Raw genomic sequence first — 126014 nt, forward strand, 5'->3', positions numbered from 1 at the left:
AGTCAACCGAAAGCTGCACTCGTTTATTCTTTCGAATAAGTACTTGGTTACGGTACTAACTGGCTCCCACTCCAGTTGCATGCTGACAGATCCCCGTAGTTATAAGAATTAGAGTAGGTTTAACATGTCCGCTGAGAAGAGGATGTGAGACAAGTTGCTGTTTCCACACGCACCACCAGGTGTGGCGCCCTTTAGCATCTGAAGCCAGGGAGCCATCTTGCACACAATAATGTACAAAGATAAATTCGGAAAAGCCGCGGAAAACGGTCGCTTTTGACGCGAATCTCGCCGAAACCACCAAGGCGGTCAGAAACGCCAGGTTCCCGGGCAGGACCAGGCAGGATTAAAGCGTTTGCTTTCGTGTGATTGCTCGGCGGCTTCTCTCCAGCCCGCTCGGCGCAGTCATTCCACAGCCCAATAACGCGCTCCTTCATTCGCCGGTGCTTTAAACCTGGAGCTGACCAATAGCAGAGGGCGGCTGCCGACCCACTTCTGACGTCACCCCCAACAACACGGCCCGGTGCGCATGCGCGGTCCGAGTCAAACAAGAGTTCTGCCTTAAGATGGCGGCGGGGGCTTCAGATCTGTTGGACGATGTGTTCTTCTCAGACGTGGATGAGAAAGTGGTGAGCGACTTAGTCGGCTCCCTGGAGTCCCAGTTGGCGGCTACGGGCCATAACGCGGCGGAACAGGCCGGAATAAGGGCGCAGGTGGTAAATAATCACGTGGAAAACACACCCGGGATGGTGAGCAATAATGTTGAGCTGCAAACAGCAGAGAACAAAATGGGACTGGCAGGAGCTGAGGTTTCCACCGCAGCCAAAATCAAAGTGGACGAGAGCTCCGAGGGGAAAAACGCACAGATTAATTCGCAGAACGCATTTGGCAGTGGGGTTTTGCCATGTACAACGGCCGGGAGTGGGGCACAGCAAAGTGTTGTTATCAATAATGCAAGGTCCCAGGCTCCAGGAGTGGAACAGGAGCAGAGTACAGCGGCGGTAGCGGCAGTGACAGGATCATCAGAAACATCAGCTTCAGGCAGCATCGGTCAAGGAAAATCGGTGGTAATAAGTGCAATGGCAACCCCAGTGTCCAACCATGTGAAAACTGTCACCTCCAACGTACAAACTCTTAATGGGAATAATGGAATGGCGATAAACTCTCACAATGCAGGAAATGCCACCACTTTCACTTGTTCAGCAGCAGCAACTACCTTGCCAGCTGTTACGGTGGTCAATAATGGACCTGGATCTGTTGTAAAAAACACAATTAATACAGGGTTGCCAGCGGTGTCTTTGCCTGTCTCTAGTTCTGCCTACACTGTTATTCAGACGTCTTTTGTCAGCACGCAGAATGTTCCTTCAACTGTTGTTTCTTCACAGACAGCAGGACCCACAGTGACACTGGTGAGACCACCAGCTCACAGTGGCCCAGTTCTGTCAGTTGCATCGACGCCGAATGGCAGTAGTACTATATTGAACTCAACAGTTAGTGTAACTAACTTGCCAGCTCCTAGTGGCACTGGAACTCCCCATCAGACTTCACTTCTGACTTTAAACAGTCAAACTTCTAGTTTGTCAAGCAACACTTCTTTGTCTGCTGGTGGACAAGTTATCAAATCTGATTTACAGCCCAAAACAATTATACAGACACCACAACAGACTCTCAGTGCAGGAATATTGACATCAACAACTGGTAGTGCGGCGACCACTATAAACAATCAATCAAATACAAGTACTATGGTAATAGGTCAGACGATACAAAGTGGGCTTCAGAATGTGGCATCCAATCCTGGTGGAATTTCCACTCAGTCAGTTGGTACACCAGTTGGAATGGGCAAGGGAACCATTAACACAGTTGCCCAAACTATGGCAAGGACAACAGCAGTGAACACTGGCCCAAGGACAACAATAACGCCACAAGTTATAGCTCCCCGTCTCCCTCAACCCCAACAGCATCAACCAAACATTCAAAATATTCAAATTCCCCCAGGTGAGACTAAGATCATATTGTTCAGTGGCTTGTACTTTCTTATATTATTAAGGTATTTGAAAAATTACTTTTCTTTTCCAGCTCAATGTCAGTCTTCAGAATATTTGCTTTATAGTTTTGTCAGAGGTAATTAGATCAAAGTGGGAAAACTTAACTTGGAATAGGCTGTTAACTACCAGGGCATAGATTAAACTGACACAGAATTATTGTCAGTTTTAAAAACATCAGTTTTGATTTACCAAATATTGTTGTAGTTGAACTTATCAATTCCATAAATTAGTATTTCCAATTAGCAGAATATAGAAGGTGTCATGGTTGAAGTTAATTTACTTTTAAAATACCAAACAGTTAACCTTGTGCAAGTAATGTTAATGGAATTACAATTTACAGTTGTAATTTTAATCATTTCCAGGTGATCAGAGTGAAATCACTTGCAAATTCAGTTATTCGTTCACTTTAAAACATTGATCTTTATAGGGCTTGTACAGCTTGCTTGTAGTGGAAACTTGCATTCTACCTCGTTCAGTATCGCGGCAGTGTTGATGAACTTTTATTATATGACTGAGTAATCTTAACAGTTAGTAAAGTTAATTTTGTTTTTGGATGGTAGGAGAGTTTTGCACAATGAATAACTTTTATAAATTAAACCCAGTGTGTAAATATTCAGCAGCCTTCAGAAGTTGAATTAAACTGCAAAAAATGTTTTTTTGTAAGATCAATTAAAAGTAATGAATACTTACTGTGCTTACTGACAGGTAACTGATTCAGCTGATGAATTGCCTGTTAGTATCAAAGTTTTGCTCTGAAATGAGTGTGATATAACACCGATTAGAACCGATAAGGATTAATTAAACTGATCATCTAAATTATTTCTGCTTCTGTGGTAGTACAGTTTCCCTTTTGTCACCTGTGACCAAGAAGGCACTATTTGGTGATTAAGATCTAATATTGTGGAATTATGACTAATGTATACAAAATCGTCACTTGTAATTGCTGCATTTGCTACTGCATTGTCTAACTGCAATCAATATCAAGTTAATCAGACATGGTTATCATCACTCTGACTTCAAAAATGTACACTGATCAGCATATCAAGCTTTCACCTATAATTGTTTGAATAGAGAGAAAAGCTAGCTTCATCACTGAAATTTTGTGATTCTAAAGTTTGACTTGCATCTGGAGTATTTTGAGCCACTGTAGTGCTGTTTAGATTGCTCTAGGAAATTTGTTCGAATTAGTTTAAAATTATGAATTGTGTTGAACAAGTACCATCTTAACATAGCCTTTAAAAGAAAAGGAAAGTTTAGGTGAGTACTATTTTCATAGTATATCTTAAGTTTATAGAGTCAGAGTCATATATCATGAAACCGACCCTTTAGTCCAACTCATCCGCGCCAATATGACATCCCAAACTGACCTAGTTCCATTTGCTAGCATTTGGCCCATACCCCTCTCAACTCTTCCTATTAATATACCCATCCAGATGCTTTTCGAATGTATTTGTACCTGCCTCCACCACTTCCTCTGGCAGCTCATTCCATACACGCACCGCCCTCTGCATGAAAAAGCTACCCCTCAGGTCCTTTTTAAATCTTGTCCCCCTCACCTTTTAAGTAAAAAGTGAGTAAAAAGTAAAAAGTGAGGTCTGCAGATGCTGGAGATCAGAGCTGAAAATGTGTTGCTGGTTAAAGCGCAGCAGGTCAGGCAGCATCCAAGGAACAGGAAATTCGACGTTTTGGGCATAAGCGTTTCGGGATTCCTGATGAAGGACTTATGCCCGAAACGTCGAATTTCCTGTTCCTTGGATGCTGCCTGACCTGCTGCGCTTTAACCAGCAACACATTTTCACCTCTCACCTTTTTATACCTAAGTCCTCTACTCTTGGACTCTCCTCTCCCCGCACCCCCCTCCCCACCTCCCCAAGGCTGGGAAAAAGACCTTAGCTCTTCACCCTGTAAATCTTTAAAGTCACCCCTCCATTTCCATCACTCCAGAAACAAAAGCCCCAACCTTTTCAGCCTCTGCCTATTGCTCAAACCTTCCAGTCCTGGCAACAAATTTGTAAATCTTTTCTGTGTCCTCTCAAGTTTAACAACATTCTTCCTATATAAAGGTGACCAGAATTGTACATGGTACTCCAAAAGTGGCCTCGCCACTGTTCTCTACAGCTGCAATATTATATCCCAAATCCTATGCTCAGTGTACTTACCAATGAAGGCAAGCGTGCCAAAAGCCTTTTTCACCACCCTGTCTAACTGTGACTCCACTCTCAAGGAACCTGCAGCCTAGGTCTCTTTGTTCAGCAGCTCTCCCCAGTGTCCTGCTCTGGTTTGCCTTAGCAAAATGCAATTCTTCACATGTATCTAAATTAAACTCCATCTACTCCTCAGCCCACTGGCCCATTTGATCAATGTCCCATTATGTTCTGCGATAATCTTCTTTGCTGTCCACTACACCACCTATTTTGATGTCATCTGCAAATTTGCTAACCATATCTCATTTATTCACATCCAAATCAATTATATAAATCATTTGATGAAAAGCAATGAACCCAGCACTGATCTTCATGGCACCCTACTAGTCACAGGCTTTCAATCTGAAAAACGACCCTCCACCACCATGGTCTGTCTCCTACCTTTAAGCCAATTCTGTATCTAATTGGCTAGCTCCACCTGGATTCCATGTGATCGAACCTTACTAAGCAATCTACAATACAGAAGCTTGTCAAATGCTTTGATGAAGGCTATATAGACAATGTCTGCTGCTCTGCCTTCATCACTTTTCTTGATCACCTTGTCAAAAAACTCAGTTAGTGAGACACAATTTCCCACGCTCAAAACCGTGCTCACTAACCCTACTCGGTCCATTCCTTTCCAAATGCGTGCAAATTCTGTCCCTCAGAATCCCCTCCAACGACTTACCCATATAAGGCTCACTGGTCTGTAGTTCCCCGTTTTTTTCCATGCAGCCTTTCTTAAATAATTGCATCACATTAGTCAACCTCCAGTTGTTCAGCGCTTCACCTGTGGCTATTGATGATACAAATATCTCAGCGAGGAACCCAGGAATCTCTTCCCTTGCTTCCCAAAAAGTTCTGAGAAACACTTGATTATGTCCTAGGGATTTATGTATCTTGATACATTTTTAGACCAACAGCACCACCTCTTCTGTAATATGAGTTTTTTTTCAAGATATTAGTATTTATTTGGGAAAAAGTGAGGACTGCAGATGCTGGAGATCAGAGCTGAAAAATGTGTTGCTGGAAAAGCGCAGCAGGTCAGGCAGCATCCAAGGAGCAGAAGAATTGACGTTTCGGAAGAAGGGCTTATGCCCGAAACGTCGATTCTCCTGCTCCTTGGATGCTGCCTGACTTGCTGCGCTTTTCCAGCAGCACATTAGTATTTATTTCCCTAATTTCCTAGCTTCCATATTCTTCACAGTAAACACTGATGCAAAATATTTGTTTAGTATCTCACCCATCTCCTGTGGTGCCACACATAGGCAGCCACATGCATGAATTTATTCATTTATTGAATCCCTTTGGATTCTCCTTAATTCTGTTTATCAAAGCTCTTTTTTTTGCCCTCTTGATTTCCCTCTTAGGTATACTCCACTGCCTTTACACTCTTCTGGAGATTTATTTGATCTCAGCTGTCCATCTGATATATATGCCGCCTTTTTCTTGACCAGAACCTCAATTTCTCAAGTCATCCAGCATTCCCTACACCTACCAGCCTTGTTCTTTGCACTAACATGAACATACTGTCTCTGAACTTTCATTATCTCATTCTTCAAGGCCTCCCACTTCCAAACCATCCCTTTACCTGCGAATAGCCTTCCCCAATCAACTTTTGAAAGTTCCTGTTTAATACTGTCAAAATTAGCCTTATTCCACTTTAAACTTTTAACTTTTTGATCATTCTATCTTTTTCCATAACTATTATAATACTAAAAATCACAACACCGAGTTATCGTCCGACAGGTTTATTTGGATGTCCAAGCTTTCAGACCATTGCTCCTCTGTTCTTCATGGTGTGTGATTTTTAACTTTGTCCACCCCAGTCCAACACTGGCACCTCCTCATCATGTTTTAAAACTAGTTGAGTTATAATCACTCGCCCCAAAGTACTGGCCCCACTGACACCTCACTTTCTTTCCCTGCCTCATTTCCTTACTATTACAAACCTATTTTTCTCACAGATATCCGCGATCTTACATATTTACTTCTCAGTTTCCCACTGACTATTGGGGGGTTGGGGGGGAAATAATACAATCCCAACAAGGTCATCATCCCTTTCTTATTTTTAAATTTCACCCATATAACTTCACTTGATGATCTCTGAGGAATGTCCTCCCCAAGTACAGCCATAATGTTTTTCCTAACCAAAAATGCCTCTTTCCCCCTTCTCTCTTGCCCCTCTTTCTATCCTTCCTATAGCACCCATGCCCTGGAACATTAAGCTGCCAGTTAGCTTGTTGAAAGAACTAAACAAAAGTTAGCTTTTTCTTCAATACATCTTACATTAATATGGCATGTTTAACATTAAAAAATTCCAAAGATATTTAGGTTAAATAAAAATCATCATAGTTCCAGAGAACAACCGTGCTACTCCCTCACCAGACTGGTGGTAGTTTAACTCAAGGATCACTGTGCCTTAGGCGAGGGGAGAGATTGAAAAGTCTTTCATGGTCACCTCTGCAGGAAATACCCATATTGTTGGCATCACTGTGTTGCAAACCAGCCATCTAGTCAACTGAGCTAACTTGTCCCCCTCTAAGTCGTTTCACAAGAGCATTATTAAGATAATTTGGCACCAAGCCACACAAAAAGATATTGGCTCAGATGATCAGAAGTTTGCAAAGAGCTACATGGTAAGGAATGTCTTAAAAGTGGATACAACGGCAGGGTGTTGGAGCAGGAATTGTAGAGCAAGTCTTAGCAAATGGAAGCACTGTCATCAAGATTGAAGCAACCAAAACTGGGGATGCACAGGAAACCAGAAGTAGTTGAGAACCAATATCTCAGTGGGATTTGGGCCTGGAGATTACAGATATATGAACAAGTGAAGTCATGAAGAGATTTTAAAAACAAGGCTGAGGATTTTAGAATTGTACTGCTACTTAACCAGCAACCCTATGAAGCGCAGATCTGATGGGTGAACGGGACTTAGTGTGAGTTATGATGCTTTTATTTTAAATGGGAAACTTCATTCTAAGAAGGAAACCTTTGATCAAACTTTCCTCTTTTGTTAAGTGGCTCTGGTGTAATTGCCAATGACAAACTACCTGTATGGCTTAGGAAGATGGAGTCCAGAACGTCAAACGTTTCTCTAAAATGAGTGTACTCTTCCCTTTAAGTATAGAGAAGCATACAGGAGAGGCTTAGTTGAGGATCACTTAGCACAGCTGGATGGCTGGTTTGCAATGCAGAGTAAAGCCGACAGCGTGAATTCACTTCCCACATCAGCTGAGGCCAGCATGACGGTCCCACATTCTCACCCTTGCTCCTCGCCTGAGTCACAGTTATCCTCTGGTTAAACTCACCGTCAGTTGTCTCTGTAATGGGAGAGCAGCCAAATGGTTCTCTGGGACTATAGTGACTTTACCTTTACTTAGTAGCTCAGTGAGATTACTGAAAAGGTACTTGAAGTCACTGCCAATACTGCCTTTGCATAAATTGAGAAAATAAGAACTTAAGAATAAGACCAGGAGTAGGCCACTAAGCCCCACTTGCCTGTTCTGCCATTTAACACTATCTTAATTGATCTCGTCTTCGCCTCAACTCCACTTTCCTACCACTCCCCATAAACTTTTTAACCGGTTACAAATTTAAAGCCTATCTCCTTAAACCTATTCAATTGTGGGTTGTCAATTCCACAAATTCACAAATCTTTGAGAGAAGCCCCTTAGCGTAACATTATGACCTTTCATTCTAGATTGCCTACAAGGGGGGAGCATCCGCTCTACATCTATTCTGTCGATCTCCTTGAGCATCTATATACCCCAATTAGATCTCTTGTTCTTTGAAACTGTAGCGAGTATCGACCTAGACTGTTCAATCTCCCCTCATCTGACAACTTTTCATCTCTTCAACTAATCTAATGAATATTCTGTGAACGGTCTCCAAAACAAGGGGACCGAAATTGCATGCAAGAGGGAAAGTAAGTCAAAATAATGTGAGATACAGAGAAATAGTTAACAATTCAGTCTGCCCCTCATATTGTATTTGGGAGATGGCATACTCTTAGAATGAAGACATGGGAATTTTAGAAGATCAAAGAAAATCTGGTTGTCATAGTTTTTCCCTATAGAATAAATGGAAGATTGACAGTTAACATAAAATCCAGCACTTTTATTACTTTCAGCTTTGTCATATTTTAGAGGTTTGTTTGGATTACATTCTAAAGGTACATCTGGACAATATTTCACAACACATAAACTGAAAATTCTTAAAATTGAGAATGCATTCTTTTTTTTTGAGTGATTGTTACCAGTTTGCTGTCGCGATGTGATTACTATGGTTTTGTAAATCTAGATATATAACTTTTAATAAGAATGTTCTTTTTATAAAAGTAAATAGCATTGTGTAGTAAACATGCTGTAAAATAAACACATAACACAAATCTTAGATTCATAACTATTCTTTATATGGTAAAGACTTAGTAAGAAAACATCTCTTAATCACTCCATCTTGAAAGCATTTTTATTTGGGAAGTAGATGAAGTTATGAAAATGACAAATAGATACTTGAATGTTCTGTGCAAAAGTGCTGTTTACATGTAAACAGTTCTATTCAGTATAGTTACATGTTTGTTAGTTTTATGTTGCTAGGAATACCTTTACACATTGCTCCACAGCCTAATGTGAAGCACATGAATTGAAAAGTTGAGAAATTTTCAGAGATTGTGATGGAAATTTTAAAATGATGAACTTGAGCTTACACTTAAATATGACAATTGAGTTCAGCACTCCAAACTTGAGAAATAGCATATGTCAAAAAGCTGAGGCTGGCTCAGGTTAAGTGGAGTTGAAAAATGTGGTGCTGGAAAAACACCGCAGGACAGGCAGCATCCGAGGAGCAGGTGAATCGACGTTTTGGGCATAAGCCCTTCTTCAGGAATGAGGCTGGTGTGCCAAGTGGGCTGAGATGAAAGGTATGGGGGAGGGGCACTGGGAATACGATAGGTGGAAGGAGGTGAGGGTGAGGGTGATAGGCCAGAGATGGGATGGGGGCAGAGAGGTCGAGAAGATGATTGCAGGTCAAGAGGGCGGTGCTGAATCCAAGGGTTGGGACTGAGATAAGGTGGGGGGAGGGGAAATTAGGAAGCTGGAGAAATCTACATTCATCCCATGTGGTTGGAGGTTCCTAGGCGGAAGATGAGGCGCTCTTCCTCCAGGTGTCGTGTGGCCAGGGTCTGGCGATGGAGGAGGCCAAGAACCTGCATGTCATTGGCTGAGTGGGAGGGGGAGCTAAAGTGTTAAGCCATGGGGCAGTTGGGTTGGTTGGTGCAGATGTCCCAGAGGTGTGCTATGAAACATTCCGCAAGTAGGCAGGCTGTCTCCCCAATGTAGAGGAGACCACATCGCGTGCAGCGGATGCAGTAAATGATGTGTGTGGAGGTGCAGGTGAATTTGCGATGGATATAGAAAGATCCATTGGGGCCACACCTCCCCCCTCATCTCCCTCCAAGGCCCCAATGGATCCTTCTATATCCGTCACAAATTCACCTGCACCTCCACACACATTTACTGTATCCGCTGCACCCAATGTGGTCTCCTCTACATTGGGGAGACAGGCTGCCTACTTGTGGAATGTTTCAGGGCACACCTCTGGGACACCTGCACCAACCAACCCAACCGCCCCGTGGCTGAACGCTTTAGCTCCCCCTCCCACTCAGCCAATGACATGCAGGTTCTTGGCCTCCTCCATCGTTAGACCCTGGCCACACGACGCCTGGAGGAAGAGCGCCTCATCTTCTGCTTAGAACCCTCCAACCACAAGGGATGAATGTAGATTTCTCCAGCTTCCTCATTTCCCCTCCCCCGACCTTATCTCAGTCCCAACCCTCGGATTCAGCACCGCCCTCTTGACCTGCAATCATCTTCCCGACCTCTCTGCCCCCATCCCATCTCCGGCCTATCACCCTCACCCTCACCTCCTTCCACCTATCGTATTCTCAGTGCACCTCCCCCCTACCTTTTATCTCGGCCCACTTGGCACACCAGCCACATTCCTGAAGAAGGGCTTATGCCCAAAACGTCGATTCTCCTGCTCCTCGGATGTTGCCTGGCCTGCTGTGTTTTTCCAGCACCACATTTTTCAACACTGGTACTCCAACATCTGCAGTCCTCACTTTCTTCAGGTTAAGTGGACTCTCACTGAATGAATATAAGCTTCTCAATAACTCTGAATTAGTTGATTTTTCACATCTGTGAAAATGCTGCAGGGGAGATGAGAGGGAATCTGGTCCTGAATCTGGTTGATGGTCCTGATCATTTTCAAGTCAGTGTTGGTTCAAGGGTACATTTGTACACTTGCTGAGGTGGCAGGATCAGAATCTGCTGTGACACTTCTTTGAGTGAATCAAGTGTTGTCATTCACTGTCAAACCCTCACATGAAGAGTTCCACTTGTGAAATGTATTGGAGTATGACTGGAAGCATCGGAGCTGTCCCTGTAAGGATTCAATAGCAGGAGAATGAAGAAAATTAATGTGCAACAATTTAATACATTTAGCTTTTAGTTTGAGGTAAGTCAGTTATAGGGTAAAGTTCTGTTAAAGTTCCTATTCTCTTATTGCTGCATTTGAAGTGAGATGCTTGAACCAGCCAAGGATGTCTAATATGACAATAGACAATAGGTGCAGGAGTAGCCATTCTGCCCTTCGAGCCTGCACCACCATTCAATATGATCATGGCTGATCATCCTTAATCAGTATCCTGTTCCTGCCTTATCTCCATAACCCTTGATTCCACTATCCTGACAGCTCTATCCAACGCTTTCTTAAATGAATCCAGTGACTGGGCCTCCACTGCCCTCTGGGGCAGAGCATTCCACACAGGCACCACTCTCTGGGTGAAGAAGTTTCACCTCATCTCTGTCCTAAATGGTCTACCCCGTATTTTTAAGCTGTGTCCTCTGGTTCGGCACTCACCCACCAGCGGAAATATGTTTCCTGCCTCCAGAGTGTCCAATCCTTTAATAATCTTATATGTCTCAATCAAATCCCCTCTCAGTCTTCTAAACTTAAGGGTATACAAGCCCAATCGCTCCAGTTTTTCAGTGTAAGGTAATCCCGCCATTCCAGGAATTGACCTCATGAACCTACGCTGCGCTCCCTCAATAGCCAGAATGTCTTTCCTCAAATCTGGAGACCAGAACTGCACACAGTACTCCAGGTGTGGTCTCACCAGGACACTGTACAGCTGCAGAAGACCTCTTTGCTTCTGTATTCAATCCCTCTTGTTATGAAGGCCAGCATGCTATTAGTTTTCTTCACTATCTGCTGTACCTGCATGCTTACCTTCATTGACTGGTGTACAAGAACACCCAGATCTCTCTGTACTACCCCTTTACCTAAATTGATTCCATTCAGGTAGTAATCTGCCTTCCTGTTCTTGCCACCAAAGTGGATAACCATACATTTATCCACATTAAACTGCATCTGCCATGCATCTGACCACTCACCTAACTTGTCCAGGTCACCCTGTAATCTAACATCCTCATCACCCTGCACCCAGCTTAGTATCATCAGCAAATTTGCTAATGTTATTACTAATACCATCTTTTATGTCAGTAACATATATTGTAAAAAGCTGCAGTCCCAGTACTGATCCCTGCGGTACCCCATTGGTCACTGCTTGCCATTCCGAAATGGAGCCGTTTATCACTACTCTTTGTTTCCTATCAGCCAACCAACTTTCAATCCAAGTTAGTACCTTGTCCCAACACCATGTGCCCTAATTTTGCTCACTAACCTCTTATGTGGGACTTTATCAAAAGCTTTCTGAAAGTCCAGGTACACTACATCTACTGGATCTCCCTTGTCCACCTTCAGAGTTACATCCTCAAAAAATTCCAGAAGATTAGTCAAGCATGATTTCCCCTTCATAAATCCATGCTGACTCTGATCTATCCTGTTACTACTATCCAGATGTGTCGTAATTTCATCCTTTATAATAGACTCCAGCATCTTTCCCACCACTGAGGTCAGACTAACTGGTTTATAATTTCCTGCTTTCTCTCTCCCATCTTTCTTTAAAAAGTGGTACAACATTAGCCACCCTCCAATCCGCAGGAACTGATCCTGAATCTATCGAACTCTGGAAAATAATCACCAACGCATCCATGATTTCTCGAGCCACCTCCTTCAGTACCTTGGGATGTAGACCATCCGATCCCAGGGACTTATCAACCTTAAAACCAAGCGTCTCTCCAACACCAATTCCTAGCAAATATAAATTCCCTTAAGTTCAGGTCCTTGTGTCACTGTTACCTCACCTTTGGGGAGATTGCTTGTGTCTTCTCCAGTGAACACAGATCTGAAGTACCATTCATTTCTTTGTTCCCCGTAATATATTCCCCTGTTTCTGTCTTCAAGGGCCCAATTTTAGTCTTAACCATTTTTTTGCCTTTCACATATCTAAAAAAACTTTTACTATCCTCCTTTTATATTATTGGCCAGTTTACCTTCGTACCCCATTTTAGCTCTGCGTATTTCCTTCTTAGTTTTTCAGCTTCTGATATTATGAAGATCTAATGTTCAGGAGATTATTCAACTTCACATTGAATCAGTTGATAGTCACTCTGTAACTTTCAGTATTCATGCGTATCATTTTGATGATTTGGGAAAAAGTAACATCCTACCTTTTTTGTTAAAATCACTAAAATCTTCGTTCTTGGATGTGTACTCTTATTTTTTTTTCTCATTTTACATTGCACAATAGAAGTTCATACTAAATCCTGTGCAAATTATTTTCAGCATTTACCAATGAAATGGCACATGACTAAATTGGAAGTAGTGGATGCAATAAATATTATGCAGATCGTATAGCATTATGAATGGAGAAGCTAGGTTAGCATTTCCCATTGTTCTTTCATCAGAAAATTAAATACCTGGGTTGGGGCTTCCCAAGGATAAGAAATATGCTTGTATAACTTGAGATAACATGAACAGAACAAGTCACTATTTAACTATTGCGTGAACGGAAATTAAAATAGTAATCATAATATAATAAAATTTATATGTAGAGAAAAAAAAACTCACATTTATATCATACACTTCATGACCTCAAAACATCTCAAAGTGCTTTATATCCAATCCTGAAGAAGGGCTTATGCCCAAAACTTCGATTCTCCTGCTCCTTGGATGTTGCCTGACCTGCTGCAGCAACACATTTTCAGATCCAATCAAATGTGGCCAGTATTTTAATTCAGATAATGCAAAAGCCAATTTGCACATGGGAAATTCAGAAAACAGCATTGTTACAATGACCAGCTAATTTGTTTTTGTCCTATTGCTTGAGGGATAGATATTAGCCTGGATATTGAGAATAACTCTCCTGTTCTTCGAAGTAGTGCCATGGAATTTTTGACATGGGGCTTCTGCTTAACGTGTCCTTGGAAGACAACACATCAGTATTACACTGGAGTGCACAATTTTAATGGAATTAAATGGTGTAAAATCCATAATTTGTGTGAAATTAAACTTACAAACTACATTTAATAACAGTATCACTTAATTTTGTCAAATTGCCAATTCTTGGCTACAAGAGTATGTCAGAAACTAGGAATACTGTGGCATCTAACTCATCTCCTGATTCCCAAAAGCCTGTCCACCATCTATCTACAAGGCTGAAGTCAGGTGTGAGATTGAATATTCCCTACTTGCCTGGATGAGTGCAGTCCCAACAACACTCAAGGAGCTTGACACCATCTAGGACAAAGCCACAAGCATCCACTCCCTCCACCACCAATGCTCAGTAGCAGCAGTGTGTACTTTCTGAGATGCACTGCAGAAATTCACCAAAGATCCTCAGCCAGAACCTTCAAATCCTACAACCACTTCCATCACGAAGGAGAAGGGCAGCAGATATATGGGAACACCACCACCTTCAAGTTCCCCTCCAAGCCACCACCATCCTGACATGGAAATGCATTGCCGTTCCTTCATTGTCACTGGGTCCAATTCCTGGAATTCTCTCCCTAATGGCATTGTGGGTTAATCCACTGCTCAAGAAGGTAGCTCATCACCACCTCAAGGGCTCCTAGGGACAGGCAATAAATGCTGGCCAGCCAGTGACACCCACATGCTGGCCTAGATTGTGACATCCATGTCCTGTGAATGAATAAAAATATTCACTTAATCAAAGTTTCAAAGGAAACCAGTAACAAGCCGTATTAAGAAGCACATGGTAGTATTATGAACAGTTGAACAAAATAATTTGTGTTTATATACAGATTAAATATTTTTGTTGTAACCTGAATAAACAGTACAGGGAGAAATGGTGAAGGGAACCCTAAAAATTTACAGCAAGTGCAATTAGCATTAAAAATATTGACAAAACAGGATGAATGAACACAGTGTAAATTAAATGCAATTGTGTCAATTCATTGTTTCAGAAGTAATGAAACGAAAATAAAATTTTGTAGTGTTCACCCTTCTGTGTGAGAAATTTGTGATTGTTCAAGAAACAACCTAAAAAAAAACCTAAAATTTCTAACATGTTAAGTATCCAGAAACTTAGTAAGAGTTCTGATAGTCTCACAATTATTAGAACTTTGGTAGGACACAGTAGACACTACGTTTTACTGAGAGCTTGATTCTGTTCCTGCAATGATGCATTGCTTCAATGTTTATATTGTAGCAGAAATAATTTAGTTAAATATACAAGAACGTAAAATATTGACATTTTGGTTTAAACAGTGCATTGTTTGTTTAATGAGTGCATACACAGAGGAACTTTGGCAATTTATATGTTGCCTTAAAACTTAAAGCAGATTTTATTTATCTGGTTATTACAACCTGATTACCATAATCTTTAAGAATCAGGATGGTTTAGAAATTGTTATGGTTTATTTTTAAATGCTCCAGCCTACTAAAAATACAAAAACAGAATATTATTTAAATGGAAAAAGACTGCAGAACTCCGTGTCATGGAGGGATCTGGGTCTGCTGTTTTGTGAATCACAAAAGTTAACATGCAGCGACAACAAGTAATTAGGAACCCAAATGGAATGTTGTCACTTATTGCAAAGGGAATGGAATATAATGTAGAGAAATTCTGATACAGCTGTAGAGGGCCTTTGTGAGACAACATCTGGAATACTACTTACAGTTTTAGACTTCTTTCTTAAGAAAAGATGGAATTGCATGCGAAGCAGTTCAGAGAAAGTTTACTTAACTGATTCCTGGGATGCTGGGTCTGTCTTAGAAAAGGTTATAAAGGTTTGGCCTATACCAATTGGACTTACAAGTAGTTCTTCTATAGAGCAATGGTTATGTTCTTATGCAACCCCGTGTGGTAGAAAATTCGTGCTTTAGAAACCGTGCTTAAAGTGTTGACAATGTAGTTGCATTACAGCCAGCACATGTTTTAGAAGTTTATGCTTTAGAAACAGTAACCCCAGTTCGTCAATCACCTTATAGTGACTTCATGTTGATGAAACGCACATTATAGCAGAACAGCCTGTACCCTTAAATAAGGCTAATTACAAAGCAATGAGCACAAATCTAGCTAGAGTGGTATGAGAAAGGACTATAGGAGAAAAGTTGGTTGAGAAAGAATAGGAATAGTGTAACAAAATGGTTCATTGCAAAGATCTATCCCAGTCAGAAAGTTTCTAGGAAAGGATTAAGCCAACCATTGTTAACCAGTGAAGTTAAGATTAGGATCAAATTGAAAGGAAAAAAAACAAATAATGTGGCAAAAGTTGTAGGTAAACCCAGGGGATTGGGAAAGCACACAAATGATGACTAGAAAAGCATAGAGGGAGAAGGTAAACTTGCAAGTAATATTAAGACAGATAGCAAGAGTTTCTTTAAATATAGAAAAAGGAAAGCTACCAAAGTGAATATAGGACTCCTAATGAATGAGGCAGGAGAAGCAGTAATATAAACCAGGACTTTAGTCAGCCTTTGGAGAAAGTGAGAACTGCAGATGCTGGAGATCAGAGCTTAAAAATGTGTTGCTGGAAAAACGCAGCAGGTCAGGCAGTATCGAAGGAACAGGGGAATATGGCTTATGCCCGAAACATCTATTCTCCTGTTCCTTTGATGCTGCCTGACCTGCTGCGCTTTTCCAGCAACACATTTTAAAGCTTTAGTAAGCCTTTGACAAGTTTCCACATGGTATACTAACTGGTAAAGTTAGATCACATGGGATTCAGTATGAGCCTGCCAATTGGATACAAAATTGACTTTATGGTAAGTGACAGGGTGGTGGTGGAGAGTTGTTTTTCAAACTGGAAGCCTGTGACTAGTGGTGTCCGCAGGGATTGGTACTGGGTCCACTTTTGTTTGTCATTTTTATGAATGGTTTGAATGAAAATATAGGAGGAATGGTTAGTAAATTTGTAGATGACAGCAACATTGATGACATAGTGATAATGAAGAATGTTGTCTAAGATTATAAAGAGATCTTGATCAATTGGGTGAATGGGTTGAGGAGTGGCAAATGGAGTTTAATTTGGATGAATGCAAGGTATTGCATTTTGGTAATACAAACAAGGGCAGGAATTACACAGTTAATGGTAGGGCCTGTATAGTGTTATAGAACAGAGAGACCAAGGAGTTCAGTTACATTCATAAATCTTTGAATTTTGCATAACAGGTTGAGTGGTTGAGAAGGCATTTAGCACACTTGCCTTCTTTGCTCAGACCTTTCAAGTATAACAATTGGAATGTTATCCAAAAGAGAAAATGCTGGAAAATCTCAGCAGGTCTGGCAGCATCTGTAAGGAGAGAAAAGAGCTGACATTTCGAGTCTAACTGACCCTTTGTTCAAAGCTGAATGTTATGTTGAGGTTGTACAGGACATTGGTGAGGCCTGTTCTGGATTACTGTGTGCAGTTCTAGTTGCCCTGTTATAAGAAGGATATTATTAAAAGATTCAGAAAAGATTTACCAAGATGTTGCTGGGAATGGAAGGTTTGAGTTATACTGGAAAGGCTGAGACTTTTCTCTCTAGACTGTAGGAGGTTGAGGGTGACCTTATTGAGGTTTATAAAATCACGAGGGGCATAGATAAGTGACAAGGGTCTTTTCCCTAGGGTAGGCAAGATTAAAAACTAGTGGGCATATTTTTTAAGGTGAGAAAGAAAAAATTTAAAAAGGACATGAGGGGCAACGTTTTACACAGTGATTCATGTGTGGAATGAATTGTCAGAGAAAGTGTTGGATGCATGTACAGTGAGAATGTCTAAAAGACGTTTGGATAAGTTCATGAATGTGAAATGTTTGGAGGGATATAGGTCAAGCAAGGCAGGTGGGGTTGAAATAATTTGGGAATTTGGTTGGTGTGGTCTGGTTGACCCGAAGATTCTGTTTCTGTGTTGTGTGACTCTATAACTGGAAATGGCAGAGGAGTTGAATAAATACTTTACATCAGTCTTCAGAGTAGAAGAGCACTACTATCATTCTAAAATTATTAAGTAATCAAGGGGCAAACAGGGGAGGACTATCGCTCGAGGAAAGTGTTAGGGAAACTAATAGAGGTTAAGACCAATAAATTTCCTGGACTTGATGGAACATATCCTGGGATATTAAAAGAAATTACTACAGCAGTGGTGGATGCACTGATAGTAACTTTATAGGAATACTTAGATTCTGGAAAAGTCACATTGGAATACTGCCAATGTAATGCCTTTATTTAAAAAAGGAGGCGAAACAAATGGTCGAACAGTTATCTTAACATCTGTTATTAGGAAAATGTTAGAATCCAATGTAAGGGATGTAATTGCAGCGCATTTAGAAATGCATAATATGATTGAGCAGAGACAGCATAGCTTCACATGGAAATTGTGCCTGACAAAGTTATGAGGAGATTCAAGCAGGGCAGATGAAGGGAAATCTGTGGATGTGACCTATTTGAATTTTCAGAAGGCATTCGATAAAGTACCATGTGCAAGGATGCTTAATAAGTCAAGATCCCATGGTGTTGGATGTAGTATATTAATGTGGGTAGTGTAGTCCAGAGAAGGTTCGCTAGACTGATCCTGCACATGGAGGGATTGTTTTTTAAGGAGCGGTTGAATAAATTGGGTTTAGAAGAGTGAGACCGACCTTATTGAAAAATAACAAGATTTTTGGGGAACTTTACATGATAGATTTGTGATACCGTTTCCCTTTATGGGAGAGTCTAGAATCAGAGTGTGTATACTTTGGTAGGCAGAATAGAGGCATGAGCGATTTTTCTAAATGAGCAGAGGCTTCAGAAATCTAAAGCATACATGGACTTAGGAGTCCTGGTTCAGGATTCTTGTAAGGTTAACGTGCAGATTCATTTGGCAGTAAAGGCAAAGAGCATGTTGGCATTTGTTTTGAGAGGACTAATTTCGACATAGTAGAAATTAACTCAGCAGATAACAGTTTGGAGTTTTTTTTTGTTAGGAAGTGGCCATACACCTTGTGATGGAAAGAGGAAGAACTCTGAGAATTGATTCTTGATACATGTGACGATTAAATAAAAATCTGAATTTTCTACCGTAGATAACAAACGATCTAACTGGTGGATGTGTGTCTGTAATCCCTAAGAGTTAAGTGCATAAAAAAAATCCAGGCTATTAAAATGATAAATGTAAATGTCTTCAATTAGCCCTTTTAGGGCACGTACCTTGGCTATTATTTATGGAGTAGAATTTAATAGTAAGACCTTGTTTTCAATTTTGATGATCTGATAATCTGAAGTTCTAATAATATTGAGAATATCAGATTCTGAAAGGTCTTGAGGATTTGTTTTAATCTCTCAATTTAACAGCCACATAATAAAGCCCTCTTCTGGAGTACTGTGTCCAGTTCTGGTCTCCATGATAGGAAGGATATTATTAAGTTGGAGAGGGTTCAGAAGAGATTTGCCTGGATGTTGGGAATAGAGGGTTGGAGTTAGAAGTAGAAGCTGGGACTTTTTTCACTAGAATTTCTGAGGTTGAGAGATGAACTTGTATAGGTTTATAAAATATTGCAGGGTATAGATAAGGTGAATGGCAGATGTCTTTTATCTTAGGTGGGAGATTTCAAAACTGGAGGCATTTTTTAAAGTAAGAGGAGAAAGATTTTAAAAAGACACAAGGGGCAATTTTTTTTTACATGGTGATTTATGTGTGGACTGAACTGAACTTCCAGGCCACGTGGTGGATGGAGGTATAGTTACAATGTTTAAAAGACATTAAGATAAGTACATGAAATGTTTGCAGGAAGGTGGAACTAGTTTAGTTTGGGATTAAGGTCGGCATGGATTGTTAGACTGAAGGGCCTGTTTCCATGCTATATGACTCTGACTTATTGTTTAAAAGTAAAACAAAAATTTGCCTTGTTTTGTCGTAATTTCCGGCATGAATCAATATTCTCCATAAAATGTTGGATGCAATCACTTATTAGCAATGCTCGGAAATGTGGAATTAAGTTCCCAAGAAAGGTGGTCAAAGCAAAATAATAAAATTGAGAGGTGACCATAAGTGTTTCTGTAGAAAGATGAAATTGAAGGATAAGATTAAAATTTGCCAAAAAAGAAGTCTTTTAAAATGCCTGTTGTTGTCATGTGAATGGTAGGGCTACCTTTATTTCTCATCTCTCCTTTTCCTGTGACAGTACTGATGGAATAGGCTGGGGCTTTTTTCCCCTGCGGCATTGGATGCTGAGGAGTGATCTCATAGAGATTTATAAAATCATGAGTGACATGGATAGGGTGAATAGCCAAGGTCTTTTTCCGAGGCTGGTGAGACTAAAACCAGAGGGGATAGGTTTAAGATGAGAGACACAAGATTTGAAAAGGATCAAGGGTTAACATTTTCGCAAAGAGGGTACTGCATGTATGGAACGAGTTGCCAGAGGAAGTGTTGGAGATGGGTGCAGCTGCATTTAAAAGACATTTGGTTAGGTAAAATGCTGGAAAATGGAATAACAGGTTGGCGCAGACAAATTGGACTGAAGGGTAAGTTTCTGTGCTGTATGACTTTATGACAAGACCAGGGATGTGCTGCTGAGTCTGTATAAGACCACATTTAGTGCCAGGGTTGGAGGATCTGAGCTACAGGGAGAGGCTGAACAGGCTGGGGCTGTTTTCCCTGGAGCGTCGGAGGCTGAAGGATGACCTTATAGAGGTTTACAAAATTATGAGGGGCATAGATAGGATAAATAGGCAAAGTTTTTTCCCTGGGGTCGGGGAGTCCAGAACTAGGGGGCATAGGTTTAGGGCGAGAGGGGAAAGATATAAGAGAGACCTAAGGAGCAACTTTTTCACGCAGAGGGTGGTACGTGTATGGAATGAGCTGCCAGAGGTTGTGGTGGAGGCTGGTACAATTGCAACATTTAAGAGGCATTTGGATGGGTAAATGAATAGGAAAGGTTTGGAAGGATATGGACCGGGTGCTGGCAGGTGGGACTAGATTGGGTTGGGATATCTGGTTGGCATAGGAGAAAGTGAGGACTGCAGATGCTGGAGACCAGAGTTGAAAAATGTGCTGGAAAAACACAGCAGGCCAGGCAGCATCCGAGGAGCGGGAGAATCGACGTTTCGGGCATAAGCCCTTCTTCAGGAATGAGCATATCTGGTCAGCATGGATGGGTATGTTTCCATGTTGTACATCTCTATGACTCTATATTACTGGCCTTGGAATCCAGAGGATGTTTAAAAGAATGTTCTTGGGGATGAAGGACTTGTCATGTGAGGATTCAGGGTCTTTACTGAATGAAGTTTAGAAGGATTGGGGGAGACAGGGGGAATCTCATTAAAACTTAGAGAATACTGAGAGGCCTGGACAAAGTGGACTTAGGGAAGATGTTTCCACTAATAGGAGAGACTTGGACCCAAGGCACAGCCTCTGAGTGAAGGGATGACTGTTTAGAACTCATTGTCATGGAAGGTTGTTAGAGCCAAGTCATTGAGTGTATTTAAGGCAAAAATAAATAAATTCTTAATTAGTAAGGGGATCAAAGGTTATGGAGATGATACATGAAAATGTGGTTGGGGGAAACTGATCACCCATGACAGAGTGGCGGAGAGATCCAGTGGGCTGAATGGCCCAATTCTGCTCCTATATCTATGGTCTATCTTATGGTCATAGGGCATAATCTTAGTGCACAAGGTTACCCAGTTAGGACACAGATGATGAATTTTTGCTCTTAGGGTAGTGAATCTGCAGAATTCTTTGTCATAAAGGACTGTAGTAGGCAGAGATAAATTTAACCAGTACAGTCTGTTCTTATAGAAGGTGATAGTTCTGTTCCCGTGGGATCCTGCGTTACAAGAAAGTCGCATAATAGTAGCACTGTTTAAAACAATGGGACCGGAATCTCGTTATAGCCAATACAGTTAAGGAAAGTTTGCGTTCTACAAATGATGGTCTAAATCTTCAATTGTGTTATAACTAATTCACTTTGAAGAAATGCGCGTTATAGCTGTAAGTGAATCAAGGGTTATGGGGACAAGCCCGAAAAGTCGAGGATTATCAGATCAGCCATGATCTGTTCAATGGCAGAGGACACTTGTTGAGCTAAATGGCCTCCTTCTGCTCCTACATCATATTGTCAAAAAGACTGAGAGACAATATTATTAAAACATATAAGACCTGAGGGTCTTCGCAGTGGATGCTAAAATAATACTTTTCCTTGTGGAAAAGACTTGAACTATAGTATACAATTTGAAAATAAGAGGTCTGACATTAAGACTGAGATGAGAAATTTTCTTCTCTTGTAGTTTGCCTCAACAAAGCAAATTGCACAATTGGGGCTGATTTAGCTTTTTGGTTGACAAGCTTAAAGTGTTATGAGGAGTTAGATAGGAAAATGGTGTTAAGGCTACAGTCTGATCTACAGTGATCTTATTAAATTACATAGCAGGCTTGAGAAGGTGAATGATCTACTCCACCTAGTTTGTGTATTTGTGTGCTTGTTTGCATTTGTAAGTACGCTAGAATTGTTGAATTGGTTTGTGGAGCTACACCAACATTTTTCCCTTCCTCTTGAGTCTCTAAATACATTGTGCAGTGGAGTAACTTGCTGTTGGGGTTTTAGCAATATTTGAAGCTAGTCACTAGGTTATGCACCAATTAAATAAGGCAATATCCCTTTCCAGTCATTAGGGGAAATACTTAGCACTTCCTGTCTATTTCCAATTTGTGGATGTTTGATTTTGGAAATATTTGCCCTAATGTATGCTATTCAATTATTTTAAACAGTTAAGTATCTTTATTTTTATCTTTGTAAATTTCTAATGGCATATGAAGCGATCCCACTCTCCCACCCACCCAAACGTGTAAATCTTTCAACTGTTTAACATAAATATGCAGCCTGTGGGTCTTAATATTTGTTCTTGTTATGTTAAGAAAATGTTCAATCTATATAAATTATTCTTAACTAAAGCAGCTTTTTGTTTCAAAATATCTGAAATTGTCAGGGTCCTGTGAAATTTATAAAATTTTAAGTATATTGTATCCACAAATTACTTATTAAAATTTTAAGTATATTGTAACCACAGGATTTTGTAGAACTTTAGTTTCTATACAGTAAACACAGCATTGCCAATTGTTACTCTGACAACTGACAAAACAGAATTTGTGACAGTTATGAATGGTAGATCAATGTATGAATACTCTAGGATAACTTTGATAATTGACGACTAAAGGTGATGGAGCAAAGAGAAGAAAAGAACAAAGTGCTACTTCCAGATGCATTACTGAATGTGTATGTTGTTGTGGTTCTGCTCGCCGAGCTGGAACCACACTAGCCACTCTACCATACATCAGGAGCGTCTCAGAACTGACAGCCAGACTACTGCGACCCTTAGGACTCATAACAGCACACAAGCCAACATCCACGCTCAGACAACAACTCACTAGAACAAAGGACCCAATACCCAGCATGAGCCAAACTAACGTAGTTTACAAAATACCATGCAAGGACTGCACAAAACACTATATAGGACAAACAGGAAGACAGCTAACAATCCGCATCCATGAACATCAGCTAGCCACAAAACGACACGACCAGCTATCTCTAGTAGCCATACACTCAAACAACCAGCAACATGAATTTGACTGGGAAAACACCACTATCATAGGACAAGCCAGACAGAGAACAGCCAGAGAATTCCTAGAAACATGGCATTCATCCCCAAACTCCATCAACAGACACATTGACCTGGACACCATATACAAACCACTACAGCTGAAACTGACACACGGAAGCGGCAAGAACATCCATCAAAAGACACATCGACCTGGACCCCACATACAAATCACTGCAGCTGAAACTGACACCCGGAAGCGGCAAGAACAAACCAATATAAATACCGGAAGAAACATCAAAGCAGCGCTTCACACGAGGCTCCAACAGCACTGATGATGTTCCCTAGCCAGGGAACGAAACGTTTGCAGCAAAAACTTCCAGTTCGGCGAGCAGAACCACAACAACGGATACCCGAGCTACAAATCTTCAATCAGATTTTGAATGTGTATGTATTCAAACTTTATTTTGGCCAAGTTGCTGTCAAATCTTTATATTACTGTAGATCAGTCTGTCTTGTGCTGTTGGACATGACGCTTTGGATCCGTCCTTGTATTCAAATAGGGTAACTTGAATGTGAATACTTTAAACACAAATAATTTGAGTTAAATTTAATAGTACAGGTAGATGATCCTTTATTCAAAATTCCAAAATCTGAAAAACTCCGAAATCCGAAGTGTTTCCATGGAATGTGAAGCATCAGTCATGTCTGCATAACATAACAAGGTTTGTTTGGTGGGTGAAGGCCACACCCACTCGACCCACGTGGCAGTGTGCCCCAGCACTTGCAGGTGTCAATTGTGTACTTTTTTCACTGTGTTTAATTGTTTAATTTCACTTTGAAAATGCCAAAAAGAGCTGCAGGTACAGCTATGCCTAACAATAATAAAAAGAAAAGGAAGCATCTGACATTATCAATAATGCAGAAAGTAGAGTTATTACAGAAGCTTGATCATGGTGTATCTAAGCAGCATCTTACTGAAGAATATGGTGTCAGAACTACCACTGTCTATGCTTGAAGAAACAGGAAGACAAGTTACTGAAGTTTTATGGTAACAGTGATGACCATAAACTAATGAAAAATAAGAAAACGCTGCATAGGGCAAAAAATGAAAATCTTAACCATGTGTTGATGGAGTGAATTCGAAAACGAAGAAGTGAATGTGTGCCATTGACTGGTTTGTTGGTCATGAAACACGCTAGAAAATATTATAAGAACTGAACATTAAAGACAAATGTCAATATTCAGAAGGTTGGCTGCAGAAATTTAAGAAGCGTAATAGTGTAAAATACCTGAAAATTTGTGGTGAAAAGGCTTCTGCTGACCATGAAGCAGCTGACAATTCTATTGATAAATTTGCCAAGATGATATCTGAACAAAGCCTTAGTCCTGAACAAATTTACAATGCTGATGAAACAGCTCTCGACCAGTGCTATGTCCCGAGAAAAACATTAACAACGGCTGATGAGGGAGCACCAGTAGGTTTTAAGGATACTAAGGACAGGTTAACTATTCTTGGGTGTGCCAATGTTGCAGGCACACACAAGGTGAAATTGGCAGTGATTGGGAAAAGCAAACATCCGAGATGTCTGAAAGGTGAACACAATTTACCTGTGCAGTATTATGCAAACAAAAAAGCATGGGTAACCCGAGAAATCTTTTTTGACTGGTTCAGTAACCACTTCGTATTAGCGGCACAAGCTCATCGCAGGCCAGCTGGACTGGAAGAAAACTGTAAAATGTTATTGTTCCTGGACAACTGCTCCGCACATCCCCCTGCTGAACTTATTGTGAAAAATAATGTTTTTGGCATTTACTTGCCCCCTAATGTGACATCTGTATTACAGCCTTGTGACCAAGGAATTTTGTGCTCCATGAAGAGCAAGTATAAAGACTATATAACTGTATTTTTGCTGCAGTCAACAGAGAGGTAGGAATCCAATACTTCCTGGAAGAGATTAATGTTAAGGATGCCATTTACGCAGTTGCTAATGCTTGGAATGATGTTGATAAATCAACATTAACAAATGCTTGGCACAGACTCTGGCCTACAACGATGTGTGATGCAAATGAACCTACAGATGAAATCTTTGAAGGATTTTGTGTCACTGAAGAGAAAAAGTTGATAACAAACCTAATAAGTTACACACAAAGTCTGTCGGACAAAAATGTAAATACATTACAGGAAGCTGACATTGAAGAAATGCTGAACATTGACAATGATGCACCTGTTGTGCATCCCTTGAGCGATGGGAAAATTGTTGAAATGGTTTTAAATACAGATAAGTGTGAGAATAGTAGTGATGATTATGATGACTTAGTGAATGCAGTTGGTGAAAATGTATGATCAGTTAATTGCTGGCCTTGAACAAAGTTAATTTATCAGTGAGCAAACGATTATGGCAATTTACTCAGAGAGGTTGCTTAGACGGAAACCTATGTTAATGAGACAGATGACACTTGAAGAAGTCTTCAAAATCGCCGTCTGCCATAGTGCTGAAGCTGTGCATGTTTAAGTTTTACTGAATGTTTTTCTTGGAATGATTTTTCTGGAAATAAAATGTTGTTGAGTATTTATGGTCTATGTATTTCAGTTATCAGTATTTTATTCTATAAATAAACTGTGGTAGTATTTCTAGTCTTTATTTATTCCACTTAGTATGAGTACTCATATGTTTTTGCTGCAGTATTGATGTTTGATTACAGGATGCTTCCAAAGGACCCTACAGGGGGTGCTACATATATTCTGAAATCCAAAATAAGTCCAAATTCTGAAGAACAGCTAGTCCCGATGATTTTGGATAAAGGATTGTCTACCTATACTGTTGTGTCTGATTGTTTTTAGACCTAATGAGATTAACCATCATTAGAACCATTTTTAAACCAATTTTTTTAAAAAAGGCATCTTATTCATTGAGCATTCCTCATGAATTTGATTCCTACTGAGACCTAAGGTTAAAAACTATAATTTAAATCTCAGAACAATCTCCACTTCATCTTTTTCTTTCATCAAACACATTTTGAAAATAATTAGCATTACACATTCACTCCATGATTTGGAGATGCCGGTGTTGGACTAGGGTGTACAAAGTTAAAAATCACACAACACCAGGTTATAGTCCAACAGGTTTAATTGGAAGCGCACTAGCTTTCGGAGTGCCACTCATTCATCAGGTGATTGTCGAGGATACAATTGTAAGGCACAGAATTTATCGCAAAAATTTACAGTGTGATGTAACTGAAATTATACATCGAAAAATACCTTGATTGTTGAGTCTTTCATCTGTTCGAATACCATGATAGTTTCATTTTTTACATGTATAAATCACAAAACATTTTTTTAAAAGTTGCATTCTCAGGTTAACTGTAACAATTGGTGTTAGCTAGACAATCTGTTGAACGTGTTAGCCCTCTGTGTTCTCTGTCTATGCCATGATGTTTAGATTGATTCGAATCTAAAAAGTGAGATAACAGAACTTTACATGAATTCATGCAGTTTTTGAGCAAAGTACAATGTAACTCTGCAAGTACAAAGTCACCCCACAAAATGTGTGTGTGGGGGGGGGGGGGTGTGGTGCAATGGTGGTTACCTGTAGTGTGACACGAACCCAAGGTTCACACTCTACCGCAAACCCACAGACAGCCTCACATTGCTACATTTCTCCAGCTTCTACCCAACACACATTATAATAGCTATTCCCTATGGACAAGCCCTACACGTACACCGGATCTGCTCAGATGAGAAGGAACATGATGGGCACCTGAAAGTACTCGGGGATACCCTCATAAAAACAGGGTATGATACTCAACTCATCGACCGCCAGTTCCACCGTGCCACAGCAAGGAACCATAATGACCTCCTCCAGAGACAGGCACGTGCTGCAACCGACAGGGTAACCTTCATTGTTCAGTACTTCCCAGGAGCTGAAAAACTACACCATATTCTTCGTGACCTGCAACACATTATCAATGAGAATGAGCATCTTGCCAAGACCTTCCCCACACTTCCACTGCTTGCCTTTAAACAACCACCAAACCTCAAACAGATCATTGTTCGTAGCAAACTGTCCAGCTTTCAGGACGACTCCATACAACCCTGTCATGGTAGGCGCTGCAAGATGTGTCAGAGTGTGGCCATGGATACTACCTTTACATGTGGAGACACCTCCCACCTTGTATGTGGCAGTACTCCTGTGACTCCGCCAATGTTGTCTATCTTATACATTGTAGGCAAGGATGCCCTGAGGTGTGGTCCATTGGGGAAACCGAGCAAAGGCTACGGCAACGGATGAATGGGCACCACACAACAATCAACAGACAGGAGTGTTCCCTCCCAGTTGGGGAATATTTCCGCATTCCAGGACATTCGACCTTGGACCTTTTTCGGATGACCATCCTCTAAAGCAAACTTCGGGACAGGCAGCAGCGAAAAGTGGCCGAGCAGAGGCTGATTGCTAAGTTCAGTACCCATAAGGAGGGCTTCAACCGGGACCTTGGGTCCATATCACACTACAGGTGACCATCATTGCATCACACACACGCACACACGAATCCTCTCACAGACTTAAGACACTCTCCACTCGCTACACGCACACATACACTCTCTCTCACACTCTCAACCCCCAACCCGGACAGACACAAAGACCCACATGCGCACACATATTTTGTGGGGTGAATTTGTACTTGCAGAGTTACATTGTACTTCGCTCAAAAACTGTATGAATTCATTTAAAACTCTGTTATCTCACTTATTAAATTTAGAATCAATCTAAACATCATGGCATAGGCAGAGAACACAGGGCTAACACGTTCAACATATTATCTAGCTAACACCAATTGTTACAGTTAACCTGAGAATGCAACATTTTTTTTAAAAAAAGGTTTTGTGATTTACACATGAAATAAGTGGCACGGTGGTAGTGGGCGGCACGGTGGCACAGTGGTTAGCACTGCTGCCTCACAGCGTCTGAAGACCCGGGTTCAATTCCCGACTCAGGCGACTGACTGTGTGGAGTTTGCACGTTCTCCCCGTGTCTGCGTGGGTTTCCTCCGGGTGCTCCGGTTTCCTCCCACAGTCCAAAGATGTGCGGGACAGGTGAATTGGCCATGCTAAATTGCCCGTAGTGTTAGGTAAGGGGTAATGTAGGGGTATGGGTGGGTTTCGCTTCGGCGGGTCGGTGTGGACTTGTTGGGCCGAAGGGCCTGTTTCCACACTGTAAGTCTAATCTAATCTAATCATGGTATTCGAACAGATGAAAGACTCAACAGACAATTGAGGTATTTTTCAATGTGTAATTTCAGTTACATCACACTGTAAATTTTTGCGATAAATTCTGTCTTGGGATTGAGTCCTCACTATCACCTGATGAAGGAGTAACGCTCCGAAAGCTAGTGTGCTTCCAATTAAACTTGTTGGACTATAAGCTGGTGTTGTGATTTTTAACATTCACTCCAAGTCTTTATTCAAGGCACCATTCCTGTTGTCTTGGAAACTTCCCTGAATTACTCTAAAATGCACTCCAAAGTATTTCCTTCTATGAAACACAAAAATGAGTACATGGCATGTAAGTGTTGGAATGGTATGTTTCCACGAACTGGCACTTGGAATAAGCTCTTGTTCATACTCTAAATATTGCAAAAGTACAAAGTGTTTCTAATAATTTTCATATTCATATTGTCACTAGGACACCTTGTAAACATCTTTGTCTTCTCTCAGCTCACCCACTTCTGAAATCTTGCACGTGCCTTCATTACCTCTTGACTATTCCACTGCACTGTGGCTTACTTCCTGTATTCTATGCTGAACGTATTGTAAACCAGAGGTAATTCAAAACTCTGCTGCCCGTTCCTTAATTGGCATAAAGTACCATTTGCGTATTGCTGATGTGTTCGCTTACTTATACTTGATGCTGGTCAACTACTTCTCAATCTTAGTATTCTCATTCATATTTTCAAATTCCTCTGTGCACTCACTAGTCCCTATTTCTGCAATCTCCTCCAACTTTCCTCTGTCCCAGATATCTGGGCTCCTCTCGTATTAGCCTTTTGAACATCAGTTTCAATTAATTCACCATTGATGGCCACACCTTTAAAGCCTGGAGTACTCTGGATTTGGAGATGCCGGTGTTGGACTGGGTCCAACAGGTTTGATTGGAAACACACTAGCTTCGATCCAAAAGCTAGTGTGCTTCCAATTAAACCTGTTGGACTATAATCTGGTGTTGTGTGATTTTTAACTTGGAATACTCTTGCTGTTCTTCTCTATGTTGCCTTCCTAATTTAAAACCTTTCTTAAAACTTATTTGATCAAGCTTTTGGTCATCTGACCTCCTATCTCCTTACATGGCTCCAAGTCTTATTTTGTTGTTATCACGTTCTTGTGTAGCACATTGGGCTGTTATATTGCTCTGTGTAGAATTGAGAGTAACATGTAGATTTTCAGTAGATGCACCAAGTTAAAACAAGCTGGAAACAATTAAAGCAATAAGGTTAGTTTGGAGAAAATGATATGGTGAACTTGTGTGGGAGATGACGTGAGAAGAAAATGTGCAAGTGTTCCATTCTCAATATGTTACTGCCTGAACAAATCTTTGAATGGAAGACTTTTAAAGTTATATTTTTATGCTTGTTTCTGCAGATGGTCTCTGAAATATTCAATGAATTTGCTGTAATAATTGAGCACCATAATTGTATTGATATTCAAAAGTCAGTGTTCATTGTTTCATGAAAGTTGTTTAAAAGTGGGGAAAGTCTGCAGCATCATGTATATTGCCTATAAAATGGAACACACAGTTTCCCATATGATCAGCTTCTAATCATAGTGGCTTATTCAGAAGATGCAAGTACAGGTCAGATGTTTACCTGTAAGGAGCAAAAGGAAGACTAAAGAATAGTACCATTTTCCTGGAAGCTATCCCTTGATGTGGCATAGTACATTTCTTTTAATTTATTCACAGAATTTGAGTGTCACAGGGAAGGCTACCATTTACTGTTAATCTTGTCTGCCCTGCAGGAGGTTTTAGCAAACGCCTTTGTAAAATACCCCAGACCTTCTGTTGAAGGTATGTTCATAGTGTTGTCAGATAGAGAATTCCAGAATTTTAGTCCAGGAGCAGTGAAGTACAGATTTCCAGGCCAAGTTGATGTGTAAATTGAAGAGGACATCAGAAGTGGTGTTATTTGTTTTCATTCTAGATGAGGTGTTTGAGAGATGCTCTTGGAATGATTTGGTGAGATGCTGCGGTGCATCTTGTAGGTGGTGTACACTGAAAATGTGGTGTACCCACCATGCAGGAAGTGAACATTTTAGGTTGATGGATAGATTACCAATCAAACTCACTGTTCTGTCTTCAATGATAAATGTCCTACTTTTTATTGGCGCTGCACTCATGCAAGTAAATGGAAAGTTCATTATACTCTTGACATGTGCCTTGTGGATGGTGGAAAGCCTTTGGGAGTCAAAAGGTGAATCACTTGCGATAGAGTAACCAGCCTCTGATCTGCTATTGTAATTGAAATATTTAGAAAGCTTCTCCCGTTAAGCTTCTAGTCAATTGTGATTACCAAGATGCTGACAGTTCCATAAATATCATTCAATTGAATGTCAAGGGCAGTTAAGTTAGATTCCTTGTGTTGTAGATGTTCATTGACTGGCACTTGTGTGACATGGATGTCACTTGACATTTAGCAAGCATATCTGAATGTTTGACCAAGTCTTGCTGCATGAAGGCATGGACTGCTTCATTATCTGAGGAGTTGAGAAAGGAACCAGACACACACTCAAATTATCAACAAACAGCTCCACTTCTGACCTTAAGGTGGCTGAGCCTCGAATTAAACCAAAGAGGCCTGGCAGTTCACATCATCAGATGTGACATAATTTGCTACCAAATGGCTTGGGGTTAATTTTATTAGGTTGAATGGAAGAATTTTGGTACCCTTCCTTGATGTTGCTATTCAGAGGTCCATTCTAGTAGCTGACCATGGCAGAATGATCTTTGTTGCAGGGGAGGGTGTGGGAAAGTACAGGGGTTGACCAGTGAGAAGCTGTTCTGAAAGGAAACAAATTAAATCTTGTGTTACTCATACTTTTCGCCCTTTAATAAAACTTGCATGAACTCCAAAATATATTGACATGTATTAGTTTCTCATACATTAGATTTGTTTTTTTTTAACGTTGACCATTACAATTTTGCTGATTGCAAAAAAGTCAGTAGTTAGTTTTGCAAAATCCTAAAGAGTGAGTGAACAAGATATACGTTAATGGTATAAGTTTCAACTGGATATGTATGTTGCAGATCTTGTGTGGATTTTAGGGTGGAATTTGTGGGCATTTTGTTCACTCAGTCGGAAAATGTTCTGACTATTTGCAGTAAGTCTAAGATTTCGAGTTTAAAGTTTATAAGAATGCAAATGTTGAAATTTTAGCCTCACCTGGGATTATAACCAAGTTGTGATGAATTGTCCTGCCATTTAATATTGGATGTATTGGGATGATTTTGTGAGACTCCATTCCCAGATTAGAAGTTGGTCTATAACACTAAAGGACAAATTCTGTGATCCATGGTCCACTTGATGAAGACTCCAAGTAGTCTGGTGCTGAGTCTCATAATATTACAATATTGTTCTGTATTAGACCCATTTAAAACACTTGGCCAAATTCTTATCCATGGTGCCACTATCTCTTCACAACAAATGTATTGTTAAAATCTTAACTTATATGTCATTCTTTCCAAGGGAGTGTACTTTGGTGCAATGTAATGTGTTCAGTCTTTTTCTCAAGACCTGGTCTGTTTAAACATTATCCTCTACTGCCTGCTTTATTGCTGTTCCACTCATTGATACTCCCTGGTCTAATGTTTATTCAAAGCGGTATAAAAGTAATGTGAAGATCAGTGGATGAGTAGTTATCTTGCTTCATTCACCATAAGTTTATGTCTCTTCTGTTAACCTAAAATTGAGAGAATTTACTTATTCTTTTCAGAGGGAACTGACAATATGATCTCTGTTCATCAGTTGCTTCAAAACCTCACACTCAAAATAGTGAATTTGGCAAACACTGTTTCTAGTAAGTTGATTATTCAGAGTGTGCAGTATGTCATAGATGCACCAAACCGCAAACAAATAAATTTTCACTCCCTATTGATTCTGAATTTGTTAACAGTTGATAATTTCAAAATGCTGTGATCCTTGTGAACAATGAAAATTAGGCATGCTAATACCTTCAAAAGTTACAATTTTACCCTCATTAAAAATAAAGTTATTATCTGGAATAGTGCTAAAGCAGCAGTTGAGAGCAAGAAATTTAAAGATGCAATGGAAAATATTTAAGATATGCAATAAATTGAAGGGAAATGAATATGGTGTTTAGCCCATTGAACTGCAGAACCTTCAAACCCGATCTCACCAATTTTGAAAAAAACCGGACTTGTGTTTTTTTTAAAGAAAGCTTCATTACTAATCATTATTGCTCATATATTTGGGATTTCTGTTTGTATCTAGTCCATATTGAGTAAATTAATGTCTTGTCTCCACCAGTTTTAAAAGTTATATATAAATTAGTTTTGTCCATCTCCATACTGTTTTCCCTCTACAAATGTGTCAATAATTTGGCACACATGTGGCACTCTTTCCAGAATGGCTGAAAGGTTAGCTGGTGAGGATGACAGAAATATTCACAATGGTAACAAGGTAGTATTCTAATATTGGAATTATTGCTGGGGCAAATTGAAAGAAATCAGTTTTAATCTGATAGTGTGAGTGATTTTGTAAAAAAAACTTCACTTGTCAGACATGGACATCGCTAACTGGCCAGCATTTATTGCCTGTCTTGAGTTGTCCCTGAGAAGGTGGTGGTGAGCTGCCATCTTGAACTGCTACATTCCCTGTGCTGTTGGTAGACCTACGATGCCTATAGGGAAGGCAATGATAATTGAGTGGAAGCTGAGGACATAAAACATTGCCTTCTTCAGTTCCACTCTTCTGCATATTAAGAATAAAATTTTGCAACTTTGTATCTGTTAGGCATTAAACTGCATTGTGTTAACAGGTGAGATTGGAAAAATGCAGCCAGATGGAGACACTTAAAAAGATTGAGATAAAGGGCATGTTATACTGGGCACACTGTGTAATAAGGAGAACGAAAGTCTTGCCAGAGTAACATAGACACATCAACGTAACGCATTGCAGAATATTTTGCATTACAGTGATAGTTTTGGGGTTAAATTCAATTAGGAGATGCCAATGCTGTTTACTTGATTTTAAATTTTAGTTGAAGATATCAGTTGAAATATGTAATTACACATGCTGAATGTCAGCATGCCAAATTCTATTGAACTCCTCATCGCAGTCAACTGTAGAGGGTTTAAATGTAAAATACTAAAAGTACATAGGTCTGTCAGCATCAGGATAGTATTTTGAGATCAATCTTTGACCAGAATTAGAATGACAAGTTAACAGTATTTTTTTGTTAATTCTGATGAAAGGTTACACTGAATGTTAACTTTGTGTTCTGTTTAGATGCTGCTACATTTGCAATTTACTTTGTTTATAATTCTAAATACCAAGCCTTTTCAGTTTTCCCTTTTTATCTTTTAGCTGTGAGAATTCGTATGCCTACATCTATTGAACGATACTGTGAACATTTCTGAGGTGGTCATCTTTATGTTGTATGCTTTGATGAATATAGTGCAAAGCTAGTGCTAATATGTAATATCTGTAAAGTGGAAATAAAAATGGCTGTAACCAGCAATTACACTCAAGGAAAGATGACTGGGAAAATATATTGATATGATTGAACAAATTTTTGAGGAAGATGTTAATTATGTTCAAACTAATTGGCACAAATAAGAACTTTTGTATTAGAAACAGAGGAAAGAAAGCTTTGGGGCAACATAAAGTGTTTATCATGATGAAAATGATGCTGAAAGTGCAATGTATCGTATTTTTTGATCGTTGTAAGTACTGTATTGAAACTCAATTGATTTTAGACAAGCAGAAGTTAAGCTGTAACTTTCATTTTTAAAAAGCCTTTCACTTCCTTGGGATATCCCAAAGCATTAATTTACTGGTTGTAAATAAAGTGGAGCTTTGTGGACAACCTGTGCAATCACTTTACTGTTTGTATGACTGTTCTATGAACAATGAGATAAGCAAGCCGTTTTAGTGGCATTGATTGAGGGATCCATATTGGCTAGGACAACCGGTAACTCACCTGTTCTTCTTTGAATGGTGCCTTGGGAATTTTCGACATCTGAATAGACAGATGGGAACTTGGTTTAATTCCTATTCATATTATTCCCCTATGTATTGGACTGGAAATACCAGCTGGGAATACTTGCTCAAATTGTGAAAAGAGACTTGAATCCACAACCTTGTTGCTGAGTTAAGAAGGTTTCGACTGAATTTGTGTACGGAAGGGCTTAGAAATGATATGTGAACTGAGAAGATGGATAGATGTAAATGTTTTAATGAATGAGGTTGGTATGTTTTTCAAATATGAAATTGGTAATGACTATACATTTTGTTATGGGAAGGGAAAGATTGGAAGAGAGGTGGGGAAAAGCTTTGCTGAGAAAGAGGAAGAACCAGTGGTGGTCAGGGATTGGGACATATGTCTTCAAATGCTAATTTTCATTAGGATAGCAAATTATTATATCAATTGTGTTACAAATAGGCTAAAATTGAACTATTTAAACAAATAAACAGTGAACCATGAGGCATGCAGTGTAAATTTTATGGTTTCTGCTGGACTTGCATAAAAGTTGTAAAATAATGTTCCTCTAATAAATGATGAAGTTGGTGATGTGACATGACGTGAGTAAAATTGCTCCATAAACAATTTGTGCACTAGATTTGAATAAAAGTTTGATGTGGCGGGTAGGTGTAGTAAAGGGTGGTAGGTATAGAGAATGCTGGATGACTAAAGAAATTGAGGGTTTGGTTAAGAAAAAGAAAGGATAGATTGAGTGAATTCTTAGAAGTGTATACTTCTAAGCAGTAGAAGTATACTTAAGAAGGAAATCAAGTGGGCAAAAAGGGGACGTGAGATAGCTTTGGCAAATATAGAATTAAGGAGAATCCAAATGGGTTTTACAAATACATTAAGGGCAAAAGGATAACTAGGGGGAGAATAGCGCCCCTCAAAAATCAGCAAGGTGGCTTTTGTGTGGGGCTGCAGAAAATGGGGGCGATACTAAATGAGTATTTCGCATCAGTATTTACTGTGGAAAAGGATATGGAAGATATAGACTGTAGGGAAATAGATGGTGACACCTTAAAAAATCTCCATATTATAGAGGAGGAAGTGCTGAATGTGTTGAAATGCATAAAAGTGGATAGATTCCCAGGACCTGATGAGGTGTACCCAAGAACTCTGTGAGAAGCTAGAGAAGTGATTGCTGGGCCTCTTGCTGAGATATTTGTATCATGGATAGTCACAGGTGAGGTGCCGGAAGAGTAGAGATTTGCTAACGTGGTGCCACTGTTTAAGAAGAGTGGAAAGGACAAGCCAGGACCTATAGTCCAGTGAGCCTGACTTCGGTGGTGGGCAAGTTGTTGGAGAGAATCCTGAGGGACAGGGTGTACACGTATTTGGAAAGGCAAGGCAAAGACTGATTAGTTTTTCAGACTGGAGGCCAGTGGCCAGTGGAGTACCACAAGGATCAGTTCTGGGTCCTCTACTTTTTGTCATGTATATAAATGATTTGGATGCGAGCATAAGAGGTATGGTTAGTAAGTTTGCAGATGACGCCAAAATTGGAGGTGTAGTGGACAGTGAAGAGGGTTACCTCAGATTACAACAGGATCTTGACCAGATGGGCCAATGGGCTGAGAAGTGGCAAATGGAGTTTAATTCACATAAATGCGAGGTACTGCATTTTGGGAAAGCTAATCTTAGCAGCACTTATACACTTAATGGTAAGGTCCTAGGGAGTGTTGCTGAACAAAGAGACCTTGCAGTGCAGGTTCGTAGCTCCATGAAAGTGGAGTCGCAGGTGGATAGCATAGTGAAGGTGGTGTTTGTTGGTCAGAGTATTGAGTACAGTATGGGAAAGCCTGTTGCAGCTGTACAGGCCATTGGTTAGGCCACTGTTGGAATATTGCGAGCAATTCTGGTCTCCTTCCTACCGGAAAGATGTTGTGAAACTTGAAACGTTTAAAAAAGATTTACAAGGATGTTGCCAGGATTGGAGGATTTGATCTATAGGGAGAGGCTGAACAAGCTGGGGCTGTTTTCCCTGGAGCATTGGAGGCGGAGAGGTAACGTAATAGAGGTTTACAGAATTATGAGGGGCATGGGTAGGGTAAGTAGACAAAGGTCTTTTTCCCTGGGTTGGGGGAATCCAGAACTAGAGGGCATAGGTTTAGGGTGAGAGGGGAAAGGTATGAGAGACCTACGGGACAACGTTTTCACGCAGAGGGTGGTGCGTGTATGGAATGAGCTGCCAGAGGAAGTGATGGAGGCTATTACAATTGCAACACTTAAAAGGCATTTGGATGGGTATATGAATAGGAAGGGTTTGGAGTGAAATGGGCCGGGTGCTGGCAAGTGGGACTAGATTGGGTTGGGAATCTGGTTGGCATGGATGCTGTACATCTCTGACTTGATGTGTATGCAGCTACCTTTTTACAGGGGGAAAATTAAAGTTGTCTTACATCAATTTGTAATTCTACAGTTAAATATGGTTTCTGCTTTGCTTTATCAGTACTAAAAGCAGTTTAAAAAAAATACTGGTTTAATTTAAGTAGCTAAATTTGCATGGTCAATATCCATATGCCCTACATCCCAATACCAACTTATTGAGGCTTTGCCCCTGTAAGGTTTTTTTGGTTCAGTCACAACATCGCGTTGCTCCTGAACCTTCAAGAAGGTACCTGATGGTCGAATAGCTTTTGTTTATATCTTGAGGCATACAAACAAACTATTTGACAAGTTAAATTTCTAATCAAAACATATAAGTCAATGTTGAAAGTATGAATGTAGTCTGAAAGATTACAAATGAGAAACTAGTCATCCAGTATTGGATAAAACTAGCAAGTATACTCTTGGGCATGATTGAGCAGACCATTTCAGTCATTTTTGTCAAATTTAAATTTAAATAACTTGTTTATCAATACATTTAATTAGAATTTGTAAACATACTGAGAGTGCTGCAATTTTTAATTTTCTTAAATGTCAAAGTAAAGAGATTATTCCCCAGCACAGGTGACCACACAGATTATGCTATAGTTTGTAAATTTGCAAAAGTTCCTGGACATTTCTCATTATTTACCCTGTTTTTAAACTTTACATATAATTGATATAAAGTTATTTGAATTTCATCCTCTTTTACTTTGCATGTTGATTACTATTGTGTGGAAAAACCTCCTGAATTTAGTCGTAAATTTGACTTTTATGAGTCCAAACTATGTCCCCTTGTTCATTGCTTCAATTTATTTTAAAATAGTTTTTTAAATCGTTTATCAGCAGCATAGAGAAGAAAGGAATTATTTTAAAGGTATTCAAAAAAATTTTTTTTAAATACCAGGTTTGCTTGTAAACCAATCTTCAGTTAATTCTTTTGAATGTTACTATTATGCTTTGTGTAGCCAATTCGGAAGCTAGGTTTAAATCTTGCAGAATATTAAATACTGTGGTTCATTTTTCAAAGGGATGTTAGCTTCATGAAAGAAAGGATTGAAAATGAGCCAGAAGTTATCTTTCAATTACATACAAATTACATAACAAATTTCATTGTGCATTTGTATTTGGATTGTTTTCAAATATTTTCATAAAATCAGTGCCTCAAAAAAAATTCAATAATTTCTTTAGATATGTGTGCAAGCATAAAATCAACTCCGCACCTTTTGCCATTTACCTTTAGTGGTCATTGTCACTTCAGCCCCCGAAACAGTCTCTCTGTTTTACTCTATCGAAGTCCTTTAATCCATCAATCATCCCCTCTTAAATTTCCCAGCTGTAAGGATGACAATGGTTTTAGAAAGTGGGCAGTTTAATTTTTAACAGGAAACTTTCATTTCATGCATTCTATGATTTAGAAAGACATGGCTAAAACTATTGGTGAATGTTGAGGTTTAGAAAAGAATTGGAGGTAGAAATTCTTCTTGAGCATTCAGGCAACACAGCTGACATTTAATCAATCACCAAATAATTGACAACAAAATCAGGCACCCTGTATTAAGGGTGGCCTCAATCTGCCATCTATTTTGCACCACCACCCAAGATGATTTTCTGCCACTCAAATGGAAAACACTTGGAGGGAGACAGGAACAAATTGGATAATAATATGGGGAAAATAAAAGAATAATCAATGATGAATCTGATTGGACAATTATTGGTACTCTAAGCTTTAAAAAGGGTTTCTTTTTGTCCTCTGATACCTTGCCAACAGGCTTTCATTTAAACATGAATTTTGATGGTAATTGCTACCATGGTGATTATTAGGTGAAGCCTTTAAGGCTATCTGAATAGGACTACTCCAAATGAAAGTGGTACAAATAAAAATTTGATTTGTATATATTAAAAGATATTTAGAAAAGCATGTTCATGAAAAATGAAAAAAATTCAAGTACTGCAGTCTTTGGTGAATGGCATTTAACAGACAAGAGTGTATGTATGTTCTGAAACAGTAAATTGAGTTATTGAATAAATGGCATATAACCTAAATTAAGATATCTGGAAAATAAGTCTCATTTTAACTGAATATAAGTTTGAAGTTGAAAGAAGTCAACTACTATTTGGATGTTTAGGAATATAAGTGGATAAAGGAGAAAAGCTTTGGGGATGCAGGTCTGGGGAAGACCAAAACTAGAGGCTATAAGCAAAAGGTAGTTGCTAATAAATCTAAAAGAAATTCAGGAGAAACTTATTAAGGATATTAAGAATGTAGAATGCAATACCACCAGGAGTAGCTGATACAAATAGACAAGATGTGTTCTAGGAGGAGTAAGATAAACATGATTGGGAAAAAGTTGAAGGGTATGATGAGGGTTAGATGAAGGGATTTGGGAGAAGGTTCATGTGAAATTGTAACTTTGGAACAGATTGGTGGAGCCGAATGGTCTATCTCCATGCTGTAGACTTAATGATTAGATTAGGTAACAGCAGAGCTGTTCCAAAAACAAATTAAATGTTAGATTATATGCATTGTTTTATAACGCAAGAGTGGAATATCCTGCCACAATATCTGCTGACCAACAGATATTCCTAAATTACTACTCTTACAGATTAGTGTAAATTAAAGATTTACTCACTGTGAATGTCACATAGGAACAATTAATTTTCTGTGCACATCAAAAGTTTTATGAACCAGATCAGCATACAGTATTGTTAGTTCCCTTAAAAATAGGTCTCTTGAGTTGTTTATATTCAAATACATATTAGAAATTTGAAAAATGTCCCAGTGATTTACATACAAGTACACATACAAGTTTAATGCAGCAAATCACAATACTTAACGCCTTTGAAGATGAACCAGCAGCAGAAAGGTTTTGTCGAGAGTATGGTGCTGGAGAAGCACAGTAGGTCAGGCAGCATCCGAGGAGCAGGAGAATTGCGTTTCAGGCATAAGTCCTTCATCACTCTGATCTCCAGCATCTGCAGTGTTCACTTTCTCCTAGATAAGTTTTATACCTTTTTTTATGGATTTATATTTATGGATTTGATTTTTAAAACTTATGAATATTTTAATATTGCAATTAATGTTCTAATTTATTTTTCAAATCTACCGTTTTCATTTTAAGTTGAATAACATGAGTATTGGGGGCAGAACTGAATGTTTAGGTCAAGTGTAACACTTCCATGTGTAGAATACAATCACAGCATGCTGATACTCCAAATCCTTTTTCTAGCTCTTCTCTAAAGTCAAACTCCATGCCAACCATGGTTTTCACTCTTCATAGGATAGTCCCACTGTTCCGTGAACAAGTCTGGTGAACTTTTGTTGCATCTATCTGTGGCAATAATACCTACCTTGAAATAGGAAGACCAAAAGTATTCCAGATGCAGTCTCCCTTAGCTTCTATATAACTGAAGCAATGCTTCACCATCCTGTACTTAAATCTGTTTATGATAAAGGCTCATATTCCATTTGCATTCTTAATAGCTTGTTGCACTTGCACGTTTGCTTTCAGTAACTTATTAACCAGTATACCTATGTCCCTTTGCGCTACTACCTTTTGCATTTAAGAAATGGTCTCCACATCTTCCTACCAAGTGGATATCTTGTCATTTTTCACATTGTATCCTATCTGCAATGTTCTGCTGGACTTATTAAGTATTTCCAAATCCTCTGAAGTTGATTTACAGATTCCTCATGACACATATTCCTATGTAGCTTTGTATCTTCTACAAATTTGGAAATATTTTGATTTGTCCTCACATCCAAATCATTGATATATATTATAAACAATTGGGGTCGAAGTAATGATCCTATCCTGCTAGTCACAGCCTGCCAATTTGAGAATGAAATGTTTATTCCTACTGTTTGTTTTCTGCCTGTCAGCCATTCTTTAATCCATGCCAGTAAACTTACCTTCTGTTCCATTTTGTTTTAATTTTGTTAACCATCCTCGTTTTTGTGGTGGGCTTGATGAAAAGCCTTTTGAAAACTAAGTCCATCAGTTTTTCCTTTTATCAATTTTGTTAGTATCATGCTCAAAAAAACTCAAGCTCATCGAACAGGATTTTGCATTCATATATCAATGCTTGACTATATGCCTAATCTGATCCTTAGGTACCAAATGTAAGTTTGTCATGTTAAAGTAAAATACTGCAGATGTTATAAATCTGAAATTTTAAAAATGCTGGAAGAAAACTCAGGTCTTGCAATATCTGTGGCGAGGGAAACCGAGTTAACATTTCAAGTCATATCGGACTCGATGTTAGCTCTGTTTCTGACTTCACAGATGTTGCCAGATATGCTGTTTCTCATGCACTTTCTGTGTCTATTTATTACATCTTTCCTGCCATCTGTTGACATTGTGACAAGGTATACCTTTATGATGGCAATATTCTAAAGTGGTTAAATTATCATGTCTGGATTCAGTCAGGACCTCCTGTGGTCTCTGCCCTGTTCAGATTACATCATTTTTTTTTTCAAAATATATTCTGAAGTTAATAGGCTTTTGATGACAAGCAAGTGTATTTTATATTGTGGCAATTACAATTAAGGTGTTCGTCTAGTTGTTAGGATTTTTAGGTAGTGAATGCAAATATCTTTAGATTTAGATTGTAGACTAACTGATCATGAAGACATTGGGCCACTTCAGGTTGCTCATTACAGAAGGCTTAGGAAATCAAAATCCTTTCCACTCTAGGAAATTGTGTTCAAGTTCTGATTTTAGTTTGAAGTTACATGATTGTTGGATGATGCCGTATGCTTTTAACCTAGTGAGCCTATTTTCCAATGTAATTGTTGAAAGAAAACCATTTTTGGTGTACATGTAATCATCCAACTCAGAATAGCATGTTAGACTATTAACTGCAGAATGAAAGTGCTCACAAATACTTTTGATTTTACAAAAAATTTGCAATTGCAGCAATAATAAAGAGGATTAATCTTTGTTAGTTTCAGCCAACAGGGAGCTTCTGAAAATTGTTGGCTACCATTCAGCTCAATAGAAATAAAAATTATTATTGACAGCTTCTCTTGTTGTCATGTCTGAATGTGATTAATGATTTGTAAAAGTGTATTATCTTGTCTTACCAGTAGTTATGGTGCATCACTATCCCCCATAAATTTCTTCAAAGGAAGTTGCCGTCCTGACCAGATTCTTTGTGACTTTGGTTGGTTTATTGATAACTGACATTTTTTCGGCATTTTATTTTTATTCTCCATTTTCAATAACCTTAACACAATGTATCGTACACATTTTCTGCTCAGAAGAATAGACTGCACGTTTTCCATCAGACCTATGTTAATATCACTAACTAATCAGTTTTTCCTTTTCATTATAGGAAAGTAGGTGAGAGTACCTTAAGCAGGCAACCATACATTTTCTAGATTGTTTTTGCATGTTGACCTTGGTGAACCGGATAAAATGACCGTACAGGTCCTTCTGCTGTAATGCATGTTTCGTTAATCCGAATTCTCTGTAACGCGATTGATGAATTGGGAACACTGTTTCTAAAGTGCAAACCTTTAAAACACGTGATGGCTGTAACATGATTACATTGCCAACACTTGAAGTACTGTTTCTAAAGCATGATTTTTTTCAATAACATGGGGTTGCACGAGAACACAACCATCGCCTTATAGATAACTACCTGTATTAGTTTGAATCACATGGAAGTCAAACCCAATATAACTGGTTGTAATCTATGGTACATCTTTTTGCTTTCCAAACCTAGATTTCTTTATAATTGTAATTTATTGAAGTTTGATGATATTGTAGCTTTAGTGGCTCTGTTAACATAGAGCACCATTTCAAAAGATGCCCCTTTCCTCAAGTTGTCAGTAAACTAAACAGCTTTCTGTTTTATTTGCAAGTTCCATGAGATCAATGAACAAAGTATTCTCAGAACACCTTTTGCTTAGAATTTCTGCTAAAATAGTTAATAAGTAAAATCGTATGGCTATTGTTTCTGCAAGAGGTCATATTTTCACAGCAAAAGTGCTTTGAATCACCCTTTTTATTTTCTTGGCTTCCCGGGTCAAGGGATAATATTTTTCATTTTCACACACCAAGAATATGATAGCTGTTCTTAAATATCCATCTGGAAGATTTCATGAGAACGTCACTAAAATGTACTAATTTTATGTCCTACCGGTTTCTGAAGGCTGTAAACATGAGCATGCATGTTTTTGTATTTCATTTTTTAAATGTTTCAATTGCTCGTAGAACATCCTCGGTTGAACAGTGTTTTATCATAGCACTTAGTTGCAAGACAGCAAAACTGGCATTCTGTCTTATCTTGATGTATAACCATTCACCTGTCCAGTCCAGCTTTCTAATTGCTCTGTTTCTTCTTTTGCAAGAAGATCATCTTTCTGTGATAACTAGCACAGTTCATAGAATTCCTATAGTGTGGCAACAGGCCCCTCAATCCAACAAGTCCACACTGACCATCCGAAGAGTGATCCACCCAGACCCAATCCCCTACCCTATTACTCTACATTTACCCCTGCTTAGTGCACCTAACTTCCCCACCCCTGAATACTATGAACAATTTAGCATGGCCAATTCACGTAACTTACACATCTTTGGATTGTGGGAGGAAACCTATGCAGACGCAGGGAGAATGTGCAAACTCCACACAGGCGGAGGCTGGAATCGAACCTGGGTACCTGGTGCTGTGAGGCAACAACGCTCACCACTGAGCTACCATGTTGCCCTACCAGTATATGAATAACACTTGCTAACTGAAAGTTGCACCTGGTCTATAGAAGCTTAATGTCTAAGCTAGTATGTTCAAATATCCCCGAAATTTGATCTCCTCTCTTAGATTCCCTGTTAATCATATCTATGACAAATTACTCCAAATAATCACACATGCTCCCCATAGAAAATCATCGATATACATGTACATCACAAAACAAGTCTCCTACTTGCAGTGGAAAGGGGTTCTGATGGAGAGCCACTGGATCTGAAACATTAACTCTGATTTCTCTCCATAGATGCTGCCAGACTACTGAGCTTTTCCAGCAATTTCTGTTTTTATTTCTACTTTCAGTAGTGTTCCTAGATTGCTCTGTAGTCCTTGTTCTATTGCATAACCTAGTTCGCCTGCTTGCCCGTCTGTGTCTTTCTGTACTAGTACTCCTACAGGATCCCTCCCTCCCACAATCAGAGAATCTATTGCTGGTACATGATTATTTCCTGCTACATGAGTCAGTCTCTGTTTCACTATGAAAACCCATACCAGATTTTCTTATTTCCCACTGTTTCATCCCATTTTGCTGGTCCATATGTCTTACCTCTTGTCCAACATTTTGGACAGTCAATATTGACTAAGGCACTGACTTTCCCTTCTCTCCCCGCATACTGGCATTTCTTCATTTACTGGAGTCTTCTTGTATTCATGTCACTTGAGCACCCATTCTGGTTAGTCGTGCTTTGAATATGATAGCTCTGTTCTGTACCTCAATATCATTCTGCCTTTGGTCCATTGTTTACCTCATATATTCTGTTTAACAAGGTGGTGATTTCAGAGATGTTGGGAAAAGTTAAATAAGTGGGCAATTACATGACAGATACAGGGTGATGTGGATAAATGTGAGGTTATCCATTTTGGTGGGAAATACAGGCAGTCAGATTATTATTTGAATGATGAGAGATTCAGAAAAGAGGTCAGCAAAACCTGTATCTCCTCATACACTAGTTACTGAAAGCAAGCATGCAGATGCAACAGACAGTGAAGGAGGCAAATAGTATCTTGTCCTTCAGAGTGAGAGGAGCTGAAAATGTGTTGTTGGAAAAGCGCAGCAGGTCAGGCAGTATCCAAGGAGCAGGAGAATCGATGTTTCGGGCATGAACCCTTCTTCAGGAATGAGGAGAATGTGCCAAACAGGCTAAGACAAAAGGTAGGGAGGAGGGACTTGGGGAAGGGCCGTTCAAAATGCGTTAGGTGGAAGGAGGTTAAGGTGAGGGTGATAGCCGGAGTGGGAGTGGGGGTGGAGAGGTCAGGAAGAAGATAGCAGGTTAGGAAGGTGGTGCTGAGTTCAAGGGTTGGGACTGAGACAAGGTGGGGGGAGGGGAAATGAGGAAACTGGAGTTCATCCCTTGTGGTTGGAGGGTTCCTAGGCGGAAGATGAGGCACTCTTCCTCCAGCCATCGTGTTGTCATGGTCTGGCGATGGAGGAGTCCAAGGACCTGCATGTCCTTGGTGGAGTGGGAGGGGGAGTTGAAGTATTGAGCCACGGGGTGGTTGGGTTGGTTGGTTGGTCCGGAGTCCCAGAGGTGTTCTCTGAAACGTTCCGCAAGTAGGCGGCCTGTCTCCCCAGTATAGAGGAGGCCACACCGGGTGCAGCGGATGCAGTAAATGTTGTGTGTGGAGGTGCAGGTGAATTTGTGGCGGATATGGAAGGATCACTTGGGGTCTTGGAGGGAAGTAAGGGGGGGGGATGGTGTGGGCGCAAGTTTTGCATTTCTTGCGGTTGCAGGGGAAGGTGCCAGGAGTGGAGGTTGGGTTGGTGGGGGCGGGGGGGGGAGTCGAGGAAGGAGTGGTCTTTTCGGAATGCTGACAGGGGAGGGGAGGGAAATATATCCACCAGGACAGAACCCCACTGGTCCTCACCTACAACCCCACCAACCTCCATATACATCATATCATCCGTTGTCATTTCCGCCAAAAACCCCACCACCAGGGATATATTTCCCTACCAGCATTCTGAAAAGACCACTCCCTCCGTGACTCCCTTGTCAGGTCCACACCCCCCACCAACCCAACCTCCACTCCTGGCACCTTCCCCCGCAACCACAAGAAATGCAAAACTTGTGCCCACACCCCCCCCCTTACTTCCCTCCAAGACCCCAAGGGATCCTTCCATATCCACCGCAAATTCACCTGCACCCCCACACACAACATTTACTGCATCCGCTGCACCCAATGTGGCCTCCACTATATTGGGGAGACAGGCCGCCTACTTGCGGAACATTTCAGAGAACACCTCTGGGACACCCGGACCAATCACTCCATGGCTCAACACTTCAACTCCCCCTCGCACTCCACCAAGGACATGCAGGTCCTTGGACTCCTCCATCGCCAGACCATAGCAACATGACGGCTGGAGGAAGAGTGCGTCATCTTTTAGATTAGATTAGACTTACAGTGTGGAAACAGGCCCTTCGGCCCAACAAGTCCACACCGACCCGCCGAAGCGCAACCCACCCATACCCCTACATTTACCCCTTACCTAACACTACGGGCAATTTAGCTTGGCCAATTCACCTGACCCGCACATCTTTGGACTGTGGGAGGAAACCGGAGCACCCGGAGGAAACCCACACAGACACGGGGAGAACGTGCAAACTCCACACAGTCAGTCGCCTGAGTCGGGAATTGAACCCGGGTCTACAGGCGCTGTGAGGCGGCAGTGCTAACCACTGTGCCACCGTGCCGCCCACTTCCGCCTAGGAACCCTCCAACCACAAGGGATGAACTCAGATTTCTCCAGTTTCCTCATTTCCCCTCCCCCCACCTTGTCTCAGTCCCAACCCTCAAACTCAGCACCACCTTCCTAACCTGCTATCTTCTTCCTGACCTCTCCGCTCCCACCCCCACTCCGGCGTATAACCCTCACCTTAACCTCCTTCCCCCAAGTCCCTCCTCCCTACCTTTTTATCTTGGCCTGCTTGGCACACTCTCCTCATTCTTGAAGAAGGGCTCATGCCCAAAATGTCGATTCTCCTGCTCCTTGGATGCTGCCTGACCTGCGCTTTTCCAGCAATACATTTTCAGCTCTGATCTCCAGCATCAGCAGTCCTCACTTTCTCCTTCAGAGTGAGAGGACTCGAGTACAAGAGTGGGGATGTCTTGCTGAAGCTTTACAGGTCAGACATGCAGGGAGAGTCTGCATCAGTTATGACTATATTCATTGCAGTTTATGAAAATGATGGGGAGTTGTGGAATCTCCTACAAACCTATAAAATTGAAACAAGATTTGACAGGGTGGATACAGAAAGGATCTTCTCAATGACTAGGGAACTCAGAACCAGGGGTCACAGTCAAAGAGTAAAGGATAGGCCTTTTAGGACAAAGAAGCCAAAGAATGTCTTCTCCCATAGAATGGTGAGCCTGTGGAATCTTCAGCCACAGAAAATTGTGGAGGCAAAAACATTCAAGGTTTTCAAGAAAAGTGTAGATATTGTCCTTCCAACTGAGAGGATCATAGGATATGGAGAGACAGTGGAACGGGGTACTGAGGTGGATGATTAGCCACGATCACATTGAATGACGGAGCGAGGACACCGGTCAAGTGGCCTATTCCTGCTCCTATATGCTATTTTTCTGTCAAACGAATGCATGTGAGATACAGTTTCTATTAATTGCTCAAGTTCTGAAAGATTGTAATCATTCTCAATTGATCACAATTAATGGACCTTAGTAGTTTGGTTACCATGTTGAAGAATCATTGTCTTCCCATAACTCTAAACTACCAGACTTTTTCACAATTTATGACCCACCCAGGATTGGTGGTCTTACATGATGGCCTAGAACTCTCCAAGGTTTCTCCATGCATGTTGAGTATACAACTGTGGAGTGAAAATTGAACTAAGGGGGACTATTAGACAGCACAGAAGGTATTTTGGGATACCTTCCTTAGGTCAATTGATGAGGAATGTAGCAGCAGCCATTTGAAGCAAGTCTTTTACATGGGTTGCCCATGCCAAGACAGTTAATTTACAATTTGTTTGATTGGCTAAGATTTTGGGGACCATCTCATTGATCACATGGATTGACCACAGAGCCCATGTTAAAAGCACTATCAACTGTGGTGTTCATGACCTCTGTTCATATTTCTACATGGTACTAAATTTTCCATAAGCAATATCCCTCCTTGTCGGTCAAAAATTTTGTCAGTGCTCCTCTGTTCAGTTTCTGTCTATTTTTCCATGATTTAATCTACAATCACCCTTGTCTTTGCCAGGGGTTACTGTAGAAAGTCTGAATCTGACTGCCATGTCTATAAAATATTAAATGAAAATGTTTGTTTCTGACTTCGCCCTACACCTTAAAAATCCAGGAATAGAATAGTGCTGGAAATGCACAGCAGGTCAGGCAACATCCGAGGAGCAGGAAAATTGACGTTTTGGGCAGGAGCCCTTCATCAGGAACCATTCCTGATAAAGGTCTCCTGCCCAAAACGTCGATATTCCTGCACCTCGGATGCTGCCTGACCTGCTGTGCATTTCCAACACCACTCTAATCTTGACTCTCTAATCTCCAGCATCTGCAGTCCTCACTTTCACCTTAAAATCCATGGCTACTACTTCATAAAGATTTCATGCCAATGAAGGACTTAATTAGAACTTTCATTCTCCCTGCTGTTACTTGAATCTTTATGACTGATGAATCTCAATAACATTTTAACCAAACCGTTCCACACGCTACCACTATCTAACATGGAACAATTAAGTGAATTTGAAACTAATATATTCAATTCTGGACTAAAACAGCTTGTGCCTAGTACACACTCTTGAAACTGGTTTTATCATCATCATAAACTTGTGAATTTTCTGTGTCAGGCATCAATTCAAACACCCTGCTGATCCATCTTGGGCATATTGATATTTTGAGTCTGAAATACCTGTTAACTGTTCCCAGAGTATTCATGGGATTTATTCAGCTATTGTTGCTCCTCCAATTCTGTCATCTGCCAGGACTACTAAAATGCCTTTCTTCTGTAACTCTTCTGTTGTATTGATGACTGACTGCACCCTTATCTGTTTGACCTCAAAATACCACCAGCATTTGAGTCCCCTATCCTTTGGGATACCACAGAATGTCCCATTTGCACCAACAAGGTTGGTGGAAATGACTGTTTCCTGGGAACTTTTTTAAAGGAGTAAGAATTTGATCCAAAAGAGTGTCTTTTTCTAACACTGAATGCCAGTTACGATAGGAGCATATCTATATATGACATCTTATAAAAGTTCAACAATTTAAAACCAGGAATAGGAATCTAGGAGAAAATGAGGACTGCAGATCCTGGAGATCAGAGTCGAGGAATGTGGCGCTGGAAAAGCACAGCTGGTCAGGAGCATAAGAATTGACGTTTTGAGCATAAGCTCTTTATCAGGAATGAGGTGGTGGCCCAAGGGAGCTGAGATAAATGGGACTGGTGTGGGGCTGGGGGTAAGCTATGTGGAAATGCGATGGGTAGATGAAGGGGGGGTGAAGATGATAGGTCATAGAGGAGGGTGGAGTGGACAAGTGGGAAGGAAGGTAGACAGATAGAACAGAACAGTTCAAGAGGGTGGTGCCACGTTGGAAGGTTGGATCTGGGACAAGGTGGGGGAGGGGGAAATGAGGAAACTGGTGAAATCCACAGTGATCCCATGTTGTTGGAGGGTCCCAAGGCAGAAGATGAGGTATTCTTCCTCCTGGTGTCAGGTGGCTAGAGTTTGGTGGTGGAGGAGGCCCAGGACTTGCATGTCCTTGGCGGAGTGGAACAGGGAGTTAGTGTTCAGCTACAGGGCCGTGGGTTTGTTTAGTGCATGTCTCAGAGATGTTCTCTGAAAAGTTCCACAAGTGGGCATCCTGTCTTCCCAATCTAGAGGAGACCACGTTGAGAGCAACGGACAAAGTCAATGACCTATGTAGAAGTACAAGAAAATCTCTGTTGGATGTGGAAGGATCCTTTGAGGCCTTGGAAGGAGGTGAGGGGTGAGGTGTTGGCACAGGTTGCGCAGTGTGGTGGCAGGAGAAGGTGCTGAGAGTGGGTTGGTGGGGTCGTGGACCTATTAAGGGGGTCGCTGAGGTAATGGTCTCTCTGGAACTAAGACAGAAGTGGTGAGGAAAATATATCCCTGGTGGTGGGGTCTCTTTGTAGGTGGTGGAAATGGTGGAGGATGATACTCAGTAGATTGGCTGAACTGATCCTCACCCTCATCACTTTTCTTCTTTGAATCCTCCCGGTTCTTCCAGACGAAAAGGGTAGACATTGGCACCTGCATGGACCCCAACTATGCCTACCTCTTCGGGTACGTGAAACAATCCATCTTCCACAGCTACACCAACACCATTTCCCACCTTTTTCCTCCGCTACATCAGTGACAGCATTGACACCACTTCGTGCTCTCAGGAGGAGTTTGAACAGTTCATCAACTTCACGAACACCTTCCACCCCAACCTCAAGTTCATCTGGACCATCTTTGATACCTCCCTCCCCTTTCTGGACCCCTCTACCTCCATTTCCAGCACTGACCTCCACATCAAACCCACTGATTCCCACAGTGACCTGGACTACACCTCCTCCAACCCTGCCTCCTGTAAAAATACTAGCCCTTATTCCCAATTACTCTGCCTCTATCACATCTGCTCCCAGGTGGCCAAATCCACCAAAGAACATACCAGATGGCCTCCTCCTTGAAAGACCACAATTTCTCCTTCCACATGGTCGACATTGCCCTCCAGCAATCTCCACCACTTCATGCACCTCCGCCCTTGAATCTCACCCATCCAGTTACAACAAGGACAGAAACCTGCTGCCGGTCCTCACCTTCCACCTCACCAACTTTCAGATACATCATATCATCCTCCACCATTTCCACCATCTACAAACAGACCCCACCATCAGATTATATTTCACTCCCCACCCCTGTCTGCATTCTGCAGAGACCATTCCCTCCAAGACTCCCTTGTTAGGTCCATGCACCTCACCATCCCACCCTCCATTCTTGACACCTTCCCCTGCCACCGCAAGCCTGCGCCCACACCTCACCCTCACCTCAGTCCAAGGCCCCAAATGATCCTTCCACATCCAACAGAGATTTACCTGTACTTCCACACGGGTCATTTCTGTGTCAGTTCTTCTCAATGTGGTCTCCTTTACTTTGTGGAGACAGGATGCTAACTTAGGGCATGTTTCAAAGAACATCTCTGGGACCTATACTAAACAATCTCACCTGGGGCCAAACACTTTAACTCCCTGCCCCACTCCGCCAAGGACGTGCAAGTCCTGGGCGGCCTCCACCACTAAACTCTAGCCACTCGACGCCTGGAGGAAGAATACTTCATTTTCTACCTTGATCCTTTGTGGTTGAAGGGTCCCAATGTTGATTTCACCAGTTTCCTCATTTCCCCTCACCACTCACCAGCTTATCCCAGATCCAACCTTGCAACAGCACCGCCCTTTTGAACAATCCTATCTGTTCATCTTCCTTCCCACCGATCTGCTCCACCCTCCTCTCAGACCTATCACCTTCACTCCCACCTTCATCTACCTATCACATTCCCAGCTATCTTTTCACCCCCAGCCCCACCCCTGTCCCATTTATTTCTCAGCTCCCTTTGGCCACTCCCTCATTCTTGATGAAGAGATCATGCTCGAAATGTCGACTCTTCTCCTCAGATGCTGCCTGACAGGCTGTGTTTTTCCAGTGCCACACCCTTGGAGTAAGGAATCTGTAAATTGAACTTCTGCAGGCATCTAAACAATGATCTACTAAATGCCATGATATATTCCTGTAAGGAATGAAAATCAGCGTTGCAAAATCTGTCGAAATCTGACCATGTCCCATAGGCATCTATTTAGCTTTATAAATTAAACTTAGAAGTAAATACATTAAGGACAAAAGGGTAACTAGGGAGAGAATAGGGCCTCTCAAAGATCAGCAAAGCGCCCTTTGTGTGGTGCATGGGGGAGATACTAAGCAAGTATTTTGCATCAGTATTTACTGTGGTGAAGGACATGGAAAAGATAGAATGTAGGGAAATAGATGATGACATCTTGAAAAATTTCCATATTACAGAGGAGGAAGTGCTGGATGTCTTGAAATGCATAAAAGTGGATATCTCCCCAAGACCTGATCAGGTGTACCCTAGAACTCTAGGAAGCTAGGAAAGTGATTGCTGGGCCTCTTGCTGAGATATTTGAATCATCAATAGTCACAGGTGAGATTCCAGAGGACTGGAGGTTGGCTAATGTGGTGCCACCTTAAGAAAGGTGGTAAGGACAAGCCAGGGAACTGTAAACCAGTGAGCCTGACGTCGTTGGTGGGCAAGTTGTTGGAGGGAGTCCTGAGGGACAGGATGTTCATGTATTTGCAAATGCAAGGACTGATTAGGGATAGTCAGCATGGCTTTGTGCTTGGGAAATCCTGTCTCTCAAACTTGATTGAGTTTTTTTGAAGAATTAACAAAGGGGATTGAAGAGGGCAGAGCGGTAGATGTGATCTATATGGACTTCAGTAAGGCACCTAATAAGGTTCCCCAGGGTAGGCTGGTTAGCAAGGTTAGATCTCACGGAATACAGAGAGAACTAGCCGTTTGGATACAGAACTGGCTCAAAGGTAGAAGGCAGAAGGTGGTAGTGGAGGGTTGTTTTTCAGACTGGAGGCCTGTGACCAGTAGAGTGCCACAAGGATCGATGCTGGGTCCACTACTTTTCTTCATTTATATAAATGATTTCGATGTGAACGTAAGAGGTACGGTTAGTAAGTTTGCAGATGACACCAAAATTGGACGTGCAGTGGACAGCGAAGAGGGTTACCTCAGATTACAACAGGATCTGGACCAAATAGGCCAGTTAGCAGAGAAGTGGTAGATGGAGTTTAATTCAGATAAATGTGAGGTGCTGCATTTTGGGAAAGCAAATCTTAGTAGGACTTATACACTTAATGGTAAGGTCCTAGGGAGTATTGCTGAACTAAGAGACCTTGGAGTGCAGGTTCATAGCTCCTTGAAAGTGGACTCGCAGGTAGATAGGATAGTGAAGAAGGTGTTTGGTATGCTTTCTTTTATTGGTCAGAGTATTGAGTACAGGAGTTGAGAGGTCATGTTGCAGCTGTACAGGACATTGGTTCGGTCACTGTTGGAATATTGCGTGCAGTTCTGGTCTCCTTTCTATCAGACAGATGCTGTGAAACTTGAAGGGGTTCAGTAAAGATTTACAAGGATGTTGCCAGGATTAGAGGATTTGAGCTATAAGGAGAGGCTGAACAGGTGGGGCTGTTTTCCCTGGAGCATTGGAGGCTGAGGGGAGACCATAGAGGTTTATAAAATCATGAGGGACATATATAGGATATATAGAGAGTCTTTTCCCTGGGATCGGGGAGTACAGAACTAGAGGGCATAGGTTTTGGGTGAGAGGGGAAAGATATAAAAGAGACCTATGGGGCAATGTTTTCATGCAGAGGGTGGTGTGTGTGTGTGGAATGGGCTGCCAGAGGAAGTGGTGAAGGCTGGTACAATTGCAATTTTTAAGAGGCATCTGGATGGGTATGTGAATAGGAAGTGTTTGGAGGGATATGGACTGGGGGCTGGCAGATGGGACTAGATCGGGTTGGGATATCTGGTCGGCATAGACGAATTGGACCAAAGGGTCTATTTCCGTGCTGTACATCTCTGTGATACTGTTCAAATATCTTCAGTATCCAACTGATAAGCATACAACTCACAGAAAGCTTTGCTTTTGATATTATATTTGTCAAATCCATATTTTTTTTCTCTTTAGTAATGTCCACATATTCACTTGATTTTGCTGTTCAGACTTGGAATACATCAGTGGTTAATCATCACCCTTACAATTTACTTTTCCTTTCAGCTATTCTTCATAAAGTAACTGACATTAAATTATGTCTGAGAAAATATCCAACTTTCTCCTCTGCTACCACGTTATTCATTCTGGTCCAGTGATGAAGTAGCAAGCGAGACAGCAATCTTTTACTTAATATCAGTCTTGTTTACAGAATATAGCATTATGTAATGTCTGCCTCCTTCCTAATCAAGCCAGTGTCTCAAAATCTTTCTTTTTGTTCTCTTGAGTACCCATTCACCTATCAAAATCTTTCCTTTAAAGAAAACTTTCAAACAACCAGTTTGGACTTATGATGAATCTCTGGGCTAAATGGGTGTTGAACCTAAAACTTCTGGCCCAGAGGTTGGGACAGTAACATTGTGGCACAAAGTTCCCAACACTTCTCTTTAAGCACTCAGTGTATTTAATCAGTGCTCTTCACTGTGTATCCTTAGTCTTATTAAAACAATTGTCTTAGTATTAACATGAAAACTGAGTCATTCACATACCTATTCAGGCCAACAGTGTGTATTCTTTCATCATTCAGACCTTTGAGTATAGAACTTGGGCTTTAAAATCTGATTGAAGATTTGTAGCTCGGGTATCCGTTGTTGTGGTTCTGCTCGCCGAGCTGGAAGTTTTTGCTGCAAACGTTTCGTTCCCTGGCTAGGGAACATCATCAGTGCTGTTGGAGCCTCGTGTGAAGCGCTGCTTTGATGTTTCTTCCGGTATTTGTATTGGTTTGTTCTTGCCGCTTCCAGGTGTCAGTTTCAGCTGCAGTGATTTGTATGTGGGGTCCAGGTCGATGTGTCTGTTTCATGGATGTTCTTGCCGTTTCCGGGTGTCAGTTTCAGCTGTAGTGGTTTGTATATGGTGTCCAGGTCAATGTGTCTGTTGATGGAGTTTGGGGATGAATGCCATGCTTCTAGGAATTCTCTGGCTGTTCTCTGTCTGGCTTGTCCTATGATAGTGGTGTTTTCCCAGTCAAATTCATGTTGCTGGTTGTTTGAGTGTATGGCTACTAGAGATAGCTGGTCGTGTCGTTTTGTGGCTAGCTGATGTTCATGGATGCGGATTGTTAGCTGTCTTCTTGTTTGTCCTATATAGTGTTTTGTGCAGTCCTTGCATGGTATTTTGTAAACTACGTTAGTTTGGCTCATGCTGGGTATTGGGTCCTTTGTTCTAGTGAGTTGTTGTCTGAGCGTGGATGTTGGCTTGTGTGCTGTTATGAGTCCTAAGGGTCGCAGTAGTCTGGCTGTCAGTTCTGAGACGCTCCTGACGTATGGTAGAGTGGCTAGTCCTTTTGGTTGTGGCATGTCCTCGTTCCTTGGTCTATCTCTTAGGCATCTGGTGATAAAGTTGCGTGGGTATCCGTTTTTGGCGAATACCTTGTATAGATGTTAAACTACTGGACCTGTGCCTCACCACACACTTTACTTTCAACAATCAGATATACGAACAAATCAACGGAACACCCATGGGATCACCAATCTCGGGACTCATAGCAGAGGCAGTTATGCAAAGGTTAGAACATACAGCCATACCACAAATCCAACCCAAACTCTGGATCAGATATGTTGATGACACCTTTGTAATCATCAAAAACACAGATATAGAAAAAACACACCGAATCATCAACGCCACACTCACAGGAATCCGATTCACACGAGAAGAGGAAAAGGATAGCCAACTCCCATTCCTAGATGTGTTAGTAGAGAGAACACCCAACGGAGAATTCACCACAAGGGTACACAGGAAACCAACACACACAGACCAAGTCTTAAACTATGAAAGTAACCACCCCAACACACACAAACGAAGCTGCATCAGGACACTATTCAAAAGGGCCACAACACACTGCAGTACACCTGAACTGCGAAAAGAGGAAGAGGAACATCTATACAAGGTATTCGCCAAAAACGGATACCCACGCAACTTTATCACCAAATGCCTAAGAGATAGACCGAGGAACGAGGACATGCCACAACCAAAAGGACTAGCCACTCTACCATACGTCAGGAGCGTCTCGGAACTGACAGCCAGCCTACTGCGACCCTTAGGACTCATAACAGCACACAAGCCAACATCCACGCTCAGACAACAACTCACTAGAACAAAGGACCCAATACCCAGCATGAGCCAAACTAACGTAGTTTACAAAATACCATGCAAGGACTGCACAAAACACTATATAGGACAAACAAGAAGACAGCTAACAATCCGCATCCATGAACATCAGCTAGCCACAAAACGACACGACCAGCTATCTCTAGTAGCCATACACTCAGACAACCAGCAACATGAATTTGACTGGGAAAACACCACTATCATAGGACAAGCCAGACAGAGAACAACCAGAGAATTCCTAGAAGCATGGCATTCATCCCCAAACTCCATCAACAGACACATCGACCTGGACCCCACATACAAATCACTGCAGCTGAAACTGACACCCGGAAGCGGCAAGAACAAACCAATACAAATACCGGAAGAAACATCAAAGCAGCGCTTCACACGAGGCTCCAACAGCACTGATGATGTTCCCTAGCCAGGGAACGAAACGTTTGCAGCAAAATCTTCCAGCTCGGCGAGCAGAACCACAACATAGAACTTGGGCTTTTGTTGAGGTTTTTCAAGATGTTTATGAGGCATCTTCTGGAGTACTGAGTACAGATCTGCCACAGGAAAGATATTAGTAAATTGGAGAATGTCCAAAAAAGACTTACCATGATATTGTCGGGAATGGAGGATTTGAGTTATAAAGATAGACTGGGACTTTTTTCACTGGAGCTTAGGGGTTGAGGGGTGACCTAGAAATTTATAAAATCATGAGGGGTAGATAAGGTGAATAGCAAGGACTGGATGAGTTCAAAATTAGGAGAAATACTTTTAAGGTGAGAGGAAAAAGATTTTAAAAGAGCATTGGGGCAACTTTTTTACATAGTTTGTTCGTTTGTTCATTCATTCATATGTGGAATGAACTTCCAGAGAAAGTGGTAGATGTAGGTACAGTTACAAAATTTAAAAGACATTTAGATAAGTACATGAATAGGAAAGATTTGAGGGATGTGGGTTAAAGGCAGGCAAGTGGGACTAGATTGGTGTGGGAACATAGTTATTGTGGACTAGTTGGACCAAATGGTCTGTTTCCATGCTATATGACTTGGTAGCAGTTATTGCCAGATAATGGCTTTGGATTTATGAAAATAGCAAGGCTGTCTACGATCAAAATTATAATGGAGATAATCTAACAGCAATGTCAGGAGTTTGCATATGCGCAGCTAAATGTAGTAATCCAAATGTTGCTGTCAGAAGTATCCTGAGCATTCCTTAGTGATACAGTCAGCATTGAAATAAATAGTGGTATGAACATGCAATTCTTACCCACTACTTCTGCTCTAAAAATGGCTGGAAAATGTTAGGCTGGTGCATTTATGAGTGACTTTTATCGTGGTGCAATAATGATAATTACTTAAGAAAAGCCTTTTCCATCCTCAAAGAATTTTGTCAATACAGAACTCTATTCCTTCAGGAGAAAATTAGTCATAGTCAAAGAGATGGACAGCATGGAAACAGACCCTTCGGTCCAACCCATCCATGCCGACCAGATAACCCAATCCAATCTAGTCCCACCTGCCAGCCCCCAGCCCATATCCCACCAAACCCTTTCTATTCATATACCTATCCAAATGTCCCTTAAATGTTGCAATTGTACCAGCCTCCACCACTTCCTCTAGCAGCTCATTCCATACATGCATCACCCTCTATGAAAATGTTGCCCCTTAGGTCTCTTTTATATCTTTCCCCTCTCATCCTAAACCTATGCTCCCTAGTTCTGGATTCCCCGACCCCAGTGAAAAGACTTTGTCTATTTACCCTATCCATGCTCATGATTTTGTAAACCTCTGTAAGGTCACCCCTCAGCTTCTGATGCTCCAGGGAAAACAGCTCCAGCCTGTCCAGGCTCACCCTATAGCTCAGATCCTCCAACCCTGGCAACATCCTTGTAAGTCTTTACTGAACCCTTTTCAAGTTTCACAGCATCTGTCCGATAGAAAGGAGACCAGAATTGCACGCAATATTCCAATAGTGACCTAACCAATGTCCTGTACAGCCGCAACATGACCTCCCAACTCCTGTACTCAATACTCTGACCAATAAAAGAAAGCATACCAAACACCTTCTTCTCTATCCTAACTACCTGTGACTCCACTTTCAAGGAGCTATGAACCTGCACTCCAAGGTCTCTTTGTTCAGCAATACTCCCTAGGACCTTATCATTAAGTGTATATGTCCTGTCCAAAATGCAGCACCTCGCATTTATCTAGATTAAGCTCTATCTGCCACTTCTCTGCCCATTGGTGCATCTGGTCCAGATCCTGTTGTAATCTGAGGTAACCCTCTTCGCTGTCCACCACGCCTCCAATTTTGGTGTTATCTTGAAACCTACTAACTGTACTACTTATGCTCTCATCCAAATCATTTATATAAATGACAAAAAGTAGAGGACCCAGAACTGATCCTTGTGGCACTCCACTGGTCACAGGCCTCCAGTCTGAAAAACAACCCTCCACCACCACCCTCTGTCTTCTATCTTTTAAGCCAATTCTGTATCCAAATGGCTAGTTCTCCTTGTATTCCGTGAAATCTGATGTTGCTAATCAGTCTCCCATGAGGAACCTTGTTGAACGCCTTACTGAAGTCCATATAGATCACAACTACCGCTCTGCCCTCATCAATTCTCTTTGTTACTTCAAAAAACTCAATCAAGTTTGTGAGACATGATTTCCCATGCACAAAGCCATGTTGACTATCCCTAATCAGTCCTTGCCTTTCCAAATATGTGTACATCCTGTCCCTCAGGATTCCCTCGAACAAATTGCCCACCACCGAGGTCAGACTCACTGGTCTATAGTTCATTCCCTGGCTTGTCCTTACCACCTTTCTTAAAAAGTGGCACCACATTAGCCAACCTCCAGTCTCCTAGCACCTCACCTTTGACTATCGATGATACAAATATCTCAGCATGAGGCCCAGCAATCACATCTATAGTTTCCCACAGAGTTCTAGGGTATACCTGATTAGGTCTTGGGGATTTATCCACCTTTGTGTATTTTTTAAGACGTCCAGCACTAGCTCCTCTGTAATTTGGACATTTTTCCAAGGTGTCACCATCTATTTCCGTACAGCCTATATCTTCCATATCCTTTTCCACAGTAAATACTGATGCAAAATACTAGTTTAGTATCTCCCCCATTTTCTGCGGCTCCACACAAAGGCTGCCTTGCTGATTTTTGAGGGGCCCTATTTTCTCCCTAGTTACCCTTTTGTCCTTAATGTATTTGTAAAAACCCTTTGATTCTCCTTAATTCTCTTTTTACCAAAGCTATCTCATGTCCTTTTTTTTGCCCTTCTGATTTCCCTCTGAAAGATACTCCTACTTCCTTGATACTCTTCTAAGGATTCACTCGATCTATCCTGTCTATACCTTACATATGCTTCTTTCTTTTTCTTAACCAAACCCTCCATTTCTTTAGTAATCCAGCATTCCCTATACCTACCAGCCTTTCCTTTCACCCTAACAGGAATATACTTTCTCTGGATTCTCGTTATCTCCTTTCTGAAGGCTTCCCATTTTCTAGCTGTCCCTTTGCCTGCGAACATCAACCCCCAATCAGCTTTCAAAAGTTCTTGCCTAATTCCGTCGAAATTGGCCTTTCTCCAATTTAGAACTTCAACTCTTAGATCTGGTCTATCCTTTTCCATCACTGTTTTAAATCTAATAGAATTATGGTCACTGGCCCCACTGACACCTCAGTCACCTGCCCAGCCTTATTTCCCAAGAGTTCTAGTAGGTACATCCACATACTGAATCAGAACATTTTCTTGTACACATTTAACAAATTCCTCTCCATCTAAACCCTTAACACTATGGCAGTCCCAGTCTATATTTGGAAAGCTAAAATCCCCTACCATAATCACCCTATTATTCTTACAGTTAGCTGAGATCTTCTTACAAATTTGTTTCTCAATTTCCCTCTGACAATTAGGATGTCTATAATACAATCCCAATAAGGTGATCATCCATTTCTTATTTCTCAGCCCCACCCAAATAACTTCCCTGGATGTATTTCCAGGAATATCCTCCCTCAGCACAGCTGTAATGCTATCCCTTATCACTCCCCCTCTTGCCTCCCTTTCTATCCTGCCTGTAGCATTTGTATCCTGGAACTTTAAGCTGCCATTCCTGTCCATCGCTAAGCCATGTTTCTGTAATTGCTATGATATCCCAGTCCCATTTCCTAACTAAGCCATGAGTTCATCTACCTTCCCTGTTAGGCCCCTTGCATTGAAATAAATGCAGTTTAATTTATTAGTTGTACCTTGTCCCTGCCTGCCCTGACTATTTGACTTGTTTCTGTTCTCAACTGTATCAGTCCCAGATTGATCTCTTTCCTCACTATCCCCCTGGGTCACACACACACACACACACACACGCACACACACACACGCGCGTTACTGGTTTACATCCTCTCGAGCAGCTCTAGCAAATCGTCCTGCCAGTATATTAGTCCCCTTCCAATTTAGGTGCAATCCCTCCTTCTGGTACAAGTCATAGAGATGTACAGCATGGAAACAGACTCTTCAGTCCAACCCGGCCATGCAGACTAGATATCCCAACCCAATCTAGTCCCACCTGCCAGCACCTGGCCCATATCCCTCCAAACCCTTCCTATTCATATCCCCATCCAAATGCCTTTTTAAATGTTGTGATTGTAATAGCCTCCACTATTTCCTCTGGCAATTCATCCCATACATGTACCACCCTCTGCATGAAAAAGTTGCCCCTTAGGTCTCTCTGATATCTTTCTCCTCTCACCTTAAACTTATGCCCTCTAGTTCTGGAATCTTCCAACCCAGGGAAAAGACTTTGTCTATCTACGCTATCCATGCCCCTCATAATTCTGTAAACCTCTATTAGGTCACCCCTCAGCCTCAAATGCTCCAGGGAAAACAGCCCCAGCTTGTTCTGCCTTTTCCTATAGCTCAAATCCTCCAACCTTGGCAACATCCTTGTGAATCTTTTCTAAACCCTTTCAAGTTTCACAACATCTTTCCGATAGGAAGGAGACCAGAATTGCTCGCAATATTCCAACAGTGGCCTAACCAATGTCCTGTACAGTCGCAACAGACTTTCCCATACTGTACTCAATACTCTGACCAATAAAGGAAGACATACCAAACGCCACCTTCACTATCCTATCCACTTCTATCCCAAAAGAGATTCCAATTATCCAAAAATGTGAATCCTTCTCCCATACACCAGCTCCTCAGCCATGCATTCATCTGCTCTATCCTCCTATTCCTGCCCTCACTAGCTCTAGCACTGGGAGTAATCCAGATATTACTACTCTTGAGGACCTCCTTTTTAAATTCATGCCTAACTCTCTGTAATCTCTGTTGGAGAATGTTTTTAAAAATGCATTTTTTTTTTCTGTCGGTCTTAATCTCTCATACTAACCCAATTATATTTCCCGATCTCTATTCCACTTGTACATTCTTTAAATCTAATTTGTGTATCTTGCTTTGGGCAGAACTCTTCACTTGTCTAAGGATGATTTGGAGATGCCAGTGTTGGACTGGGGTGTAGAAAGTTAAAAATCACATAACACCGGGTTATAGTCCAACAGGTTTAATTGGAAGCATACTAGCTTTCGGAGCGACGCTCCTTCGTCGGGTGATACAATCATGCGTCGGTTGATACAATCACCCGATGAAGGAGTGTTGCTCCACAAGCTAGTGTGCTTCCAATTAAACCTGTTGGACTATAACCTGGTGTTATGTGATTTTTAACTTTATCTAAGGATGGTTCAGTTTGATTGACCAAGGAGCCTTGCTGCTTGTAGACAACGCTGCACTGGAAACAATACTGGATTTAAAGAATCTCTATTGACAATGTAGGCAGCAGTGAGAAAAGTGAATATTGAGCACCATCACAAATGGAGAGCAAGCTCTGAAATTGCATCTTTCACTGGAACACTGGAATCTACACACAGTTTAATGTAGGGAATCAGGCAGAAAACCGATCACAATAGGTTGGGCTTCACAGACATTGAGCCACGTGCACTGGCACCTGTGTGGTACTGCATTGCAATTAACTAAAGGTTTGAGGTTGAATAACAAAATTAGAAGTTGTTGAGGAGGGTCAGAATGAGAAAGCTCACCATGAGAATGTATTTTATGTTCATACATTTTTCATGAAGGACTATAATTTAAAGAGTGAAAGTTAAAATTGGAAGAAGGTTCTTTTTTCATAGAGGGTCATTAGAATGTGATTATCAAGCTATTATCAAAGTTAATAAAACAAAATCTGATAAAGATTCGCAAACGACGTGAAAAGTTACAAGGATAGAGCAGTAAGTTTGACGAAAAAAGGATAGCTACAATTCGAAAGCTAGATTGGTTCCTTTGTGCAATAGAATTCTCTCAGTATGCTGCTGAGAAAAACTGTAATTACGATCAGCAAAATCCTTTCTTATAATTGATCTTTCTCAAGTGTAGTCTCAAATGTAATGGAACCAATTTGCCCACAATAGGATGCAACAATGAATGATGAGATAAATAACAGACAATCTGTTTTATTGGTGTTCATTAATTCATAGATCACCAAGATAGTGGTAAAATGTGTTTGAGTAGCACTATGCAATCTTTTATGCCCATTATTATAGAAAAGTGATGGTTTGGTTTAATGTATTGATTGATTATTGTCACTTTCAAAAATGCAGTATGCTCTCAATATTACATTGAGGGCAATTTTACATGTACTTTTGTTGAATAGAGCATCTAACTACAGATTTCAGATAGTGAAGATTTGCTACAGAATGAAATTATAGAACTCTGACCATATATACTTTTGAGTATATCACAACTAAATTAGGGAGAAAAGTCTGTTTTGTAATAACGTGTGTGTTTGTAAAATGTTTCATTATATTGTGTGGTTTATTTTTCAAGTTATTCAAATTTCTTGTGTTTGGAACATAATTGCTTGTCTGTAAATAAAGATGAGCAAACTTCAATTCCAGTGTTTTTTCTATGTGCAAGCTTTACTTTCTTGCCTCCTTAAAGTCATAAAATTGATGAATAACAGCTTCTAGTGAAACTAGTGTTAATTCACATTGATACATTTGGGAAGTATGGTAGGGCATCTCCTGTAATTGTCATTGCATGTACATTAGCTTGTTTAAAGGGTCGTACTCTCACCACTGAACTAAATATTTGTAAGTTATGTGCCCAATCCAAAGCTAGAACACAATGTAGACTGCTGCTTTAATCCAGTACAGAAAGAATAATGAATGCATTCTTGGAAATGTGCTCATTTAGATAAAATATAACATCATGGACTTTCTTGACGAATAGTAAGGGGTTTGCCTTGTATGCTCATGAGCGTTTCTCCAGCGGCTCATTCACCTAATTTATTTGTGGGGCTATGCTGTGCATAAATTGGTTGCCATATCATTTTATTTAATATTGTTTTATGGTTTACTTTTCAATTTTATTTCTTGCTGTTCAAAATTCTTTAAGCAGAATCTTCGTAATTGATATTAATATGCATTATGATGGGGTCCTTCCCCTTCCACTGGAAGTCCTGGTCAGTTCATTAATGAGGCTGTGCTTCCAATGCACTACTTGAAAATAAACCTGTTCAAAGCCTTAACTACAAAATTTTAAACTACATATTTTACTTTAATGCCAAGTACAAATTACAATCTAAATTAGGTTTACACAAATTACGGGTTTTGACACTTTCTCACCTAGTTAACTGTAAACTGGTACAAGTCTGCTTCAAATATTACTTGCCACTTATCAGCCCAAGCCTTTTGTCCAGATCTTGCTGCATATTTGTGCAGACTGCTTCAGTATTTGAGGTGTTGTGAATGGTAATGAACATTGTGCAAACATTTCCACTTCTGACTTTGTAATGTAAGGAAGGTCATTGATGAAACAGCTGAAGATAGTTGCATCTGGGATACTACCCTCAGGATGACCTGCAGTCCTGAGACTGAGTGATAGACCTTCAGCAACCACAACTATTTGCCTTTGTGCAAGATATGACTCCAATCAGTGAAACGTATTCTTCCAATTCCCAACCAGTTCAGTTTTGCCAGGAGTCCTTGATGCCATCCTAAGTCTAATGCTGTTTTGTTATTTGCCAACAAGATGTCAGTAATTACGCTGCAGAAGTAATTAACTGGTCATGAAGCACTTTGGGATATCCTGAGGATGTGGGAAAAAAACTGTTGTGTAAAATGTACACATTTCTAGCATCATAATTTCTCACAAAATTGAATAAATATTAACTCAATAGTTCTTTTATTTGCGAGCCTTCTTTTGATTTGGATGGCAAGCATTTGATTGAATTGTATCAATCTGCTCAGATCATCAAATTTTAAATACTTTTTTTTGATTGGGACATTAAATTCATGAAAATATTGTTTTCCAGAATCTAAATGAATGGGAATTCTAAATAAATTGTTTTCTTCATCTAGGAATGGTTCTTGTGCGAAGTGACAGTGGACAGTTGATGCTGATTCCTCAGCAAGCTCTACAACAGATGCAGTCACAAGCTCAGTCTCAAGGAGCACTCACTTCAAGATCAGCTACACCTACCAGTGGTCCTCCAGTTCAGATCTCAACTGTACAGGTAAGGGGATGCTCCCCACTCAGGGTCCACAGTTGAATTTGAGTATTTTAACTCATACAATAGAGTCTGCTTAATACTTGGCTGGAACATTTTGTCTGCTACCTCACTTCAATGAGGGTTAAGTGGTTTTGATGCAGTTTTATCCAGATGAAGAACTTGCAGTCTGGATTTGAAAGTCAGTTCTATTGTCAGATGGCTGCATATTGTAAATCTGAACTCCAGGTTTATTAGTACTCCAAAAAATGTCTTTGGATCCTAGAAGTAGACTTTCCAGCGATGTTATATTGACCTTTATGTTTGTGTCACTGATTGTCATGTGCACACAGTTGATAGTATCAGAAAAAAAATGTAAAATGTTGCTTTTAATTTTTCATTACTTTTTAATAGATTGAAAACATGAAACTAATATTTATATTTTTTTAACTAAACTATAATGCCTTCTTTAGAGGCAAAGTTAATACAGTGGAGCATTCTAGCCATGTAATTGAATTTTTCTTTTGCAGTAATTTTCATAATGTGGATGTAAAATAAAATGTCCGTCTTTCCTTAAATTTATCAGCACTAGCTAACGATAAAAAAGGGTTCTTCTCAAGACATGCTGGTGTCTAACAGCTGAACCTAAATCTGGAGTTGTAGGAACATATAAATATAAGAATAGGAGCAATTGTAGACCATCTAACCTTTGAGCCTATTCTACCTTTAATTGTGATCATGGCTAATCATTTGTCTCAACTCTAATGTACCATCTGCTGTACATTTTCTTGGATCAGAACCTTTTCCTGTCAGCTGTAAATATAGTAATAATTGGAGAATCCATAAATCTGTGGTCGACAGTTTCAAAGTTTCACAATCATTTGATTTGAAGACATTTCTCCTCATGATTCTCATGTTCTGGACTCCCCATTCCTGGGATCCAACTACTGGCTGGGTACCCTGTTAAATGCCTTCAGGTTATTGTGTGTTTCAATCATTCCTCCTCCTTTCATTCTCTTCATTCCTGACAGTATTGGCCAAATTTACTCAGCAGCAACATGAGGCAATCCTGTTACACTACAAACTAATTTCATGGTTCTTTGCTGCACTGCCTCCAACACAAATATATCCTTCATTAAAGGTGGAGATGAAAACTGTGCACGTTACTCTAGATGTGGTCTTATCAAAACCCTGTGCTATTGTAGCAAGACTTCCTTTGTCTTGTACTACAATCTGCTTGTAGTACAGTAATTTTCCCCCAAATACATGATGTAACTGCATGCTATCTTTCTGTTTCCTTATATCATTACACCTGCTTATAAAACAGTAATAACCAGGGTTTAAATTGTCTAGGTAATCTGTGAGCACCATTTTTATTAATTCACAGGCCAGATCAATTTCTTATGTTTAACATTCAGAAAATAGTTTTTAATGACATACCCATCATCTGTTGAGATACACATGGTAATTATTTATATAAATATGTTCTAACATGATAATTAGTAACTCATTCTTTCTCTAAGCCATGGAATTTTCTAATTTGTTCCAATTAATGTTGCAAAACTTAAACTTGAGAAATAAATAGGCCCACTAAATTTGCAAGGGTGGGTTTGTAAAATAGATAAATGAGTTTTGGTTCATTAGACATTGGCAGTATTGAGGAAAGGTTGTCTTCAGAATTGTGCTTAAACAAGTATTTGGGCAACTTGTATAATTAGAGCACTGAAGACAACTTTAAATCAAATTGTGATAGAACAAAGTGATCACGTAACTTCATTTATGGGATGTTACGTCACTGAACACCAGCATTTATTGCTCCCGTAATTGCCTTGGATATGATGGTAGATTGCCCCGGCGATCGCTGCACAGAATGCCATTACACACGCGGCCGCTACAGTGCCCGCGGCACCAACGGCCGCCGCCGACCGTGATGTCACTTCCACCCCCGCCGACCTCAGAGCCTCCGCGATCGCCGCCCAAACAACTGCCCCGGCGATCGCCGCACAGACAACCGCTTCCACGATCGCCAGGAAGATCGCCGACGGACTCGCGACCCCCGCGGCTACCGGGAATGACAACGGTTCTTTCGTCACCACAACCATTTCCGCCCCTTCGGTTGCCGTCGTCGCAGCCACTTCCGCTCTCACTGACATCACTAACCTGCACGACCACAACGCCTCAGGTGTCTCCGCCCCCACGCCGTCTTTCGTCACCACGCGTAACCCCGCCCCCACGCCGACTTTCGCCACCAAGCGTAACCCCGCCCCCACGCTTAATTCCGTTACCACGCATGACCCCGCCCCCACGCTTAACCCGGTCCCCACACCGAGCTTCGTCACCACGTCTAACCCCGCCCCTACGTCGATCTCTGTCCCCGCCCTCAGCTCCAGTCCCACACCAGGTCCTAGCTCCCAACCTTGCCGGATCTTCACCATCCCTCCAAACCTCCCCGTCTCTGAGGATGAAGGATTAGTCCTCAGCAGAGGCCTCACCTTCATTCCCCTACGCCCTCGGATTAATGAGTTCAATACGTGGCGAGATATTTAACAATTCTTCCACCGTCTTCGCCTCCGTGCCTACTTTTACAACCAAGACTCCCGCCCACCCTCTGACGACCCCTTCTCCCGCCTCCAATACACCCCATCCACCTGGACACCCCGTGCTGGCCTCTTACCCGCTCTCGATCTATTTATAGCCAACTGCCGCCGCGACATTAACCGACTCAACCTGTCCACCCCTCTCACCCACTCCAACCTCTCACCCTCAGAACGTGCAGCCCTCCACTCCCTCCGCTCCAACCCCAACCTCACCATCAAACCGGCAGACAAGGGAGGCGCGGTAGTAGTTTGGCGCACCGACCTTTATACCGCTGAGGCCAAACGCCAGCTTGCAGATGCCTCCTCTTATCGCCCCCTTGACCATGACCCCACCTCCCACCACCAAACCATCATCTCCCAGACCATCCATAACCTCATCACCTCAGGGGATCTCCCATCCACCGCCTCCAACCTCATAGTCCCACAACCCCACACCGCCCGTTTCTACCTCCTGCCCAAAATCCACAAACCTGACTGCCCCGGCCGACCCATTGTCTCAGCCTGCTCCTGCCCCACCGAACTCATCTCCGCGTACCTCGACACGGTTCTGTCCCCTTTAGTCCAAGAACTCCCCACCTACGTTCGGGACACCACCCACGCCCTCCACCTCCGCCATGATTTTCGCTTCCCCGCTCCCCAATGCCTATCTTCACGATGGACATCCGGTCCCTGTACACCTCCATCCCCCATCACGAAGAACTCAAAGCCCTCCGCTTCTTCCTTTCCCGCCGCACCAACCAGTACCCTTCCACTGACACCCTCCTTTGAATGACTGAACTGGTGCTCACCCTGAATAACTTCTCTTTCCAATCCTCCCACTCCCTCCAAACTAAAGGAGTTGCCATGGGCACCCGCATGGGCCCCAGCTATGCCTGTCTCTTCGTAGGATATGTGGAACAGTCCATCTTCCGCAGCTACACTGGCACCACCCCCCACCTTTTCCTCCGCTACATCGATGACTGTATCGGCGCTGCCTCGTGCTCCCACGAGGAGGTTGAACAGTTCATCAACTTTACCAACACCTTCCATCCCGACCTGAAATTCACCTGGACTGTCTCAGACTCCTCCCTCCCCTTCCTAGACCTTTCCATCTCTATCTCGGGCGACCGACTCAACACAGACATCTACTATAAACCGACTGACTCCCACAGCTACCTGGACTACACCTCCTCCCACCCTGCCCCCTGTAAAAACGCCATCCTTTATTCCCAATTCCTTCGTCTCCGCCGCATCTGCTCCCAGGAGGACCAGTTCCAATACCGTACAGCCCAGATGGCCTCCTTCTTCAAGGACCGCAGATTCCCCCCAGACGTGATCGACGATGCCCTCCACCACATCTCCTCCACTTCCCGCTCCTCCAACCGCCACCAAGACAGAACCCCACTAGTTCTCACCTACCACCCCACCAACGTCCGTATACAGCGTATCATCCGCCGTCATTTCCGCCACCTCCAAATGGACCCCACCATCAGGGATATATTTCTCTCCCCTCCCCTATCAGCGTTCCGCAAAGACCACTCCCTTCGTGACTCCCTCATCAGGTCCACACCCCCCACCAACCCAACCTCCACTCCCGGCACCTTCCCCGGCACCTTCCCCTGCAGCCACAGGAAATGTAAAACTTGCGCCCACGCCTCCTCCCTTACTTCTCTCCAAGGCCAAAAAATGAGGTCTGCAGATGCTGGAGATCACAGCTGAAAATGTGTTGCTGATGGAGGTGTACATGGACTGGTCTCAGTCGGTTCCCTCGACTCAGCACCGCCCTCCTAACCTGCAATCTTCTTCCTGACCTCTTCGCCCCCACCCCACTCCAGCCTATCACCCTCACCTTGACCTCCTTCCATCTATCACATCTCCATCGCCCCTCCCCCAAGTCCCTCCTCCCACCTTTTATCTTAGCCTGCCTGGCACATTCTCCTCATTCCTGATGAAGGGCTCTGGCCCGAAATGTCAAATTTCCTATTCCTTGGATGCTGCCTAACCTGCTGTGCTTTAACCAGCAACACATTTTCAGCTTGGATATGATGGTGGTGAGCCATCTTCTGTAGTCTTGATGATGAGTTTATTGAAGATTTTCAGGACAGTTTCCTAGCACAGCATGTTCTGGAGCCAAAGGGCAGGGAATTCTAGATCGCATAATAGCAGTGATTATAACACGATTGGATTCACATTCAATCTGAAGGTTAAAATAGTTTGTCCAAGACAACATTTTAAACTTAAGGGCAATTTTGAGGGAATGAAGACAGGATTGACTAAAGAGAACTGGAAAATTCAAGTTCAGGAATCTATTAGTAGATGGCGGACATTGAGGGAGACATTTCCTAACACTTAGCATAGATACTTTCCAGTGAGAAAGAAAGGTGAAGGACACACCAAGTGAAGGACACACCATCTATGGCTTTCTAAGGGAGTTGAAGATGATATGAAATTGAAAGAAAAAAGTATATTTCTATGAAGAGTAATGGTAGGTTAAAAGACTGGACAGAATATTCAAAAAAAAACATAATGACTATTTTTTTCTCCTTACTATTCTTTTGGACTGCTCGTAAAGCTGGCTCAAAATCTCAGAATCAAACAGTAGCATTTCTTTGGTTATTTGAAAAACAAACTAGTACATAAGTGAATATTGCTTCTCTGGAGTGAGCCTGAGAATGAATAATGGAGCATAAAGCAATCATTGTGAATTGAAAGGAAATTGGTCAGTCGATGGTTGAAATGAAGGAGAAACCTAAAACCGTGACAATCACCACAAGAAAGGGTAAACTCTTAAGACAGGGGAAAAAAAAGAGTAAAAGCTGACAAAACCCAAGCTCCTAATGGATGTCAACCTGGGGTCTTCAAAATGTGACTGTTGTACACATGACATTTTCAGATCTGATGACTGTGTTCTGAAATTGATTGATTGTTAACTAAAGTCAATTGAAGCTTATCAAAACCGTAATAAAAATTGCTTTGTTGTGTAGCATTTGATGTTTGATAGTTTCTCCCTATTTTGAATGTATTGGCATGAGTCGGGGAAATACATGGAAAATTCAAAATGGAGGATGGGATGAATGTACTAAGAGGTATGGGATGGCATAGGAAGAATGAAATGAATGATAGGATGGGATGGGGATAGCTTGGAAGGTGAAATGGGAATGAAAGGAGAGGGATAAAGGGAACAGAATACGTATGCATGAGAAGGATTATATGAAATTGGAATTTAAAGAAATGATGTTGCAATATAGATAATACAGATATGCCACTCTGTAGATTAATGCTTTGTGGATCTCTGTTAGTCTTACATAAACCCTGAACAGTATAACTAGCAATGGAATTAAATTCACCATATGTTAGAGTTTACTAATTGGAGTCATGGAGTCATAGAGATGTACAGCATGGGAACGGACCCTTCGGTCCAACCCGTCCATGCCGACCAGATAATCCCAACCCAAACTAGTCCCACCTGCCAGCACCCAGCCCAAATCCCTCCAAACCCTTCCTATTCATATACCCATCCAAATGCCTCTTAAATGTTGTAATTATACCAGCCACCACCACTTCCTCTGACAGCTCATTCCATACACGTACCAGCCTTTGTGCGAAAAAGTTGCCCCTTAGGTGTGTCTTATATCTTTCCCCTCTCTCCCGAAACCTATGCCCTCTAGTTCTGTACTCCCCGACCCCAGGGAAAAGACTTTGTCTATTTACCCTATCCATGCTCCTCATAATTTTGTAAACCTCTATAAGGTCACCCCTCAGCCTCCAACGCTCCAGGGAAACCAGCCCCAGTCTTTCAGCCTCTCCTCATAGCTCAAATCCTCCAACTCTGGCAACATCTTTGTAAATCTTTTCTGAAACCTTTCAAGTTTCACAACATTTTTCCGATAGAAAGGAGACCAGAATTGCATGCAATATTCCAACAGTGGCCTAACCAATGTCCTGTATAGCCGCAACATGACCTCCCAACTCCTGTACTCAATACTCTGGTCAATAAAAGGAAAGCATATCGAATGCCTTCTTCACTATCCTACCTATCTGCGACTCCACTTTCAAGGAGCTCCGAACCTGCACTCCAAGGTCTTTGTTCAGCAACACTCCCTAGGACCTTACCATTAAGTGTATAAGTCCTGCTATAATGCAGCACCTCACATTTATCTGAATTAAACTCCATCTCCCACTTCTCAGCCCATTGGCCCATCTGGTCAAGATTCTGTTGTAATCTGAGGTATCCCTCTTCGCTGTCCACTATACCTCCAATTTTGGTGTCATCTGAAAACTTACTAACTGTACCTCTTACGATCACATCCAAATCATTTACATAAATGACAAAAAGTAGTGGACCCAACACCGATCCTTGTGGCACTCCACTGGTCACAGGCCTCTAGTCTGAAAAACAACCCTCCACCACCACCCTCTGTCTTCTACCTTTTGAGCCAGTTCTGTATCCAAATGGCTAGTTCTCCTTGTTTTCTGTGAGATCCAACCTTGCTAATCAGTCTCCCATGGGGAACCTTGTTGAGTGTCTTACTGAAGTCCATTTAGATCACATCTACCACTCTGCCCTCATCAATCCTCTTTGTTACTTCTTCCAAAAAAACTCAATCAAGTTTGTGAGACATGATTTCCCCCACTCAAAGCCATGTTGAATATCCTTAATCAGTCCTTGCCTTTCCAAATACATGTACATCCTGTCCCTCAGGATTCCCTCCAATTTGTGTATTTTATTTATTTCAATGTCTTTTAAAGAATGCCACAAGGAGAAACATCACCAAACTAGACAATTGAACCATTTTCTGCATTTCTTCATTTTCTGCTTTCTAAATTAGAGTTAGTAATTGTTGAGTGTTTTACCACTCTCCAAGGTGCTGAAAGTTATGACTTAATAATTTTATTAAGTTAAAATCATACAACACTAGGTTATAGTCCAACAGGTTTAATTGGAAGCATTAGCTTTCGGAGCGCTGCTCCTTTATCAGCTGGTTGTCATCAAGTGATGAAGGAGCAGTGCTCCGAAAGCTAGTGCTTCTAGTTAAACCTGTTGGACTATAACCTGGTGTTGTGTGATTTTGAACTTTGTACACCCCAGTCCAACACCGGCATCTCCAAATCATAATAGTTTTATATTTATGTATTGACTTTTATCAAAATGGATAACTATTTACATTTATATTTGAATAATTTTTGGATTTTTTCTCAGAAGAAAACATGCTTCAGTAATCCTGCAAAGGTTGGCCCCATCTTTCCTACATTTTCATTATCATTTCTAGGCACCTGGAACACAAATAATTGCACGACAAGTGACACCTACGATCATCAAACCAGTTTCTCAACCACAGACTACAGTACAAGTAACAACTGCATTGCAGCGACCTCCAACTGTACAGGTAATGTTACGAACCAAGTTGTGATGCCTAAAAATATTGAGTTCACTTTTATTGGAAATCAATGAGAATAGTTTTCAAAGTTAGACTAGAAATGTCTGTTAGTAAAGTTAAAGCTTCAGGATATATGTATGCAAGTATATTGTGCAGTGTATTATTTCAATTTCACTTCAAGAGTTTGAGTTTTGAGCAAAGGACAAGCTTGACACAATTAATAAAGAAATGCAATATTAAACTAATGCACGGAGAAAAGTCATTGGCCGCACCATTTTTTGCTAAACAAGTGTACAGAAGAGTGAATCAAAAGGAGTGGGTAGAGTTATAATGCAGATAAGCCACAATCTTGGTGAAAGGTACAATAGCTAAAATACTTCCTGTTCCTACCCCATAGGTTTTGTGGTTTGCTTTTGTTAAATGAGAAGGGTGATTTTTTTTTTGTTTGAAGTCTTCAGAATCCATTATGTCAGTAGTGTGTCACTGAGATTTTAATACATGAAAAATATGTTAACTATTTTTAGCACTTTACTATCACCAATTTGTTTCAATAATACTACTGGACATGGTTTTAAACTTAGCACATAAACTAAATGGACACTTCACTACAGTACTGAAGAAATACTGTATTGTCAGAAGTGGATAAGATTCTCTTTGCCCTTTCCGGAGTAAAGGATCAATCATACCATTTGGAGAAGAGCAGGAAACTTTATGGGAACTTAGTGTGCAAATTGAATGCCTCATATCCTTACAAAGTGACTATTCTTTAAGGTGCTTCATTTGCTGTGAAGTTATTTGCAACATCTTAAAGCCATGAATGATGTTAGATAAAGGCAAATTATTTATTTATCTTCCAGTCTCAGATTGTAATAAGTGGGTCAACATCTGCAGCTTCAATAGGGACAGCAACAACAGTCCAACCAGGAACACCTCAGAGATCTGTACAAACATTAGCAGCTGCTGCTGGGGGTCCTTCATCACAGATACTGCAACCCACTGCCTCAGCGGTAAGAATCATTTGTTGATGCATGGTGTGAAACTTGTAAGATGTGACATTCTAACAAAACTGCAATTGAGAGTTCAGAAATATTTGCAGCCTACACCTGTGAGAAATGAAATTTACATCGATTAAAAATATCTGATTAAGGAAAACTTCCTCGGCAATGAAATACAGTGGAGCAAAAATATCCATCAAAGCAATTAAACACCTTTATCATAAACATAACATATGTTGCTTGAGTTAGACAATGTAATCGTTCCATTTATTTAACAAAATTTATTTTTATTTAATTCATTTGTGGGATGACACCAGCATTTATTGCCTATTCCTAATTTGTCAAAGGGCAGTTAAGTGCTGTGGATGTAGAGTCACATGTAGGTCAGACCAGATAAGGTTGGCAGTCCTAAAGGACATGAGTGAACCAGATGGGTTTTTCTAACAGTCGACAATGGTTTCATAGTCATCATCAGACTCTTAATTCCAGATTTTTATTGAATTCAAATTTCACCATCTGCCATTGAGAGATTCAAACCAAGGTCCCCAGAACATTACCTGATTGTCTGGATTAACAGTTGAGTGATACTACTGCAAGGCCATTGCCTTTTACAAATTAAACGCAGACAATATTTTAAACTGTGGATTTTCTTAAAAACTGCATTTCCATAAATGAATGGATACAAAACAATTTTAATTAAATCTATGTAAATTGTTCTGTCTGGTTCAGTGTTTTTTTAAGCTATTTCTTTTACGTTGTAGGGGCTTACTTGAAATCAAAAACTTGAATTAACCTGTATTTTCTGCTCCTCATTCATATGTTCATATGTCCATTCGCCACACGCCAGTATAGAAATATTGAACCTCAATCATCTTTGGGCTTTATTCAGCAAGCCCATATCTGTTTCACATTACCACTGCACTACAAGAGACTCAAAGGCTCGAGTTCTAGTTGTTTTATTCAACCTATTCAGACAGGAACAGGCCTTCTGGGGCTCTTGTGACAGTGCGTCTCTGGGCTCGAAGGTTTGTGCCCCATCTTAGGAGGTGAGGTCCACAGGTATCAGAATGTGTTCAGACAGTGGTAGTGTTTCGACCTTTGAGTCAGAGGGCATGGATTCAAGTCCCATTGGCTCTAGAGGTGTGTCTCAATACTGAACAAGTTAATTACAAATACGTATAAGCAACCACAACCGCTGTACTGCAAGAATGCTCAGTAAATACTCATTAGCTTAACCTTTAGATATTTCCTAACCAATCTGCTCAGACATGTTTTTACACACTTCTGGAGCAGAGACAACTTGAACCTAGGCCTTCTGACCCAAAGACAGGGATGCTACGACTGCATCACAAGATTGTCATGGGCTTAATTTTTAGCTGTTTTAAATCAACCTGTTTAAACCTGTTATGAGACACCTCCAGGAAGGTGGGACTTCAACCTGAATCTTCTGGCCCTAAAAATGACTTAACTCTTAAATATTTTCTAAGTAGCCTATTCCAAGATGTTATTACACACTTTAGAAGCAATTGAGACTTGAAATTGGGCCTCCTGGCTCGGAGACAAAGACATTACCATTACACCAGAAGAGCCCCAAGCCTCACTATTTTAAAATCTTCAGATGCACCTTGACTGAACTAATAGTTTTAATCAGAGTTGGGGACAGTCACTGATTTTTAATCACTTTGTTCCATCATGTATGGCATTCATGTTGAGCAGCAAGAGGAACGTGAACCCACGCCTTCTGACCCAGAGGTGGGGACACAACCACTGTACTCCAAGATGTTCCCTCCTAGCTTAACTTGTTAACATTTTTAATCGGCCTTGCTGTAATGAGAGAGCAGCTTGTGGTTCTCTGGAACTCTAGCAAATTTCATTTTCATGCTAAAGAAATATCAAATGTATTAAAGAAAGTAGGTTTATGTTCCAACAATAAATTATGTTTAACAAAGATTTTTTTTAATATTTTAAAATGAAAGTTTTTAAGACATTTTATCCGTATTCAGGTCTGATGCAGATATGTCACTTTTCAATAGTTGATTTACTTTTGTACAATGCATTATTATAAGATTCTAATGGCTAAATTTTGAGCACATGCATTCACTTCGGAGTGAGTGGAATCGTGAATAAACAAAAACAATGCCAATAGTTTCCTGAGTTTGAGTGGTTCTGAAGTACACTTGCTGTACAAAGGTTTTATTTCGTATTAAATATGGTTTCTGTAGTAATCCATTGTTTTCCTTTCATGCAATGATCATGCTATTTTGAAAGTTAGGATAGAAATGCATGTTGGCAAAAAGGCAACCTTAGATCCCTTGACATTGTGATTATGTTCATTCAGTATATAGAATATCAGTACTTGTTTCTGAAATTTCATCGCCGATTACATTGATTAAAACAAAAACTCCCAACACCATTTGTCTTTTAGGCGTCATTTAATAATTACCGAGTAACTCTGATTTGGAAGGAATGTTGCTTCTTATTGTCTGCAATTAAATATTTTTGGGTCTTTGTATTTACTAGATATTCTTTAAATAATTTGTTACTTTAATAGTTAATGCTGGCCAAATTTGAACTGTAACTTCCATGCTCACACAGGGAGTTATGTTATGTATTTGTAAGATCCATTGCTTCCGTATTAGAGTTACATGCTTAAGACTACCCTTTCACGATTAATGTAGGTCAGTATGTCAGCCAAGTCCATTCAACACTAGAAACCGAAAACAGATTAATGGCTGATGGGCTAAAGATGTACAGCCATCTGCTGGTAGGAACTCAAACTGCACATAAAGAAAACGTTCCAAATTTCTGTCAGCAGCAAGCTGGATGGTTAGAATATATTCCACCTGGGAAAAAGTAGTTATAAATTCTAGGGTTAGTAACTAAGTGAGTATTGTCATCACAGCATATATGCAAACCAAAAAATTACAATTGGTCTCTATTCATACCAAAATGAATAATGGTGTAAAGATCTGTACAATGCTGTTGCAGTCAGTAGCGAAAGCTTTATCCAATATTCTTAATCAGATATTATTAAGCCACCCAAATGTGTTTGATTCAGAAAGGTCTTACCCGGTGATGAATAATTTGTGATTGTGATTGATTTATTATTGTCACATTTACCGAGTGTTGTTCTGCGTGCTGTACAGGCAGATCATACCATATAGAGTTCTTCAGGGTAGCAGAACAGAGTGTAGAATACATTCTTACAGGCGCGGAGAAGTTGTACAGAGAGACAGTTCAGAATTAGTATTTGAGAGGTCCATTCAAAAGTCTGATAACAGTGGTGAAGGTGTTCCTGAATCTATGCGTACATGTATTCAAACTTTTATATCTTCTGTCCGAAGGAAGAGGGTGAAAGAGTATAGCTGGAGTGGGAGGCATTTTTGATTATGCTGGTTGCTTTCTAGAAGCAATGGGAAGTACAGGTGGAGTCACTGCTTGGGAGATTGATTTATGTGATGAACTGGGCTTAGTTCATGACTGAATGTCTGTAGTTTCTCGGGGTCTTGAGAAGAGCAGTTGCCAAACCACACTGTGATGCATCAAGCATCAGTCATTTTTACAACATGTCGTTATATTGTATTTCCATTGCAATAATCAATTATTTTTGGTAGAAGCCAGTATTTGTTTTCCACACTTGGTGTCCACAGCGGAACATAAACCACATTGCTTTGAGTATTTCCACATAAGCTGGATTTCATCTTTTCTTTTATCTCTTTCTGCGTAATCTAAAGAGAGAGGCAAGGGAATAAAAGCAAAGACACTAAATGTTCACAGTTTAAAAGAAATGGTTTTTAACCTATAATTTTAAAAAGCACAATTTTAATACTTAATTTACTGAAAGAATATGGCTTTATTGTGGTCAGTTGTTAATATATAGATAGTCATTAAAGGCAAGTAATCAAATCACCCCTATGAAAGGTAAAAGTCACTATCATCTGACCCGACTGTAGGACTGCTCACCCAAACGAGAGCGATGACTGATGGTAGTTTAACCTCTGTCAGTACGCCTTGGGGAAAGGGAAAGGTTGAGAAGGAGAATTCTTCATGGTAACCTCAGCCGCTGTAGGAGTTGAACCCATACTGTTGGTATCACACTGCGCTACAAACCAGGCATCCCGCCAGTTGAACTAGCTGACCCAAATTACCAATCCATTCACAAGAGAATTACAAGTTAACCTGGGACCACAATTTAACTTCCAGTTATGGAAATTTTTTTTTTGTTAAAAGAATACACTTGCTTGCTATTATTAAAGAACATCAAGCACAGTACAATACCTAAAGATTAGTTGGTGCTGTTAAACACACCCAAAGTCAATAAATATCTCAGTTCTGCAATTTCATGACTGTGCAAAAGGATGTTGCATATATTTTCTTTCCCATTCCCCCACCTTTTCTAATAGAAATTAGAACACTACAGCACAATACAGGCCCTTCAGTCCTCTATGTTGTGCTGACTTTTTATCCTACTGTAAGATCAAACTGACCTACATACCCTTTATTTTAATATCATTCATGTGCCGATCCAAGAGTCACTTAAATGTCCCTAATGTAGCTGATTCTACTACCACTGCTGCAGTGTATTCTACACACCCACCACACTGAGTAAAGAACCAACCCTGACATCTCCCCTAAAGCTTTCACCAATGACCTTAAAAGTACGCGTTTCGTAACGACCATTTCCGCCTGCGAAAATGTCTATGGCTATCCACTGTATCTATGCCTCTCATCATCTTGTACACCTCTATCAAGTCGCCTCTCATCCTTCTTTGCTCCAGTGAGAAAACCCTGAACCTTTCTTCATAAGACATACTCTCCAGCCCAGGCAGCATCCTGGTAAATCTCCTCTGCACTCCCTCTTAAAGCTGCCACATCCTTCCTATAATGAGGTGACCAGCACTGAGCATAATATTCAAAGTGTGGTCTAACCAGGACTTTATAGAGCTGCGGCATAACCTCACAGCTCTTCAACTCAATGCCCCTACAAATGAAAGCCAACACTAACGGAAAGATGTTGTGAAACTTGAAAGAGTTCAGAAAAGATTTACAAGGATGTTACCAGGATTTGGAGGATTTGAGCTATAAGGATAGGGTGGGGCTGTTTTCCTTGAAATTTCAGAGACTGAGGAGTGACTTTATAGAAGTTTATAAAATCATGAGGGGCATGGATAAGATAAATAGACGAGGTTCTTTTCCCTGAGGTGGAGGAGTCCAGAACTAGAGGGCATAGCTTTAGGCTGAGGGGGCAAAGATATAAAAGGAATCTAAGGGGCAACCTTTTCACATAGAGGATGGTATGTGTATGGAATGAGCTGCCAGAGGAAGGGGGTACATTTTACAGCATTTAAAAGGCATCTGGATGGGTATATGAATAGGAAAGGTTTAGAGTGATATGGGCCAAGTGTCACCAAATGGGACTAGACTAGATGAGATTAGGATAGCTGGTCATCATAGACAAGTTGGACCAAAGAGTCTGTTTCAGTGCTGTACATCTGTAGGACTCTATGACGTCATATGTCTTTTTTAACAACCCTATTGATTTGGGTGGCAACTTTTAGGGATCTATGGATGTGGACTGTAAGATCCCAGTGTTCCTCCACACTGCACACTGCAAAGAATTCTGCCTTTAAATCTATAATCTGCATTCAAATTCGACCTTTTGAAAATGAATCACTTCTCACTTTTCCCGGTTGAACTCCATCTGCCACTTCTCAGCCCAGCTGTGCATCCTGTCAATGTCCCATTGCAAGCTGCAACAGTCCTTGACACTATCCACAACTCCACCAATCTTTATGTCATTGGTAAACGTATTAGCCCACTCCTCCACTTCCTCATCCAAATCATTTATAAAAATCACAAAGAGTAGAGGCCCCAGAACAGATCCCTGCAGAACACCACTGGTCACCAAGCTCCAGGCTGAATGCTTTCCATCTACTACCACCCTCTTTTATGGACTAGCCAATTCTGCGTCCAGACAGCCAAGTTACCCTCCATCCCATGCCTCCTTACTTTCTGAATGAGCCAATCACAGAGAACCTTATCAAATACCTTGCTAAAATCCATATACACCACATCCAGTGCTCTCCCTTCATCAATATGTTTTGTCACATCCTCAAATGTCCCTTTTTAAATAATTCTGACAAATAATAAAAGTGATGCGACCTGAAGGAGAGAAAATAATATTTCACTGACAATATTCTATGAAGTTATTTGGAAGAAAACTGTAATGGGCAATTAAAATGTGGAAGTTTTGTTTACAGTTCCAGGACTGCGAGTAAACAGATGGATAAGAAATGGGCACAAATTAGTCTCATCATTGATGGTTGTTGGTGGATAAAAATCATCCAGAATCCCACTTGATGATTTCAGTATGTTCCTCCACCTCAACTTCTGCCTGTCTTCACATTTGTCTCAGCCCATCTTCAAAATGCTTTTGTCAGTGTTGAGTGTATTGTTTTACTGTTTTTCTGGTTTGTCAATCTCCATGCTGCAGAATTTCATCCAGAATTCTAAATTCCCATTCAAGCTTACAGGAGGTTTGGTTCACCCATGGCCCTTATGATGTTGACATAAAAGTTGATCAACATCTAAAATGTAAAATCTTCATTGTGTTCAAATCCCTCCATGCTCTTTCTCCATTTTATCACGATAGTCTTCCTATTTCCACAAATCTTCAAAGACTCTACTCCCAACACTTGCTGCTTACCAATCCACCACACCCTCCACCCCACCATTGGCAGCGTGCTTTCAGTTGTCCAGGCTCAAAACCCTGGATTTTCCTGCTGAAATTTCTTTTTCTTTCCGTATTTTTAAGACCCTTCTTAAAATCTACTACTTTCATCAAACGTTTAGTCCTCATTAATGTCATCTTCATTGGCTTGCTGCTAATTCATGTTTGATTACAACTTTGCATCAAGCTTCGGGACACTTCCCTACATTAAAGGTACAATATTAATCCAATGCCTAAAAGTTGCAACAACTGGAACTATACCAGTCTTCACAAAAAAAAATATTTTTAACTGTTAGTAAGTTGGAAAACTTCTAGTTTTGAAGCAAATGCAAAGTGTATGAAATTGCTTTATACAAGATCTGAAGTTTTCCTACTGTTCCACAAATGACTCTTCAACATGTAATGTAAACTTTGTATGTAAAATGTTTTTAATTATATGGTGGTGTACTTTTTCCTTCATTAAATCCTTATTATGCTCCACAGGAAACCATGGAAAATGTGAAAAAGTGTAAGAACTTTCTATCTACGCTGATCAAACTAGCTTCAAGTGGTAAACAGTCAACAGAAACAGCTGCCAATGTTAAAGAACTGGTGCAGAACTTGTTGGTGAGGAAATATAGTATACACATTTCTGCATTAATTTTGTTGAAGTAAAAAAACCATCTCAACAAAATGCCAATTGTTTCTGAATTGGGAGTGAATGTGTAACATAAGCAAAACAAAGAAACAAAATCTTTACATAGAGTTATTAGAGAGGATAGAATAGTATATCATGAGGGCGGTTGAGATAGAGAAGCATCTTTTCAGAGAACAGTAAATAAATGGAGCTTAAATAGAATTCAATACAAAATATGGGGAAAAAAGCCTGATATTGAAATTCATTTTGAATCATACTAGCAACAAACAGCAACGCTCACAGTGGTTTTCTGTTATTTAAACCTTTGTGGTTTAATATTACAGAGGATACAGTTTCAAATTTTGCAGCAATGTATCATACAAGCCACAGATATAACAAAGACTTGATTAAATAGTCAGGTGATGGAGAATCACTGCTTGTATCTGAAATTTGGAATCTTCTGAATTTTCCTTAAAACAAAATATTTGTGCTGTAATTTGCAGCATCATACAGGAAAGTTATCCATTATGCGCACAAAACAGATTTCACGAGTAAAACATGCCTAACAGCCTTTAAAAGCTGCACTATTCATTCTTGCAATTAGTACATTTCACTTAACTAACATTCATCCTTCACTCTTAAAGAAAAGTTTAAGTTTCTCAATTAATCTCAACTTTAAAAGTCTTATACTGTATTACGTCATACTCTTTAAGTATATTTGGTCGGATATTCTCAAAAGACATTCCAATTCCAGCAGCCAGAGTTCTTGGACACAGCAAAAGGCTCCATGCCCCGACCGTGGCACAAGGTGACCTTTGATTCTGGCTTCAGCTCCCAATCCAGGCCTCTGAATGAGGCAACTGTTTACCCCTGCCACTGATCAAGGCAGCCCCTAACCCCATCCTTGTGTAAAGGCAAGTTGAACAATTCCCTCGTTGCCTTTGCTTACTTGTGTAACTGCCTGCACTCCTCCATTCACATGTTGTTTCACTACTGAGTTTCAACAGCAAATATGGAAGAGAGTGGTGTGTGATTGGAGGAGCAGCTGCTAACCATTTTCTTCTATTTCTTTACAGGAGTGACCTTTCTCTGGTTGCCCCTGTGAGTGGATTTCCCCAGAGCAATTTGGGGATTTTTGAGGGCAGATTTATCTAGTTTCCCCCAACATATGAGAGATGGTCCATGCAATCTACAAACTGTTGGACAATGCGGGAAATTTTCGCCACTTTGACCTACTCAATACCCACCCTTGTCTCACTCAAAAGCTCTTCTCTTCCTCTTCTCACAGGATGGAAAAATTGAAGCAGAAGATTTCACTAGCCGGTTATACAGGGAGCTCAACTCCTCGCCTCAACCCTATCTTGTGCCTTTCCTGAAGGTACTTAATTGTTTATCTTGGTGTGGTTTACAGTGTTTTTCATATTTGGTGGGTACAATTGTGACTATTCTTTTTGTCCTGGTCAATGATCCCTGTATGGGAATTAAATTGGTTGGAAAAGGCAAGGAAGATACTGGAAATGTGTTTATTTTTGTGAAAGTATTCTCTGGTTTAGCTTGCATTTTACAGAAATATTTCTCAATACCAGATTCTTATTGTTAAGATTGAAATGGTTATTCAGAATCAAATCTTTCATTACCCAAACTTTTGGGTAACAAGGATGGCCATTTTATTAGAAGTAATGGTGTTTTTCTCTTTTTGATTAAGACACTTCTCAACAATTTGGGTTAAAATAATTATCCTAACTTCATTGAAACAGTTGTCAAATTTTGTCCAAAAGGGTAACTTGATCAATCTGATGGTTATAAAGAGAGCCATCTTAAATATACCATACAGATGACAAAATTTATTTATTTTTAAAGTTTCTTCCTTTCCTCCATCCCCAACAAATGATGCAAAATGATGCTAATCCATCAGAAATATGGTCAATTCTGCTGCTGGAGTACAAGGAATCAATAAATAGTTTGGTTGATTTCAATAAAAAAATAAGAATTGCTAGTATTTTAAAACAGATGATCCAATTAGAAGTTCAGTTACACAGAAGTAATTTATAAATTCAAAATAAGATTAGCACAAATGTTTAACTATTCTGTGTTTTTCCAGCGGAGTTTGCCAGCCTTGCGCCAACTCACCCAAGACTCGCAAGCTTTTATTCAGCAAAGTCAACAGCAATCCTCAACTCAGACTACAACAGCATTGACAGCAGTGGTACTGGGAAATACTGTTCAACAACGACCTGTAGTAAGAACAACTACTGCTACAGCTACAGTAACTAGCACTCTCCAACATCCTGTGCTAAGTTTAACACAACCTGGACAGTCAGTGCAAACTGGCAAGGTAAGGCTAATTCATACAGCTGCCATTTAAGGACAAAGTGTAACCTATATGCATTTATCATATTTCAGGCATTCTCATAGCCCCATATTTTGTTCAGAACTGCCCATTCGAGATAACCTCACATAGATTATCTGAATAAACTCTTTCAGCTTGAAAGGTGAGTTGTTGAACAATTATTTTAATAATTTGCTTTTAGCATGTGAGGTTGCTGGCAAGATCGCATTTATTAACCATCCCTAAATGCCCTTGAGCAGATGGTGGTATACTGACTCATGAATTGCTGCAGCCCACAATCTGGAGGTACACCCATAGTACTGCTAGGGAGGGAGCTTCAGGTCTTTAGCCCAGCAATGGTGAAGGAAAGGTAATATAGTTCTAAGTCAGGATGGTGGATGCCTTGCAAAGGATCTTGCAGGTAGTAGTGTACTAATGCAGCTGCAGTCCTTGTCCTTTGAGATGACGGAGGTCACAAGTTTGTATGGTGTTGTCTGTGGGCTCTTGATGAATTGCTGCATTGTCTCTTGTAGAGGCACATCCTGCAGCAACTGTATGCAAGTGGTGATGAAATGAATGTTTAAAGTGGTGGATAGGATGCCAGTTAATTGGGCTGGCCTATCTTGGATTATTCTAAGATTTGCTGCACCCATCCAGGCACTTGGGAAGTATTAAATTGCACATCTTACATGTGCCTTGTAGGTGGTGGATAGGTTTTGGGAAGTCAGGAATTGGGTTATTTGTCATAGAATTCTCAGACTCTGGCTTGCTCTCTCATTTCAGTAAGTATAAGACTGGTACAGTTACGTTTCTGGTCAATACGTAGCAAACTGTAAGCAGCACTAATCTTAAGCTGTCATTTGGGTTACATTTTTTTTATTTTAGACTATAATATGGGAATAAGAAATGATTGACCAGTACCAGTCATGTAAAATTATAGATACTCTTGCAATTTTTTTTTTAGTTTGCAGTTTAGGCTAGAGGAAGTGGTAGTTATAGCTAAAGTTAAAATACTGAAAAGACATTTGGACAGGTATATGAATATCCAAGAAGTAGGAGAGTCAACATTTCGAGCATAAGCTGTTCATCAGGAAGAGCTCATGCTTGAAACTTTGACTCTTCTGCTCCTCGAATACTGCCTGACCAGCTGTGTTTTTCCAGCACCTCACATTTTGACTCTGACTCTGATCTTGAACATCTGCAGTCCTCACTTTCTCCAGGTATATGAATAGGAGGGATATGGGCCAAATGCAGGCAAATGGGATTAGTTTAGTTTGGGAAACCTGGTTGGCATGGATGAGTTGGACCGATGGATCTGTTTCTGGGTTGTATGACACTCTTTTTGGAATTAAATAATTATCATTTTAATGTAAAAATGTTTGTAGGAAAGTTTCAAATTGCTGAATACTAAATCATTAAAGTTATTGAAAGTGTTTAGTTACCTTAATTACAACCACTAGTTTTGGTATTCTTTTAGTAATGAGCATTGTGACTATTTAAATTACTAACCACTATGGGGATACGATTGGCAATCACTATTTTAATTATTTCACAATATTATGTGACCGTTACATTGCAGAATATTACAATTTTTTCATTCATTCATGAGATGTGAATATCACTGGCAAAGCCAAAATTTATTGTCCAAACTTTATTGCCCTTGAGAATGTGGCAATGAGCTGCCTTTTGAATGCAACTGATTAGTTTGTTTGATAGTTTCAAGGGCAGTTAAGAGTCAACCATATTGTTGCAGATCTGGAGTCCCACATTTCCCAGATCTGGAAAGGATTCCTTTCCTTCAAGGATCCAAATGGCTTTTTAAGGCAGGAGGTGTGTCCAAAAGTTAATTTACTGCATTTCATGCTTGCATCATTACTGAGCAAACTTGAAATGGAGCTTAAAAATGTGTTGCTGGAAAAGCGCAGGGTCAGGCAGCATCAAAGGAACAGGAGAATCTACAATTTGGGCATAAGCCCTTCAGGAATCCCTGAAGAAGGGCTTATGCCCGAAACGTCGATTCTCCTGCTCCTTTGATGCTGCCTGACCTGCTGCGTTTTTCCAGCAACACATTTTTAAGCTCTCTCCAGCATCTGCAGCCCTCACTTTCTCCAAACTTAAAATGGAGCCAGGATATATCCAGAAAGAATCACCTCAGATGGCCGAAATAGTAGTGGTATATGTCATTTGGGTTTATATGTTTTTTACTTTGAAACTATGTTTTTAAAAAATAACATTTGAAACCAAAATTATCCCCTTGCTGTGGGAGCACAGAACACAGTTGTTGTGTTAAAACACAGGATTTACTCGGGAAGAAGCCAAATACACTCTGAACATTATTCAAGTATTTGTTTCATGTAGATTGCATGTATAATTATTTGCTTTATACTCATTTTTGTAAACTTGGTTTTCTTGATTTTGGTACTGCTTCTACTTAAATGAATTGTTATTTAGGATAGTTGCTGAAGAACGATGATTATTATCAACTGAGATTTTAAAAAATTATTTCGACGTCCGTCTAATCTAATGCATGTAATTGCTTTCAGGTTGTTCAACAGCAGCAGGGAACAATCGTCAGGCCGCAGGTGACACTGACTCAAACACCTATGGTGACACTTCGGCAACCTCAGAACCGTATCATGCTGACTGGTTCTTCACAGGTGCAATTGAAGCAACTTCAAACGGGTAAATATGAATACTCTTCAACCCTCCTTGAAACAAAATGTATAAATGTTAAGGCTGCAGATCAATTTAGATATGCTCACATAGATACTGGCATTAGAAGCAATTCAAAAAGATTAATTGGCTTATTCCCAAGATGAAGAGTTTGACTTACCAAGAAAGCTAAATAGTTTAGGCCTTTACTCGTTAAAGTTTAGAAAACTGAGGGATGGAAGAGTGTGGTGTTGGAAAAACACAGCATGTTAGGCAGCATCCGAGGAGCAGGAGAGTCGACATTTTGGGCATAAGCACATTCTCCCTGTGTCTGCGTGGGGTTTCCTCCGAGTGCTCCGGTTTCCTCCCACAGTCCAAAGATGTGCAGGCCAGGTGAGTTGGTCATGCTAAATTGCCCGTAGTGTTAGGTGCATTCGTCAGAGGGAATTGGGATTGTGTGGGTTACTCTTCGGAGGGTCGAAGGGCCTGCTTCCACACTGTAGGGAATCTAATCTAATAAGGGCTTATGTCAACTCTCCTGCTCCTTGGATGCTGCCTGCCCGGCTGTGCTTTTCCAGCAACACGCACTTCGACCCTGTTCCCTAGTATCTGCAATCCTCACTTTTTCCAAGAATGAGAGGCAATCTTATTGAAACAAACAAGATTTTATGGGAGCTTTAGACGTTGAGAAGATGTTTCTATCAGTAATTACAAAATAAGGTAGCACTCATTTAAAACTGAGATGCAAACGAATTTCTTCTCCCATAGAGTGGTCACTGTCTAGAATACTCTAGGGATTTGTGGAGGCTGGATGACTGAAAATATTTAGAGACGTAAATATATTTTTGAAATATCGGGGAGTTGAGGTGATGAAGAACTAGTACAAAAGAGGAGTTGAGGCCTGGGCAGGCCAGGCATGATATTATTGAATGGTAGGACAAGCTTGAGACACTGAATGGCCTACTCATGTTCCTATTTCTTAGGTACTTAATTATCAGCTCCATCTTTTTAAGTATTTTTACTTACCCTCTTTAAGGAAGCCCTTTTAAATTGTTAATATTAAATAGTAAAAACACCAACCGAAGAAAAACATTGAAATTGTCAGAAAAATATAACCTGTTGTTAAACAACTTGTGTAGCTTTGCCCACAGGGAATGAGACAAAATATAAATATTGAGTAGAAAAGATGGAGAGAATTGGACTAGAGAATATAATTTAATTCAGTCCAATTTTAAAGTTGTAGACTTTGCCCTTAATGTAATAGTTTATCAAAGTTAGGTTGGGAAACAAAAGAAATACAGTAGGTGGCAACATAGGACAGAGAGAGGAAGTGATATACAGATAGTACAAAACTAGTGTGGTGCAACAGAATTGTTGAGTGTGTAATTACATTAAATTCCATTTAAAAGATGCAGATGTAGTGATGTACAATGAAAATGTTGATGTGGAGAAACATATACAGACATTAGTTTTTATCATATGTCGAGAAGAGGCTAATTATCTGAATTTGTAATCAAACTTTAATCAGCTTTAGAATAAAATTGCACTTGTGAATCACCATCCTGCAAGTTGCAATTCAGTTGTCATTAGGAAATGAAGGAATGATTGAACATGTATGACAGAATTGAAACATCTCTAAGGAGATAGGATATAGGAGAAAGTGGAGGTCTTGCATCTGCTTGAACTTGTTTCATCTTTCAGTAAAATCATATCTTTTCTTCTACCTCATTTCCAACTTGCCCTGATTCTCTTCATGTTTGAAAACCTATTGATGTCAGTCATCTTAAATTTCCTCAATGACTGTCCGCCTGCAGCTGTCTGGGCTGGAATTTCCAAAGGTTCACAACCCTGACTTAATGCATGATTGCTTTTTATGTGCAGTTACTGGCTTATTTGCATACTTTAAGCATAGTAACAAGAACAATGAATCAAACAGTGCATCAAATTCAAATTTATACATCTCGCTTACCTCCCCGAACATTACCTATTTTTATGGAACTTGGGTCTTGTTACAGTTATCTGCAGTAGTCTTGGTTTTAATTATTCAAAATACATTTTTGATATTAAAATTATGCTGCTTTCAAAAGCTTACCTTTAGGAAGTCAAATCAGCTGTACTTATCAGACAAATGAATTGAAATAAATCAAAGGTTGTGAAATAATTCACTTTGTTAAGCACCACCTATGACAAGAATTATTTCATCAAAACACTGGCCCTGAACTTTCAGACTAAAATATTAGAATGCTCCTGAAACTTCAACTAAAGCTTGTAGTTAACAGTGCAAATTATTTTTGGGTTGAGCATGGAGTGATATAGAGTGAAATTTAGTGTGAATATGTTAAATGTTCCGACAATAACAATGCTAATTGGTAATATACCCAAATTATTGCATAGCATCAACACTTAAAAACACGTAGTAAAAACAACAAGCTGAAAAGCAGATTATATGTGAACAATTGAATACAGAAATCATGACAAATGTTTTTTCAGCGGCTGATCAAAGTAGACATTTTTCTGTAGCCTTTTCCTGTTTACAGTAACAGTTTTGGTAATATGGCAGTTTCTTAGCATGACCAGTCATCTATTCTAATCACAATCCACACAAAGAAGTGCCTTATCCCTTTCTTTGTGTGCAGTCTTATTGTAGAGAGGGTGGGGGTTTCCTCTTTCTGTGGTGCACATATTGTTTATGGAGTTCCAAGAACAAGAATCCATCTTGTTCCTTCATTTCTTCCTTTTGCATTTCTTTCCCTTGGTAACACAATTAAAGAAAAAGATCAGCTTCGACTTTGATACATAGCTCTCAAAACCACATCTGTCTCCTCTCCCAGTGCTTCAGTGATGTCAAATTGATCAAGCGATGTTCATTTTTGGGTAGATCGTGCTTTTTTCCGTGTAAACATTGTGAAGACAGAAACCTCCACTGTGTTAAAGTAAATGTTTGACAATCTATTGTCCATCACCAAAATACCTGCTTCCATCTTTGTAATACTGCCTCCCTCTCATTCTTATATTGTTTGCTGCAAAAGTTCGCAATTTGGTCTTTGCTGTTTTCGCCGTCAGTTATTTTAATAACACTACCTGGCCTTTTATACTTCACCCCTGTAAATTTCACCTCTCAAAAATTCTTCTTGCACTAAAGTCTGCCAAGTATGTTAACAGTGTCATAACATCATCACCTTCCATAAGGTCATAAATCACAAGCAAACCCTGTAAGGTACATAGAACTGCACAAGGGTAAAACTGACGAAGGGAATATTTTATAAGGACTTGCATAGATTTTGCCAACATGTTCTTATTTCCAAATGTCTTTAGAAATTATTTTGTGACTAGAAGAAATGTGGTGTTTGTACAATAAGGAACTTCTGTTATTAATACCAGATAATATTTAGGAGATGTAATTCATTTGAGTTGCTATTGTATAAGGATGTAAGGGTCTGAGAGGTGCCACAAACCCCATCCACCAAGATGCTGTACAGACTTCTGAGAGAACAGTGTAGGATCCCAAAGGAATAAGACCAGTATCTAAATGCTCCTCATCGTTTCTGTAATAGAACATAGAACATAGTAGGATACAGCGCAGTACAGGCCCTTCGGCCCTCGATGTTGCGCCGACCGAATCCTACCTAACCTATACTAGCCCAATAACTTCCAAATGCCTATCCAATGCCCGCTTAAATGACCATAAAGAAGGAGAGTTCACCACTGATACGGGCAGGGCATTCCATGAACTCACAACCCGCTGTGTGAAGAATCTACCCCTAACATCTGTCCTATACCTACCACCCCTTAATTTAAAGCTATGTCCCCTAGTAACACCTGACTCCATTAGCGGTAAAAGGTTCTTAGTATCTACCCTATCTAAACCCCTAATCATCTTATACACTTCTATCAGATCTCCCCTAAACCTTCTCTTCTCCAATGAGAACAGCCCCAAGTGCCTCAGCCTTTCCTCATAAGATTTTCCTACCATTCCAGGCAACATCCTGGTAAACCTCCTCTGCACTCGTTCTAAAGCTTCCACATCCTTCCTATAGTATGGCGACCAAAACTGCACACAATACTCCAGATGAGGCCTCACCAGAGTCTTCTACAACTGCAACATGACCTCAGGACTCCGGAACTCAATTCCTCTGCCAATAAAGCCCAGTACACCATATGCCTTCCTCACAGCACTATTTACCTGGGTGGCAACTTTCAGAGATCTGTGTACATGGACACCAAGATCCCTCTGCTCATCCACACTACCAAGTAGCCTACCATTAGCCCAGTAATCCATCATCTTGTTATTCCTACCAAAGTGAACGACTTCGCACTTAGCTACATTGAATTCCATTTGCCACATTTCCGCCCAGCTCTGCAACTTATCTATATCCCGCTGTAACCTACCACTTCCTTCCTCACTATCCACAACTCCACCGACTTTTGTGTCATCCGCAAACTTGCTTACCCAGCTTTCAAGTCCTTCCTCTAGATCATTTATAAAGATAACAAAAAGCAATGGTCCCAAAACAGATCCTTGTGGTACACCGCTAGTAACTGCGCTCCAAGATGAACATAATCCATCAACTACTACCCTCTGTCTCCTTCCAGCCAGCCAATTCTTAATCCAAACCTCTAATGTATCCTCAATGCCATACCTCCGTAGTTTTAGCATTAGCCTACCATGGGGAACCTTATCGAACGCCTTACTAAAATCCATATACACAACATTACTGCTTTACCCTCGTCCACTTCCTTAGTCACCTTCTCAAAGAACTCAATAAGGTTTGTGAGGCACGACCTGCCCTTCACAAAACCATGCTGGCTATCCCTGATCACGTTATTCCTACCCAGATGTTCATAAATCTTATCCCTTACCATTCTCTCTAAGACTTTGCCCACCACTGAAGTCAGACTCACTGGCCTATAGTTACTAGGGCTATCCCTACTCCCTTTCTTGAACAATGGGACCACATTCGCTATCCTCCAGTCCTCTGATACTATTCCCGTTGACAATGACGACATAAAAATCCAGGCCAATGGCTCTGCTATCTCCTCCCTAGCTTCCCATAGGATCCTGGGGTAAATGCCATCAGGCCCAGGAGACTTATCTATATTCATCCTTTCCAATATTCCCAAAACCTCTTCCCTGCATATTTCCAGGGCATCCATTCTAATTATTTGTGATTCCATATTCACATCAGCAACAGTGTGCTGTTCCTGAGTGAATACTGATGAAAAGTACTGATTTAATGTCTCTCCAATCTCCTCCGCCTCCACACACAACTTCCCACTACTATCCTTGACTGGACCGATACCTACCCTAGTCATCCTTTTATTCTTGACATACCTATAGAAAGCCTTTGGGTTTTCCCTAATCCTACCAGCTAAAGACTTTTCATGTCCCCTTCTCGCTTCTCTTAGCTCCCTCTTTAGCTCCTTCCTGGCTACCTTATAACTCTCAATCGCCCCTACTGAACCTTCACGCCTCATCTTTACATATGCCGCCTTCTTCCCTTTCACAAGGGACTCCAATTCCTTACTAAACCACGGCTGCCTCACAAGGCCCTTTACACCATGCCTGACTGGTACATACCTATCGAGGACACGCAGTAGCTGCTCCTTGAACAATCCCCACATCTCATTAGTGTTCTTCTCTTGAAGCCTGTTTTTCCAATCCACACATCCTAAGTCATGCCTCACTGCATCATAATTTCCCTGCCCCCAGCTATAACTCTTGCCCTGCGGCGCACGATTATCCCTCTCCATCACTAAAGTAAAAGTCACCGAGTTGTGGTCACTGTCCCCGAAGTGCTCACCTACCTCCAAGTCTAACACCTGGCCTGGTTCATTACCTAGAACCAAATCCAATATAGCCTCCCCTCTTGTTGTAATCATGTCTATCACATTAATGTAACTTGTCCATAGTTGCGACCACAGAATAAATCATTTTGTTTAAGACTAGCATTTCACATTGGACTGCCAAGTGGTTTTCCTCTACCATATTAGATCAAGGGGGCCCAGAAGATCCCTATTCTGAAAAAGGGTGGTGTTAACAAACCTACCTCGTGTTGAGCACTGATGCAGACAACCTCGAACAAGGTGATCTGCATGAGGATTGCTCCTACAAACCTGGTACAAAAGCAATCTTGCAGTTGTTATCCTCAAATTGACAGTTTATATGTAGATTAGTTAGTGTGGAAACAGGCCCTTCGGCCCAACAAGTCCACACCGACCTGCCGAAGCGCAAACCACCTAGACCCATTCCCCTACATTTACCCCTTCACCTAACACTACGGGCAATTTAGCATAGTCAGTTCCTCTCACCTGCACACTTTCGGACTGTGGGAGGAAACCGGAGCACCTGGAGGAAACCCAAGCAGACACGGGTAGAATGTGCAAACTCCACACAGTCGCCTGAGGTGGGAATTGAACCCAGGTCTCTGGCGCTGAGAGGCAGCAGTGCTAACCACTGTGCCACTATGCCACCCATGTAGTTTATGTAAAGTGATGCAAGTGGGCATTTGTATCTGCAAGTTAAAAAAAAGGCTTAAAAACTTCAGTGACAAGCAAAATACTGTGATTAATTGGAGAAACTGACTGGAGACAGTGTTTAACATAATTTTCTCCATAATTTTACAGTTCCTGTTATGAAACAGACAGTGGTGCCAGGAACTAAAGCTGGCTTGACTTACTCTGTCCAGACTTCTGTCGTTCAAAAAAATAAACTAAAAGAAGCAGCAGCAGCAGCAGCAGCAGCCAGTGGCTCTTTCAGGTGAGATATTTAATAAATATCTCTGGAAGAAACAAATGATACTTAATATGGAAAAGATTACTGTTGAAAACAGTACTTACCTAGTAAATATTTACATCTCATTAAAACCTATATGACAACATTCCTTTTAAAAACAATATACCACCACCAACTGCCGTTCTTTAAAGTCAACTTTATTTTCATACTTGGCCCTTTATCAGGTTACTTAAGTTGGACTTAATTAAAACAACATGTGTGAAGCTTTTTAGTGGATTAGCACGTTATAATCAATGATTTTGAATTTGCTGTCGAGGGAACAACACCCGGCTTTTAGATTAGAGTGGTGCTGGAAAAGCACAGCAGGTCAGGCAGCATCCGAGGAGCAGGAAAATCGACGTTTCAGGCAAAAGCCCTTCATCAGGAGACCCTTTCCTAATGAAGGGCTTTTGCCCGAAACGTTGATTTTCCTGATCTTCGGATACTGCCTGACCTGCTGTGCTTTTCCAGCACCACTCTTAATCTAAACTCTGGTTTCCAGCATCTGCAGTCCTCACTTCTGCCCGGAACAACACCCGGTGTCATACGCCAAGCAAGTGGCAGAAATGATTTGTTTCCTGTTAGGAAGAAAAAGTACTAGCCTTTTTTTAAAAATCTGTAATATGAAAATAATACTGCAGGGCCACATGTTTTCCTGATCCTGGTAGCATTGAGAGCTGTGCTGGTCCTTCTGTTGGCCCATTACAGTCTTTGTGATCATGGTTACTCTGCAGTGTTCTAAGAAAGAAAATTACCTGGCACACTGGTGAGATGATCCATACAGACGCTTGCCTGCATTGTTAAACAGGTACAGTCTAAATAGGGAACTCTTTTATCTTCCTTAGCTAGATAAATGTGCTTCATCAAATGTGTCTCGGTTGAATATTCCATGAAAATTTACAAATTGCTAACATTGTAGATTAGCTCTTGTAATGACATTAATGTGTAGGTGTGAAATTTTCTAGGGATGATGATGATATTAATGATGTGGCATCTATGGCTGGAGTTAACCTTTCAGAAGAAAGTGCACGCATTTTGGCAACAAATTCAGAACTGGTGGGGACTCTGACAAGATCGTGTAAAGATGAGGCATTCCTGTTTGCTGCACCGTTGCACAGAAGAATGTTAGAAATAGGTAAAGAGATATTAACTGATTTTCACACTATGGCTACCTACTTATGCAGACTTTGTGAAAAAAAAGTGCAATAAGGAATCTTTTTAAAAACATGAACTCTTTCAAAAATTTTTAAAACTCCATTCATGAAATGTGGGTCTTACTGGCACGGTCAGTATTTATTACACATCCATAACTCCTCTTGAGAGAATGGTGGTAAGTAACCTTGAATTGCTGCAATCCAGATGCTGTTGGTACAACTACAGTGCTATGAAGGAAGATGTTCCATCCAAGGTGCTTTGAAGGTACTGCATACAGTACCAGGAAGTAGTGAGTTCCTTGGTTTTGACCTAACCATGCAGAAGGGCTGGTGATACATTTCCAAGTTACAGTGTCTGTGATGTGAACGAGTACTTGGAGGTGATGGTGTTCCCATGTATTTACTGGTCTTGTACTTAGGTGACAGAACTCACAGATTTGGAACAAGCTATTGAAGAAATGTTTAGAAATATCTCTTAAGGAAGGTTTCTGACATAATATTTTTATAAAAAGAAATTAATATCCTAAAATCTGTACATGGAACAACAAGTTTCAAAACTTATTCTGCCAAGTGCTATCCAGTAAGATTGCTAACTAACAACAGTTATGGTCAAGATTGTTTTAGCCACATACAGTAATTATATTCGGTATACTCACAACACAGCTAGGTGTGCTTCCAAATATATATGTTCGTCAAGCAAACATTTACCAACATTAACTAACCAATGAAACAAAGCAACGAATGATCACAAAACAGTTGTGCACTGTTTTTGTCTTATGGTTCACTCACAATTAGCCAAGTGTAGCTTGTAACTGTTGTATTGAGCTCAGTGTATAATATGCATTAGTCAAAGGGGAAAGCTATATTAACATAGCTAAGAATGTTTAACCTATCTCAACATATTTTAACTTTTGTTGGCAATAGGTAAAAAACATGGAATTACTGACGTTCATCCTGATGTAGTAAATTTTGTATCACATGCCACCCAACAACGATTACAAACACTTGTAGAAAAGATATCTGAAGTTGCACAACAGAGAAATATCTCCTACAAGGTGAGTGTCGAATCATTTATTGTTTCTTTAGACCAAATGTCTGGTATTAATATAATCTGAGTTGTTTTATCAATCCTATCAGTAAAAGATTCATAAACTAACTGAATTTGCACCCCTTTCATGTTAAAAAGACTGGTTAGACTACAAGTATTTGCTGTGAGCTTAAACTTTTATAAACAACCCCACGCCCCCTCCACCTTTCCTCAAAATATTGATTCTCATTGAGATATATTTTCAAGGGTATCAGGCGCCACCATTGCTATCAGCAACATAGCTGAGAAGGGGCAGAGTGAACATTCTCATAGTATGGAATCAGGCCATCAGGGGTAAGTCTGATAATGAGGAAGAACTCAGAACATAGCCTGATACTCTCTTCAACTAATACTTGCTGGCTAGCATAATAATTGGCAATCAGGAGCAGAAATTACAGTTGATCCCTTCGCTAATTTGAAACCCTGACACCAATCTTAGTACTTTGCAGCCATCCCAACTAATTCAGTATAAACAGTCCCAAACGTTTGTATTGATTGTATTGCAGAACGGTACATCTCAGAGGGTTTATTAGTGGGATGTTCACATTTTCTGTCAGGTTTGTAACATAGCTGAGACTAGTGCAAACAACTTTTTTAAAAAGTGGTCAACTAAGACTGATATATGGACTAATTTCACTTAACAAAACAACTTGCATGTGAATGATTATTTCAAAGATCCTTTTTGTCAGGGGTATCACTACAAATACACAGAATATTTCTTTTTTCATTTCAGGAATAAGCAACGAGTTTAACAGCAATTTATTTTTGCTACATCATTTGTTGTTAGCAAGTAGGATAGCAGTCAAAGACAGGAGGGCAATGAGCAGAACGTTTTGCCTCTTATTCAGCACAAATGGGCTATTTATTGAACATAGAATTCCCACAGTGCAGAAAGAGACTATTTTGCCAATTGAGCCAGAACTGACCCTCCAAAGAAGCATCCCATTCAGACCCCAAAACCAAATTCTCATAACCCCCGTTCTATTACTATGGTTAATCCATCTACCCTGCACATCCCTGGATACTACAGGACAATTTAGCATGGCTTGTCTACCTAACCAGCACATCTTTGGACTGCGGGAGGAAACCAGAGCACCTACTGATATGGGGAGAATGTGCAAACACCACACAGATAGTAACCAAAGGCTAGAATCGAACCCGGGTCACTGGCATTGTGAGGCATCAGTGCTAACCACTGAGCCACTGTGCTGCCCTATGCGAGGCATTAACTGAGGTCTTTGCACATTGGAATGTTGCTCTTCACAAACCTGCATAAAACAGGGAAGTGGTGATAGGGCAGTCTGATTGTCAAGGTTTTTGTGTAAGAATAACTTCACTATTTTCGCAATCTGAAATGATTTAATGTTTATCTTTTGATTTCAGGAGGACGACAGGTATGAGCAGTTAAATGATGTAAAGTCACAGCTCAAGTTCTTTGAACAACTAGATCAAATAGAAAAGCAGAGAAAAGATGAACAAGAAAGAGAAATTTTAATGCGAGCAGCAAAGGTAAGCAGTGTTAAGTGGAATTTAAATTAAATCAAACCAAAAGGGATGTTGTAATACATTAAACTCTCAGCTTTGTCTTGCAAAAGGTTAATCTAATACCAAGCATATATAATGAATGCTGAGCCAAAGGCGACATTGATGCAAATATTAAATGCACGTATTCAACTGAGTACTTGTGAGCATGATATGTAGTTGTTACTTGCCTGAAATTTTTAAGACATCTTAGGGTCTTTGGTCACCAATTTTACCTTTTCTACTGTAAAATGACAGCTTGGGTTGTAGACATATGTCCACCTGCTTTGAACTACGTATTTATTAAGTTTAAACAAAGACCTGAATAAGCTGCACAGTACAATAGGAGACTGAATTTGGCAGCTGTGCTGATATTGTGTCTATGCATATTACTGAAAGTAAATATCAAGTTTGATTACTTCATCTGCTGGGCCTCAGCACATAGTTTCACAAGCACGCTTTCAAAATCTATGCTGGTTCACATGGCAGAGCACATTATTCAGTTGTGAAATGGATGAATCACAAGTGACAATTGTAATGACCAAAGAAGTGGCTAGAAGTCACTGAATCATTTAATGTTCTTCAGGAAAGAAAACCTGACAACCTCACATAATGTAACCAACCTGTGACACCCATTCCACCTTGCACTGGACTCTTAATGCCCTTTTGAAGTGGCCTAACATGGCACTTAGTTTGAAGGGAATTATAGATAGATAATAAATGCAGCTTTATCTTGCCAGCATCATTGCACATGAATGAGATTTAAAAAAAGATTGCCTCTTTACAGGGCTGCATGCCAGTGAAACCCCTCATATTTAGCGATTTAAGACTTCTCATTGTACTGATATAATGCATAGAAAAGTGCAGTTCCCTTTCGTGATATGGTCCCATGTTGCTGGGCAGTTGCTTATAGCAAGAAAGTAGAGTTACCTGTTTTCTTCGTAAGCATAGGAGTCCATTACAAAGTTACCATAACTTTTCAAAGTCATTATACTGTATTAAACATACTTGATATTTGAGGACATATTCAATATGTATTTACGCTGGACTACTAATTTAATAGGCTCAGCAAATTAGATATACAGTTTTAATCAACTTTTTAATTGTGTCGGGCACACAGGGCTTTTTAAAATGCTGCAGATTTTGGAACAAGTCAGGTCTTCAAACGATTTCAATTATCTGTTCCCACCTCAATATAATGTGATCATCTGAGTGATAAAATTCTGCACATAACGTTTACATTTATGGAAGGCACCTGCTGGAACTGTTCATAGTTAAATAAGACATTTGCTAAATGGAGTTTGTTTTTTTAATATTAAGAAATACTAGTTCGGTTATTTTTTGGCTTTACCATCCACCTGAAACAGCAGCAAATTGCACCACCTTTAATGTACCAACTGTAAGTGATAATGTCTGCATTTCTTTAACTGTCATTACTCAGCACATTGTAATTAATCTTAGGTCATACTGTAAAAGAAAATTTATTTTACCTTCACTCAATCCACAAACCTGTATTTCATTGCACCAGATTGATTATTGTGGGTTATAAATAGTACATTGAATTAAAGCTTTAGCATGCACACAATACACTTGTCTCTGATATATAAACACAATACTGGAATCATTTGAGTGAATAATGTAACAATGTAAGCCAGTAGTAGGTCAAGTATCCATTGTGGCAAGGAACTCTATTAGTATTTCAGGTTGAAATCCTTTAATCAGAACTGAAGAAAGATAGAAATGTAAGAGGTTTGGAATCAGTGGAAGGGGAGGGGGCAGGGATAACAATGATGGGTGTGATAGGGAGGTGAGATTAATGAGCGAAGTATTTCATTACGTAGAAGTGTTATAATTAAACCTGGTGGCATGTACCATCACTCTAGCCACTCTACTCAACAGTTCACCCATAAAACAAAAATACATTTTCCAGTTACTAAGATGACCAGTAAAATACTTTATCTGGTTGCAAAGAACAAGATCTGTCAATTAGGTTTCTTAAACATAATTGTGGATTTCTTATCAAAACAAGGGAGAGCTTGTGTTCTGCAAGGGTCAGTGTTGGGACCACAATTTTTCACTTTATGCATTAATGATCTAGCTGAAGGAACTGAGGGCAGATGATACAAAGATAGGTAGAGGGACATGTAGTATTGAGGAGGTGGGAAGGCTGCAGAAAGATTTGGAGAGTGGGCGAAGAAGTGACAGATTGAGTACAATGTGGGAAAGTATGACGTCATGCACTTTGGTAGGAAGAATAGAAGCATGGGCTGTTTTCTAAGTTGTGAGAAAATTCAGAAGTCTGAAATGCAAAGACACTTGGGAGTTCTAGTCTAGAATGCTTTCAAGGTAAACTTGCAGTTGGGTCAGTAGCTAGGAAAGCAGATGCAATGTTGGCATTTATTTTGAGAGGACTTGAATATAACAGCAGGAGTGAACTTATGAGGCTCTATAAGGCTCTGGTCGAATTGCATTTGGAGTATCGTGTGCAGGTTTGGACCTGATATCTCTGGAAGAATGTACAGGCCTGGAACCGGTTCAGAGAATGGTCCCAGGAATGAAAAGTTTAACATATGAGGAATGTTTGAAGTCTCTGGGTCTGTACTTGGAGTTTAGAGGATTGGGGGGATCTAATTGAAACTTAGAGTACTGAATGGCCTGGACAGAGTGAATGTTGGGAAGCCCTCCGTTTCTTCCTTTCCCGCCGAAACAACCAATACCCTTCCACTGACACCCTCCTTCGACTGACTGAACTGGTCCTCAGTCTAAACAACTTCTTTTTCCGATCCTCTCACTTCCTCCAAACCAAAGGAGTAGCCATGGGCACCCGCATGGGCCCCAGCTATGCCTGTCTCTTTGTAGGATATGTGGAACAGTCCATCTTCCGCAACTACACTGGCACCACCCCCCACCTTTTCCTCCGCTACATCGATGACTGTATCGGCGCTGCCTCGTGCTCCCACGAGGAGGTTGAACAGTTCATCCACTTTACCAACACCTTCCATCCCGACCTCAAATTTACCTGGACTGTCTCAGACTCCTCCCTCCCCTTCCTAGACCTCTCCATTTCTATTTCGGGCAACCGAATCAACACAGACACTTACTATAAACCGACCAACTCCCACAGCTACCTAGACTACACCTCCTCCCACACTGTCCCCTGTAAAAACGCCATCCCATATTCCCAATTCCTTTGTCTCCGCCGCATCTGCTCCCAGGAGGACCAGTTCCAATACCGAACAACCCAGATGGCCTCCTTCTTCAAAGACCGCAATTTCCCCCCAGACATGATCGATGATGCTGTCCACCTCATCTCCTCCACTTCCCGCTCCTCTGCCCTTGAGCCCCGCTCCTCCAATCGCCACCAGGACAGAACTCCACTGGTCCTCACCTACCACCCCACCAACCTCCATATACATCATATCATCCGTCGTCATTTCCGCCACCTTCAAATGGACCCCACCACCAGGGATATATTTCCCTCCCCTCCCCTATCAGCATTCTGAAAAAACCACTCCCTCCGTGACTCCCTTGTCAGGTCCACACCCCCCACCAACCCAACCTCCACTCCCGGCACCTTCCCCTGCAACCGTAAGAAATGCAAAACTTGCGCCCCCCCCCCCCCCCCCCTTACTTCTCTCCAAGGCCCCAAGGGATCCTTCCATATCCACCACAAATTCACCTGCACCTCCACTGACATCATTTACTGCATCCGCTGCACCCGATGTGGTCTCCTCTATATTGGGGAGACAGGCCGCCTACTTGCGGAACGTCTCAGAGAACACCTCTGGGACACCTGAACCAAGCAACCCAACCACTCCATGGTTCAACACTTCAACTCCACCAAGGACATGCAGGTCCTTGGACTCCTCCATCGCCAGACCATAGCAACACGACGGCTGGAGGAGGAGCACCTCATCTTCCGCCTAGGAACCCTCCAACCACAAGGGATGAACTCAGATTTCTCCAGTCTCCTCATTTCTCCTCCCCCCCCCCCCCCCCCCCCCACCTTGTCTCAGTCTCAACCCCGAACTCAGCACCACCTTCCTAACCTGCAATCTTCTTCCTGACCTCTGCGCCCCCACTCCCACTCCGGCCTATCACCCTCACCTTAACCTCCTTTCACCTATCGCATTTCCAACGCCCCTCCCCCAAGTCCCTCCTCCCTATCTTTTATCTTAGCCTGCTTGGCATACTCTCCTCATTCCTGAAGAAGGGCCCATGCCCGAAACGTCGATTCTCCTGCTCCTTGGATGCTGCCTGACCTGCACTTTTCCAGCAACACATTTTCAGCTCTGATCTCCAGCATCTGGAGTCCTCACTTTCTCCTAGAAGATTTAATCCACAAAGGTGCAATAATTGGTTAATGTACAGTAATAGAGAAGTTTAAATGCTTCTTCCTCTAAATATCCCTAAAACATCTCTCTCTCTCTCTCTCTCTCTTTTCAGTAAAAGAGGAGAAAAGATTAGATTTCTCTACAGACATTGACTTTCTGGGAAAAAAAATGCTTTTTGGCCAGTGGGTTATTCTTGAAGGGAAAAGGAATAAAGTATAGAATATTTCAGAGGGTGTTGCTCTAGTGTTCAGGCACAAGTGATTATCACTAACCACACATGGTTAATCTCTGAAAGTTTGTAAATACTGCTTGCTCAGGAAACACAATCTTATCTTGCAGTCGCTCTCTCAAAAGATCAAATAGGTTTCACTCAACTCAACAACTGGGTTTCCTTTTCAAAATAGGAGAGGTTAGCTCTGCAGCTTGTTCTAAGCAAGCTTTCCTCCAAGTTAGCTTGTTCTTAATAGGCTTCCCTCTAACATAAAGCAAGCATCTTTCCAAACCAGTCATTGTTCAAACCAGCCAACTCCGAGGTCTACAACAAAGCAATTATCACCAGGTTGATGATTTACAGGAAGCCTTAAAGGAAAACAAAACTCCAGTGTCCACAGTTAGCTTTCAATGACTTTAAACACTCCAAATATTTCCAATTAATTTAAAATAAATCCTGTTCAACAATCTTCCAGAGTTTAAGACCTTCAGGTTATTAGAAACGAAGCACACTTGTAACAAAAGCCTAAGAGAGTGAAAAGAATTAGAATTAGGTTTATTGTCACGTGTACTCACATGCAGGAATACTGGAGTACAGTGAAAAGTATACAATGTTGCCAGTCACAGCATCATCTTAGGTTCAAAATGTTAGGTTAAAAAAGAAAAATAAAGAAATTAGTGTCAACAATGTAATTCTTCCTAGTATAAAGTAGTCAATAGGAAATAAAGTTAAAAGTTCCAAATTACACTCCTCCTTTCACCATGGGCCTGCAGTTGCTCCATGAAGGTTCGATCTCTGTCGCTCTCGCTCTCGCTCTCGCTCTCTCTCTCTCGCTCTCTCTCGCTCTCTCTCTCGCTCTCTCTCTCGCTCTCGCTCTCGCTCTCTCGCACTCTCTTGCTCTCTCTCTCTCGCTCTCTCTCGCTCTCTCTCAGTCACACCCCACGCTTGATCTCTCGATCCCTGGGCCTCTATGCTGCCATCTTGACATCAGCCGCCTCACCAAAGGTTGTCAGAGTCTCACTGTGGGCCCCAGCCACTTCTGCAATGTCACTGACCACCAGAGGTCTGCCCATGCACAACAGGCACCTTGTGATTGACTGCTACGGTTCTGGGCCTCTAGTCACTACTGTTACCATCACTGTCTCCACAACTGAGGTCTCTCCAAAGGGCAAGTAGAGGAAAAAAAACACTAACGAAAGAAAGAAAAAAGTGAGCTCAGGCCATCTTAGATCAGGGATAATGGATGTACTGAAGAAAACAAAAGTGGTGTCCTGATGACATGTAAATGGTCACTGGTTTAGTTAATCTCTCCTGCCCTTCACCCTGGCGTACACCTTCCATAAGGTACAAGAGTAGAAGTAGGCTATTCAACACATGGTGTTTACTCAGCCATTCAATGCGATGATGGCATTTGTGCTTCCTGCCCCTCTCCTCTTGCACTGGCTTAAAGTTCTTGGCATTCATATCTTATTTCAGTTCTCTTGAAAGGTCATTGACCTGAAATGTTAACGGTGTTTCTCTTACACAGACGTTGTCTCCACATATTTCCAACATCTTGTTTGTTGTTATTTCTCTCATCATGCATTCACAATTTTCAACTGTAACAATAAATCATTGCAATTTAGAATCTAAATTAAAATATCATGAAACTGGAGTCCGTCTCAAATGTTTGTCTCCCCAGCATTACAGATACCAGTCCTCACCCAATTCGATTCACTCCATGTGATATCAAGAAATGGTTGGAGGCACTGGATAGTGCACACAGTATGGGCCCTGGCAGCATTCCAACAATAGTACTGATAGCAATAATACTTGTGCTCCAAAACTTGCCATTCCCTTGTCAAGCTGTTCCAGTACAGTTACAATATTGACATCTATCCAACAATGTGGATAATTGCCCAAGTATGTCCTGTACATAAAATGCATGACAAATCCAACCTGACTAATTACCTCCCCATCAGTCTATCGATCATCAGTAAAGTGATGGAAGGTTTCATCAACAGTGGCATCAAGCAGAACTTGCTCAGTGACACCCAGTTTGGATTCTGCCAGGGTTCCTGACTTCATTACAGCCTTGGTTCAAACATGGACAAAAGAGCTGAATTCCAGAGGGGAGAGTGCAGCCTTGATGTCAAGGGTTGTCATTCAATCGAGTGTGTTATCATGGAGTTCCTCTAAAACCGGAATCAGTGGGTATCAGGGAGAAACTCTCTTGTGGTTAGAATCAATACCTGAAACATAGGAAGAGGGTCATGATTGTTGGAGGTCAGTCATCTCCGCTTCAGCACGTCTCTGCAGGAGTCTTCAGCTGCTTCATCAATGACCTTCCCTCCATCATAAGGTCAGAAGTGGGAATGTTTCACCAATGGCTGCACAATGTTCAGCACCATTCGCGTCTCCTCAGACACTGAAGCAGTCTGTGTCCAAATGCAACAAGATCTTTGCAGTATCCAGGTTTAGGCTGACATGTGGCAAGTAACATTCGTGCCACACAATTGCCAGGCTATAACCATCACCGCTCCTTGACATTCAGTGGTGTTACTTTCACTGAATTCCCCACTATCAGCATCCTGGGAGTTATCTTTGATCAGAAACTCAACTGGACTCACCACGTAGGTGCAATGGCTACAAGAGCAATCTCCTGACTCCCCAAATCCTGTTCACCATCTACAAGACACAAGCTAGGAAAGTCATAGAATACTCCCCACTTCCCTGGATGAGTGCAGCCCCAACAACACCCAAACAGGACAAAGCAGTTTGCTTGATTGACACAGCATCCACTCCCTCCACCACTGACACTCAGTGTGTGCTATTTACAAAATGCACTGCAGAAACTCCCCAAAGAACCTTGAACAGCACTTTCCAAACCCATGACCACTTCCATCTAAAACGACAAAGGCAACAGATATATGAGAACCTTTAAGTTTCTTTTGAACCCACTCACCATCCTGATTTGGAAATACATTATTGTTCCTTCAGTGTCGCTGGGTCAAAATCTTGGAATTCCCTCCTTAATGGCGTTGTGGGTTACCCCACAGTAGATGGACTGCAGTGTTTCAAGAAGGCAGCTCATCACCACCTTCTCAAGGGCAACTAGGGACAGGCAGTAAATGCTGGCCAGCCAGTGACACCTACATCCCACAAAATGAATAAATAAAAAAATTGTAGTACTTCTAACTCATTACCTTTTACAGGAATTTATATAATTGTCAGTCTTAATCCTCACCTTCTACGATATTACTTTGCAAATTACTATTTTATTCCTTTTTGTCAACAGTCTCGCTCCAGACAAGAGGACCCAGAGCAACTTAGGCTAAAACAAAAGGCCAAAGAGGTAAGAATAATCCTTTTTCCCCTTTGCTATAAAAGACTGCTGTACCAAGTTTAGCACACTGTGTAAGATACTTGCAGGGTGCACTGGATAGAAATACCTAGAAAGGAAGTCAAACCTCTGGTTAAACTAGTTGGTCTGAGATCAAACTTAATAGTAGAATCAAATAACTCAGTAAAATACATTCAGGTGGCATGTGTATGCAGGAAGATTCTACATAGATTTTGTTAATAAAATTGATGTGAAACCTTAAGAGATGTCCTTATGCGAAGAAAAGATAAAGATTGTTTTTTATATATCATGGCGGAATAATACACTTTGCCACGGTGGTACTCTTACTTTCAAGCCTGATTTTTTTTTTACAAGCTGACCACTTTTTATTTGCAGAATCCCACTGTCAGTGATCAGATTTCAGAACAGTTATTTCTTTTCCCATTGTGATGTCCTGGAATGCAAAATATTACCTACATTACTAGATATTAGCTTGACCTAGTTGGAAGCTCTCCATATCAAAGTATGTGCTTATAATTTAGACCAACACTTCAGTGTCATACTGTGTGTGTGCAACATTGTTAGAAGTGGCATCTCTTGAATGGGATATTAGCCAGAGTTGTCAGTTCAAAGAAATGAGAGATCTGATAGGAGGGAATTTTCCTAGTGTTTTGACAAACATTGCTCAATTAGCATGAAAAGAGGTTACTGGTTATTTGTCTAATTTGTGAAAATTGGTTACTGCATTTCGGGAACAATTGTGGTGATCACTTCAAAAAGTAGTTATTTGGCTCTGAAGCACTTCATGACATCCAGGGAAGATGATAAAACTCTATCATCTAAGTTATTGTTCTTGCTACCTCTAGCAAGGCAGTAGTATCATGGATAAGAAAAATAGCAATAATTGCACAAAAATTGGCTATGCATAATAACAGCTGGATGGATTCTCATTTGTAAACCTGAGGATAACTAAACCTCTGTTGCTATGTTTTAAGGCACACCAATTCCTATTCATCTATCTACACTGCCTTTATGTTGGCTCCTGCTCAAGAAATATCTTGATTTTTAAACTCTCATTCTTGTTTTTAAATCCCTCCACAGCCTTGCCTCATCATTCAGCCTGAAAACCTTCCTAGGTATCTGAAGTCCTCTAATTCTGGCCTAATGTGCATTGCCAATGTTAATTGCTCCATCTTTGGTTTGTGGCACTTTGGCTTCCCTCAGCTATAGGCCCTGGAATATCCTCCCCAGATCTCTCTGCCCTACTTTCCTCCTTCAGTACACACTTTAAAAACTATTTCTTTGACCAAGCTTTTTCTTTTCTGACCTAATATTTTATAAGTATCATATTTTGTTTAATTCCTACACAAAGTGCCTTGGGACATTTCATTCAGGCACTATTTGAATATAATTTACTGTTTTTGAACACAAAATATAAAACTGATAAAGCACAGATTATTTTGTCTGTGTTGTCTCTCTGCAAAACTTAGATCAGCTAGTCCCACTCTCCTGCCTGTTCCCATCCCTACAGATTATTTAGCTTCAGGTATTTGTCCAATTCCTTTTTGAAAGCTGCAGTTGAATATTCCCACATCATTCTCTCAGTCAATGCATTCCAAATTTTAGCCACTTACTACGTTAAAACTGTTTTATTGCTACTTTTGGCAAACACACAAACCTGTTTTTCCCCTATCAACTTTGTCCAGATCCTTCATTTCTAATATCCCTGGCAAATCTCAAGTTTCTCTTCGAAGGAAACCAATCCTTGTTTCTTCAATCTATTCACATGATTGAAATTTCTTATGCCTGTAACCAATCTCATACACTTCCTAAAATAATTTCACATCCTTCCTAAAGTGGGACGTCCAGAATTAAACACAACATTCATGAGGCTAAACAAATGTTTAATAGCCTATCATAACATCCTTGCTCTCAATTCTTTTTAAACTCAGAATTCCATATGCTGTACCAACCACTTTCTCAATCCTCTCTGCCACCTTCAACAATATTTGTAAATATTGCCACTTTCTTTTCCGTTTTTGAATCACATTCTTTATTGACTAAACTTGTTCTTCCTTCCAAAATGAATCACTTTACACGTTACATTTCATCAGCCACCTGACTGTTCACTCCACTAGCCTGCATCCACTTGCAGCCTGTCACAAAAGGGAAAGATAGTGGAATAATGGTCATGTCTCAGGTCTGGTACTTCAGAGGTCCGGGCTTTAGGAATGAGGATTCAGTAGCAGCTGATGTAGTTCAATTAGTAAAGATTTTTAAAAGTGAAAGATCGTCTCAGTAATAGTGACCATGACATCAAACCATCATTAATTTGGGGTTTGTTTTGAAAAAGAAAGCATCTGGTTCAGTAATTCCTACAGGGAAGGGAGTCTGGCATTCTCAGCTCGTCTAACCTATATGTGATGCCAGATCAGCAGCAAAATGGTTAAATTTTAGCCAACTTTGAAATGGATGAACCACTAATTAACTGTGGACTGGAAATGGTCGCCTTGCCAATGATGTCCACTTGCATAAAAGAGGTTTTAAAAAATTATTCTCCACAGTTGACAATATTTCCAAGTTTTGTGTCACCTGCAAATTTTGAAAACAGAAGTAACAATTCCTAAAGGTTAATATTTTAGGCTAGTTAAGACTGTTTTCTCATCCAGCGTTGATTGAAATTGATTATTTATCAAATTATAGTAATAAACTTTCGAGTCATTTGTCATGTTGTAGTAATATGCCTTTTGATATGCAGAATATTCACTATTTTCACATGAATAAATGATCCACTCTTTGATTCCTAGATGCAACAACAGGAATTGGCTCAGATGAGGCAGAGGGAAGCCAATTTAACTGCATTAGCAGCAATTGGCCCCAGAAAGAAGCGGAAGGTTGATTCACCAGGACCTGGCATTGGAACTGGGACAGAGGTACTGTATAAAAACATTATATATCATTACTATATGAATGCTACACAAAATTCCAAAGCAGGTTCAGTAACATTCGCCCCACACAAGTATCATGCCATCGCTGAATCCCCACTATCAATATCCTGAAGGCCATCACTGACCAGAAACTAAACTGGAGCAGCCACTTAAATACTGCGGCTACAAGAGCAGGTCAGAGGCCATAGAGTTTGTAGCAGGTAGCTCCCCTCTGACTCCCCGAGCCCTGTGCACCACCTATCTACAAGGGACAAATAAAGAGTGTGGTAGAATATTCTGCAACTGCCTGGATCACTGAAGCTCCAGTAACAATCCTGAAGCTTGACATTATCCAGAACAAAGCAGCCTGCTTTATTTGCATTATATACACCACCTTAAACATCTGCTTTTTTTTACCACTGATGTACAGTGGCAGCAGTATGTACTATCTACAAGATACATAGCAACAATTTAGATTTTTTTTATTAGATTAGATTCCCTACAGTATGGAAACAGGCCCTTTGGCACAACAAGTCCACATCAACCCTCCGAAGAGTAATCCACCCAGACCCATTCCCCTACATTTACCCCTGACTAATGCACCTAACACAATGAGCAATTTAGCATGACCAATTTACCTAGCCTGCACATCTTTGGACTGTGGGAGGAAACCGGAGCACCCAGAGGATACCCACACAGACACACGGAGAATCTGCAAACTCCACACAATCATCCAAGGCTGGAATCGAACTTGGGATGTTGGTGCTGTGAGGCAGCAATGCTAACCACTGAGCCACAGTGCCACCCTTTTTAGCAAAGCTCCTTTGAAAGTACCTTCCAGAATCCTGACCTCTATCACTTAGAAGTACAAGAACATTAGATGCATGGAAGTAGCATCATTTTCAAATTCCCTTCCAAGCTAAACACCTTCCTGATTTGGAATTATATTACTACCTCTCCACTATCATTGGGCCGTAATCCTGGAACTCCAATCCAAACAGCTCTGTGGGTGTCCCTGGCCCACCGTATTATAAATGATGTTATTGTCCTTTTAAGATATGAGTCATTTGAGTCAACAATTTCGTACAAAACTATAACAATATTATTTTTGTCTGTCTGGATTGTTTTCATCAGTACTTTTATGGGGTGTGTCTTCTGTTGGCTTTATTTGGTGGGTGATTCCAGGTGAAACAGGCTTTTGGGGCAATTGGGCAACTGAAGTGCATGTTGCACAAACTTGGCAAAATGGCATGGTTAGCTATTTAGTACAATTTATTTAAAAGCCATTCTTTGTGCTAAATCAGAGATAACCTGTATTTGAATTAAAATGTTTTGGAAAGGCTGTTGAGTGAATTAGAAGAATACACCAGCAGTGATTCTATAGATTGAATGGTACATTCTTTTATAATTTTTTCAGAGTTTCTACACAAAGCCCAATGGGCATGCCACTCCACAAGCTTAGACCTAAAGAAGAAGCAGTTGTGATGTTGGAATCCTAAACAGTGGACCAGGTTTTCATCCTGGACATGAAATTTGGCTCTGTCTTGTTCAGCTGGAGTAAAATCCAAGCTGAAGTTTTGCTGTCTACGTGAAAATTAAAAAGACAAATGTATCTGGTGTAGGCTCTTAATGCGCCCTCAGTAGTATTAAATGGGTTAATATTATGAAGGGGTGTGGTTTTCTGCCTGTGCTCTATCCTACGCTGTACAAAATAGCACTGTCTGAAAATGGAAGCAAAGTTTCTTGCTGCTCCATTCAGTTCCCATTTTCTTTTGCCATTCTTCCTTTGAGTTTTCCCTTCTTCCTTTGAGTTTTCCCTTCTAAGCTCAGTCCAAGAATTTTGTCATAGACCAAGATTGATAGTTAGGAAGCTGTTTTCTTTGATTATAAATGCTAAAGAATGCAGGTTGCACGCTGAGCTGGAAGGTTCATTTTCAGACATTTCGTCACCCGACTACTCAGACCCCTTGGCATCATGGTAGCCCACAAACCCATCGATACACTAAAACAGCAGCTAATGAACCTGAAAGAAGCTATACAGACAACAAGCAAAACTAATGTCATTTACAGAATTAAAGAACTGTAATAAACACTACATTGGATAAACAGGCAGAAAACTAGCCACCAGGATACATGAATGTCAACTAGCCACAAAACGACATGACCCTCTCTCACTAGTATCCTTACATACAGATAAGGAAGGACACCACTTTGATTGGGACTACATATCCATCCTTAGAACAAGCCAAACAGAGACACGCATGAGAATTCCTAGAAGCATGGCATTCCAATCAGAACTCTATCAACAAACACATTGACTTGGATCCCATTTACCACCCCCTGAGAAAAAGAACAGGAAATGACATCACCAGCCCAAGGAAACCCAAACATATCAGTAGAAAGCAGGAAATACCAGCAGTGCTTCGTCCAGAGGCTCACTGAAAATGTTACGTAGTATGGTGACGAAACATATGGTAACGAAACATCTGAAAATGAACCTTTCAGTTCACCGAGCAAACTTACATCCAGGACTTCAACCTGAGCTACAAATCTTCTCAAAACTTGATAAATGCTATAACTGACAGAATTTGGGGAAATGTTGCTTATGTTGTGAAACTTGAAAGGGTTCAGAAAAGATTTACAAGGATGTTCCCAGGATGGAAGGATTTGAACTGTAGGAAGAGAGCGAATAGGGTGGGACTGTTTTCTCTGAAGTGTCGGAGGCTGAGGGGTGACTTTATAGAGGTTTATAAAATCATGAGGGGCATGGATAGGATAAATCAATGTCTTTTCTCTAGGGTGGGGGAACTAGAGAGCATAGTTTTAGGCTCAGAGGGGAAAACTTTTAAAGGGAGCTAAGACGCAACTTTTTCATATAGAGGGTGGTGCATGTATGGAATGAGCTGCCAGAGGAAGTGCAATTGCAACATTTAAAAGGCACCTGGATGGATATATGAATAGGAAGAGTTTAGAGGCATATGGGACTAGATTAGGTTAGGATATCTGGTTGGTATGGACGAGTTGGACTGAAGGGTCTGTTTCCATACTTTACATCTCTATGACTCTATGTTGAGCCCTTCCAATGTAAACTTGATTTTTCAAATCAGGAGAAAACCTTTCCCAACAAAACTTTCCTAATCTATGTTTATAAACTGGTCACAAACTGACAAAATTTGTATTTATATTTCTTGCCTTGTATTTATACACCAATGGCTTCCTGTAATTTTTTTCCAAAGTTTTGATTCACTTTTGGTAAAAGAATAAATAGAATTCCTATATTGAGTGCAGTTACAATAAAGCTATTAATTCGATGACATACTAAACATGTTTTGCTAATTCACAGCTTAAAACTGTTTCAAATCCCATTCTCTCCTTCACGTGCAATTCAGAGAGGAGGTGATCCAGCTGTCTCTCGCAGATCATAAACTTGTGGATAGAAATATTTTCTTAGGGACAAATGGAAGGACACAATTCAGAACTCTTACAGTCATGGCAATTTAATGTTAACCTGTTTAATTTGAAATCTTTAGAGTCATTAGTTTTAGGTTCAGGTTTAAATCAAACGACAGTTAACCATAAAGTTACATGCAGCTGCTGGAACTGCAGTTGTTCTAAAGAACTGGCTCTTTTAAAAAACACAGTAAATTTAACATTTCATAACAATAACTTCAAGGGAAAAAGTTGTTGCTGACTTCGTCAACAAACAAATCATATAGTTAGCCTGACAATATCTCTTTTATGTATCTCACACAAGAGATTTGCAAGCTTGATTGTCGAATGCAGGTAATAGTCTGTGCTGTATGACTCTATAATAGATAATGTATTGGCGGTATGAAGTAAAGCATTTTACAAAGCATATTTTCAGGCATTAGAGACTGAGATAAGGTCGCTGGAATTTAAATTGGTATGTTTCAATACCTTATAAATCCTTGAATTTATAGTCAAACACGATATGTTATCCATTCTCTCTCTCTCTGTTCTAGGGACCCAGTACGGGCGGGACACCGGGAGCCTCTGGAGTTGGAACACCTAGACAGTTCACACGGCAACGAATAACAAGAGTCAACCTCAGGGACCTTATCTTCTGCTTGGAGAATGAGCGTGAGACAAGCCATTCACTAATGCTGTACCGTGCATTCCTTAAATAAACGTCCTGGGTTGATTTCTTTTGATTTTGACCGAGACAACCTTCTGCCATTTCTTTTTCTTTGCAGTTTTTGGGGGGACGGAGGTAAGGAAAGAAGGATAGAGAGTTGGAGAACAGCTGGAACTCTACAAATGGGAGAATGTTTTAATGTTCAGCTTTACATTAAGTCTTTCTGTTTTTAAATTTTGGATTTTAGTTAGAAAAATGAATACAGCGAGACCTGTGGATACTTTATTTATAAAATAAAAAGTCTGATCACTTCTCGTCTCCTGACTGAGTGGCCTTCTTGCCAAACAAGCCATATTTAAAAACTGATTCTGATTTCACCAGTGTATAATTTGCCAACTTTTTGGCAGATTAGTAGCAACTTGAAACATTTAAGTATTCTGTTTTTGAATCTTTTGGCTTAAAAGACTTTGAATTATATGGGTCTGAAGCTAACAACCTTGGATTATTTTACCTTCAAGGACATGGAGCAAAAAAACATTTTCATTATTGTATCTTTATCCACTTTTCATTGTTTCCATTCTTTTGCTGTACTTTTCTCAATTTCGCTTTTGTAAATGTATGGTTTGTGAAGAGTTAGGAGAGTTTGTTCAGTGGTAACTCTGCAGTTCTCACCATGTGATTTGCATGTCAGAGGCTTTCCTGGGAAGCCTTTAAGAAGGGTTTCTTTTGTGAATGTTGTAGGGCATTTGTAAAAAGAAAAAAATGCTTTTTTTTAATTTGATACAATACATGATGCCGTAAAGGATTTAAAAAATAACTTTTCTGCATAAATATACATTACTTGCACTGTGTTGGCTACCTAGCTGATGTAAAACTTTAGTTAAAAAAAATCTAAGAAATGGTGAATTGTGAAAGGATTGTTACTTGGTATGAATCACGTGTAGAAAACAATTTGCTGGTGTCTATCAGTGAGCTAATAATTTGTACATAATTTTGGCACATAACATAAATTGCAATGTAAACCGTAATTATTTTGGTAAAAAGACTGTATGCAAGCTATGGACCTACTTAATGGTAACCAGAGCGATGTCCCTTCTTTGTATCTATTTTTTTATACAAAAAATACTAAATTTTTCTTTATATTTTCAGAGGTTATTGTATTAAATGATTGTCTATCAATAGGACATTATGATTGTAAATACTTTTGCTTTCTTTGTGTGTAATTTTATGTTGTTAAAAGAAACATTTAAGATGCTATTAAGCTGATGAGTTCTGTGTGTAAACTGAAAACTAATCAGTATTTTTACCAATGCCTGAAAACTGTTACAACCTTGGTCTTTTACAAATCCTGTCTTTCCATTTTTCATGTAAATTTTGCACAGTTACTTGTTAATATGTAAATATTTTACTTTCAAAAAAGGAAGTTTTTAATTACTATTGTTTTATATAGGATTGAAAGAGAATTAACTCCTTTATTAAAACAATGAATTTATCTGTATTTTGCTTTCTGTTGTCTTTGGTGCTTGTTAAAGTTACAGGTTATTAGTTTAGGTTATGTATTTCTAGCAAACCCCTGTAAGCAATTGGAGAAGCTAAGAAGAATATGTGTATTCCTCTGTTTTTTAAAAAATGCAGCACAATTCTGTGATAAAGCAAGCATATGTCATGGTAGCATTTGGCTATAGCGTAATGTGCAAGATAATTTTAGTGATTTACTGTACTCTTGATAAATAACCACTTCCAGTAAAATTGAAATAGTTCCTATCAGCAAAGCTTGAAAAACATAAGAAAATACAAATCGGCAGCTTAGCAATAACAAACTACATTATTCATCATATTCCAATGCTAGTGTTAGAAAAGGGAATTAAGGAAATTTGTTCATTTGTCGTGATAAATTCTCAGTGTGGGGAAACATAGTTGGACATATTAGGATGTCTCCAATTATTCAACATTATATTGTTATTGTTGTCTAGTTAAGTGTCTCAGTGATTTCAGTATTTTAATTTTTAAGTATTGTATCCAGTTAATGATTTGCAATCCTGTTAAGGTCAGTGTAAGCACACTTACTTTGCACACGCAAGAACAAACTGAGGATCCCAAATCATAGCCAAAGGTTTCACAGAAGGAAAAACAGAATTGCAGAATTGTTACAGTGCAAAAGAAGGCCATTCGGCCCATTGACTTTAGCCAGCTCTCTGAATGAACGTTTCACTTCGTGCCATTCTCATGTCTGTAACCCGTAACAATGCATTTTTGTTCTTTTTTAAATAACTAATTCTCCTTTGAAAGTCACATACTCTAAAACAGTACATTTCAGATCCTAACAATGAAAATGCTATGTCCATATCACTTTTTAGCTTCTTTTACTAATTAATTTGTCTGCTTACTCCTGCTCTCAATCATAGTCATAGAAATGTACAGCATTAGAACAGACCCTTCAGTCTAACTCGTTCATGCCAACAAATTATCCTGTATAAATCTAGTCCCATTTGCCAACATTTGGCCCATATCCCTCTTAATCCTCCCTATTTATGTAGCCACCCTGATGCCTTTCAGATGTAACTATACCACTTCCTCTGGCAGCTCATTCCATACATACACCATCTGTGTGAAAAAGTTGCCCTTAGGTTCCTTTTAAATCTTTTCCCTCTTACCTTAAATCTATGCTCTCTAGTTTTAGACTCTCCTTATGCTGGGAAAAAGACCTTGGCTATTTACCCTATCCATGCCTCTCATGATTTTATAAACCTCTATAAGGTCACCCCTCAGCCTCTGACGCTCCAGAGAAACAGCCCCTGTCTGTTCAGCCTCTCCCTATATCTCAAATCCTCCAAGACTGGCAACATCCTTCTAAATCTTTTCTGAATCATTTCACGTTTCACAATATCTTTCCTATACTTGCAAAGTTGTCATTTCAATTATATAAAGCTATAGGTTTAGAAAAGCTTGTGTATACAGCAGTGACCTCATCACCAAATAAGGCCTAATTCAGAGAGAGTAAAAAGCGAGGTCTGCAGATGCTGGAGATCAGAGCTGAAAATGTGTTGCTGGTTAAAGCACAGCAGGTCAGGCAGCATCCTAGGAACAGGAAATTCGACGTTTCGGGCCAGAGCCCTGGGCTCTGGCCCGAAACGTCGAATTTCCTGTTCCTAGGATGCTGCCTGACCTGCTGTGCTTTAACCAGCAACACATTTTCAGCTCTAATTCAGAGAGACCCAAAGTTTCACAACGTACATAAACCAACAAAAACAGAGCAATTATATCTGGTCCCTCTGGTCCATGAGATACAAGTAAATGCCACGAGGCAAAAGACTGAACATGCTTACCTTTCGTGAATGGAAATCGGCGCTCTCCATTACTCTGTGTAGACCTCTCATGATTTTGAATACTTCAGTCAAATCTCCTCTCAGCCTTCTCTTATACAAGAAAAATAGTCCCAACTTTTGTCGTTGACCTTCATAACTGAGATTCCTCATCCTTAGAATCAATCTCAAAGATTTCTACACCCTTTCCAATGCCTTCACATTGTTCCTAAAGTTGGGCACAATGGTACAGCTGAACTAAAACTAATTTGTGCTATAACCTTAACGACAAAAAGGACTTCCTAGCAGCTCTGAAAGACAACGGACTTACTGAAGAAACCCAGCAGGCCATCGGACAGACAGTAGCACCAACACTAAGCAGGAAGAAAGAAGGGCACACTAACAGGCTGGGGCTGTTTTCGCTGGAGTGTTGGAGGCTGAGGGGTGATCTTTATAGAGGTTTACAAAATTATGAGGGGCGTGGATAGGATAAATAGACAAAGTCTTTTCCCTGGGGTCGGGGTGTCTTGAACTAGAGGGCATAGGTTTAGGATGAGAGGGGAAAGATATAAAAGAGACCTAAGGGGCAACTTTTTCATGCAGAGGCTGGTATGTGTATGGAATGATGCCATACACATACCTGCCAGAGGATGTGGTGGAGGCTGGTACAATTGCAACATTTAAGAGGCATTTGGATGGGTATATGAATAGGAAGGGTTTGAAGAGATATGGGCAGGGTGCTGGCAGGTGGGACTAGATCGGGTTGGGATATCTGGTTGGCATAGACAGGTTAGACCGAAGGGTCTGTTTCCATGCTGTACATCTCTATGACCCTCAACACACAGGAAAGAAAATCCCTGGGAGGACTCAAAATACAGAAACGTAATCCTACCAGCAGACAAGGGATGCATAACTGTCATCCTAAGCAGAACACAATACATTGAAAAGGTGAACTCTCTACTCACAGATACTGACACCTACCAATAGGTGGCGATGGATCCGACTCCACAGTTAAAACCATATTACAGCATGACTGAAGGAACTCCACAAGATAGGTGAAATTAACAAAACAAACCTCCAAAGAGTGAAACCTAAAGGATCCAGCACCTCATTTCTATGGATTACCGAAGATACACAAACCAGGGGCTCCCCTCAGACCCATGGTCTAAATTTCCTGGCATACCAACATATAGACTAGCAGAGGAAAGTCAACGCAAACTGAAATACCTAGTATAAGACTCATGCCACTCTAGGAATTCCTGAACATCATCGAAGATACCAAGGTAGAGGATGACGAGGTCATGGTCTCCTTTGATGTGACCGACCCAATCACATCAATAAATATCCCCCAGCCAAAGAAACACTGGCCACACTGCTAGACGAACCAAGGACACAAGCACCAGACACCACCAACTACATCAGCAAGGACAGCATCTTCAAATTAGAAGACCTGTGCATCACAACCCACTTCACTTGCAAAGACAAGACCTACAAACAAATCAATGGGATGCCCATGGGATCACCAATATCAGGATTCTTGACAGAAGCAGTTATGCAGGGATTGGATCAAGCATCCCTCCCCACAATCCAGCCCAAGCTTTGGGTCTGCTATGTGGATGACACCTTCATCATTCACGTAATGGAACAAATTAGAGTAAACCCATAAACAATATGCTTACTGGGATAAAGTTCACCAAAGACGAAGAGAGCAGCAACAGACTACCCTTCCTAAATGTCACAATAGAACAAAAAACCAATGGAGAGTTGCAGACCAGTGTCTACAAGAATGTGACATACTCAGATCAGATATTCTACTACCGGAGCTATTCATCCTAACACTTACAAACGGAGCTGCATCAGGACATTATGTAAATGGGTCACAATAACCTGCAGCACCCAGGAACTATGAGATGCCAAAGACAAACAGCTGTACAATGTATTCAAGAACAACAGGTGCCCCATAAGCACAGTCTTCGGATTCTTGCACAACAAACCTAATCAAGAGACAACATGCCCAGAGACTCAGGCCACGTTACCATACATTAAAGACATCTCAAGAGATGACAACCAGACTACTCCAGCCCCTTGGCATTATGGTAGCCCACAAGCCTACCAACACACTGAAACAGCTCTTGATGAATCTAAAGGACCCTGTACCAATAACCAGCAGAATGAATGTCATATACAAAATACCCTGCAAGGACTGCAACAAATATTATGTTGGACAGACGGGCAGGAAACTAGCCACCAGGATACATGAGCACCAACTAGCCACCAAAGACACTACCAACTATCATTAGTATCCGTACTCACAGACAACAAAGGACACCAGTTGGACTGGGACGATCTATCCATCCTTGGACAGCTTGAACAAAGACACACATGGGAATTCCTAGAGGCCTGAATTCCCATCAACAAACACATTGATTTGGACTCCATTTACCAACCTCTCGGTAAAAGAACTGGAAATGATATCACCCACATTAACAGACCAAGAAACATAAAGCGGGACAGAACACCAGCACTTCACCAGAGGCTCACTGATGATGTTACCTAGCATGGTGACAAAACATGTGAGAACAAACCTTCCAGCTCAGCCAGCAAACCTACAACTATAAGCTTAAGCTAATTTCTTTGCTCTTATACTCTGCCACTATCAATGAAGCCTAGGATGCTATATGTCTGGTTAATTGCTCTCTTAGCTGTCCTGTCACATTTTAATGATTTGTACATACACACCCAAATCCCAGATTGGGGCAGTAATTCCAGCCTTATGTGAATTGTTTTGTGTGCAGTTTGCACATTCTCCCTGTGTCTGCATGGATTTCTTCCAAGTCCTCTGGTTTCCTCCCACACTCCAAAGATATTCAGGCTAAATGGATTGGTATGCTAAATTGTCCATAGTGTCCAGGGATGTGCAGGCTGGCTGGATAAGCTATGAGAAATGCAGGGCTATAGGGATAAGGTAGATGGATGGATCTGGGGGGAGCGGAGGAGCATCCTCTTTGGAGGGTAGGTGTGGACTCCAATGATCCTGCTTCTACACTGTAGGGATTGTCTGAGTTTATGCTCCTGCAAAACCTCCAACTGAAATGTACCACTTTCTATTTCAAATTGAATTTCATCTGCCGTCTGTCTACCAATCGAACCAACCTTTTTTTGGTATTCTATACTAACCTCACAGTTGTATAATGCTTTCAAGTTTCAAATCATCTGCAAATTTTGAAATTATGCCCTGTAAGGTTCCAACTTTGAATCCTGGGGAGCTCCACAATTAATCTTATCCCAGCCCCCAAATCATGTATTAACTATTACTCAATTTCCTGTCACTGATTTTGTTTAATCCATGTTACTATTGACCCTTTAGTTCCATGAGCTATAACTTTATTCACACGTTGTTGTATGGCACTGCATCAACCCCTTTTGGAAGTCCATGTTCCATCACATCGACAGTATTACTCTCATCAACCTATTGCTATTTCTTTAAAACACTCCAGCAATTTAGTTAAAAGTGATTTTTCACTTAGGAATTTTGTATCAGGTCTCATTAACCTTCATTTATCCATGTCACTGTTATTTTTGTTCTAGAAGCTTCCCAACCACCAAAGTTAAACTGATGAAGTTACTTGTCTTTACACATTTTTTGAATATTTGCAATTCTCTGGGCACCACCCTGAGGCTAAAGACAACAGAAAAATTATTGCAAATGCTTCCACAATTTCAATGTCGCTTCCCTACTTATTCTTGGATGCATCACATCTGGTCAACTTTAAGTAGATAGAAGGTCTATCCAATATGTCCTCCTTACCAATTTTAAACCCTCCTAATGACTGATTTCCTCTTATACTAGGGTCCCTGGTGTCATCTTCCTTGGTAAAGATGGGTGCACAGTCCTTGTCTAATAATTGAACTATGCTCTCTCCCAATGTTTAGAACCCCTGAATCACCCCTAATCAGCTCCAGTACTCTTACCACCCTTTACTATTTTATGCTGATAGAAAACTTTGGGATTCCCTTTTTATTAGCTCCCTCTATGCAACTATACAGGAAATTAAGAATTCAAGACCAATAGAAGAGTGAGATTCAAGAATAGATGCCTGGATAAATGCAGTTCAAACAAAACTCAAAAGCCTGATATATTCCTGAACAAAATAGTCCAAGTGCCTAGCACCCAATCCAGCAGCTTAAATATTCACTTTCTTCATCATTGACACAGAATGACATCGATGTTTACCATCTATGCAATACTCTGCAGCAAAACTTCCAAGGCTCTTGCAACAGCACCTTCCCAAAGCCACAAGGAAACTGTAGGAATCAGGGATGAAACGGGTAATTGTTTTAGGAAATAGACATAAGGATGCTAAAATAATAATAGGAGAAAGTCGAGAACCTAAAGGTACTATAAATAAAATGATATACTTCCATCGCATTAAGAAGGGACGTAGCTAATGCTGGAAATTAAATAAGAGATCTCTCACAGGAGGTGCTATGGAATCCACAAGGGAGCATCAGGAAAGGAAATGTGTCCTCAGACTGTAGTGGTGGTACCCTCGGAGTGTGTTCCTCAGAATGTACTAGAAAAGGGGAGATGGCTCAAGACAGTCAAGCAAATTCCTCACCAGTAATTGCTAAAGAAAATCAGATCACAAAGTTTTTAATATTTTGATAGGGAAGAATTTCCTTATTCTTCTAATCAAATAGGCAAATTGATAAAGATGTGGAGGAACACTAAAGCAAGTCAGTTATTGAGGCTAGATAAAGATACAATTCATCTTCCGAAGAGGTAATGAAGAAAAAAAAATTAAAGTGTAGGTTATTAATCGCATTTTATAGAGTTGAAAAGCCAGGAGAGACTTAGCAACAAATCCTGAAAGAAGAAACTGATTTTGTTTTGGGGTCAGAACAACTAATTGAATTCAGATGTCACAGGGAGAACATCCTGGATTTTTCCTTAGCTGTAATTAGATCTCAGGCCTATAGAATTAGAAACAGGAAAATTGTATGCAGAAGGGAGATGATATGGAAATTCATTTAAGTAAAAAGGACCAAAGAGGACAAGGTTGTGTTTATAGCATCGTTTACAGAAATGCAACAAACAGATGCAGAGTTGAGAGAGCTGTATCAGTCAATTCAGAAATTGAATCAGAACCAAGATTGCAGTGCTACTACATAAAAGTCACCAGTTTCTTTATTCACTCATGGGATATGTCTACCATTGGCTTGGAATTTATTGCCTATCCCTGATTACCTTCAGGGAGGATGATGACGAACCACCTTCTTGCACTGTTGCAGCCTATTGTTACAGATAGACTCAGGATGCTATCAGGGAGCGGTTATCCAGACTTAATGACAAAATGGAGATCACTTCACATACCAGTCAATGAGGATTGGGCAGTAGTCCATCTGGTGGTTGTTCCATTAAAGAACACTTGTCCAAATAAATAGAAATATTACAGAGGAGGTGGTGCTGGATGTCGTAAAATGCATAAAGGTGGATAAATCCCCTGGACCTGATCAGGTGTACCCTAGAACTCTGTGGGAAGATTAGATTACTTACAGTGTGGAAACAGTCCACACAGACCCGCCGAAGCGAAACCCACCTATACCCCTACATTTACCCCTTACCTAACACTATGGGCAATTTAGCATGGCCAATTCACCTGACCCGCACATCTTTGGACTGTGGGGGGAAACCGGAGGAAAACCATGCAGACATGGGGAGAACGTGCAAACTCCACACAGTCAGTCGCCTGAGTCGGGAATTGAACCCGGGTCTCAGGTGCTGTGAGACAGCAGTGCTAACCACTGTGCCACCAGAGAAGTGATTGCAAGGATCCCTTGCTGAGAGTTTGTATGATTGATAGTCACAGGTGAAGTGCTGGAAGACTGGAGGTTGACTAACATGGTGCCACTATTTAAGAAGAGTGGTAAGTAAAAGCCTGGGAACTGTAGACAGGTGACTCAGACATTGGTGGTGGGCAAGTTGTTGGAAGGATACTGAGAAACAGGATTTACATATATTTTGGAAAGGCAAGGACTGACTAGGGATAGTCAACATGGCTTTGTGTGTAGGAAATCATGGCTCGCTAATGTTTGAATTTTTTTAAGAAGTAAGATTGATGAGTGCAAAGAGATGAATGTGATCTATATGGACTTCAGTAAGGCATTTGACAATGTTTCTCATAGTAGACTAGTTATAGAGTCAGAGGTATAAAGCACAGAAACAGAACTTTCTGTCCAACTCATCCATGCCAGTTACTAAAGTTCAATCACATGGAATACAGAAAGAACTAGCCATTTGGATACAAAACTTGCTTGAAGGTAGAAGACAGAGGATGTTGGTGGAGGCTTGCTTTTCAGACTGCAGACCTGGAACCAATGGTGTGCCACAAGGATCGGTGCTGGGTCCACTACTTTTTGTCTCTTAATAAATGATTTGGACATAAACATGGGAGTTGGTTGATAAGTTTGCAAATGACACCAAAATTGGAGGTGTAGTGAACAGCGAAGAAGGTTACCTCAGAGTACAACCGGATCTTAATCAAACAGGTCAATGGGCTGAGGAGTTTAATTTAGATAATTGTGAGGAGCTGCATTTTAGGAAGGCAAATCAAGGCAAGACTTACACACTTGATGGTAAGGTCCTAGGGAGTGTTGCTGAACAAAGAGACCTTGGAGTACAGGTTCATTATTCCTTGAAAGTAGAGTTGCAAGTAAATAGGCAGCATTTGGTGTGCTCGCCTTTTTTGATCAGTGTACTGAATATAGGATTTCAGAGGTCATGCTGTCTGGTTAGGCCACTTTTAGAATACTGCATACACTTTTAGTCTCCCTCCTATAGGAAGGATGTTGTGAAATTTGCAAGGGTTCAGAAAAGATTTACAAAGATGTTGCCAGGGTTGGAGGGTTTGAACTATAAGGAGAGGTTGATTAGGCTGAGGCTAATTTCCCCAGAGCTTCAGAGGCTGACTGACTTTATAGAGGTTTATAAAATCATGAGGAGCTTGGATAGGGTGAATGGCTAACGTCTTTTCCCTGGGGTGGGAGAGTCCAAAATCAGAGGGCATAGATTTAAGGTGACAGGGATTTTATGGACAACTTGTTCACACAGAGGGTGATGCATGTATGGAATGAGCTGCTGGAACAAGTGGAAGAAGCTGGTACAATTAAAACAATTATACACAGGCATCTGGATGGATATAAAAAATAGGAGTGGTTTAGAGAGATAAGGGCCAAATGGAAGTTAACTCTTAAGTAGTAATCATTGGATAATACAGAAATGCTTGAAAAGATAAGTCAAATATTATGCTATGTCCAGAAGATCAGAATTACTTATAAAAACTATTGCAGACATCTGAATTAATTTGTGTAAAAAGGCCAGTAAAACATGTTTAGTTATATATGATGTTAATACATCGGATGCATTATCCATAAAACAACATTCTTACACATTCAACCCGGAAAAGTTAGTCAGAGTGAGGAGGAAATCAAACTCATGACACGTAAGTATATTATTGATCTGCATCACTCATCTATTGTGATGGAACCAAAACCAGGTGGATTACAATGGTTATGTATCAATTATTGCAAAGTCACTTTGATAACAAGAAGGAATTCATAGCTAATTGCATGATTGGACAATTCTAGTAAGATTGGATGAGCACAATTTATTATCAAAAATGACTTGTTAAAAGGATATTGACAAAATATCAGCTTTGGTAACACCAGGTGACTTGCTGTTTGGAATGAAAAACATGGCAGTACATCTCAACCAACAATTAACCGATAAGATCATCAAAGGATTATTCAACTGTGTTGAACATATTGATGATTTGGTTATGTTCAGCTAAATTTGGGGAAAACATTTACAACATTTGAATGAATTGTTTGACGAATTACAAATAACTAACTTGGTAATACATTTGGCTAAAAGTGAAACTGTCAACGTGAGAGAAGCGTACTGAAGAATAAGGCCAAGGAGCCTTGGAAGAACCAAGGATAAAAGCTACCTTGGATTTTCCTGTGTTTGAGACAAACTGAGATGTTGCGTGATATTAGCAGGAGTGTATTTCATCAGACGCTCATTCCAAATTTTAGCCTTGTAGTGTTCTTTGACAAAGTTTTTAAAAGGCGATACATTTGAATGAACAAACTGTCAGAGTGCCTGTGACTATGTGAGAAGTGAACTGATTACTGCATTTTATTTTGAGCAAGTCATCAAGTTACCTTTAATGCAGTTACTTATTAAGAAATCTCATAGACAATCATGTATTGAAACAAGTAGCAACTAAAATAAGACCCAACATGGTTATTAATCTTATCTCTGAATTTGTCCAGAGTTTGATCCTTATGCAGTATTGTCCTCAGAAGTTTGCTAAAGGTGGAGTTCTGGCGTTTGATTCTTATACAGATTTTCATCCTTCAGGTCTGTGTGAGATGTTATTGATGATTATTTAAGTTCTTTCATCCAGAATTACTGCAGGTCTGCAGCTTGCCTTACCAGAGGTGGTTACACTGTTCCTTGTTACATTTGGCCTTAACTGTCTCTTTGAATGTATGGCTCTCCTGTGATTAATTCCTCAAATTCTTCTGCAGGGCAATCCTTGCCCTTTGTGGCAATAAAACATCCAGGTTATCAGGTAAGTGTCAAAGCAGTTTTATTCATATAGCCTCCACTGCACCTTTTCCCAGACATGGCCAATTGCTTTGGATTCCTGTACACGCTTGCCCTTGTCCTTTAATAGTTTATTCTTGGCATTGTTGCTGCTTTTCGTGTGTAACAGATTAATAACTGTTCATGGATTGAATGAAAGTTCTGAAGTCTATAATAACACAGTTAGCTTTAGCAGTATCAAATTATGAAATATCACTTAATATGGCCAATGACCTCAGGTTGGTGAAATGTTATTTCAGGACAAGATGGGAAACAAACAGTGAATCAACTATTTTCTTACAAGCCAAGTTCATCTCAAAATAAATAACCAACCATGCAGAAAGAGACTGGGGGAGGTATTGACTGCATAGCACAGATACAGAAATGGGTTGTCTTTTAGAAAGAGACAGAACCATCAAGGAAGGAAATAGCCCCTGTAGAATTAACAATTTAAGAGTTAATTTTAGGTAGGCCATTGGAGCAGGCAAATATAGTTTCAGGTACATGGCTTTGTGTGTGGGAAATCATATCTCAAGTATCAAAGAGGATTGATGAGGGCAGAATGGTAGATGTGATCTTTATGGACTTCAGTAAGGCATTCGACAAGGTTTCCCATGGGAGACTGGTTAGCAAGGTTAGATCTCATGGAATATAGGGAGAACTAGCCATTTGGATACAGAACTGGCTCAAAGGTAGAAGATAGAGGGTGGTGGTGGAGGGTTTTTCAGACTGGAGGCCTGTGACCAGTGGAGTGCCAAAAGGATCGGTTCTGGGTCCACTACTTTTTGTCATTTATATAAATGATTTGAATGCGAGCATAAGAGGTGTAGTTAGTAAGTTTGCAGATGACACCAAAATTGGAGCTGTAGTGGACAGCGAAGAAGGTTACCTCAGATTACAATGGGATCTTAATCAGATGGGCCAATGGGCTGAGAAGTGGCAGATGAGTTTAGTTTAGATAAATGCGAGGTGCTGCATTTGGGAAAGCAAATCTTAGCAGGACTTATACACTTAATGGTAAGATCTTAGGGAGTGTTGCTGAACAAAGAGACTTTGGAGTGCAGGTTCATAGCTCCTTCAAAGTGGAGTCGCAGGTAGCTAGGATAGTGAAGGTGGTGTTTGGTATGCTTTCCTTTATTGGTCAGAGTATTGAGTACAGGAGTTGGGAGGTCATGTTGTGGCTGTACAGGACATTGGTTCAGCCACAGTTGGAATATTGCATGCAATTCTGGTCTCCTCCCTATTGGAAAGATGTTGTGAAACTTTAAAAGGGTTCAGAAAAGATTTACAAGGATGTTGCCAGAGTTGGAGGATTCGAGCTATAAGGAGAGGCTGAACAGGCTGGGGCTGTTTTCCCTGGAGCGTCGGAGGCTGAGGGGTGACCTTATAGAGGTTTACAAAACTATGAGGGGCATAGATAGGATATGTTGACAAAGTCTTTTCCCTGGAGTCAGGGAGCCCAGAACTAGAGGGCACAGGTTTAGGGTGAGAGGGGAAAGATATGAGAGACCGAAGGGCAACTTTGTCACGCAGAGGGTGTACATGTATGGAATGAGGTGCCAGAGGAAGTGGTGGGGGCTGGTACAATTGCAACATTTAAAAGGCATTTGGATGGGTACACGAATAGGAAGAGTTTGGAGGGATATGGGCCGGGTGCTGGCAGGTGGGTCTAGGTTGGGTTGGGATATCTGGTTGGCGTGGACGGGTTGGACCGAAGGGTCTGTTTCCATGCTGTACATCTCTATGACAATACTGAAATTTTCAAGTTAATTTTCAAAAGGGTATGGAAAACAGAATCACAAATAGCAGAGGAGGAGAGAATTCAACTTGCGTCCTTGTTAGCTGTCTGCAAGAGAAACTTATGCTCTTTCACTTCCACCTTTCCCTTGGGGCCCTGTAATTTACCCATCTTCAGGTAACTATTGTTATCTTTTGAATGTCCTAATTGAACTTCCCGCCAACACAGTCTAGCCACTGCCTGCTTAAAACCTCATGTGCTTCATTAAACATTTTTCAGTCTGCTTTGCCAAGTCCAGTGATTCGTACGCATGGATTTTCAGCTCCTGCAGCTTCTGCACTCTTTTAGAATTGCATCTTTTACTTTATATTGCCTGTCCTCAGGTTTCCTGCTAAACAAGACCCAAAATGTATCATTCCACAACCTTTACATTCAATTTCAGCAGCCAGTTCTTCAAACAGTCAACCAGACAGCTCTTTTGAAATTTGAAAATATTTGTAAAGGAAAACTCTGTAAAGAAAAGAATTTTACAAAACAAAGGTCTACAATTAAATTGCTCTTTGAAAGAGCCAGCACAGACATGAATGGACTGAATGATCTCATTCTGTGTGTGAGATTCTGTGGTAACATTACAAAGCATGTGAACTAAAGTTTTTTTTTGTGAAGGGAAAAAGAGAAATAAACACACTGATCTAGACAATATGTATTTTATAGAACAAGGACATAACGAAGGCTTCAAAATGGTAGAGGGAGCTCAGTTTAGTAAATTGGTAATTTGGAAACAGTGGGACTTGAAATATTTGTATCTACTGAAAATCCTTTAGCAAACATTATTAAATATAAATTTAAACACTATTCCAGAAAGTGGATGACGTCAGTTCACTTTAGACCTTCAAAAGGAAGATGTGCAAGTTCTTGAATGAAGACTATACCAGACACAATATTGGTTTGCTGATACATGATTAGCAATAAACCGGCACTGCACTGTCCTTCAAATGTTGGAGGCAACTGGATTTTGAGATTGTACACTTCAGGTTTCATTGAGCATTTCCATTTCAGATCCAAAGAATCTCAAGGTCTTTTCTCGGTTATACTTCTGTGGCAAAGTACCTGAGAGTGTGTATTTGGTGGTAGAGATGATTTAAAAATAAAGCAAGTTTATGAAAGAGCCAGTGTTTCCCCCTGAAAGCAAACAAGAGAGGGGAATTGAAAGGCATCCATTTTTCAAAAACTACTTTAATTTCAGCCTGTCAACCCTCATGACAGTTTATTTAACATGAAGCAAACAGAATAATTTCTAGAAGTACCAAATAATGCCCCACTGGCACACGCAATACATCCGTAGAGTTAAATATTTGTAAATGCATCAGAATACCTAATGCTTCAATGTACAAATCACTTACTTTCAAAAACAGAATGACATCATTCTGCAATTTTTGCAATGCTTTAGCTTAAAATTTGGATAGTTATAAAATGACGATGTTCTTAGTTTTAAAAAAAGCACTGCGTGCACTACATGTACTTATTCAAAGATTAAATCGAACGATCAGT

General features: G+C 40.5%; 1 protein-coding gene across 1 annotated transcript; it reads left to right on the forward strand.

Annotated features, from left to right (window-relative positions):
• The first annotated feature begins 563 nt into the window (after positions 1–563).
• Positions 564–112184, forward strand: LOC132822783 (transcription initiation factor TFIID subunit 4-like). The gene is made up of 15 exons (XM_060836117.1): positions 564–1992; positions 63943–64097; positions 71917–72033; positions 72882–73031; positions 80233–80355; positions 81654–81743; positions 82467–82700; positions 85238–85376; positions 91971–92103; positions 93084–93253; positions 94197–94327; positions 95743–95868; positions 103703–103759; positions 106555–106680; positions 110658–112184. Exons 1-15 carry the CDS (start codon positions 564–566, stop codon positions 110820–110822), a joined length of 3345 nt encoding a protein of 1114 aa, XP_060692100.1. The 3' UTR covers positions 110823–112184.
• Positions 112185–126014: the final 13830 nt, after the last annotated feature.

This window comes from Hemiscyllium ocellatum, chromosome 15 (assembly GCF_020745735.1).
Source record: "Hemiscyllium ocellatum isolate sHemOce1 chromosome 15, sHemOce1.pat.X.cur, whole genome shotgun sequence".
In the NCBI taxonomy this organism is placed as follows: domain Eukaryota; kingdom Metazoa; phylum Chordata; class Chondrichthyes; order Orectolobiformes; family Hemiscylliidae; genus Hemiscyllium; species Hemiscyllium ocellatum.

Coding starts and splice junctions, on each gene's coding strand:
- LOC132822783 (XM_060836117.1), top strand. CDS start 564: ATGGCGGCGGGGGCTTCAGATCTGTTGGACGATGTGTTCTTCTCAGAC. Junction 103,760..106,554: donor TAAAACAAAAGGCCAAAGAG/GTAAGAATAATC, acceptor TTTGATTCCTAG/ATGCAACAACAGGAATTGGC. Junction 106,681..110,657: donor GCATTGGAACTGGGACAGAG/GTACTGTATAAA, acceptor TCTCTGTTCTAG/GGACCCAGTACGGGCGGGAC.